General features: G+C 49.3%; 1 protein-coding gene across 5 annotated transcripts; it reads left to right on the top strand.

The window, feature by feature from the left end:
- Nucleotides 1–36155: 36155 nt before the first annotated feature.
- ETS1 (ETS proto-oncogene 1, transcription factor) lies at nucleotides 36156–113848 on the top strand. Of its 5 annotated transcripts, XM_074927388.1 has the most exons (10): nucleotides 36156–36201; nucleotides 43019–43101; nucleotides 45097–45241; nucleotides 89053–89172; nucleotides 89752–89952; nucleotides 93402–93479; nucleotides 94403–94651; nucleotides 98103–98363; nucleotides 108194–108312; nucleotides 108867–113848. In XM_074927388.1, the coding sequence occupies exons 1-10, from the start codon at nucleotides 36156–36158 to the stop codon at nucleotides 109080–109082; spliced, it is 1518 nt and encodes a 505-aa protein (XP_074783489.1). In that variant the 3' UTR covers nucleotides 109083–113848. The 5 variants fall into 5 exon arrangements, with proteins under 5 accessions (XP_074783489.1, XP_074783492.1, XP_074783490.1 ...); XM_074927391.1 differs by lacking the exon at nucleotides 36156–36201 and having other exon boundaries at nucleotides 43018–43101; nucleotides 45100–45241; XM_074927389.1 differs by lacking the exons at nucleotides 36156–36201; nucleotides 43019–43101; nucleotides 45097–45241 and adding an exon at nucleotides 65360–65585.
- Nucleotides 113849–141829: the final 27981 nt, after the last annotated feature.

Genomic DNA, 141829 nt, shown 5'->3' on the forward strand with positions numbered 1-141829 from the left:
TTTTTTTTTTCCCACTGCTATCTTTAAGCAACATCTAATGCAATAGGTACTTGTGCACAGCTGGAACTCTAAGGAGCAGTTGAATTTACTTACCATTAAGCTTAACAGTACCATGCTGCTGAAATGAAAATATTCATTCTGTAGGAAATTCCTATCTGTTAAATTTTATTTTCATTTACAATCGACAAGAAAGGCAAATTTAGAATTTTAGCACGAAATGAAAATGTTTACTTCAAGGAAAACTGAAGTGATCATCTCAAAAAGGTTTCACTCAGAGAAATCAGAAAGACTCATTTCAGTGAAGATAGGCTGTTTCATTTTCACTAGTCAATGTAACTAAAAGCTCTTTGATAAATTCCACTTGCAATCAGCAAAACTGCTATAAATATATTTCAGAAAAACATTTCAGCTTGGCTAAATCATTCTCTACCATGAAAAACACCTTTGAAATAGAATATGTTTCACCCTGGCTTAATATTAATGATGAATGTGATAAGTATATTAAAATAAATAATCATAAATTATTGATAAAATCATTATCACAACAAAATAAAAGCTTTAGTTACAGAGATAAAATGAGGGGATAGGAAAAAAGGAATTGCCGTCATTGTTAGATTCTATATTATGCTTGAAAAAGGAATGTTGGGTGAAGGTTCATGTACGTCTCAGGAATTATAAATTCTGCTTAACGGCAACAATAATCTTTCACTTTTGCTACACTGTCTTGATTTGAGGACATGTTACTGTTCAGACTATTTATTTTGACTAGTATTTATAGTGAAGTTAGAAAAAGCGTGGGCTTTGGTTTTGTTTTTGTTTTTAAAGACATGATCCTCTACAAAACATTGGAGTTTCCACACCCGATTGTTTATAAACATTTGAAGAAATTATTTACTGTCCATAGGAGGACATCATGTAATTCTCCTGTTAAACCAGTTTTGGTTTTTGACTGGGCTCGTTTGATCCTCAGTTCATGTGTTTTGTTTTGCTTTAGTTTTCTTCCTAGATTTTGGAGATATCTTCCCGCAGGTTAGGTTAGGCAGAATATAAATGTTATAATGAAAGACATTTCCTGACTTAAATACAGTTTAACAGACAAAAGGGCGGGAAGGGAAGTTTAAGGACAGGGTGGTAAAGATCTTAGGTCTCACAAGAGCATCTCAGCGGCAGGAGCAGGACAGACCCGGTTGCACTGGGGCCCTGCGGCCCTCTCCCCACAGGCGAAACGGAGGACGCCTTGTGAGGAGCATCCCGCCCTGTCAGTCTCAGCCCATCAGGGGAGAGCGGCCCCCTATGATTGGCTGTTCTTGCCCAGAGGGCGGGTCAAGGGCCACAGGCAGCCAATGGGAAGTGTGGGACACCTCACACCTCTCCACAGGGGCAGTGAAATGGCCGTCGTGTCGCTGCCTTCAGCTGCCTGGCGGCTGTGTGACTCGGCACGTTCCTCCCCAAAATCCCTGTTCTCCCACCTCTGCCTCACTCCCTCTTTCACCCCCCTTTTTTTGGAAGGGGGTGCCTCTTCCACAGCCTTTTTTGCCCTATAAGTCTACTGTGCCCCTTTAAGGAAACAATGCCAGTATTTATCATCCCAAACGAGCCCCTACCACTCTCTTTCGCTTTCAGACACCAGCATAGACACCTGCTTAGCTGACACTCACTAGAAAAATAGAAGAAGAAAAAAGTAAAAGAAATTAAAAGCAAGCCTCTTCCTCCAGCGGCGTTTTGTTGCTTAAGAAAAGAGAAGTAGCAGTGACCCCAAGTTCACTGCAAGATTCGCTGTTACTTTGCTTTTTTGTCATTGATTTTATGTGGGGCACCTCTTCTAGGAGAAGAGAACACCAAAATCTCTCCCTGAAATACAAAACTCAAGGATGCCCTTGTCTCCTTCACCGCTCTCCCTCCTTGCATAGTCCAGCTCCACAGCTTCATGCCTTTGCGTCTGCTTGCTCTGGGAATTCTTCTTTGCTTTCTTTAAACAAAATCCTGAAGTCCTGCACGGTGCTGATGCGAATCTGCAGCTCCCTTAGAGCCTCCCCGACCAGTTTTGGATAGAGCTCCTGGAGTAGCTGCTGCTCTGGAGAGACTAGGCAGCCTGTGAAGACACATCTGGAGCTCTAAAGGGGCTCCCTCTCCTCTGGTGTCCACAGAAAAACAAACAAACAAGCAAACTCACCAATTATTTCTTTCCAGAGGTTAATTTCTTGAAAACATCTTACCTTGTATTTGAGCCAGTGTGGATGGTAAAGGAGGTGAGCAGGAGGGAAGAGAGTGAGAAGGAAGTTGTTTCCACCAAAAGGCAACATAAACAGCTGAATGCGTGAAAAGGAAGAAAAAAAGCCGAGGTGAATTAAAGAAAAATAAATGGCTCAAACAAGAGCTTGATGCGATTCCAAGTGTTTTGACATGGAAGTATGTTTCCCATTCCACTTCTCTGCAGAGAAGGTTTCTCTTCAAATTAGATGAACCATAAAATAAAAAGGAAATTTAGAACAACACTGTAAAATGGTGTTTTACAGCCCTTTCCACAAAAGGTTTTCCCTTGAAGAGCTCTTATACCTTGGGCCTTGTCTACGCACTATCATCAGACAGCTTGGAGTATACCAGTCAAATTAAAGCATTTCAGTGCCCGCTCCTCCCGAGCGAGGCTGCAGCCTTTTTGGTATAAAAGGTGCTTTATGTGAGAATAACTATTCCCATATGGAAAGGAGCGATGATTTGGGAAATCTTTCTGGTTAATATTATGAAGTGCTTGCTGCGAGCATTTGCTTTATCATGAAGTGGCTCAGTGTCAGGGTATATCCCTGTTTGCTGACAGGGTCTCCAGGACATCCCTACCAGGATGGAGACGACAGAAAGTACTGAGTTCAATAGACTTTATTTTGACCAGTGGTTTATGGGCCAAAGACATTGTCTGGGATAAGAAGAAATATTCCTTATGCAATGAAAGAAGATGGGAGGAATGCAGATTGGCCTCACAACAAAAGTGGAGGGAATGAAACAGGGACTTGAAGGAGATTCACAGGGAAAGATGTGTGGGTGAAAGAGGAATCTGTGTGAAGGAAAAGGGAAGACTTGGTTTGCTTTTGGAAAATATGCTCTGAGATGCCTGGACCAGGAGCACTGCCTGGAGCATTAGTTAGCCTCTGGTGGCCTGAGCTAGGACTGTGACAACAAGGGGAGCGAAACCGAAGATCCTGGAGCAAGTTAACTACAGAATAGCTGCATCCAAATGAAAGGTTGGACCAGCCAACCAACCAGTAAATGTGAATACCATTAATTCCGCCAGCTAAATCAGTACAAAATCTGTGGTGGTCCAGGCTCTGCAACTGATTTGATGGGTGCTGGAAATCAATGCCACTGTGGTCTCCATAAGGTTCTCTTTCCCCTCAGTAGCTAAGATATGAAAGGTATGACATTAATTACAGATTTTAGGGTAAAACCGGACCTTAAATCATCTCTCCTGAAGGACATGATTTGCTAATTTTCTCCTGTTTAGAAACAACCCTCAGAGCATGAAGACTTCATCCAGTTGGGCTTTGAGAGAAAGAGTATCCAACCTCACTTTTCCATTCCACAGCCATGTTTAGAGACAGTTTTTTGAGCTGTCTAGAACAATATGAATTACTGTTCTCTGATATAACTAGCCTGGGTATTTTTGTCTTTGAAATACATTACAGATGAAGCCTACACACTTTTCCAGTTACTATCAAAACCTTGTCCACATGGGGATAAAAGGTGATTATAAAAATATCCTAGTGACCATGTGAACAGCTACTACCTCGTCCTGTTGATACTAAGCCACATTGCTCTAGGTGGCATATGAACAAAGACCAGATGATGTTCCAGGCCCCAGAGAGCTTCTAGATTTACACAACACATTATAAAACCCTGTAGTGTGATAGAGCAACCTGTGAGCTGCTGTTGAAGCCAGCATGTGCTTCGCAATCCTTGAAAATCAAGCAGTTTATTTTAGGAGCCTGCCTATGGATTGAGGAGCTTAAATTTGGTCTCCTAATTGGAAAATATTCCAAGACTGTAAAGAGATCAAGATGTTTCCCTTTTCCATCCCAGGCACGAACCCCTCCTGGACAATTACAAGTGAATCCCCTCTAAGCACTCCTGTTTGCTGCGGGAACTGAAGTCGTGACACTGAGTCACACATCCTTGGGTCTTTAGAGGTGTCCGGTTGCTCACTCAACTTGTTGACTCTGCTCCAGTCACTAGCCCTATTTCCTGGACTTATCTCACCGACCAGATTTCCCCTCCTCTCTCTCCCTCCTGTGGCTCATAAACACTTGAAATCTACTGTAAACCCAATCTAGGCTCACAGCTTGTTGTGAGTACAAGCAGCAGCAGATAGCAGGAGATAAGGAGTGAGGCCACATTGTCTTTTTCCAGCCTGCACTGAGAATTCACTTTTAAATCTGAAAATTGTTTGCTTAAGGAAAAGGAAATGTGCATGTGTGTGTTGAGGGGCAGTGAGAGAGGGGAGGAAAAAGAGGAAGGGAGCTGTTTTAGAGACCAAATTGGGTCGTACGAAAGGGAGGATTGATGGAGATTGATGAAGGAAGTTCAGTGAAGGTCCTGGTGCAACAGGCACTTGTAAACCCTCTGCTCCTGTTATCCTGCCCTGTTCCTAAACATCAGACCACTCCCAAAGGGGAGGTGGTGTTTCCGCAGTGGAGCCCTCGGATGGCCATCTCCCTCCCGGTGCTCCGAGGCCAAGTTTTGCAGGAGGGACACCCAGGGAGATGTTACTCAAGCCATGGGAAAGGGCTCCAGGCTGTGTCCACGTGAGAGCAGATCTGCTGAGCTGCAGTGCTAGTCTTGTCACTTAATCACTAAACTGGTAAAAAATTCCCATGTAAACACACTTATACCCAGTGCTCAAACCAGGACAGCAGAATGGTAGGGAATCTCTATTTCCCCTCTCCTGCATGCATTAGAAGTGCTACATATTTTATGTCCCAGCAGTGCTGGATGACATATTGTCACTTGTCCGTATCAGCTACTGCTTCCATCAGCAGAACTAACTTATTTCACTTCCCAAATCAAGAGGGGATCAGGTCTAACTGCAGACTTTGGTAAGCACAGCTCTGTTGATGCCTGTGAAGCAGCATGATTCCTGCCTGACGGCGCTCTGGCGGCAGTGTTACAGTGCTGGGGTGGTTATAGTGACAAAAAAATGTACTTTTACAGGTGCAGCCGACTTTGCTCATGTGGTGGTTTTATTGCACAGCTACAATGAGTAGCCGGAGCAGCTCCGTCTGCGCTAGGGGTTTTGTGGGCAACGTGAATACTCCTGTGCTGGTAAAATGCTCAGGGTGAAGGAAAACTCTGGAGCTACACTGCTATAAACACTTTTATACAACTGTTTCTGTACAAGGCAGGGATGGTCCCTTCAGCTGTGTCATTACAGTTAGTGCAGCAAAGCTTTCTAGCACAGATTTTGATCACAGTGACAAAGGTCCCACTGGCTCCTACAGGAAGAGAAACCTGCTCAAAGTAAGCACATCCAGCAGCCCCAGAACGCTTCTCTCTGAACCGTGCAAAATTTCCTTTTGATCTTTGAGGTACCAAGATATCCCAGCTTCCACAGATCAGATAATGACTCAGAGCCCGAGGCAGCCCAGGTCTGAAGGGAATGATAAAGGGAGTTTGTGATCCCTGCATGGAAAGTGCTATGTAAATTTATGAATTGATCTGATGGTGCTGAAGTCCATAAAACCCGCCGTTGACTCCACTGGGTGCAAGAGTCAGACCTTCTTTTGTGATATATTTGGAGTCCTTGGGACACATTCCTTTAGAAGCTGGGATACAGCAGAGATACAACCGACGCAGGGAAATTTGAGGGGCTAATCCTCCTCTCTGAGCACACTTAAGATCCAGGCAGCTTTAAGGTGCATGTGGGGGAAGAACCCACATTTTTACAACAGCTTGCAGACCAACTGCCTCTCAAGAATTGTCTCTGGGAACAAACGTATTGGAAACACTAAGAAACAGGGAGACATTATGAGGCATAAGAAAGTAAAGAAGAAATTGGACCGGCCATTGGTACCTTCTTTATCAATGGACCAGGCACACCTCATTTGGAAAACCTGACTCCTTTCCTGGGATCAGAGAGGCTCTGATGAAGCTCCAGGAGCCAGAAGAGGAATATGAGCCACTGATTCAGCTGGTGACCAAGTGCTCCACGGAGGCAGTTCCTCAACATGCAGCAAGTCAACTGCAAAAAAATGTCTGTACCTATTGATGTAAATGAGTTCTAGTGGGACTTAAAAAACCCTCTGGCCCCAGGAAATGACAGTGGGAGTTAAGTACTAATGTGCTTCGTCAATACAGTTTTAAGAGTCTACTTTGCAGACCTGTCCTTCATTTTGTGTTTTGGTTCCCCATCTGCAAAACAGAGATAATAGCATGGCTCCACTACACAGTCATTGTGGAGATAACTATGCTCAGATGCTATGGCAACAAGGGCTGTGTAATATTGAAGATAGCAAGGGATGCTAAGGGCAGAGAGCTGGCTTGTGTCAAGCATGGCCTTGTGCTGGGAAAGGATGGAGCAAACCAGCAGAGCTTCCCTTCATCAGTTCTTTCCCAGAGAAAAATGCGTGCAGGTCTCATGTGGGGAGTGGCTGAAGTATCAGATGATTTTATTTTAGGAAGGAAGAGCAGTCTCAATCCATGCAGATTCTCTGCTCTATCAGATCTTCTTACCTTCCTACACCACTGTCTCTGACCTCCCTTAGCAAAGTCCTTCATCTTGCTCGTGTTTACGCGTTGCCCCTGGAGTAGAAGGGTGATGAAAGCAGATGGCAGCTGCAAACCCCCAGCTTTTATGGCTGAACCATCAAAAAAAAGCCTCAAAAAATATGGGGTGGAAGTCTGGGGGCCTGGAAAGCTGCTAAAATACCACCCCCGAGACCCTAGCTGAAGTCAGGTAAGGTCTCTTTGGGCTTTCCCTCACCTGGACCCTTCGTGGTAGAGTGGTTTCGGCTCCTGTTCTCCATCCTTGCCCATTTCCTGGCTCCTGCTGCGACACTTTGATTCATAGGGCCCAACCACCCGTAACCACCCAGGGAAATAGAAGCTAAGCCAGGCAGCTACGGTCATTCATTTTCCCCTCAGGGGGAGGAAAAGAGGCCAAAGATAAGATCGCTTCATTTAAGCCAGAATCCATTTTTCACTGGCCAATTCTCACAAGTGTGATCCCTCCAGGAGGAACAGCATGCCACTGTCTTCAGTAGAATCAAGATCTAAGCTATCTGCAATATGATTCTTTGTCCTCAGAGCCACCTTTCCTTGGCCCATTCCCCACCCTGGACAATGCAGACATTTCCTGAGAAGCAGGACATTTAGCTCTGCCACAGGCACACCAAATGACCCCATGCCTCAGTTTACCCATCCCTGTTCATCAGGACTTTTGAGATACAAGTGTTGGGCATTTCCACTTGTCTGAAGAGCCCTGGTGACAGCTCCCTGTCTGAAGAGCCCTGGTGACAGTTCCTCATCAGCTTGGGAGGAGACAGGCTCTCTCCCGCTTCCCATCCTATTATCCTCTTCATAAAAATGAACTTTCATCAGGCCTATTTTAAAATGTTTGGGTTTTGTTTGCTACTGTAATCATTAGCTAGCCGCCAGATGGCAAGGCAACACAAGCCAGCAAGCTTTCCAAGTTTCTGGTTAAGACAATGACACAATCGAGGACAAATAAACAGAAACAGAAGAGCAGAACGTAAGCGAGCGCAGAGCACCAGGACGTGGAGCAGGAGGGGGCCAGCCCCAGAGAGAGGATCAAAGAGGCACCCGTCCCAGAGGGGGAGTGCGGGTCGTGGCTGCAGCCTTGCCCTGGTCCTCGTCTGCCCTGGCACCCAGCGGCAAGTCTTCAGCAGAGGGTGCAAAGAGTGTCCTGGAGAAGGATGCAACAGCATCGCATGGCGATTGCTTTTTTTTCCTTTCGTCGTTACAAGATGTTCTGTGGACAGCAAAATTAATAAAGCCTGGTTTCCTGTGGGCTTGTGTTCCTTGTCCCCTAACTCATCACATTCCTCCCACTGTGTCCTCTCCGACAGGCGAAGATTAGGCCAGGGCTGGGCTGGTGCTGATTAGTGCTGGCCGCTGAGCAGAAGGCGTAACAGCACAACCCTGCCCGCCTCTTCCTTGGTGGGGGGCTAATCTGGGTCTCTCCTCTCCACCCAGCTGCTGATTTTTGCAAAATCTCTAGAAATTTAATTATTCTTGCGACATCTAGCCTTTTAGAGGCTTTTTGGTTGGAGTTGATCAAGGAGGTAGAGAGGAGAGGGATAAAAAGCAGATGGGCAAGTGGGAAGATTGCTTAAGCCTCCTTTCGTTAGGAGCCTGGCTAACCTCCCCTGCTGTGCAGGTTCAGCAGCGCTGAAATGCTTCACAAATGCCTCTTGAAGTCAGACTTTCTTCCAAGTGTTTTCAAATTTGAAGTGCCCTGTTTTGGTAGTTGTCAAATGCTTACATTTTTTTTTTCCGTTGTGAAAAACATTTGGTTAGAGAAAACCCTTTGATTCTGTTTCAAACAGCACGAAAGCTTAATATTTAGGTGTTTTGATTCTTTCAAAAATGAATATTCCTATTTTCATGATTGCTTCCACACTTTCATTTCTTTAAAACATATTTTAGCTGGAATAGTCAAAGCTTCAAAATCACTGATGCATCAGAAAGTGCATTTTTTGCACTGCTTGGCGGAGTTGCTTGTCCTGGGGGACCTGGCTCATCGTTGGCTGTTCCTCCTCTTGCTCTCACTGTGATGTTGCTGTTGACTTCAATGGGACCAAGATACAACCAGCTGTCAGGCAACAGGAAACTTAGTCTGTTTTTATGACTGAAAGCTAGAAGATGGTTACACTGCTACCATAAATAAAATGATTTGCCAAACACAGGCTTGTTCCTGATGCATCGGTAGTGTCGGTGCACTTGGCAAGTGTTGGTATGAAGGATGAAAGATTGCCGCAACCCCGAGGCTGAGCCACACAGGCTGGGGCTGAGCTGCAGGCAGAGCAGAGCGGAGTGTGTAGGCTTCCTGCCCAGGCTATATCTGCCTGGTAATTATAGACACAGCCGTGATGTCACCCAGGGTGGAGATTTACATTCACCAGCATGAAACTTCGCATGAGCAGCCTGTAAAGCAAGGCTGCGATCATCCCTCCCCAGCACACGTGCAGATTAATGGGTCTGCGAAGGAAACCATCACCCTCCTGCCTTCCGCCCTGCACCTCTCTGGCAAGCAGAAAGCTGCTGTTTCGCCTCTGGAGAGGGTGACACTGCGAAACGCTGCTGCTTTGCCTCCGAGAGGGGAATTCTTTCCATTCCTCTCCAAAGCCGTGCTCCAGATTTTGTCCTGGAATAAAATAAAATCCTTTGAGGATTTACTGCGGTGCTTATTAAAGTTTCCAGCGTGCTCTGCGGGTCTCCTGAACACCTGAGAAAGATGAGCCTTACCCTAGAAAGCTCGCCATCCAAAACACCTCCTCACCCAGCAGAAACATTGTCTCTGGGCAGACGTCCACGTCACAAGCTGAGTAGCTGGTGGAGGGTGAATTATTCCTACTACTTAACATACTACGAAAATAACAGCCAGATCACTTACTTCAAAGCTCCCGTGAGAGTCTGGGCACAAGTTGAGTAAGAAGCGGGTGCCACCACCCGCCATGGGTAGACCACTGTGAAGTGACTTGCATACCACGAGTGGTATGTGTGCCCGTGAAGTGGCTCCTGACACTAAAAAGTCCCTTGTGCTGGGTGTTGTGATTGCTGGTCGATTTGGAAAGTGGTGATTTCAGCTGCCCCACAAACTTGTGGAGCCTGGAAGTCCTCGTTCCCCGTCTGCATGGTCATAGCTTCCAGCTGAGCTGGCTCGAATGATTGCAACAGTTGAAACAGCAGCGCTTAGGAAAAAAATTATCCCCCCTGCCAAGTCTGGAGATACCCAAAATATTTCAAACCCCCAGATTTCCCTGTGAACAAGTATAACTGGGATCACAGCTCTTTTGTTTTTTAAGTTTCACCACCCCATGTACACACTTTTTATCTGCTAAATTCAGATCACATGCCAAGGTCACAATGATCATCCCTGCTACAGAGACCATCCTGTGCACAAGGGCACAGACAGTTCCTCTATGATTAGTCAGATTTTTCTTCATATTGAAGAAAATACAATGTCACCCAGAGAAAGATGTTGCAGTTGGTGGCATGTGGAAATACCGGCAAATATTTTTCGCAGAGGCCAGGACCTCACTGTTCTCTGCTTTAATCGGATTCCTTCTTTCACTCATGGTAGTTTCACAAGACATAGAGAGATTTCCAGTTTTCAGTGCCTGAGATTATTCACTGCCCTGATGCATCTCAAAATTGCTAAGGAAAGATATACATCATGGTATTTTCCACTTGGCTGGGCAACATGAGATGGACCCAGTTGGAGGCAAGCAACCTTGGCAGACAAGGAGAAGGATGGTGAAGCTTCCCATGCTGCCAGAGACAGCACAGCACCACCCAGAGAAAAAAATGTTATTTGTGCAAAGAAGCCAGTTTCTGCTCCCTGAGCTTTAGAGCGCTTATTTTCCTTATTTATTTTATTTAACCCCTCACTCCAGGGGAATAAAATGATGCAGAGGGTAGAACTCAAACCTGGGCAGAGTGGCAAATAAATCAGGTTTGCTGGTGAAGAGAAATCTCTCTGCATTTCTGCCTGGGCCTTTTCTAAATGACTGCGGAGGAATGAGCACAGGCAGGCTCCAGAAAGGGTGGTTGAAAGGCACTGAGTGGAATATCTGTCTTTATTTAACTTGGAAGCAACACTGATATTGCCTTGCTATTGCCTACTGAGGTCACCGCTGCAGCCGGTCGCGCTTGCCGGCTCCCGGCTGCTGGGACGTGCCACCCAAGACCCGCCGGCTTCTCCCTCCGACAGCTGGCCACCATCGGAGGTGTTTTTATTTGCACCGCCGGTTCCCGGTCTCGCCAGGAGACCTGCTTGCAAGCCAGTGCCTGTCACCAAACCAGAGTTCCTCCTCTGCTAAGTGATTCATTTCTCCTGACTTCAGACTTTATATATATATATATATATATATATATATATGTATTTATATACACATATGTATTTACATATGTAAAACCTACCGCAGCAGTGTCTGGGAGGTGGAAGTGCCCTCTTGTGGCATGCTGTCCCCTGGCTTTGCTCCCAGGGATCCCTGTCGCCAGCCAGGAGGAGTGGGATGGGGGGTCACACTCTTGATGGGACGCAGCAGGGGTGGCTGCTTTGAGCAGGGTTGCAGGATTGAGTTCAACTCCCAGCTGCAGCAAGGCTCAGACCAAGCAAGACAAAATATCCCACTGTCTGCCTCCAGCAGCACAGCACGGTGCACAGATGAGCAGATCTGAAAGCCCAACCGAGGTACGAATGTCACACAGGATCATCCAGACTCAGTCACAACCTTTCGGGTGTGATTACTGGGCTTTCTTCAAGCAACAACATGAAAATTGTAAGCAGAATCAGGCCCATCGGTTGGCCAGGGCTGCTCTGAGCACTTGGAGGCATGGGCCAGGTTGGGGTTTAACGTCCTTGGGCCTGTCATTGATTTGCCAAGTCAAGCTAGGGAAAATACGGGTGGTTTTGCATGGGTTCACATCTGGAGAGCTCAGTGTCTGAGCTTAAATCAATGAGATTAAAGCAATGTAGGAGGTGGGCTGGGGCACTGGGTGTAAGCGGAGAACTTACCTTGGTAAGGCTGAGGTTAACCAGAGCAGAAAACCAGATCACGATGTCCCCATGCAGGATTGCACCAGCCTAGGGGCACTGGTGTAACCCAACGAGCTTCCCTTTCTGCGGGGACGTTGTCCTCCTGCCCTCTGAAATGGGCATTTGTCCTTTTTAGGTATGCTAACACGGCCGCGTTTCCGGGCCGGGCTGTCTGCAGATGCAAGGACACCCCACGGCATTGGCTTCTGCTCAGACCACCAAGCGAAGATCATCCAAGCAAGGATTCAAGTCTTGGTTTGAGAGGCTTGGATTTCCGTTCCCACGTGCTCTTCGTGGATGATCTCGGGCAAAGTGCTGCGCCGGGAGTCACGAACGCCCTGCGGCGCCTGGCTCCTCTTAAATTCCTAAATTTTATCTCTGTGGAGCTGCGGAGTCCTGACCACAGCCCGTCGTGGTGCCTGTTTGCACGTTGGGATGAGTTTGCAGAAGGGGAATGAGAACACTTCCTTACCACCCAGGGATGCTATAAATACAGTCAAGATTATGTCATGTGCAGATGAAACAGGTCATAAACGTCCATCAGAGACACCAGCACAGCAGGAGGGTTACAGATCTGCATGGGGTTGCCCTTGGGAGGCAGGTGTCTGAATTCCCCCAATTTTCATGGCTTGGTGACCAGGCATGTGAGGGCTTCTCCCTGGGAGCAGGGATGTTGCTCACACCTGTATTGTCAACATGTTGTGAGGCTTTGGTTGAAAGTCCCATCATGTCACATCGAAAAGAAAACTGCAGCCTACAGACTTCATGACTATTTCTTCTTTCCCTTTTTTTTTCACAGTTATTTTTTGTTGTTGTTTTTGCTTTATTGGTCTGAGCAGATGTTCTAAACATCTGGTGCCGGCATGTTTATTATTTAGGCTCTTCTGCATTATGTTAGTGACATAGCAGCAGAGAAAGGAGCAGGAATGTCTCTGTCACATCTTCTGCTGCGCGACCCAGATGTTTTGGCATCTTTGCTGCTGGTCAGCTGGTGCCCAGTGGCACCTTCTGGCTGGAGGGTGGCTGGTAGTACGCTGTCCCCTGGCTCTCCTGCCGTGGCCCCAGTTAAACTGGGTGACCTCCAGTATTTCCCAGTTCCAGGAAGCCTAGTTTTGAGGCGTGGTACAGAAGGAGATGAATAATCAACGGGGCTAGGTCTGAGGTCTGGCTTTGGTAAGGCTCTGCTTCCTGACCTAGGGAAAGTGCCTCTCTAACATGCTTTAAGTGCCAGGTAATAAGTCACATGTAAGGTTCTGGCTGGAAGTTTTCCCTGAAGAAAGGTAGTGATAAAATACTATTTTATTTTCTAAGTGAAAAGATTTCACAGACTTGCCTCAACTGCAGAACGGAAATGTTATTAGGAAACTACAAATCAATATTTTTTAGTTATTTAAAGAAAAGAGATAATCTGTTATTTAACAAAAATAAATTGGGGGCATAAGGTAAAACATTTGTTTTTCCACTTTTGAGCTGAGAAGCCCATTTTATATGTGTGTGGGGAAAAAAGCCGTGCACGCATTCTGGACAAGCTCCATTTATGAGCATCCCCCGTCTGTCGCAAGAGAGCACACACTGTCAGCTCTCCAGCTGTGGTTTTGAACTGCCGGCCTGCAGTGAGCAGGAAAGTAATTACTCTATAGCGCCATTTTCACAGCTCTCTTTTATGGAGACAGTATTGTCTGGAAGCTGGGTCTGTCTCGCTAAATATTCACTGATAAAGCTGTGGCTCACTGCTCCAGAAGTGAAACAGGAAATTTATCCAACACCTCTGTGGAGCCGCAGAAAGCAGAATGCTGGAAGGCTGGAAAGTGTAAAAATTATTTCAAGGTACAGAAGTCCTTGGCCTGGGCTTTGGGTTGTGAAAATTGAGGTTACTCTGCTGACATCAATACAGATTTGCTGCAGCAAGGTGAGGAATTTCATGATTGCAAAGGCATATTCCCAAGCAAAATTGTCCTCCCGTGTTGTGGTCTTAATAATAAAGCTCCAAACCAGCTGGCTGCTCTGTCTTACCTCAAACCAAAAGGGGATTTGTGTTTTTACCATATTACCCATCAACTTCAATTACTTTCTTTTTCCTTCTGTGGGAAAGAAGATCCATGAAATGAGCCAGAAGGGAAAGAAATACATTTTTATAGAAACAAATGTGTTAATTCTCCCATCTTCCCATCTCCAGGGGAGTGGTTAGAGAAGGGGGGGCTGTGAATCAGGACTACTGGATCTTATTTTAGAGAGAGCTTTTGAGGGATGCTGAGGGGATGCTTTGCAGCTCATTGGCCAGTGTGGATGGTGCTTCGAAGAAGATACAGAAGCAGCCTGGAGCCACTGAGGGTTTCAGCTGCCGTGGCAGGTTGCTGCGTCCCACCTCCCAGGTGTCAGTTTTGTGCTGAAGGGATGGACTATGTTAGTGCCTACCTGGGGATCAGGATGTATCGAGGGTTAGAGGAATTACCAAAGGCTTGCTGGGGTCTTCCAACAAGCTAGCAGGGGGTTGGAAGGTTATCAGCGTGATGGAGAAGCTCTATCTCTTGTATGTCTTTCCATGAGAGGAGAAAACCTCAGCTGAGTTGGAAAAGCCCCATCAACTGCTCCTTCTCAGTGGCATTATCATCTGAGATTTAGGGGACATCCAAGAGGCTCCCTGTGCCCCAGGGCAGTGACTCCTGGGGGAGGATGGGGTCCATGAAGTCGTTTTTCTCATGATGGAGGGCACAAGGTGAAGGGTGGGTGGTCAGATGGGGCATGAACAGAACTGAAAGAGAGTTGTGAGCAACCCAGGGCTGGCCCGAGGAATGTCCCCCAAGCAGCAGCAATAACTGATACAACAAAATGGAGAACTGCCTCATCTTTCTTTCTCTCACTTTGGGGAAGTGAGAGGGAAATCTACTGCAAAGTGCCTGCAGATGCTGATGAAGAGGTCCAGCAGAAGCGTACGCACAGTCCTGGAGAAGGATGATGTGGAAAGAGGCAGCCCTCAGTCCAGCCGGAGAAGCCGTGGTCCTCACGGGCACAGGGTGCCTTTTCTTGCACCAGTGACCACGAGGATGTGCCTCCTAACAGGGCAGCGATGGGCTGACCGCCACGATGCAGCCCCAAAGCTGGCTGAACCAACTGCTGTCTGTGGCTTAGACAGCGACAAGTTCCACCGCTCCGTGAAGATGCTTTCTCCCACCTTCCCCATCTTTGCTCTCGAACAAAGATAACCCATGAGGAGGTAGAGGGACTCCGTGACAGCCTTGGCAGGGCTGGAGGGGAGCTGCTGGAGCCGAGTGGGTTCAACCCACGCTGCGGGGCCGCTGCCAGCTGAGCTCCCCCAGCGCCTGGCTCCCAGCACGGTAACACTCTGAAATGCTGGCACCTTGTGGCAGCTTGGAAAAATAGCATTTATAGCGAGGCCAGACCCGCTCCTTGAAATCCCTTGTTATTTCAGATCCGGTTGGATGGGGAGGAAATTCTGATAAGCAGAGAAATTGGGCACATTTGCTCGGGGAGAAGGTACGAGGCTGCCAAGAAGGGATGTGGAAGCCCTGCTCCTCCCACCGCGCTATTTCTGCAGCAGCCCTGTCCCGGCTGCGCAAGCTTTTCATAGGATGTGGTCTTTCAAACAACAAACTTCCCAGATGGATTTTGATTCTGATTCTTCTTCCATGCCATATTTTGCCCTCCCTGTGGTATCTGGTCTGGAAGTCTGCGTCAAGCAGCTGAGACCACATGAGACATTTTGCCTCCTCCTGGAGGTCTCTCTCATCTGATTTTGGAAGACCTAAGAGACCTGAGGTTTGATGGCAGCTCTGTCCCCACTGGCCAGCAGTGCTAGATATACTGTAGGGGTGAAATCTGTGGGTTTGGTTCAGATCTTGTCCAGCTTTTTTTGGCAGATGGACTGTCAGCTGAGCTCAGTTGCAATACTGGGAATCCTTATCCGGCAAAGGAAGGGTTATTTAAACCATATGAACAAGTGAGTTCCCACAGACGCAGTTTAAGGTTGATTCATATAGGTGCTCAGTGGGTGCCAAGTCTCTTCACTAAGAGTCTGGACAGCCCTTCTATAGAAGCACAAATTTTTATCTCGGTGCATTAAATTGTCAAGATACTGCAGAGCGACTCCCATCCCTCCCTTCCGCTCTCGTGCTGCTCTCCCAGCCCTGCTTTTCCATTCAGGCTGCTCCTGGAGTGGAGACACTGTCTGAGTTGCTCCAGGAGCTCCTATGACCATCGCTGCTTTACTGCTCTGAAAATGCTTTGGGGACCTGGAGCCCTTTAATAGAACAGGAAACATCAAATATTACATGGATATAAATAACTCAGTAAAAGCAGGTTACAAGAACATCTGGTTTTGCACACTCCCGTACAGTCTGATGGCACCGGGAGAGAAACTCTCAATTTTTGGCCATAGCAAGAGATGTCATGCCTTAGTGACCGGAATCTGCCCAAGAACAAGTCCCCTGTCAGCTGTGATGAGAATCCAGGATTGAGGATGCGTCCAAGCCAGTAGCATAGTGGGTGGACATATGTCCTGCCTTCAAGGCACAGTCCTACTTGTCATCAGCGCTCCCAAATACTTCCTCCTGCCTGCCCGTGTTGACTCTCCTGTCCAGGTTAAGGCTCAGCCAGCTGGCCCATGGCCAAGGGCCGTTTCACTCAAGCGCTGTGAGACATGAACTCAAAAAACCTGGAAAGGCTGACGTAGACCCAGGTGTCCATATTGCCATGCTGATAACCCAGAGGTGTGCGAGCAGCAACCTCTTCCCCATGCCCCATGGCTTCATGCCTTAGCTTAGAGCCGGGGGGTGGGAGGGTGCCGTGGAGACTGGGGGAACCACGGAGGTGTTTTCTGCAGAGCACCTGCTTGTCTCACAGCCCGCGGGGGCTGGAAGGATCAGCGTGGGTACACGCTCTCAGGGACGACTTTTTGTGAAATGTGTGCATTTGCAAATTGGGCTGGGTTGCTTCTGAAAAAGATAACCAACTTTTAATGAATGTGCAGACTGGCTGAAGCAATGTTTATACAGCCACAATGGACTACAGAAGATGATGCTTGTAGAGAAAAGACCAACTTAAGATAGATCAATGCAACAGTGGGAAAAAATAGACACACTTTTGAGGGCAAGATCCATCTTCAGTGACTGCTTTGTGCTTTTATTTTACTGGTGAGACGGCCTGTGAGTGTTCCTTTACCCAGAGAGGCTTCTGACTTGTAAGCCCAGCTCTAAATAGCTTCCTCCTTTATTAGAAATAACCATTGGCACAAGCTGCCACGGGAAGTGATGGATTCTCCATCTCTTGAAGTCTTTAAATCAAGACCGGATGCCTTTTTGGAAGAGATGTATAGCCAAACAGAAATTATTGGGCTCACTGTAGGAATAAGGGGATGGACTCATATGGCCTGCGTTAGACAGGAAGTCAGTCTGGATAATCTATGGTCCTTTCTGGCTTTAAGATCTATTGAAGTTCAGATCTGCAGCCAAAGTATGGGACTCTTCACGTGCCTTTAAAACAAAAGCGCCCCGGGGTGTGGGAAAGCCTCTGAACTGCTTGGAAAGCTACCAGTACCTACGGATTTATTTTCACTGGTACCTGAAGCAATGCCATTTCCTAGTAAATTATCTCTTATCTAGACTTTAGATGGGCAGAAGAGCTCAGAGAGCCAGATGGGGACCTGGGAGGCAGGCAGGACACTGTAGGATTTGGGCTGCAGCCCTACTTGGGGAGGTAACTGCTGCTGGAGGGACCATGTACCACATAGAGAAGCCAGCATGAAGAAATGCCCCGGCATGGCTGGTCCAGACTGCTAAGTTTCACTACCCAGCTCTGCTGCTATGGGGTAAGTGGAGGGAGAAAGAGGGGCTAGGGAAGATTTTGGGCTCAGGTGCTTTGCACTTACTGGCCACGAAGCAACCACCTCCCTCCAAGGGACCTTCTTCCCCAGGAGGAAAATGAAAGACATGGCCACTCAGTCTGATGCAGTAAAATAATAAGTAAACCAAGGCTTCATTAATCAGAAAAAGGAGGGTAGACAGTCAGGTTCGGAGTTCAGGAATCAGTCAGTGAGAGCTAGGTTTCCTCGTGCAGGCTGGTTGGTGCCTGTGGTGTGTAGTCGGGTATGTCACGGCGCAGTGAGGCTCCGCCGTACCCACTGGGACACCCCGCCCTGCAGCTTTCGTTGCCCCACACCTGTCTCTCTAGCCCAGGTGGTGGTTGTGGTGGTTTGAGCTGGAAGCAGACTGAGCCTCCGCCAAGCTCGTTTCATGCTACCTGCCAAAAAACCTCCAAATGATTGCAGCTTTTGGCTCCCAGGGATGGTTGGGCACTTGAGCCATGATTGCAACTGCATCTTCTCCACCATTCACCCCCTTCCCAGCCTTCAGCGTTTGGGGGCGACTCACCCTCTCATCCCAAGTAAACTCATCTCACAATAATCCAGCAACAGGGAAAGCTGGTGCAAACTCCCTGGCCCTACAAGCAGAGCGGCCAAAACGAGTGGAGCTCAGAGAATAGATTTTTGGCTCCATCTTCTCTTTTCAGCGCTCGGAAGATGAATGTGGAAAGCAAGCCAGAAAAGCCAGTAGTGAATGAATCCACTGGGTGCAAAATTAAGATGAAAAGCACGATCCAGATCTGTTAACAGCGACATTGTGCTCCAGATCTTACAGGGGTGAACCGAAAAGAGTGGAGACCAAAGACGAGTTTATGAGTTTATAACCCTCGTGCACATTTTCCTGCTGATCTCACAAGAAAAAAGGATGTTGCCCTATAACTTTTGCCTCCCTGAAGGAGAAGAGGGGAGAGAAAAGGAGTCTTTCTTCAGCTACGAGCCTGTCTGCACCTGCCAGATATTGTGACCTGGGTCTAGAGGAAGGTGGGTTTGTGCTGCACTTCGCTGGGGCTCACTCATCTCTAACCCTTCCCCGGGTGTTTGCTGGCTCCAGCCCAGGGCTTGCAGTGCCGGCGGCCGGCGGCAGGCGGCTCCCAGTGATGCTTTTGAAGCCACAGCTCGTTGCAGGGTTAAAACAAATCCAGAAATACAGGGAAGCTGAGGGTGCCACTTCAGAGAAAAGCAAAATGTGAAGTATATGCATATGTTTAGTTCTGCAGAAAAAAAAAAAAAAAAAAAAAAAAAAAAGAAAAAAGAAAAAGGAAAAAAGAGAAGTACCAGGAAATGTGTGCGAGTCTTCAGTGGTGAGGTGTACCCGCAGAGCACCCAGCTTTTGCTGCTGCTCAGATGCTTTTTCATGTAGCGTTAAGTCTTTCAAGTGAAGTCGACAGTTTAGAAACTCTTAAAGCGTTCAGACTCACCTTAACCTTAAAACCAAGCTGTTCATTACCAGCAAAACGCCTCTACATTTCCTCTTCTTAATTTAAATGAAAATATTATAACGTTGCAGTCCAAACACTTGTGCTAATAGATGAGAATTTATAAGTGGCATTGACTCGCTGCTGATAGTAAAAGGAAGTGAAACTGGTTAAAATGTTTTCTTTCATTACCCAAGCAGAAAGCAGAAAGCAAGCAAGCAAGAAGACTAATGCATTATGGTTTTTTAGTTGTAAGAGTGGAAGGGCTTCACTGTAACACCACTGAGGATTTTATTTGCTCTTGCTTCGAGTTGGAAAATGTGCTTTTAAGGCAACTAAAATAAATATCAGAAATGTGTATTTGTTTGCTGAAGTGGGAGCACTGGAAGCATGTTGAGCCTGGGTAGGTTTGGTGAGCCTGAGGGACTCAGCAGCGGCTGTGCCAAGAAACAGGTTTTGCTCAGTGATGGTGGGTAAATCCTCCCTTCCCTTGTGCTTCAGCTGCCAGCTCTATAGTGAGGATAACATCTTCCTCCTCTAAGGAGCACTGAAATGTGCTGAGGGCAAGCACTGCAGCAGAAATGGGGATTTGTCCTGTAGGTACCATGTTGCCCCCACGGACAGATGTTCTGCTCTCTGTGGATGCCCTATGTGACCTTACGGAGTCAGTTAATCTCGCTGCAGAGCAGGATCCCTTGGTGTACCACGATGCTCCAACATTGCTCCACGGAGGTGCCCCCACTGGCTCTGCTGTTTTCGGAGCCAAGCCACTTATCCTCTCACTCTAGCTCAGCTCCTGACTGTGTCAAAAGTAAATACACTCCTTTCCTACGGTGGGGGTAACAGCACTTCCCTGCCCTACAGATGTGCAGCAAAGATAAACAGCCTGAAGGCTGTGAGCTTCTCCAGGTGCTGCAATGGGGGCAACCGGGGGCAGAAATAACCCAGAAAAGCAGAATAACACCCCACCTGGGTGCTCCAGCCCTGAGCCCCATGAGCACAAACCTCACGACAGCCCAGTGATTTTTGCCAAAGTGAGGATTTCCTTGCACACAATAACCCTATCAGAGGGCTGTGGACCCCCTTGCTTTGCCCCTCTGGGAGTCTGTGGGGCCTGGGGGGTACCCCAGGGTGAGGGTTGCCTTCAGGAGGCGTGCTTGTACTTTCTTAGGCACTCACTGCCCTAGAAGGGAGAGGTGAAGCAGAGATGCAATCCCTCCTGTTTACAGCAAACCGTCTGTCGAAAACACAGCGCCTTCACCGAAGGAGATGAGGCTTTCTGGGAAGGTGCTGCCTGCCACAGACATGAATTTTAAAAAGAAAAAAAAAAAAAAAGAAAAAAGAAAAAAACGCTTTTAATGGTGAACTACAAAGGTTTGGGGTTTTGAAGAAGCAAAAACAACTTCTAGGATGCCTGGGTGGGAGAAGACTATGGGCTTCAGCATTACAAATAATCACATGGAGGAAGAGAAGAGTTTGCTGCCTGTAAGATGTGGAGATACTCCAAACCCCAACGCGGGTCTTACGTGGGAAGGTGTCCCTAAACGGGTGCTCCCTTCTCATCTGAGTGGAGGCTGCAGTCATCTCCACTTCCCACGCGGGGTGGTTTGCCAAAGCCCTTAGTCACGCTGTGGGTGCCCCAGAAGTGGCTGCCCTCTCCTAACCTGCACCGTGACCTCCGGAGGGGAAGAAATACAGTGCTCTGAGTGAAGGTAGGGGAAATTGGGAGTTTCTGAGTGGAACTAGAGGAAAAATAAAAATAATTTTGAGAAGAATAGTCTTGGCCCCTATTTCCCTTGGCCCCAAGGCTGCATCACCTCCTTGCATCCCCTTCTCCAGCTTGGGAAAGGGGTCTGGCAGCACTCCCTGCTCAAGCCTTGCAGCTCCACAATATTTCTGAGCAGAATCACCATAAAAGCACCCAGAGGATGCTGGGGGGCCACAGCTGCTTGCTGCAATCCTCCTCTTGATGAAAGCCAGTGGAGTTTTTCACCAATAAGGCAGGAGTGAAAGCAGGGCCTCAGCATTCGGCTCCTTGTTATTAAATTGCTTGTAATTCTAGGCAGTGTCCCAAGGCCTGCCGAAAGGGCTGTGTTCATCATACAACAAAATAATAGCCATCATAATTAATAAACTCTAATGGGAAAACACAGAAGCCAGAGCGCAGGTAAATGACAGGGGCAGAGGATCCTTTTAATGTCTACACGACTAACTCTTTGCGCTTCCCTCCAAGATGAACGCACTTCAAGTATTTTCCAATCATTCTTGCCTTATAACTTGCACTGCATCCCTTCACAAACACGGTAGCTGAGAGTTCCAGGGCTGTAGTGCTCGGAGCACCCCTGGATTTGCTGTCCCCACTTAGCCTGGAGAGGGCTAGATCCCGCTGTGGTCCCCCATTGTCCTCCCCTTCCCCGCCAGCCCCATCCCTGAGCACATCTGAGCCTCTGTGCGAGCACGGCTGGAGGAGATGGAGAGGATGGGAGGGTTGGCAGCCGCTAGGGCTGGGAGAAAAGCGGGGAGTGGGAGTGCTTAAAATAAACCCGATCTGCACATGAGTGTTATTGCAGCCGTGTTGGGTAAAGCCAGGACTGTGTCCTCCCGAGAGGAGTGCTGGCCGCCAGCAAAAATCCTTTTAACAACAATTAATGGCATCTAATTACTCTTTCTTTTGTCTTTTATTTAGCAACGGGGCTCAGCCCAGGAAGTCCTGGTTTCCACTGTTGGAGAGTTTTGACTCTGGGATTGCAAATGGCCTCATTTCTTGGACAAACACCACCATGAAGGTCCCCAAGGTCCTTTTGGTCCTCTCCTACCCACCACATAGGCCCAAGGGTGCTGGCTGTCACGGGGAGATATCCTGAACCATCAGCATCCCCTCCGCTGTGTCGTGTCTCAGCGTGGCCCGAGATGGAAACATGTCCCTCCTTCCCACCCCAGGTCCCTGTTTCCCCGGCGTCCCCTCAGGGGCTGTGTCTGTCCCAGGGAAGAAAGCCACCAGCTTGGAGGTGTGTGATGAAATGGTTGTATTAAACCAAACCAGTGGCCCCACTATCGGCTCATACTGGGAACCAGAGGGGGAAGTAGAAGAAAAGGGCCTGATCCTTCTCCAGTATCCTCTCTGAGTGCTGAGAGGCGCAGTGCTGGGATTTCCTGACCCAGAAAGTGGTTTCTTTAGTAGCCCTCAGTGGATTTTTCTTCTTTGAATTTCTTGAGCTGGTTCTTGACCCCGTGTCAGCCTTTCATCTCTCCTGGCAGATTCTGACAGCATCCGTTCCGTTGTCCACCCGCAGTGGACAAACGGGCTCGGTGTTGGGATGCAGCAGGATTTGGCTCCCGGCTCCTGGCAGAGCATCTGCGCAGATGCAGGAGATGAAGGGGTGGGACCATCTCTGTGGGGGGACTTGTGAGGACAGAGGACCACAAGGATCAACTTTAACTGCTTGGAAAGAGCACCCCGGTGCTGAGTGCCAGCACGAGTGGGCTTAGGTGTCTGGGATGCAGAAGCATTTTTTGGGCAATGGTGGGGCATAACCACAAGCCAGTCCCTGCATGGAGTCCCACTGCCGAGAGGGTCGGGGAGGCGAAGCCACGTTTGGGGAGAGTGGGTGTGCAGCAGGGTGGGAGGATGGGGATTTACCTCTATTGTTTGGAAAGCATGAAAATGGGGCAAAACTCTCCCCTTGAGTTGAGGGCAGGGGAGCGACCCCTTTTCTGCCACGGAGGGGGCACGGGAGGGGACCGGCCCAGGGCAGGGCAGCAGCCACACGTGCAGGCAGGAAGAGGCAGCTAAAATAAGCAGATGGGTGGAAAAGGGAGGAGAGAGTATTAAGGAGATAACATAAAGGTTAGAGAGGAAAGTCGGAGGAAGTGAGCCGAAAACAGCCTGAATGTCACGAAAAGGTGAAGCTGAGCCTCACGGCCGGCACAGAGCACCAAGATTAGCAAAGCCGCGTCGTGATGCACAAAGCTGCGTCGAGATACACAAAAAGCTGCCCCCCGGCATCCTCCTCCCTCCAGGGCACCGACCCGGGGGGTCACTTGGAAATCATCTGTAACGTCACACATGGGGTCCCAAGGGCAGTGTGCAGGCAGCGGCCAGGCGGGCTGCCTCCTCCCTCGTGGGATTATTTTTTTTATCCTCTCCAGAAAATGGGCAGCTGTTTTGTAGCATTCAAAATGTCATTGGCATTTAGGAATGAAGCCCAAATAAATGATTTGCTCCGACCATTTCTAACGTGGGATGGGTTTTATTTCAATGGCTCATCCACGTGTGGGAACAGAGCTGGTGCAACACTTTGCTGCTGCTTCAACCTTATCGTGAGCCAGATTGAAATACTCAGGGGCTTTGTGTTTTCCAAATGCAGAGCAAGCTTACGACTAAGCTCCCAGGTGCCATTACCTCATGTTTGTTTGCGCTGGCTGGGAATAACACCAGCAGCATTTGGTGTCAAAGCCCTGCCAGACACCTTTTCGCCTGATGTAATTCTTGCAGCAGCCACCCCAGCACCGAGGATGCTCTTTGGCCCTTACGGTTTACTCCCATTTCCTGGCTGCCAATCTTCATTTAACTCATTGGGCTCTGCATCACGACACGGCCAGGGGGATGAGCCTCGTGGCCTCGGCGGAGGAGCTGGGGCTGCAGCAGCTGGAGAAAAAGGAAGAGTAGAGGACTGGGGAGATAAAGCCCCCTCCCCAGCAAGCCTGCGCTGCAGCTGATAAGAGCCCTCACGGGTTGTAATGGGAGCCCTGGCTGCCTGTTTCCTCACAAAGTCATGACTCAGGGATAATGTTCACATCCTCCGAATGGCGAGGGAGCTAAAAATACAGCCAGGAAAATGAGAATGAGCGAGCAAGCATGAATGAGAGCGTGAGTGAGAAATGCACTGGGGAAAAGAGAGAGGAAGCATGAATGAAAGAGCCTGGGAGAGAGAGAGTGAAAATAGCCGGACCCGTCCAAGTTTCCAAGCTGCAAACCTTTGCTTGCAATCAGTGCTCTGGCAAAGGCATGCTTGCGAGAATAGAAACCCGTCCCGTGAATTTGTCTTTGCAGGAGGCCCTCCTGACATCACCCCCGAGAACGGGAGGGCAGGACACCCGGCTCCGGAGGGGCTGTATCCCTCAGGGACAGGCAGGGGCTTCCTCCATGCCACCCACGCCGCAGCATTGTCTGCAAAGGAGGGTGTCCTGCTTTTTTGGGTGCACTTGAAGACACAAAGACACGCTTACGCCTGCCCGTGGGCAGACTCAAATGCGCAAGTGAGTTGTACCATGGAGCTCAGGTCGTATTGTAGTCTCTCCTGGAAGGAGGGATGTGCCTCTGCCCTCGGCGTGGGTCCTCGCAAGGGTGGAGTGGGCTTGGGAGCCCCAACTGCTCCCCCAGACCTTGTTTCTCCAGCATTTCCCACTGGTTTTTTTTAATGAGTGCTCTCGCTGTGAGTTACTGCCTTCCCCCTCTCCGAGCCCCAGGCACCTGCATACACACAAGAGCTCATTCTCCTGAAAAGAGAAATTATTTTGCCCCCCGCCATAGCCCCCTTGTATCGCAAACAGCCTCTTGGAGCTGAAATGTGTTTTACACATTTATCGCACCCGCAGCCCCCTTGGCACTGGGCACTGACCCAGCACAGAGGAAAGGATGCTCCCTGTTCCCCATCCTCTACAGTTCCTCTCCCACAAATCCCGGGTGGGTAAATGGGCATTAGAGAAGGTCTTTAAGGTTAGGAGACCCTCTTTGCCCTGGGTAGAAAGTATATTCTAGAGAGGATTATAAGAAGTGGCTCTGGGTGTTCAGGAAGTGTCTGCAACACTGTTTTTTCTCTGCCCAGGGAGGGGGGAGTCCCCATCCCTGGGGGGGTTTAAGGGCCGTTGGGATGAGCTGTGGGGGGATGTGGGGTAGGGGAGAACTTGTAGAGTTGGGCTGAGGGTTGGACTCGATGATCCCGAGGGGCTTTTCCAACCTGAATGATTCTGTGATTCTGTGACTGAGGGAAACCTCCTGCGGAAAGCAAAACCCCTTGCGTGCAGACTGTGGGAGTTCAATTGTAGAGAGGTTTTTCTACCCAAATGCTATTTTCTGATGTCTTCCCTCCCTTGTCATCTTGCCCAGCAGCACCGAACACGTGCGCTCAGGCAGGCGAGCGGCTGGTCCTTGCCCGCAGCACCCAGAGAGGGCTGGCAGGGAGCGGTTGGCCCGCCACATCCCATCTCCCGCCACGTGCCGGAGCCTTGTTTCAATTATTTCCTCCTGGGGATCCGACTGATCTGACACAGGCCCTCTCCTGTCACTTCCCCGCTCCTGGATTTTGTTCCAAGTTTCTTTTGTCCAAGGTTTCCTCCAAGGTGTTGAACTGAGAGGGGGATGCTGCCATGTGGGGCAGGGAGAAGTGGGTCTGCACATCCCGGGGGGAGCCATGCACCGACCATGTTTGATACATCCCTGGGAGCAGCTCTGGAGCACACAGGTGTCTCAGAGGTGTTGGGATCAGGAGGATGCTGAGGCCAAGCCATGGGATAAAACATGAGGAAATTGGTTTGCAGCTGGCTGGGGACCTGTTACCATCCTGGCCCCGGTCCCTGATGTCTTTGTGGCAGAAGATCCTCATGCCAAGGACCGAAGGTGCTAAGAAACCCTTACGAGCAGGAAGATCCCAACCACTGCCTAACTGGGATTTACCTAAAAAGAGCAAATCCAGCCCAACATCTGCTAAATCTGTAAAAAAGAGTCATTCTTGTACCCCCACTCTCCAGATCTGTCCAGGAACTGAGCTACGGAGAAGACACAGGTTCCTGAGGAACTGTTTCTTGGGAAATAAATAAAAAGGAATTGGTGAGTCTTGAGTCATATAGGTCCTGTAGGCACTGCTGGGTGTCTGACAGCGGGAAGTTGCTCCTGGCCAGCCGCTGTGTTGGTGCCTGGATGCCAGCCGGTCATGGAGGGACGAGAACAGCCAGCAAAGCCGGGGCTAAATTTGACCCGTATCACAGATAGGAAACAAGATTAGGTCCTTCTCCGTCATCGCTGCTGAGCCCAGCTCTCCTGACAAAGGCCCCAGGGGCGAGCCTGGTGCTAATCCAAGGAGCCAATTTTAGAGCCCGCTCTCTGCAGACAATCTCTGATTGTTTGGGCTGTTTTGAAGTTTTTCCCAGCCGCACCGTCATCGCATCCTGTGACTTGGCAGGAAAGGCTTTTGCGCAGGCACCGCTGCCAAGAAGCCCAAGAGGTGTGACAGCGTGGGCTGCATATCCCCCGCCGTGTCCTCCCCTGGGTGTCGGGGAAGGGGCTTGGCAACTTTGGTGGAGGCGGTGGGGAAAAGTGAGTGCCAAGGGGACTGAACACAGGTGTGGTAGCTCAGGGTCACCCACCCTGGGTGCAGGGGACCCCTCTGGCAGCTGCAGGTGGGTGGAGGCGGCTGCAGCTGTGGGGCACCCCGAGGAGCTCAGGCAGGGCCATGAGATGCTGAAAGGAGCAGAGGTTTTTCTCCTGGGCTAGGGGAAAAGCCATTACAATTGCAGCACAACTCCTCCCCTTCTTGCTAATTAAGATCTTTTTCCTCCTGGCAAAGCACCAGTCCCACACATCTTTCTGTGCACCCCCAGCACCGTTGCGCCCCCTTTTCAGCTCCCTCTTCACCTGCAGCCCATCAGCCGCCGGGCACGATCCAGCTCTGCCCGTGGGTTTTCCCTTTCAACTGTCAGCAGTTTTACCAGCTCCCTTGCAGCCAAAGCAAGCAGAGATACCTGAACCTGCCATGCACCCACTTCTTGTCTGGACTCAAGATGTTTCAAAGCTCTCCCCTTTCTATTTCTATCCTTATTGTCATCCTGCTTTGAGAGGAAGGTCTATTATTCCCCCCCTCCTTTTCTCTCTACAAAAATGGGACATTGTTTCTTCTTTCTTTGATTTAAAAGCCAAAAACAGTTATAGGAAACTGTTCAGCAGATGTTTTACAGTATGAACCTAGAAAAAAAATTTTTTTTAAAAAAATAAAAGCTCTCCAATTTTGCTTGAGGTTCTATATTTAGCCTAATGCTTCCTCCGATTCAGGGTTTGTGTTGGCATAGACGAGGCGTAGGTTTAAGGACTTTGATTGTAGTATTTATTTTATTTCTCCCATTTGCTGCATCCATTAAAATCTGGAGCTGACTGCGTGAGCTAATGAAGCTCATTCAGGGAGGAGGTAAATTCAGCTTGCTCTGTGTTTCAGCAAGGTCCCTTTCAGCCCACAGATGCTCAGGGTGGGATTGAAAAAATAATTTCTGATCCTATTTGCATTAGGATAAGCAAGGCTGTGTCCGTGCTCACGGCAGTGACCTGTGCTTGTGCCCAGGGTGGCCAAAATAAAACAAACCTCCTGGCTGAGATTTATAAAGTCTCAGAGGGAGATTTATAGGCACTGAATGAACCGATGCTGTGAGCCTCAGTTCCTTGCAATGCTCTGAAAATGGCATTCGCTGATTTTTGGAAACAGCTTCAATCAGGACAGCCAAAACTCGTCCCATAAACCTTCCCCAGGCCAGGCTCCTGCTGACTTCAAAAACTGAAGGACTTGGTACCAGCTGAGCAAGACCTTCTGGATAAGGATGAGGGTTAACGCCGCCAGTGTGTGTGTTCCTCCTTCAACCAGAAGCAACAGGAGAAACCTCATCCTTGAACCGTGAGATTATACTGTGGGTGGGAAATAAAAACCCCATCTGCTACCTGCAGATCTGGGAAAATGGCATCTCACCGCTGTGGAAATCCAGTCCCCATCACCACGTGTACCCTGGTCCCATATGCTTGCAGTGCCACTCGACAAGCAGATTGGGGAGAGGTTTGCTGGTGGGAAATCGAGGCTTAGAGCTTGCCCGAGGGACTGAGAGGAAGCCAACGCCATGCTATCACTGCCTGGAGAAGGTTGAGGCATTCCCCATCTGGGAAAAACATCTGGAGCGGGAGTGACAGCCTGGTGACGCTCTGCCATGGAACTCTCCATCAGCCCTCCCTGTGAGACGGGCTCCCCTTCTTCCTCGGTCTCAGTCTGAGCCAAAATGTCCTTATCCTGCTGCAGGGTGTCCGGCTGGAGCTGCCAGCTGCACCCTGGGACACTGAGGGAAAACCTTGGGGAAAACTTGCCGGGATGCCGGTTTCCCCAGACTGGCACATTCGGGTACCCAGCAATGCGAGCAGGAGCAAGAGGCTCAGAGGTACCCTTGGGATGCAGTTTCTGTTGGATTTTGTGATGAAAACTCAGGTTTTGCAGCTTATGAGGGGTGGGGATACCAGGAATTCAAGCTGAGTCTCCTAAGGAGTGTCTGCAGTGGGATAAGAATGGGCAGAGACCCTGTAGATAGTAAAAGATGAAAAATCATCAGCAGAAGAAACCAGGTGTTATTCAAGCACACAGAAGATGCGTGTTAACGAAGATACAGCTTGTTTCCTACAGCTGGTCCATCAACGAGCCCAGAGATCCTTTGCAAACCTCCTTATCCTAATGGAGAGCCAAATCTAGGTCCAAAAGTAAAGCCGTGCTTGTTTACTGTTGGAAGTTTTTAATCAGAAAAAGCCATGCCTTGGTCTTATTTCCAGGGCTGTAAACTCAGAGCGTCTCCACTGAGAAGGGAGGTTGCACATGGGCACCCAGGTACAAGGGCAGGGAGGAATTAATCAGCGCTGGGATATGGGCTGGCCTTAAATGTGACACTGGCACACTGGCAGTGATCTGAGCTGTGGTTTCGAAGTTGAAATCCAAGCTGTGTTTCCAGACATTAATGGCTTGTTTGTTGTCTAAGATGGTGGAAAACCAGATAAAAGCTGTAGCCCAAATGACCTGTTTGATTTCCAATAGGGCATTGTTCGTGCAGTTTCTAAATAGCCTGCATTAGAAAGACAGAGCAATTAAAAAGGCAAACTCACCCAAATTCATGGGCTGAGCTCTGGGATGCTGGAAGGATAAAGGTCTAATTCATAGAAACCTCTTTGGCTCCTTTATTTAGGATTTCTGTATATTATATATGCAGACAACCAGGAATGTCATTTTTTCCAGACTGCTTTTTGCATAAATTAGGACTGTTTGCTGTTCATCAGCTAACCCTGCCATGACCCCCCCCCCCTCCCCTCCATTCCCCCTTGCTCTGCTTAAAACCTGAGGGCTCACGCTGGCTCCTGCAGACTTCTGTGAGTGCTGGGAAGGGGGAAGGCAGGTTGGGGCACCCCGAGCTGCCCAGGATGGCTTTTTTGGAGAGTTGTGGAGCTGCAGTAAGGATGGGCAGGTTAATGAAGTACCTAGAACAGGTTGTAGGATGCTGGTGAGCATCCCTGCTCTCCTGGGTACGTGTGCCTGCCTCAACCACCCTCGGAGGATGGGTGCTGGGACGTGGTCATGCTCTTGGAGTCGTGTAGTGCTGCATGTGCTGAGGAAACGCCTTGAGAGGCGCAAAGAGCTCCTTAAGGCAGCCTGGGTCCGGGTGGAAACCTGCTCAGCCCTGGGAGCGCTGATAAATGAGATGCTGCCGCTTCCCCTCCCACCCACACACTTCCACTTTCACTTCACATGTGGGACCCAGCACTGCAATCCCCAGCCTGGCCATAAATAACCCCTCCATCACCAGGCAGTCATGGTGACAGCGTGTATTAAGCCTGCAAGTACAAGCATTATTTTTCCTTTTTCTTCCTCCTGGAGCTCTTGGCGTCCTTCACAGAGGGGAACATCACACCTCCTGGGGGATGTCACCTGTGTCCTGTTATCCCGCCTGAGCTCCCCCGATAATTGACGGAGGATACAAAAGAGAATCTGTCCAAACGTGCTCGGTGGAGCTCAGGAATTAAATATGAAAAGACACAGCTGTTGCAAAAGCCTAATCTTTGTCACAGACAAACTTTCCTTGACCTGGAACCATGCAGAAAATAAACAGAGAGGTAAAGGACATGTTAATAACTCATTTCCACAAAACCAAGCCTCACATTTCTGCTACCGTATTTCTTTTCCCCTCCTGCTTGCTCTCATAACAAAAAGTATTTTGTAAGATACATACATTTTTGCATCAGTTTAAACATGCAATTAGAGCACTGAGCTGAAACATCTCCAGTCAACGTTCAACTGCCAGGCACATCAACTTCCTTGCCCTACAGTTCCTTATACAGAAACACAGGATAGTAATATTTTCTTTGCTGGGCACATAACTCACGTTTCTGGCTGGATGGTGGTACCCAGGAGGGCACAGATTTCAGCTCAGACCTCCTGAGATTATTGTAAAAACCACCGATCCCTTGTTGTCCTCTGTCATGTGTCTGTCAGCTGATGGAGAACAAAAAGGTCCATTTGATATTGGAAAAGACCCTCAAGAGAAAGAGTTTCCCAGGTTTATCAGCTAGTCATACAACCCAAATGCAGTGAAATCTCTTAATTCTTACATCATTTGAGTTCTTTCTCCTCCTCACTCCCAGCACAGTGGCATTTCTGACATTGAAAAGATGTGAGCCATGAAAGGAGAAGCCCAACGACTTCAAAGGATGTGCTGTGTTGGGTCTGAGTCAAGTGATGAGTCATTAAATGATGGTGCTGGAAAGCTAACCGCTCTTTTCTGCTGGTCTGGGATCACGCACGGGGACCACGAGCTGATTTATGGATGCAGCTGGGGTGCTGTGCCCGGCACTGAGGTGTCCTTCCCTCGGTGGGGAACACGGACCTCCCCAGGTCTGCAGGACCACCGTGAGTGGAGCCAAGTGGAAAACCTGGGCTCTCCCTTTGCAGCCCGTTCTCCGGATGCTGCTTCAGTCCTTCGGGGCAGAGCAGGAGTTTTTTTGCTGTTCAACCCTTCTCCAACATTTTCGGAGGCACTGCTTGCCAGGAGGGAGGTCTTCCAAGCCCAGGACACCGAAGCCACCGCACCCAGCTCTCCAGGCAAGGTCACCTACATGAGAAAAAACAGTATCTGAAGGGAGCAGGCAGCACAAGGGGAGCCAGCTTTCAGATTTCGGCTGGTGTCCTCAAACAACAGCAACAGCAGTAATGATAATTACAGCTTCCCATTCATTATCATCATAGTTTAACCATAATAAGCTGCTTATTATTTCCAGAATGGGTTTTATATGACATTTTCACTGCGGTGCTAATCTTATTTTTTTAAAAGAAGATGCAAAGGGAAGCAGTTAAATGATCTCAATTAATTTTCTGTATTTTTATACCGGCTTGAGAAGCAGTTGACTTTTTAAAGATGTCAAGATTTTATCAACGTTTTGAATTTCACTACAGCAAGATGCAGGGAATATTTTAACAGATAAAAGAAAATAAAAATATCTCTCTTTTTTTACCCCCATGCTAATAGTAAGTTAAGTAATAAAGAGCAAGTGATTAACTGGCTGCTGAATTCATTTTGAAATCTGGCCAGATGTGTTCGAGCAGGAATTGTTAGTTGATAGCATTTTTGTAAAACTGATCTTTATTTATATGCTTGCCCGGGAAAAGAGCACTTCTGAAATCTGGCTTTATAGTCTTAGATTAAATGATTTTGGATGAGGATTTTAATTTACAGATTTGAAGAGGGTATATGTGATGAAATCGTATCTGTTTTTTTTTTTTTTTTCTGTATCAGATAGTCTAATAAAAGATCCCCCTCCCAACCAACAGGCCTAATTTTTCTTGAAACAAGAGAAATGGTAAATGATGACTGATTTTCCAGTTAATATTTTAATAAATTATAATTGATTTACCATTTTCTTACAGCTTTCAGGCATCCCTGAGTATCCTTTCCCTGTGTTGTTAATGGTGTGTGTGGGACAGGCACCTACACAAAGGAGACTGCAATGATAATATTTACGTTGGCTTTTAGAAAAGTCATTATTTCTTTGTGCTTACAAGGCAAAAGTCATAAATTTGCATCTTGAGGGCTCTGACTGGTAATGTTATGGCTAGAACTTCCCTAGAGATGTTGCTTAACATCAGAGTCAGAGCTGAGTGGAAATTTCTCACTTCCTTTTCCAAGAATGAAAATATGGATGGGACTTGGTTATTTTGAGTTTTATCATATATATACACGTATATGTATTTATAGTCATGTGTATAGACTAAAAATGAAAACTCAAAGTTGAAGGAAGGAGTTTTTCTGCACGTTGTATCACACCCAAGCCCCTCTAATGTCTTCAGATGCCAACATTATTTAAAGCCTGTTTCTGCACGGTTCTCGTACCCCTTATAGAAGTGAGATAAACCAAGTATGAGCAATTTTATAGCAATTAACTCAATCCATATGAAAGAGATTTAACTGTAGCAGCTTCTAACCTAAAATAGCCTCACAAAAGTCACGTGTGGACCAGTTCTAAGCATTCAGGATGCTCGCATACACCCGGAACTGTTTCTCTTTTAGTGTATATCCTGTATCTATCACAATATCCAAGATATTCTGAGCTCCTGTCTGACCCAAGGATGGAAAAAAACTATTCTCCTGCTTTTGATGACAAATATTTCCCCTCGATTTGAACAGGGCATGCAGCATCCTTGGGCTCCATACCAGGAGGCAGTTAATTGGGTGTTTGTCCCTGGCCCGCTGTCCAGAAGGGACGAGCACTGGTGGTGCCTCCAGTTTGCTTTCGAGCCCAGCCAGCGTCAGAAAGCCTCAGCACCTGGAGACCAGATGTGCACAGCTCTTGGTGGACCACTGCTGAAGCATCTGGGGCACAGGCCGTGTGTCCCTGCCTGGAGTTTGAGGAGGGGCAGGCGGGAATGCTGCTGCAGCCTGGGCAAACCTGCCACAATATTTACTAGCGCAGGCAGCTCCTTGATCTGACTGTATCACCTTCTCCCAGGGCAAAGAGAGGCTGGGAAGGTAATGCTCCAAATCATGATCACCTTTCTTTGCTCCCTTCTACTGGGGTCAGTGTGTAACGCCAGCTAAAAGCAGAGAGATCCAGGTGCTCAGAGTCATTTTATCAGTTTCTACACTGTTTTTCAGCGTAATATGGAAATGGTGATACTTATAGATCTATAAAGGGATGTGGAAGCCTATTACATGCAGCTTCTCACCCTTAGTGGCTTCTGATCCTCAAGAAGGACCCCAAGCCTGCCGTATCTCTCCCCAGAAAGTAATCTGGGGGCTGCAAGGGGATGAATTCTGGTAGCTGACAGCTGGTGAAACTCAGAGCACTCCAGCCCTGATGAATTTTTCCCCAGTGATCCGTGTTCACTCCCCAGCTCCAGGATGCAAACCGAGACCCTCTCCAGTCGCAGACACCTTCAGAATGATTCTCATTTTCCACCCGTTCCTCTAGCTGCAAAACAGTGACAAGGATTTCTTAGGTTATTGGGAAAGGGGCTGTTTCTGTTGTCACCTGTGTCCAGCACCTTCCAGAAGGAGCTTGTGTGCCCCTAAATTTAAGCAGCCTGCCAGTGTGCAACCCGTGAAACATCCATGAGACATCTCAGATTCGATAAAAACATTAATAACTACTTAAGTTAAACATTAAGGAATCATTTTATTTTTTTACGAGTACGAAGAAAATCCAAACCATGTGGAATGGAAAGTAACTTCTCAATGCACAATGACTTTATGATAAATTCCATGAGCTACCCGAAATTTAACCCAACTTTTTGTTGCAAGGAACTGGCTTAGGTGACTGATGTGACAGCAGTGACCCCCAAACTGGGCAACCACGTGCAAGCCAAGCGAAGTGATCTGCACACAGCAGACATCGGGCTGCCTCCTAAGAAACAGCCGAAACCAGAAGCCTCTCCATTTTGCAGACACACAGTCGATTGGACAGCCATAATACAGAGGCTATTAATATATAGATTACTGTATCGGAAGGACTGTCTGCTGCAGAGCAAAGCATCCAGCCCAGGGAAAAGACATCTTGTTTGCAGCTGCCAGTGAGGTTATCCTGCAGCCTCGGGAAGAGTTGCCCAGATAAAAATTGATTGCTGGATGCATTCCACTCCTTTGGCGCTCAGACGTGACTGAGCCTTTGTACCAAAGCCCAGGAGGCTGGAAACCTTCCCGAGAAGATGGGAACCCTGTAAATAATTTCCTGCGTTAAAATAGCTACAAGAGCGATCCGTGCCTTACAGCTGCAAGTTCAACAGGTAAGGTATATCTGGGCCACCTGTAGCTGTGTGTTTCTGAGTTAAGGCAAGGGCTAAAGGAGAGATTAATTCTTCATTTTGAAGCTCGAGAAAATCCTCCAAGGACCTGTTAATGGTTCGATGTGGATACATATTGGGGTTTTTCTTGTTATTTGTCACTATGTGCGTCTGAGCAATCTCCTGGACTTGGCAGGGGAGTGAAGAACAGGAGAGACCTTTATGCCTGTGTGCACTAGTTTTGCACATTTGATTTTTCTGGGAAGCATTTGGCAGCAGTAGATGCCACAGAAGCCCTTTGCAGGCAGATATTATCCATGTGATAGCAAATACAGTTTTGGTCTGCACTTTGCAAATGTCCACTTAGCTGAGAGTATCCAAAATACCTGGTTTTGGACTGGGAAAGGGTGTCCTGAGGAGTTATTGCCAGACTGATCAGTGCTTCAGGCTGGATTTACAGTGACAATACTGAGATGTATATGCTGCATTTTTTTATTGTGAGGATGCTGCAAACTTCCCTGAAAACCAGCCACTTGCAAATACTCTGGCAAGCAAAATATTACGGCATCATTGCACTGGGGCAATAAAGGCTGAGTCCCATGGCTGTGTCCTCTTTTTTGCTGTTATATTACTGTTTGCTATTAGGATTTCTAGGGAAAATCACAGCAGCTGTTCCCAGTCTCCCATTCTGCCCATAAACGAAATGTCCCAGAACAGCACATTAAAAAAAAAAAAAAAAAAAAAAAAAAGTTGGTGTTTGTGCTTTGGCCGGCTCCTGGGGCTGCTGGCAGGGGCTCAGCCGGAACGGTTGCTCACGAAGACGAAGTGTTAGGGATCTGTGCTGGAGCCGGAGAGGATTTTCAGCCTGGAGCCCTCTCCTGGAGGAAAAGGCAGCTTTGCTGCCTGGAGAGTGAGAGCAGGAGAGGCAGGACGGCATGTCCTCCTGCATCCAGGATCTGCGGGTAGCGCTGGGGCTTCAGAGCTCCCTGGCCAGGCTGCGAGCGTCGGGCAGGCCGGGCAGTGGGACGCAGAGGCGGTGGGAGAGGGCAGCCCCAGGTCCTGCTCTCCAGGGCGGAGCGGGGAATTTACACTGAGGTTTTGGGAGTGAATCCACTGCAACCTGGGTTTCTGCCCCTCTCCCTTTTCCTGCCCAGCCGGGAAAGCGCTCGCCTGCCCTTCTGGTCCCAGCAGCCTTCTCCCCTCCGGAGAGCCCCCGGCCTCTTCTACCACCTCCACTGAAAGCAATCTTTGGGGTGATGCAACTTGGGACCATCCACCTCTGTCAGAGGAGGGAGCTGAACCAGTGGCTCCCAGTGGTGCCCGAGCATCTTCCCCTCTCCAGTGCTTTGTCTAATGGGGGATCGCTTCAGACTTTATGCTTTTAAAAGCAAGCAGCAGCTATAATGGCTTTTTTTTTTTTTTTGGCATGCCTGGTACCAGAGGCACATGATAAGGGGTTTTAGGGTACGCTACCAGGCAGGATCCTTCCCAGGGTTGGGGGAAGGTGGGCACCAGAAACCGGTGCCCTGGGATACGCAGGGGACCAGAAAAGGCAGAGGTGCCCAGGGGAACTTTTAGTAGGAAACAGTAGCTTCTGCCATTAGGCACCTCCAGGCAGAGGCAGCAGCCGGGCTGAGGTTTGGGGCTGAAGGCTGGATAAACCTCACCCTGGTTGTGCTTTGTGTGCCTATTTTTTTTTAGTTGCTGTGCAGGAATAAGCTCCACTTCACAGGGACTTTGGGGGGGCTGGAGTAACACTTGCAAAGCACACTGAAGCCCTCGGATCGCTTCACAAGACGTGTGGACCCAAATGCCACCACCACAGCCCCGCACCCTGCACCAGGGGGGCTGCTCCTCATGACCCAACCTCCAAGCAACACTTTTTTTTTCCCCGTCGGCGTGACATCTGCCAGAGGTGGCTTTTTCCTGGCTGGCGGTGGCCACCGGAGCGTGAGCAGCGTGGATCTCGCCTTTCCCACCGCCCTGGATGCGGGGCTGACCACTCCCCCTCCCTTTGAATAGGCGGCCCTGCTGCAAACACTATGGTATTTCCATCCTCTCCAGCTCCAGCGCAGAGGATAGCACCAGGTAGTTGGAAAGAGATCGGAGACAAGTGTGGGAAGCCGTGGAGGACATAAGCTTTTCTCCTGGTCTTTCAGCTAAGTAGTAAGTGGTGGTGGGGAGAGAGTCTCTTTAAGCTCTTCTGTGGGTTGTAGGTACCTGTGTTCATTTTCAGGACATCTAAGATTTGTTTTGCTGGTGATTTACTTTTACTCTCTCCATTTCCAGTTTCACCCAGTAACTGATTCATGTGTCTGCTAACAGTACTGCAGGATCTTATATAAATGTCTGAGCTGATGCTTCCCTTTAAAAATCCCTTTTTTATATAGAATATATAAATTGTATATGTATTGTTTAGGGAAAGATTATTATTTTCCTCATCTAGGTAGAAGGCTGCACCTTGGCGTTATTACAGTGGATTAAATTTGCCGTTCTTTTTATGTTTTGAGTCGCATTTTGGTTTGGATGGGGGTTTGTTTGTTTTTGTTGTGAGGCAGGGGGGAAAACGAAGTGCCTGGAGTCGGATGCTCACTTGGCTCCCTCCAGCCCTGCGCACAGACAGACAGACAGACAGACAAGGAGCGGACTCCCTCAGACTGGGGCTGATTCCTGTCTTTGGAGGGATGCTTGGAAGGGGTTTGCTGCTGCACCTCGGCATGTTTTTAATAGCAATGCCATCCCCTAAAGGGCAGAAAAGTGCCACAGGTGCCAGCGTTTGCTTCTGGGAGGAATTGGGGCCCCGAGTGTGACAGCTCAGGGATGTGCTGCCGTGCCGCTGCCATTCCTTGGGAAGGGCACAATCCCGCACCCCTCACCCAGCCAAAAAGAGCCAGTGGGAACTGTGGGTCCCCGAGGAGCACAGCCAAGGCCTTCCCCCTTCCCATTAGTCTCTAAATCATTGCTTTGCATGTGGCCACTCATTTGGTATTACAGTTACCATCAACTTCCCATCCTGTGCTGTCAACTGACACCTTTGGGGGCTGTGGGCTGGGTCCAGAGCAGTTTCCTGCTTACAGGCTATTCATGCTGCCTCTAATTCAGCTGGGTTTTTTAAGCCTTCCCCTGCCTGTTGTGTAAACAATTTTCTGGCAAGCCAGATTTTTGGGCTACCGGGACATTTTCACCGTGGGCAGCAGGGAATGACACCACCCACCCCGTGCATTTTGTGCACCCAGTACTGGGATGTGTGTGTGTGTGTGTGTGTCCCTTGTCCTCAGCTTCACTGCTGAGATTTGGGGTACCACGTGCCCCTCCAAATCAGGAAACACCCCAGTGCTGTTTTCCTCTTTATACATCTGGCAAGTCAGGGCACAGAGAAATGAAAGGTAACACCTAACTTTCTAAAGCAGTTTGGATACCTAATGAAGAGAGGTGCTTAGTGGGATTTCCAAAGCATCATCAGATCTGGGCAGCCTGGTTCTAAGTGTTGTGCTGTGGGTCATACAGGGAGTCTGGAGCAAAACGCAGACTTACAGCTGGGTCATCAATCCCTGACCAAGACCCCTTTGCTACAGGGTAGATGGGGCTCTCTGAGATGGGGAACACGTGCTCCTCACGGGGCCAGATCCTTCCCTGGTGCAGGGGATCCTTTGCTGAAACTCATCTGGTTCTTTCCCCCTTTCGCTTTGCCCCAGCTGAGGATCTGGCCCATGATGTTGTGTTGTAAGTCTATTATTTCACAAAGGGAAATTTGTGAGTTAAATAACAGATGACCTAATTACACACACACACCCCACGCTCCCCCTTCACATCTTCCTGCAATTCCAAGTAGCTGCTACAATCCAAGAGAGAGCAGTGTGATTTAATGGCAACAGCCTCTCTGGTTTAGTATCCCACCTAAACCCCTCACCTTGCCATGACCTGCGCTGTCAGCTCGCTATAGCTCTGGTGGTGCTGTTGACTGTGGCACTGTTTTAGCTTAATTATGAAACAGCAGCTGAGTAATAGATGAATGAGCAGGGTAAAGGAGGAGTCTAAAGCAGAAAGCAGTTTGCTACGGAGCACAGAGAGTAAGGGCTCGCGGGTCCATGTGTCTGTGGGACTGGTCCAAACCTTAACTGCCCCAGCACTATCTCACGAGCTCTGTCATCCATCCCAGCTAGAGTTTGTCAAGTCAAATGGGAAGGCTCTTAAGGTACCATCATATCTCCTTCAGATCTGACAGCTACTGAGAAAAGAAAGGGCACAGCGTTAAAGCAGAAAGCGATGTGCTGACAGGCAGCCCCCCTGCCTCTGCTAGCTGCTCCGTTCTCAGAAACAGCGTGGACAACCTTCTTACAGCAACGCTAATCCGACTGCAATCAGCACCGTGCGGTTAAGAGAGTGGCTCAGGGGCTCAGATACTCGGCCTCTCACCCTCACTTTCTCCCTATGACCTCAGCCTCGTCATTTAATCTCTTTGAGTATTTACAGAGGGTGCAGAAGGGCAATTGCTATATTGCTGTTTACCATAGCATCATTATTTACTGCCCTGCCTGGTTTCCCTTCAGTAAATCAGGTATTATCTGTGAGAACATTGCAAAGTTTTAAAATCATAACAAATGTGGGATCCCCTGATATGAAACGGAGACAGGAGGTGGCCGATCTGTTAAAAAGCCTGGTTTGTGGACAGGCAGCAAGACAAGCACGCTCATTCCTATTGCTCATATCCCTGCATTAGGGATGCTTCTTTTATTTTAAACTAGTGCCAGGGTCTGATGAATTGAATGAGGTTTTTAACATGCCAACAGATCAACAAACACTCTTTCCCCTGAGAACTGAATTGGCAGGCGGCCTGGAAAGTGCCAGGATTTCAAGGGTTAAAGCCTCATGGAAGAATGTAATTTCCATGAGCTATTTTCCCCACCCCCTCAAAGATGATAAATTATTACTTGATGCAAAAATAAAATGGCTATCACTAAGCAGCTTTGGGTCAGCGAGCTGCCAGCGCAGCCGCCCATGGAGGATGGTTGTGTTGAAGGTGTTGCTTCTCATTTTTAAAGTCTTCCTTCACGTTCTTGAAGTCAGAAATATTTTGATGGGGTTGCTGATGTTGGCCCCCTCCTCCTGGCTTCCCATCTAACCCCACAGAAAGGGAATCTTGGTGGTTAACTGGGATGGGGAAACGCACCCGAATGTTGTTTTGCAGCTGTCCCGGTTGTGCCACCCCGCAGTGACACCTTCACTGAGGGATATGGGATGGGCAGAAGCTGAGTGTGGTCCTACAGTTCACAAATTGGGGAGCAACCTGAGCCTCAGGACTTTACAAGAGACAGGAGAGACCCATGCACAGAGCACTGAACTGTGAGACAGAGATGGGAGCTGCTGGTCTTGATTCTGCCACAGGAAAGTCACCATGATCTCATTCCACTTCCCTTTCCCCATCCTGAAACAGTGTAATACTAAAACACTATATGGGAATATTGTGAAGGCTCTTCACATACCCAATAGACAAAGTTTGCTTTCTTTCAATATACATTTTTAATTTCTTCCTAATTTCTGCATGGGTGTGTGTGTTAATCATGAGGACAAACAGCTCTTCCCTTTTTAAATTTAGCTTGGTAATTCATTTAAAAAAAAAAAAAAATCTTGTAAAAGAGGAGGGATGGATGTTGAAATGAAATTAAAATTTTAATTTAGTTTAGAAATGACCCAAGAGTCTAATAGCTTTGGCTGGTACTTGATCAAGTCCCAAAATAAATGCTGTTTCTCCCACACATGTTTTCACAATAAGACAGGAATAATAAGAGCAAACAATAAGACTGAAGTCAAGCTGTTAAGTCATTAAGGATTTTACCAAATGGCTCTGATTCCCCTCTATTTATTAACAACTCTCAGCAAGCTGTGGATCTTGATTATCTTGGTGTAAATCTGCAGTGATTTCCTTAATATTGGCCAAGTTACCTGACACGAAGAGCGCTATCATTGAATTTATTTCAGCTGCAAGCTCCTGAGCGGTCATTAAAGCTATCTAATGGTGTCCAAGGGGAGGAGAGGAACTATTTAGGCTCTTATTAGAGGAAGCTAAAGAGAAGAAAAATATCACTCAAACATCAGGGAAACTTGCTGACAGTGAGAGATGTATTGGGCTGTGAAGTAGTTTCCTATGGGAAGTGGTGGAAGTTCTGTTAAAATTAGCCTGGACAAAGCACTCCAGAGCTCTCTTTCTGCTGTCATCTTGCCTCCCGTTGCTGGCCTTGCATACCTGTTTTTCCAGAGCACAATTATTTTGTGCACAGAATCTTCTCACCCGCCTTTTTCAAGCAGGGCTTGTCTTCCAGGTCCTTTTCACAGCCCAAAGCCTGTGCCTCTGTTGTTTAACTGTTGTCACCCACAAAATCTCCAACAGGTTGGGGAACTGAATTTAACTTGTGTTTTAGCTGGACTTGCCTTGAACAGGCAGGGACGGGGGTGCAAATGGTTGATGAGGTTGCACAGTATTTCTCACCCCTGCTTGTGCTTTTTAACAGCACAGCTTGCAGAGGAAGAGAAACTAAAAAGCAAACTGATCTTGTTATAAATCTACTGGAGCTGCTGTCTAGGGATGATAATTTCCCTTTTCCAGTCCAGGGCTCAGGAAGGGGTTGCTGGTGCTGCTTTGCAGCTCTGGCAATCTTATTGATATTCTTTACTGCATGAAGCCTTGTCCTGGGTGTCAGGAGGGGTTTAGTGCTTCTCCTGCGACCAAAGCACATGCTGCTTCGAGTATGAGAGTGTGGTAACTTTGCTGGAAGGTTCAGCTGGCGATGGCATCCTGAGGAAGATGCAACCGATATTCAGCGAGGCATGAAAGCAGTTCTCGAGAACTGGTGTGACTTAGGTGTCTTGATCAAAGGAACAAAAAACCCAAACAAACCCCAACTGCCTATTTCACAAGCTGCAAAGCAGGAAAAAGAGCTGCTCATGGGGACTGTTTTAACTGCTATTTTAACGCTGTAACTCCTTACTGTCAGACACACCTGTGTCATTAGAATAGGTGAATCAGCCTGGAGATGTCTCTGTCTCCATTTTGCAGTGTCTGTCTTGCTTTGGTACAGTTTGGCAGCATTAGTCTTAACTCCTGAGCAAGAGGAAGATCAGTTCATGTTTACATGAGGCAGTTTACACTTGTTTAAGGTTAGGATCTGGGGACTGGAGCCTGATGGACCGGGACTGAGCACCTTGTCCTTCATTAGCTGAGTTGGAGAAATGCCCTCCGTGCACCTTCTTTGTTTTACCCAGCTGCAGGCTGACCCAGCTGCAATGAGATGTAAGCAAACGTGTTTTAACGCCTGGTTCGAGCAGGCTGGTAGGGTGTGCACAGATGCTGTGATTAGTTAAGGCTTCTCAGCCACAGTAACTTGCAATATATGTGTTTTGGGGTTGCTATAAGAGCAAAGAGAAATAGGCTTGTTGTTCTTTCCCCCCTGTAGGTAGTTTTCAGTTTTGTGACTTAAAATGAGAAGTTTAAAAAAAAAAATACTGGTGTTAGAGCAAAAGTTAGTAATAACAAGCAGGAAATGATGATAATAATTTAATACACATACACATGCAGGTGTTTCACATTTGGCCATTAGTCACAGAGCGCGGTGGGAGACGCTGTCTGTAGTCCCTGTTTGCTGAAGTGGTGAGTGAGGCCCAGCTGAAGCAGGCTCTGCCCTTTGCCTGGATATTTGCTAACTGCTGGCCAGCCCCGTGAGCAGGGAAAGAAGTGGACGGGAGACTGGGAGCTGGTCCCAGTGCCCCCAGGAGCTGTTGGTGGGTGCCGTGCAGGAGTGGAGGCTGGAGGTACCGTGGTTGTGCTGGCTCTGTCTAGCAAACAGCTGGGACAGTGGTTGCAGTTGGTAGCACAGGAGGCCTGCAGAAACCCGAAGGGAGGTATTTCAGGGGAGCCGGAGCTGCTGTGTCCTCAGAGAGGTTAAAGCTGTGGCGGCTCTTCTGTCTCGCAGGCTATGCCATGTATCAGTATGATGAAAATAGCCATTCCCCTTGGCTCCAAGTCATATCCTGCCTGAGCGAGCCCTTCTGGGCCCAACCTACTCCCCCTTCACTCTTTCCTCCCAGCACCTTTCAGTCATATTCCCCAAAACACAGAAAGTACATTCACCCTGCATTTTCCGCTGTGCATTTAAAGGAGAGGGGGAGAAACATGTTTGAAAACAGAGCCAGACTGCAGCTCCTTCACTTCAGCTACACAAATGGGCTGATCGATGATTAAAAATCACATGTAATGAACAGCATGGGTAGAAGGACTTGCTCAGAGGGGTACATCTCATGCTAGGAATGACACATGAAACTGTGACATGCTCCTGTGGGCTGAGATGGTTATTTAGTGCACTGCAAATTCCTCAGGAATATGAGGATATACAAGGAGGGCTTTAGGGGGGAACATAAGCTAGTGCAGGAAAACAGAAGATGTCTCTTGAAAACAGTGTTGTTCTTTGTGAAACAGTTTGTTTTTGACAAAATCTTTACAGGAAAGGTGTTGATCTCAACAGACTGGTGCTTTTTGTTTTGTATGCTTTTTTTCTCAAAAGAAAAAAATTGGCAACAATTTCCCACCAATTCTACAGCAAAGGAAATGTGATCTCATCTTCCCTCGGAGTAGCTCCATCAGCTTCCAGGTGATAATTCATTCACCATTGTCAGGCTCTCATCAGTTTACACTAATGGATCTGTGTGTTTGCATTGTTGATACAACACGTCTAGTCACAATATCTGCTATTAATACAGATATTTTTCCTCTTAACTTTTCCAGCTTAAACTCATTAAGATGATAGTCTGGTCCTAGCTTTATATGGCTGTGAGAAAGCCCAGATTAAGCTGACGCTAACAATTTTCATGCCTTCTGCAGCAGGCCTTCTAACGTCCATCTCCATTTCTGCAGGCACCTCTGAGATGATGAGTTACTATATGGACCCAACCATTGGCAACACAGCCCCTTATCCTTTGGCTCGCCCTGGAGTGATGGTAAGAAAAGAGTTTGAATTATTTTTCTATCCCTAGCAGTGGGTTTTCTCTTTGGTTGCTGTGACTTTGCCAGCCCATTTACTGACACAACTTGGTGTCGACCGCTAAATCATTCCAAGGTTTCATGTAGTTCAGAGCAGCATCCGAATGCTGAGTGTTTACCCAGAGCTTATCTGAACCTCTCGAGCTTGCAAACCTCAACTGGAAATAGGATCGCTGCATCGGATTTCCTGAGGTTGTGTTCAGAGGAGGATTGTTAGGGTAACCATTGTCCCAGTGCCTCCGCTCCCCGTGCTGACCTTCACGGCCGTGGATGAATGCAGTGGGATCAGCACAAAGCAGATCAGGCTTTGGAAAAGGTTTGGTTGGTGTGGCCAGAGTTTTTTGGAGAATTTTGCTGCTCCTTCTCCCAAGCCAAATCCCTTCTGTCGGGGCAGCTGACGGGTGGCTCTGTGTAATATATATTAGAGTGTGATCCTGGGCATGCCCGTGCCAGCTGCCACCAGCTTTGGGACAGATTTAATGGTGCTTTGACCCTTATTTAGAGAAATCACATTAATAGATGGTTGCCCAAAGAAATGCTGGCCAGTGTTAAAGATCCTAGACAAGGTCAGATGAAAACTGTAACTCTGAGCTGAGACACCAGGCTGCAAGGAGGACTTGCTAGAAAGCAACATTTTCACCAAATTAGGAAGAAAAGACCATTCTAACACATTAATTATTTCTAACACAGATCAATATTTTTCCTTTAAATGATTCCAAGCATGCATCTGGCTTTTAAATATTGATTGGAAATGAAGCAAAACTATTTCTGTGCAAGGAATTAATAATAATAATAATCATCATCATCATCATCTTGCATTTATTTATATGAATATGTTGTTATTCTCTTATATAGAGATATACACATATATATATGGTAAATACGTATATAAAGTATATATATATGCACACTATATATATACCCACATATTTATAAATATATGTGTATAAACCAGGTATATATAACATAAAATTATATACTGGTATTATTTCCATATATCTATATACGCTTGTATCTATTTTATATGTATATTATTTTCTTTATATATTTCTTTATATATCTATATATTTTTTCTTTATAAAGTATAAATATAACTTTATAGACAATAAAAACAAATGTGTAATATGTAATGAGTTATAACCTAGGATTACATACATATGGGTGTATATGTGCCTATATCACATAGAATCAATACATATATATACATATATAATGTATTATGTGTAAGCATATCATAATACAGTATATTATATCATATATATGTTATAATACGTAAGTTTATATATACGTGTGTATGTATACTTCGTGTGTGGATATCACATATGCATATACATGTATGTATACACACATATATGTCCATGAATACATAAATATAACTGTCAATATAAATATAAATAATAAAAATATATGAACATAAACGTAATAATTACAAATAATAATATAAAAAGGAATATGAACATAAATATGATGGCTCCTGCCAGTGTGGGGCTGGGCACCCCCATACTGCTGAGGCTGTGGCCTGGGCAGGGCTATGGCCTCTCCACCCCCTCACAGGCCCCCCACATTTGGGGGGGGGGATTGGGGTCTCCTGCCTCACACTGCTGAAAAATAACGGTCCCAGCTGGTGGGGCTGAAACGAGCCCCCTCTCACGGAGGGTGTCATCCCCACGGCCGGATGTGGAGAGCCCCCTCCTCGCTGCCATCTTGCTGAGTACAGACTCGCTACAGGCCTTCATTTTTTTTCCTCACATTTCTTTAAAAGAAGGGCCTTTTTGGACTCACCATGACACCCCTCAGCCAGGTGAGTTTGGATGACACTGTTTCTTCTGAGTAAACCTTGCCAGCCTGGGGCTTTATGCCTGATTTGTGGGAGAAAGAGGAATTGCCCCCTTGCACAGAGCAGCCATTATGTAATGCCGCTCCCCTGACGCTTTTCCCTCTCCTGCTCCCAGAAGCAAGGTGCCACCAGTTCCTGCGAGGATCCCTGGGTGACCTGCGGCTTTCAGTCCGCCTGCTGCCAGCCGAGGACATGCTGCCCGCTCTGGGATGAGCCTGCCACACAAGAAGTGCCCACCGGCCTGGAGCACTACAGCACGGGTAGGACACCATTTTGGGGGAAGGTCTGCAGACTGGGATGGCAGCCGTTCCCCCGTGCCGTGGCACTTGGCAGTGTGCTCAGGGGAAAAGATGAGCCTTAAAGGCCCTCCATGCTTTTGTTTGTTGTCCCGCATGCCCAACTTGTCTCCTTCCTCCTCTATTTGCTTTCTGCCCCAGTCCTAACTTAATTTATTGGGGTGTTTTGCCCTTAATGCAGCCATAGCCATACCTGCCTTGCTGGCCATCAAGGATCTCCCTCACTGGAGATGGGGCCAGAAAGGAGATAAAAACCTTAAAGCTGCTTTTTAAAATTATTCTCCTGCTGTCAGAGTGATGCTGAAGGGTGGGAGCTTCCTTCTTCCCCACCACCGTGTGGGTGCCTGGCTGGGAGAACCCCTCTCCTCTTTTGATGGTGATTCTGGTGGTGATTTTGATGTCCTGTGTGCGCCTCCCTTACATTTAGGGACTGCAGCCCTGGTTACTGCTCCCTGGCATTTTGACAGACATGGGGGTCTCTGGGAGGATACATAGGCGAGATGGACCTGCCAACCTGCTGCATCTTCAGCATTTCTCATGGCATTTGCAGGACTGATGTCCTTACCAGTGGCTTTGGAAAGTGGCCTTCATGGAGTGTCACAAGGAGCTGGGGACTCCCAAGTTTTAATTCCACTGTGGTGGTAATTTTGGGTCTCTTGCTCTTGTAGCTGATTGCCCTGCTCCTTGGGAGGGTGATGGCATTGTCTTCAGGTAACCACAACTGGAGTTGTGTGGTCACCCTGCGCTGTCAGGGTTGCATGGTTGCAATGTGCTGCACAGCTAAAGCAATTCACTGACTCGGACAGGACGATCACCTTCTCTAATGCATTCATAATTTGAAAGTCGTTACAAAATCGCCGGTGACTAATTCTTGCCCTTCACGTTGTTCAACCCGTGAATCTTCAAGCTGAGCTTGCAGTTTGGGGTGCTTCTTGTATAACCAACTGGCAGTGCAGATGTCAGGCGGGCGGGCAGTCCTCCTGCCTGGGGGACGGGTGATGAGGCATCAGCAAAAAGCCCAGTTGTGCTGTGGCAGAGGAGAGGGCTCAGGTACACTGTGGCACAGGCCAGTTGCAGGAACTAAGTGAAAGAGCTCAAGCTGCATGAATGTGACCTTTGCGAAGGGCCAATATGAAGTTTATGTTTCACTTTAGTCCCACATAAGCCTATCATGAAGCACTTAAATCCCACGTAAGCTTTTGCATGGCATGTGCTGGTCTTCTGTGACTTGTTCCCGGCTCGTTAGTTATGCACATTGGCCCCTTGGGAGGGAAAAAGCCCTGATGTTTAGAGACTTTTTGCAGCTAAAGAGTTCAGCAGAACTAGTGACTGTTGCGGTCAAATGTTTGAAATCTCTCCTTGGCAAATATTCAGGCATTTAGATTTTTTTTTTTTTTTTTCTCCTTTGGTGAGCACTTGTATGTGAGCAGGAGATGGATGCAGAGCGCTGTGCCTGTGACTGGAGCAAAACTCTGCTGCCTATTCCCAGCCATTCTTATTTCAGATATTTGCTCAACTCCTGTGGGTGACCTCTCTCAGCATGATGTCAACTCTGCTCTGATGAAATCTGCCCTTGCAGCATTTGGATTTACTCAGACATTTTGCAAATCTGTGCCTGGAAAGTTTTCTTTGTGTTTTTTTCCTTACCCTCTCCCCTTTTCTGTGAAAGTGCTCTCTCCAGGGACCAACATATCTGCAACCCAGATCTTCATTACCCCATGCTGGGTCTGTGAAATTTCTTGTTGCAGAGACTGGAGCCTGGTTCAAACCTCAGTGAAGCCAGTAAAAAAAAAAAAAAAAAAAAAAAAAGTCGTGACTGTCTTGAACAGATTTTGATCAAACTTTTGGTACATTGGGACGGGTAGGACAGGTCTCTAATTCTCTTGCAGTACCTAAGAATTACTTTTCAGTTCTTCCTGTTGCAATGCAAGGTACTCTTTCTCTGATTTTTTTTTTTTTTTTAAAACTGCTGCTTCTTCAGTCTAGAGCAGTTTCTAATTTTAAATGAGAGGAAACTCTCATTTGTATATACTGCTAGGAACGGTCTTTCATTTCTCCTTTGTGTTTCGGGTGCACATTAAAAACGTTTGTCATCTATTCTTCTGGTGTACTAGAGGCTATTTTGGTTTTCATGGTCTTGATGTTGGTGAAGGAAACAAGTCAACAAGGAAAATGCAAGTGTGAATATATCCCCTCGCAATAGAAACCCACAACATTTCTAATAGTTTTAGAGTTGCTTGCGTTTAGAGAAGATATTTTGCCTTTGAAGCTTGAGTGAGTTTATTTACATTGTGCTTGAAGTCCGATTAGATTATTCTGTGATATGGATAAAGGAAAGCCTGAAGTGGATTTAGCTTGTTGATAAAGACAAGAAGCGGTGGTGGCGTTTTCTGTTTTTTTGTTTAAAAAGCACAAATTTGGTAATGGTATAGAGTCATTTGTTAGCTTGCTACCACAATCTGCTGTGCATATGTTGGGGTCATTACTGCCCAGAGAATCAACCTAAACTGGGTCCACAGCCAGCAAAGAGGTGGTAGAAAAAAACTAGCAAGAAGGGAGCTGCTGCCTCTTTCTAAAAAGTAGTTCTGCTCCTTGGGCAGGTGGGAATAGGAGCATAAAGTCCACTGCACCTTATCTGAACCATCTGGCAGCCCAAAATTAAGGGTGCCATGTGTCTGCCCGAAACGGCAAGGTTGCTGAATGGGTGCTGAAAGCCACACTTAGCACCGTATGTTTAATTCATAAGGTAATAGTATCCTAATATCACCCTCTGGTAATATTTTTTGACTGATACGAGACTAGGCATAAAACTGGAGTGGAGGAAAATATTTGATCTCAGCATGGACATAGTCCTGACTCTGCTGCCTTTTTGAGCCAAGGCCACTTTGACAACCCCTTCCACTCTGAACGGGTTTGTTTTCCTTAGTGATAGGGGAGATAAAACTGTTGTTAATAGAAAGCGTGGGATGAAGAAGTTTCTATGACTGTTGTGCTGAATTAGCATGTTTGGACTGAAGGTGCTCTCAAGCCTTTTGGACACTACAGGGGCATTTGGGGGAATGATCTTTCTTTCACTGAGGCAAATGGGATTGGCTTTAGGATTTTGCAAGGCAAAAACTGAAAGTCTTTTCTAGAGGAAAAATTAGAGCTGCAACTCTGACTTTGCTTCTCAGGCTAATGAAAGCATCCCTGCTGATTTTGGTGAAGCCTCTTGCACCAACACACTGTCAGAAATAAAAGACATCACCTTAGGCTCATCCCTAACACCCAGTGTGATTCAGGCTGGTGGTGTGGGAGGGCAGGGTGCAGAGATCAGCCTTACCCAGTCTGTTGGCTGGTGCTGTCCGGCCACATTAGCTTGGTGCCACCTTCCAGCCTGGAGTATTTTTGGGTTTATTAACTTTGGGGGTGGCAGGTCCCTAATGCAGCAAACCTGCATCTGACCCCCTGGTGCTACACGGACATCAGGCCCCTGTACCTTGGGCCATAGTGGGGGCATGGTGGGTTTGGCAGGAAAGAAAAGCCCTTGTAGCTGGAGCAATGCATTGCAGTGTGCTGCATTGCCCCACACCCACACAGGAAAAAAGCCCCCACCCCGCTAACTCTGGCTGTGATCTTCCCTCCAGCCCAGCTCCCAGCTCAGCCTGGACCGCAGGCAGGAGTCCACGGGGACCACCTGCTTCCATGGCGAACTGTCTCTGCTTTTCCCCACGTTGCCCTCTCCTTTGCCGTGAGACCTACTCTTTCCCTGGTGGAGATCCCCGGAGGAAAGCTCTTTCTGTGAGCGGTTTCTGGGCTGACTTCCAGGCCCACGCTCGGAAGAAGGGGGCTTGGGGAGGAGGAGAGAGGGGGGAAGGTGAAAGCTGACCAGGCTCAGCCCGATGGCTTCTCCAGCTGCAGCACATTTTCCAAGCGAAGCTTTTTAAAAAAAAAAAAAAAAAATCTGCATTTTTTTCATGTCCTTTTATCCTATTTTTAACTGCGGCCTCCTTCCTTTTCTCAGCCTCCTCCAACACTTCCCCCCTCCCCTGCGCTGCTGCCTCCCCCGCACACTCTCCGCAGAGATGAATGGGCGTCTTCACAGGGCACGCACATCTGCTTGCGGCTGGAGACCGAGCAGGACTTCTCAGGCAGCTCTCCTGGACTGCCCACTTTGTCCTCTCCCTCCTTAATAAACAAGGAGCGGGCAAGGGAGGACGTGAAGGAAGGTGAAGGGAAAAAGAATGGGGAGAAAAAACAGGGTGAGCCATCACGGGGAGGGACGAACGAGAGCCGAGATGGATGCTAATTCATTTCAAGGCTCATCAAAACCCATGCACAAAACCCTGCCTCTGCCCAACCTGCTGCTGGTCATTCCCCAGATCTGCAGCTCTCCCTGGCCGTTCTCTCGGGCCCAGGGGATGAATAAGCCCTTTCTGCTGGGCTCTGTTGTCATCCTCTGGCTGGCGAGGCCTCTCACAAGTCTTGGGGTCTGGCGCTGTTTATAGCCCGGTTGGAATGGGTTTTTCTTTGACCTTTTTACTTTGGGGCAGTCTTTGGGTGTTTCATTGGCTCCAGTTAAAGGCACGTCACACCTACTATACTTGGGCGCTCTGGGTTTGTTGAAGGACACGCATAATTTTCTCCATTAAGAGCACTTACTCCCATCTCTTGGTGAAGAGAAAAGGTCCCTCTATACCTTGTGAATGAATTGCAGAGCTGTGAGCTGCTTGTAGTGTCTTAGGCTCCCGTTTTGCAAGGGCTCTGTGAAGAATGCTGGGCAGTTACTGCTTTTCTCTTCAGGTCAGCATCGATTTGTGTGGATCCTTGTTGTTTTGCAGGTGAGGAAAACACGTGCAAGTGATGCCATACCTAGTTACGCTCCCTCTGCATCTCCACTGTAACCTGCTGCAAGTCAGCACTTGGAGAGGTTTATCTACACCGGAGCAACAGAATGACAAAAATCCAGGCTTTCACTTTTCCATTTGTTTCCTGCCTGACTCTGGAAAAATCCCTGTCTTGCCTCTCAAAGACAAAACCCAAGGGAGCTCCCTACGCATTGGGTCATCACCAGAGAATGAGCGCTGAGCTCTTTTCCCACTTGAGCTGCAGACTGGTGTCAGCTGGGGATCAGCTGCCGTGCAGGGAGGAATCTGAACAGGGTGTTGGTCCCCTGGATGAGGCTGGGTGAAAGCTGAGAGGTCATTGCTTGTTTTTTGGGTGATACCTGCACATTTGCTGAGGGCCACCAGCATAGCAGGGGGATGGGAGCTCAGCAAGAGAGAAGTTAGTGTGCTGCACCAGGACTGTCAATAAAATGAGCAGCAGCACTGGCAGCTTTGGCATGCCATGGGGAAGGAATAACAACGTAAAGTCGAGAAAAGGGACTAAGCAACAGGCTATTCAGGGCTTCTGTGGTGCCTCGAGGATGACTGCAGAAGATGTCTTGGTTTGGGTTGGTCTTGGAGTAGGATTGATCCCTCTTACAGGTATGGAGTGAGGTGGAGATACCTGCTTCTTTTTCCAGAGGAGGAAGTTATCCTACACCATCAAACACTTGCTTCAGAAAGAACACACAAAGCACAGCTGGTTTTTTTTTTTAGCTTCCCCAAACTCCTTTGCCTCCAGACCCATGACCACTTGCCTCTGGGGATAGTGGGGAGCAGAGCACCCTCTCTAGAGGGTTTGGGTTGCACGTGGTTAGTCCTTCTTGTAGCAGCACCTCAGTGGGCTTTGCTGCGCTGGCACAGAGCCGGGAGGGCAGTGGTAAGTGAGACCAGCCGCTATTTTCTCTCCGGATGGACAGGGCTGGCTGGGCGATGCCAGCAGGGCAGACAGAGGGGGACATGGGGAGCGTGGGGGGCTGGGACCCTGCAAACAGCCTGTTTCTTTCAGCTCCTGGCAGCATGAAGCACCTCTCTCTCCCTCCAGATGTTCGCTGTGTTTATAGCTGCTGAAGCAAGAGACTGAACTCTCTCATTAATACATTTCTCTCTCCCTTTTTCTCTCTCTCTCTCTCTCACATTGAAGCCAGAAGTCTCAGCTCAGAGGTTGCAGCTGGAGAGAAGCTGGGGGTGAGGGGTGGGAGAGAGAAGGGAGGTGTATGCAAGCCTCCCATCCCATTCAACTCCCCCCTCTCCACTTTCCTCCCCCCGAATCCTCCCAAAATACACATGCCCCGAAAAAAGAAAAACACTAGCAGATTTTTTATTTCAGAAAGTAAACACTTAGGCCATGGGGGTCTGGAGGTTATGGGAAAAGAGGAAACCATTGGGCTAATCAGGCTGGGACACACTTCCCCTGCTGAAATAAACCAGAAATCATTGCATTACAGGGCGCCGCCGCGGTTAACCCTGGTGCTGCCAACACAGCTGAGCGCTGGGGAGCTGCGGAGAGCCCGTAGCCTGCCCACGCATTTTCCCCCAGTCCCTGGTTTTTAGCCAGGGCGAAGTGCCGATGCAGAAGGAGAGCCAGCACTCTGCAGCAGCCCTTTGGCATGCTGGCCCTTTGGGAACAAGCCGTTGGGAATTTTTTTAGTAGGAAACTAAACCTTTTTTTCTATGGTTTATGAGCCATCCTATAGAATTTCATAGTTGTTCTTGCCTGAGAACTCTGCCTGACGGTTGCAAACCTCTACAGAGAGGAAATCTTTCTCTGCTTGAATCAGCGAGATTTGGGGGTAATTTCTGCAGAGCTTTGAACCATTTTCAGAAAGCTCCTTTTTTTTTTATCCTTGCTAGATTTGCATTAGGTGTGTAAATGATTAGATTACTGATTATTTGGTTGCAAACCCTTTGGGGAGGAATCTTTCCTGCTGTCTTTTACTCCTATAGTTGTAGAGCACACAGCATATGGGATCTGGCTCTACGATGGGAGACCCTTGATGCTCCTGCAGGACAAAGAATAATTCTAGTCCAGGTGTAAGTGAGCTAATGGACCCTTTGTACCAACTTTACAAAGAGATCTCCATTTACCCTCTCGAAGCCTGGCCTTGGACTTCCCCTGGCCCCTTTCACAGTCTGAGTTGTATACTATAAATGGATGCTTGCTACCAGGTCTCACACATTTTGAGACCGCTGTGTTTCAGAAAGGCCGGATCTCTAAACATGAATGTTTATCACCATAAATGAATATTAGAGATTGGTCAGTGCTGTGAGCTGAGTCTGTTTGATCAGAGCTCCTCACTGTGATTGCTGAGTCCCTTTACATCCTGCCAGGCTGAGATTTGCAGAGAAGCCCGGATGGACTTTGTGCCCAACTCCTTGTTGCACCCGGGCTGCTTTGGAAACCCCGAATCTTAGCAGGATGCCCATGCTGACATGGTCTGTGATGGAGTTCACTGCACCACACCCTAAGCTGGTGCTCTCCCACAAGCCTTCCCTCTGCTAGCAATTACTGAAGGGGAACAGGACTGAAAGCAAAAGCCAGCATGGAGCACTTTGTCGCCAAGGGAAAGTGATCTTTCCATTGACACTGCCGAAGAAGGTTTTACCTCATCTGTTAGAGTGTAAGCGCTGGCGGTGAAAGGTGCCGTCACCAGTTCCTTGAACCATCAGCCCAGCTCTTGCAACATTCCTACCAGAAGGCAAATCCCCAGATAGCCCACGATAGGGGAGCTGCAGACCTGCAACGTCCCACCCTGCTATCTCAAGAATGCATTTGAACAGTAGCTGTTGCTACAGCCTCTGGAGGTCGAGGCTTCAGATGGAAATCAAGCTCTATGGAGATAGCCCCACAGGGCAAATTTCAGAATTTTTGGAGTTTGTGTTCAGCTCCGATAAGCCCTTGAGAGCTCAGATACTTTATCTGAACCTTATCTGAGCTATTTGCATCACTTCAGACTGAGAAACCAGGCTGTCAGACATTTGGGGAAGGGGGTAAATTGTATTAGGATGGCCTGTCTTTTTTTTTTTTTTTTAATTGTTGTATCTAACATAGAGACACTTCCAGGGGGATTGGACTGTCCTGTGCCCCATGCAGCTTAAGGACCTTATATGTAGGCTGGATAGAAGAACAGGAAGGAGAAATATGATGCTTAGAGTCACACAAGAGTAAGGAAAGGATTAGGACAAATATTCCTTGAAAGCCCTGTGAGGGGTTGCATCCCTCTGCTCTCTTTCTAAACTTGAAGAGAAACAAGCTCAAGCTGCATCTGCTGTCAGCTGTGGATGGAAATGATTCCTCCTTTTCAGAGCAGACCCAGGTCTGAGCTTTCTCAAAGGTAGTGTACTTTCTGCACCTTGTTTACTAGACCCTGTTTTATGCACATAAAATTTCTCACCTTGTCTCGATCTCCTGGGGGGAAATACAGCCTGTGCTCCCTCGCTGCTCTCCCAGCATCTCTCCTCTTCATTCCTGCTTTGCAGCAGTCAACTGTTTGACTGAAAGGACCCTTCAGTGCCTGGTCTGTATAACACAACACCCTCTTCCCAGACTGTGGGGGGGTTTCATTCACCTGACCTCTCAGTCCTGGTGGCTCTTCCCCAGCATCCGTGGTCTTTTTTTCTCATCTCAGGGATGAAAACAACACATTTAGGAGATCTGGCTGAGATTACAGGGTCTAACAGCTGGGATTTGGAAGACTTTGGCTACATCACTTAAGAGAAAGTTTTTAGGCATCGAAACCCCACTGATTTCCATTGGAGTGAGATGCCTAAACCATTCAAAAGGCTGCCTGTGAGCCACTGTATAGCAGTTTCTCACATTGGAAATGTAGATGATTAATTCATTGCACATTTTATTGAGATGCCTAATTCACTGAGGTCAGACGAGTGGATGGAAGTCCCTGGAGAATGGTGTTGTACAAATGCCTGATATTTAAAAAAAAAAAAAAAAAAAAAAGCCTCTTAAGCGACACCGAGCTGCTAGTGTGGCTGAGCCTTGAAGCTGCTGAACACGTGCTGAAGTTTACACAGCCCACCGGATGGACCTTCCTCTGTGGGGTTTTGTATCAATAGGCTTTGAAAAAGTTGCAGTGGGTCAATTGTTGGCTGTTTCACAATAGATGAAATATGTTTTTTCTCTCTGCAGCTGGTTCCCGGGAGGGGAGGCTGCCTCTCTGGCAGCAGGCAGGGCTAATGAGGTTGTGTGTGTACGTTGGGAAGATGGTTTCTCTGCAGAAGAGCCATGGGAGACTTAACAGCGGGCGGCTTGCTGGCCTCCAAATGTCTCGAGTGAGGTGTGGGAAAAGCTTGAGATGGAGGGTGGAATTTGCATGCGGGCTTATTTTCAGTGCTAGGCTTATGAAAGGAGATTCTCAGCCAGTGTGAGCGGCACAGGTCCATCCTTTGGGAGCTGCCTTCGGAGACCTCTGGTCTCCTTTTAGAGGCAGGGCTCCTTTTTTGGTGTTTTTTCTTCCCCTGTGATGCTGCAAGGACAGGCTAGGATTCAAGGTCAGGATCTAGCCTTTAAACTCCCGAAGCCGGCTTGCAGCCCTCAACGAGCCTGCGGGAAAAGAAGGTTGGCTTTAACCCACTTAGGGGGAATGCTGCCGTTGATTTCAGCTATGAACAGGGTGGGTGCACACACCAAAAATCAATATAATAAAGTTCATGACAGGACTTCCCTTCCTGGAAAGGGCTACAAGGCTGCTGACACAGCATACACTGTGTGAGCAGGGGCGCGTGGGGTGGCAAAAGCACTTGTAGATATTTGTGCTTCCCGTAGAACACATGGGATGGAGCAAAAGAAACTGCTCCACCAAAGCGGAGATGGGATTTCTAAGAAGAACTGGCTCAAACTACTTCTCCTTAACATATCAGCAACTATTTTTCAGGAGTCAGAAATGCTTTTCTCCCTGGTTTGCATGATTCACTCTCCACATCCTAAATTCAAGGGGAGCAAAATGCACTCATTTTGGCCAGACTCATGTCAGCATTGAGGTAGAATAGGAAAAAAGGAGGAGATGCCCCAAGGGAGCCTGTTCATGGAAAATTTCTAATTTGGTCTGTTCCAGGCATCTCGCAGAAGAGCCTCTGCTTGGGAGATTTCAACCAAGTTTGCAGGCTCAAGAGGCATGAATAATTATGGAAGGTAGTGATGGAAATAAGGCTGGCATCTCAGTCCTGCCCTGGACCAGCTCTTTGCCACGCCACAGCCTCGGGTATCTACATCTCCTCTGAAATATCTCCAGAGGTGATCAGGCCTTCTCTTCCCCTGCTTTGCATCTAGTTACTGCCTAACCCCAGGAGGCCAGATGCTTCCTTTGTCTGACAGCTTTGGTTGTGTTTCTATCCAGGCAAAGAGCTACTACATGAAAGTAGTAGCAGTTCTCCTTGCTTTACAGTAATCAAAATGACAGGATAACAAGGCAACCCAGTAGCCTGCTTTGCCTTCCACTTGTGCCGAGTTCCGGGCTGGGTGTCAGCTCAGTCCCCTGTCTAGATGAAATACATCTTTTTTTACTTTTCTTCTTGTCCCTGCCAAAAATGACAGATTGTTCTGCGGAAATCATCAATATTTTGTCAAAACGAAATCCAAACATTTCCAGCCAAAACTCAGCATTTTCTGGTGCTGGCTGTGTTGATGCAAAAACAAACCTCTGTGGGAAATGCCAACATGGGAAGAAAATGGAGAAATAGTTTGGGCTATTCTGCAGAATACTTCTGGCTCTCTGATTCAGATGTGTGTCTGTGGGGCTGCAAGGCAGAGGGTGGTTGAACCCAAGAGCTTAATCTGGACCACTCATATATTTATTTAGACCAGATTGGTGTAAACAGACGTGCTCTGTTGACACGCACAAGGAGCCCAGCCTGTGCAGTTTGTGCCACAAAGTATGTGCGCACAGTAAGTACCGATTCTCCCTCACTGCTTTCCAGTATCAGGACATGATGCTTCAGCTACAGCTTCAAGTTAAGGGAACCGATTTTTAAGGTTTCATCCATCTGCTCTTGCCTCATTCATGTCTCCCTGTCTTCCTTCCCCCCACATTTGCACCAAGTAAGGCTGTCGGTCTGCCTCTGTGTTTAGCGTAGCAGATACTTCCATAACCATCCATCTTCTGAAATCCCTCCCCAGGGGCCTCACAGTGCTGCAGCCAGCAGCTACAGTGGCACCAGAGTGGGGTGGGAGGACTTTCCACTCCACACCCACCTGAAACGAAATGGTTTTATCGGGGCTCTCCCACGCCTGCCAAGTGCATCTCGATGCTCCCCTCCCCGTTGCTGCCGCTCTTCACTTCATTAGCGCCGGAGATGTTTATAAATGGAAGAGATAATATTTTTCGTTTCCAGTTTGGGTTTCCAGGGCAGCCACTTTCTAAAGCACTTAGGAAGTTTAGAGAAGACGAGGTTATATAAACGATTTTTCCCCCCTGGGCTCTTATTAATCAAGTGCCTTGTGGAGCCATTCCCATAGCTTTGGGATCAAGGGCACTAGCTGGGTGAGGGGAGGCAGGCGGTTAATACAAGACATCTTTTTCTTGGCTCTAACCTTTTTTTTTGGTAGGTTTACGATGAATGAAGCAGTCAGACCTGGCTGTTGGGGTTTTAGAGCAGCCGGAGGGCTGAGTGGCATGCTCCTAGGTTATATTCAAACTGTATTTTGGGCCTGACTCTTGTATTAGTCCCTTGTAGGCCTTCAAGTGAGTCAAGTAGCATCTTTTACTGATGATGTACCTGTTGATATGGCTCTGTAAAATTTGATTATTTGATGTCAAATGTTTACATTTCCTGAGCATAGGGTAAATACAATTTTGATAGCAATGGGCAATGAGTTGATCCTTGTGCTTTTCCAAAAAAACCCTAGGGACATGCATATGCACACACATTAATTAATATATTTCCTAGCAAGCCCTGATGCATTTTTAAAGCTCCACAACATTTTCCCACCCGGGCTCCAACACCAGCTGCTACCCAGGATGGCTGTGAGCAGCATGGGCGGCTCATGGGTTTGGGAAACAGGAGTAAGCTTTTGTTCCCATTAGAACGAAACCAAGCTCAGCCTCCTCCTCCGTGTCCTTCCTCCCACTGTCTCCCTACCACAAGAGCTGAGGAACGAGATCTTTTTATTTTCCTTGGGCGGATGGAGCTCTGTCTGTAGCAGCAGGTCCAGCTGTTTCAAGCCTGGAGCCGAAGGTCCACAGGAAATCAGCTCATTAGTCTGTTGACTCACCTTCCCAGTTTTCCAGCCATGCTCTCTTGGTGTGAAAATAATGTTTTAAATAGCCAAGAGTGGAAAATAATGATTTAAAGGGGTTAAAGGGGATATTCACAACTATTGCTGACTGTAGACTTGGCAGAAGTGTATTTCTTCCGGGTCTTGGGAGCGTGTGAGAAAAGGTGTTGAACATCTGGAGCGATTTAGCAGTTTCGGGCTGTTGTGTGAAGCTGCACACTCGTGGTGATGCAAATGTGGCTCACCCCGAAGAACCGGGATGGGTTGAAGGAGAGAAAAGCCACTCGCGGCGTTTGGCTTGAGCAGGTGCAAGTTGGGCGTTGCAGAAAAGCCACGTCAACCTCCTCCAGGGACAGATGATGGGTGGTGGTGGCCCCTGGTCTCCCTGAAAAACATTGCAGACAGTCCCTGTGATGTTTGGTGCATCGTCCCAATAAATTTTCTTGACTTGCCAGAACTAATTTTCAGATTGGAAGGAAACTCCAAGAATCAGAGATATTGTTTCATCTCACTTGTGATGCTAAAACACTAACTGGGCTTCTCAGCTAAAAAGGCAGATTCATTTCAGCTTATCCATGTCCGACACTTACCCCTCCCACAGAAACCTCCTCAAAGAGGTGAACTGGGTGAAAAGAGAGTTTGTAAACAGATTACTTTTCATCAACTATTTTTTTTTTTCCATTTTGAAATTTCTTCCCATCTTAAAAGTGCAAAAATAGAAAGTTTTAGCTCAGGTTGAATGACACATCATTTTCCATCTTTCTTTTCACTATTTTAGCCCAATGAGTAGTGTGTGAAAAAAATCCCAAACTGGTTTGCATCAACCCAGAACATATTTAGAAAAAATATTTACGTCTGCTTTTTTTTTCTCCAACTACCAGCAAAGAGGAAAAAAAAAAAAAAAAAAAAAAAAAGTCAGCTGTTTTCACAGCTTTTGCTGGAGGCGGTGGGGAAGCGAAGAGGGAAGCAAAACAGTTGGTGTGCTGGACCCCCTTGTATCTCAAGATCTCCGTTCAACAGCTTTCTGAAGATAAGAAAAAAATCTGAAATAACTGGTGATGATGATGATAGCTGCAGATGGGAGCCCATAGTTCCACTGGAGTTGCAGGCCCCTGCCTACCAGCTGTCTCTTCCCCATTTGCACCGGCAAGGATTTAGGACCTGGGCGAACTAATCAGGAGACCCTCATGGGGAGAGAGGCGTGTTATTTAATTAGCTTTACAATGGACTGACTGGGAGGCACGTGGTGGCTCTAATGGAAGGAGATAGATGTCCTTTTAGCTGGGCTAATTGTTAGGAAATAGCAGAGTCTTTGTTCAGCCCCAGCATGTGGCCTGTGATCTCTCAGAGCCCAGGGGCTGCCCGCTTATAATTTTAGACAGATCTATTCAAGCCTGCTCTGTAGCGCGGGGCCGAACAAGACGGGTATTGTTGCAGAGCCAGGATCGCCGTCCAAGAAAACCACCCCGAAAAACCCAAACACGTGTAGAGAGGAATATTTCTCTGTCGTTTATTCACTATCGGGCCGGGTTGCCAAGCAGAGACAATTGCAAGTGAGGAGGTTTCCAGCGCCGGGTGAGGCTTTTTCCTCTTTGAAACACGTACGCAGGCAAATCCTTCATCCAGGAGCGATGCAGTGGGCTGAAGGGGTATCTCCACCAGCAGAACCTATCCGGGGAGGGCGGCTTTAGGGCTTTAATTGCTAGTGTGGGTCTCATCCTGTAATTCCCTTGCTGTGGGCATGGTGTACGTGGGATAATCGTGCCCATCTCCGAATTATCTCCACAGACTGGCTGTGTGCACCTGTCATCTCACGGCCATGGTGAGACAGTGGTTTGCACTGGAGGGATCTTGGCTGTTGGATCAGTGTCTGTGCCTCCCGGGGTCCTGCATGACAAGGGACAGGAATCCCAGTTCTCTTTCCTGAGCTTTCCCCTCAAATCTGTCACAGTCCCCAGTCCCTGAGCTTTTCCTTCAGGACTGACAAACTGATGCTCCCAGCTGCTTGTGAATGTTGTTGAAACAATGAGTGTTGTTTCATTAAAAAAGGGGGATGGAGGCACAAAGGTTTGTAAGAGATCATGTGGAAATGTTGACCAGGAATTAAACTTCTATCTCTTGAACCCCTCTGTCCTGGTCACAGCATTAACCTGGGGGTCACTGCAGTCAAGTGTTATATTTCCCTGCACTGACCACTTCCAACCAGCTGTGTGCCAACACATTTTTTCTGGTAGTTGCCATTTCTTCGGTTGTGAATTTGTATACTGTAGGTTGGTGATGGACTCACCTTCCTTGGGAGGTGCTTGTGTGGCTCCTGGCACCTTCAGGAAAGTGAAATGTGTACTTGTTTTTTCTTGAAGCAGTGGGTATTTTTGTTGGCGGTGGCTTTTTGAAAGATTGAAAGAGCAGATAAATGTTAGTGAGTACAGTCTAGCTGTTCAGGAGATCTGCCTTATTAGCAATGATCCCATTGGCTCTCCTTTGTAATCCCTCACCAGTGTCCCAGGAAAGGGGATCTCAAGGACCATCAGAAATCAGTTCAGTAACCTCTTGTTGCCAGACATCCAAGGTGTCCAAGTCCAGTACTTAAGTCTGAGCTGGCTGCATTTGTTTCTGCAATGAAGGAGGCTGCCCAAGAGATCTGACCAAAGATGAGAGGTCCTCCAGGTGATGTTTGATGTCTATTGTCTGTGCGTGCTCAGAGTAATTGCGAATATCAAGAGTTAAACAGCAAAAATCCTCAGGTTATATTTACCAAGAACTCAGTGCTGTTACTTGAGGAGGAAAGGGAAAATGTACCGAGAGCAAACAGCGCTGCAGAACAGCTTACAAGGATTTTCCAGCCAGCCAGTTCCTCCATCAGGGTAACAAGCGAGTGACAGCACCCCCCGCCAACAAAATTCAAGGCAGAATTACATTGCTCGAGCCCAGATTAGCTAATCAGGTTATGAATCAGCATGGGACCTCCGGGAAACCAATAGCAGGAGGCACTTGAAGATGCTCAAGCAGCCTCCAAGACTGTTGATTGAGGTACCTATGGAGTGTGGGCCAGAGCTGTCGCTCCCTCGCAGCCGCACAGGGATGTGTGCACGCTGGAGTCCTGACTCCTAGCTGGCCACAAAGATGCTTTTGTGAGCCATCTCCGCTGGGAAGTTAATGAGAGCAGGAGTCGGGGAGGCTCGGAGGCGGCTTCCTCTGCTCGTGCCTGGAGGGCAATCAGAGGACAGTATTGTGGCAGCGATGTCTTGGGGCTGAGCCGGGGCCTGAAGTCTGGATCTCCGCAGCCTGAACAGAAACTTGCTTTTAGTGCAAGCTGCGCGGAGGATGGGACTTTCCGTGACTCCAGCCCTGCAGCGCGTAGCAGCAAGGGGACCCCAGAGGCCACAGCCAGCTGGGTCATGGAGGAGCCAACTTGTTCATGATGGTCATCAACTCCTGGCCGTAAATGCTAGATGTGAGGACATCCTGCCTGCCCAACAGACAGCCCAGGGGGCACACGCAGGACGTCCTGACTAATGTTAGCTCTATTTCTGTGCCCACTGCTTAGCCAAAAAGGGGAGGCCGTAGTCACCACAGGACTTACTAATCCAGCCTCTTTTTTGCCAGTGTAAAACAACTCAAATACTCCCCAGCTATTACAGCGCTCGGAAGAATTTTTCATATCGTTTTAAATTCCAGGAAAGGTATCTCCCTGGGGAATGGTTATGGCAGCTGCTTGCTCTTTCCTCTCATTGCAGAGGGCCACTTCCACACCCAGAGCCACCTTCCTGCGCTTTCCTTTCTTGGAGTGGTGGCTGCTGCTCCTTCCAACAACGTTCCCCTTATGATAAATCCTTTCATGTCTCCATTTCTCCCTGGAATTGCACGACACTTTTTTTTTTTCCCCCTTCCCCTTTGCTCCTGATTTTTGTCTCGTGCCCTCTGGATATTGTTTACTTGAGAAAACATCAAACCGAAGCCCTGACCACTTGTGGTCATTAAAAATCCCATGGCAGTTTTGGGGAAGGCTCCAATTTGGCTAATTACGTTCTGCCATAAATATCCCCCTGCAGTTTTAATTGGATATGGTGTTCTTCATTTCCTGTCCATAACAGCTGGGTGGTGTTGCTCCATGTTATTACGTAGCCGTTGTATTTCACCCCAGAGGTGGCCGTGTTTTTGGTAGCAACGGTGCTAGGAAAAGCTCCTGTTCCAGACTACCAGTAACACCTAATCCTGGGTCTGCTGTAATGAGAATGGGTAAATCTGAGAGAGAGGAGAAGCTGTCCCAGCTCCGTAGCATCTGGAGGAGAGCCAGCAGCTGCCCGTTTGCAAAAGGGCTGTGGCAGGAGCGAATTTGGCCCTGCTGAAGGGAAAGAGACAGCTCCAGCTAGGAGAGAGGTCGTGGAAGAGCAGTCCTGCCCTCACTGCGCGTTCGGAAATCAAAGCTCCGGTCTCGTTATACTTTTCCTCGACGCTAAATGAATAATTATTATTATTCTCTTAAACCAAGGTTAGTCAGCGTCCCTGGGAACAATGTGGCATTACTGCCCATCCTTTCTTTGTTCCAAACTGTTGAAAAACAGTCGGACTGCATTGTGAAGGGAGGGCAGATGGTTATCTCTGATCAACGGCAAAATCTTTTGGCTATATTAATGGCAGGAGGGCCATTCTCCGCAACTCAGCATCCTCCCTCACCAGGAGAGAGCCTGAATAGATATTAACGTTGAATAACGACAGAATGGAAAAGGAGGGTGAGACTTGGATGTGGAAGAGGAAAGATTTTTCTAAAGCCTGTAAGCAGCAAATAGGAACCAGTTGCTGAGGCGAAGTCATGTTTGGCAGGTCTTGGACTCCAAATGGTCACATCCCAGCTGAAGAAACTAATCAATGGATTCCTTCCATGCCTTCTGCGAACACTGAGCCATTGAGCGGCTCAGCTGGAGTTCAGAGCCAGGGCTTTCATGTTTCAGGCTCTGAAGTGAACACAAATTAAGGCAGCCGCTAGAATGGAGTGGAGTTTGAAGGAGACATTCAGCTGCCCTGGGAGGAAATCTCTGTCCGCAGCCTCTCTGTTCTTTTCCTCCGCATTGGGGGTTTTGCCCTGGTCCTACTTTTGGAAGCATTGGTAGTTTCCCTGCCCGTAGGCACTGCCATACATTGCACAAGCAAAATGAAACAGAAGTTTGGGGGAGCATAGAGGGGGGGTGAGGCAGGGGAGTGGAGAAGCTCAAAGATTCGCCGCAGCCATGCTGCACCAAGCTGTGGCTTAGTGTCGTCGGCTTTGTGGGATCGGGGCTGAGCTGGGATGCCAAGAGCGTGTGTATCTTTCCTAATAAAAAACACACAAGCTGTGAGAAAGGTATTTATTAGAGCCTTTGTACTGGTCCAGAAGAGAAGGAGCCCCATTACAGGTGCACTGGAGTCCAGCCAATCCTAAAGACCATAATGCTTTCAGGAGAGGCCGAGCCAAATGCATCAGCCCACAGGAGCAAGGCTACAGCACAGACACTGCAGGGGCAGGCGCTGCCTCCTCTGGTGCTGCTTTTAATCCCACCAGCAGCTCCATCCGGGACCATGTCTGCTCATGAGAGCCTTCTCCTATGTGGTGTTGACAGCCCATCCCCGTCAGCGCCCGCTCGAGCGAGCCCCAGCGACATCGTTCTTCTGTTTAAGCCTGGGGATTGTGGTTTGCTGCAGGAGGCTGCGCTCGCTCCGAGCAGGGTGGATTACCGAGTGCCGCCAAATCGGGGAGGGGAACACTCGGGTCATTTCAATACGGTTGGGACCGCAGGTGCTCTCTGATGGCTTCATCGCCACAGCCAGCTGCGTAAACCCGTCCCCCCCGCGCCAGCGCGCTCACAGGCACGCACTCTCCCACACTCGCCTGCCGCAGGATCGCACACTCGCTGGGGAGCTTGCAGCGTGCCGAGAGAAGTGTCGGAAGGGAAGGACTCTCGGGCTGCGATAACTGCATCAGGTTTCTCTTCCCAAGCCTGCTCTGGAAGGGATCGTACAGCAAGGCAGCTGTTTCTCCTGAATCCCCTTTTGATTTTCAGCTGAAAACATTCTGCTAAATCTTCTCTCTCGAGTTTCTTCCTTCAATCATTGCTGGCCATCCTGTATGGGATAGAGGGGAAAGAAACCCAAAATGAAGGGCAGGTGTAAGCTCATTATCCTGTACAGAGAGCGGCAATGGGGACAAAGTTTGATCTTTACAGCCGTCCTCTTTTCACTTTTGGATTTCCATGTTCATTCCTGTGGTAGGTTTCAAACCAAGGACCCCCCACCCGAGGTTTCAAACCCTGTGCCCTGCCTGAGCACAGCTCAGGTTCTCCAAAGCCCACGTGAATCAGATGCGGGAGGTTATATATTGGTCACACAGCGAATCACTGGTCCTGCTCCGCTGATGCAGGACTAGTTGCCCATAACTAAGCTTGCAAGTAAAATTGCCTGTAAAATTGGAAATGCGAGGCTTGTCAGTGGGTGAGGTGCCTGAAAGGTGAACTTTCAGCTGGAGGCGACTGCCTGCCCAGCTTTGCTAGCTCTCAGACTTCCTGCTGGCTGTGTCTTGAGCTATCCACCTGGGTAAGACCGGCTGCTCATGCGTGCCAGAATCAGGCTCTCGATTTCTGGCCCCGCCGCCTCACAGCTTCTTTTAGTTATACGAACTTTCCTTCCATAAATATGCCTTAGGCGACTGAGAAAGGCACTGCTGAAGAAGCTAGAAATAATTCTGAGCTGTTACGTTTGCATCTGCAGCTCATCTTTCAGTGCATTCGAAGGTTTCGATGGTGTTTGCCAGCAGGACCCTGGTCCATCCTGTGGGTTAGCAAGCAGCCTTGGACCCCGGCAGCTCATTCCCGTGGCTGCCCTCCTCCGCCCGTTACAACCAGGACGTTCATTTGAGCCCATCTTTGATCAGAGCAGCCCAGTCTCTGCCTGTGTGCTGGAGACTGTTAAGACTTTCAGAGGGAGAGAACCACAATGACTTTTTTTTTTTTTTTTTTTTTTTTAACACTTGTACCGGTAAATTGACATCTGAGTCATAATCTCCTTTCTGCTCTACCGTTTGTGGTCTGAAGTTTGTGCTACCCAAATATAACAAAACATATTTCATGTGAAACCCGATATTCTTCTGTTAACTTCATGCCATGCTGGCATGATAGTCATCTTGCATCTTTAAGATGTGTTTTATCCAGTCAGTTCCCAAGACTTTTTGGCCTCCCACCTGTACAAAGCATGTCCTTGGATCCCTGGCCATCACCCCTTGCCACATGACAGCACATCTGTGCACCCATTCTCTGCCCTGGCTTGTGGGTGGGAGAGGATTTGGCTGCTCCGAGCGAGCGGGCAGCAGCGCCCGTGATGATGTGAGCGTGGAGGAAGGGATGATGCCAGTGTGAAGGGCGATGCAAACATGAAGGGGTGATGCAGGTGTCAGGGGGTGATGTGAGCATGAAGGGGTGACGTGAGCGTGGAAGGTGGCGGCTGGTGTCCAAGCAGGCAGGGTGAAGGCAGCTGCCCTGCTTTCAATAACCACGGGGTTTCGGCAGGCCGCGGCGGCTCCGCCTGCAGCCAGCGGCGTTTTCCCATGCTAAAACTGCAACTCTCTTTTCCCTTCGTGTTTCGGGGCTGGGATGCAAACGGAAGCTGCGGCAGAGGTGCTGCAGCACCCAACTTTGAGCTGGAAGCGCCGACCCCCCTCCCCATCACCACCCATCACCCCGCAGCCCCCGCACTTCTCGGCTCCCCGGGCCGCGCCGCTCCCCCGGCCCCCGGGGCAGCGCCGGCTCCGCTCCCCGCAGCGCCGGGGCCGCCTCCGGGGCGGGGGCAGGCGGGTCCCTCCCCGCCGCTGTCACCGCTCGGGGCCGGCCCAGCGCCCTCCCCTCCGGGCCGGGGCGGCGGCGGCGGCGGCGGGGGACGGGCGAGGCGGAGCGGCAGCGAGGGAGCGCGGAAGGGGCGGCGGAGGAGCGGGCAGGAGAGAGGAGCGAGGGAGCGCGGAAGGAAGGGAAGAGGAAAAGGAGAAGGAGGAGGAGGAGGGAGGGAGGCAGGCGCCCGGCCGCCGCTGCCCCGGGCGCCCCGCTCCGCGCTCGGCGGGGCTCGGGCTCAGCAGCCGCCGCCCCCCCGGTCCCGGCGCGACGCCGCCGCGGCGCTGCCCCAGCCATGAAGGCGGCGGTGGACCTGACCATCATCAAGACGGAGAAGGTGGACATCGAGCTCTTCCCGTCCCCCGGTGAGCGCCCTGCCCTGCCCTCCGTGCCCCCCCCCCCCCCCCCCCCCCTTCGCCCGCCGCTGCCTCGCCCTCTGGATCCCTTCTCTCCCTTTTCCACAGCGAGGGCGATGGTGCGGAAATATCTGCCCGGAGGGTTGAGTTTTTTTTTTTTTTTTTAATTATTATTACTGGGGGGGGGGCTGTCTTTGGGAAGGAAAAACAAAACGCACCCCCCAAGTTGCAGCGGAGCGGCGCCGCCCGGGCTCTGCCGCCCGGCTCTGCCCCGCAGCACCGCTGGGGGAAGGCGAACTTGCTTCCCGAGCAGTTTTAAGACTTTCCACAACCCCCCCTCCCCTCCCCAACCCCCTTCTCTTAAAAAACAACCCGCCACCCCTCCAGTCTCCTTTTCTAATGCTTCTGGCATCCTTGCGGGGATGTAGGCAAGCACCTCCGGCTGGGAGGCGGGAGAGATGCACTCTGATGTTCTTGTGGGATTTTTTAGAAAATTTATTTATTTTACGAGCTCCCTGGGAGACCCCCACCTTTTCCCGAGTGGGTCAGCCACACGGGGGCTGGCAGCCCTGCACAAGCCCCTTCTTAGGGATGTAGGTTCCCCCATCCCTCGCTGGAAATGTCTGGTGTGGTCCAAACAATCCTGGTATTTGGGAAACTAAACTCCAGCGGTACCTCCTCTAGATACACGCAGCATGTTCAAACCAGGAAAGACCGCTGCTTTGATTCCAACCCCCTACCCACCCCCCCCACCCCCCCCGGGGCTGGAGAAATGGGTGGAGGAAGGGTGCAGGAACTATCAGGGAAGATTATCAACATCTTACTGAAACGAGGCGTGTGGGGTTTTTTGTTGTAGCGATAAGTTGAGGCTGCTGCTGGCTGTGGTTAACGCTAATAGTTGAGCCTTTACCATAATAAGGGCTGTTGTGCACATATTGGTGTCGTCTGACTGCCTGCTGACCCCAGACGCTCAACTGATTTCTGCCTTGCTCAGTCGAGTTAGAGGATGGGGCTTGGACGGCGTGGAGGGAAAAAAAAAATAAAAACAACCTCTTTCTGGGTACAGGGGAGGGTGGAATGAGTCCTGTTGCTTCATCTCTCCCTGCTGTAATTCCCACTGCGCTGAAGTGGAGGTTTGCTGGACTTTGGGCAGCGCCGGTGCAGCGAAGAAAATCGGAGTTGTGCGTTTCTTTGCCAGTTAGCAAGTTTCTAGGAAACTCAGAAAAGGGGCTCAGCTCCTGCCAGGCAATATGATTTCAGGCTGCATCTGCGAAATAAAGTGACAGCTGACTGCTGGAGTGCAAGGGGGGCCGGAGCCGCGCAGGGCTTGGCGCTCAGACTTAAAATAGCTGCTGGTGTAGGATCAGCTTGTCGGGAGGGAGCTCCAGTAAGTCAGCACACGCCTGGGGGATCTGCCACACGGTGTGGGGCTTTCGCATGATCCCTCTTCCTGCTCTACCTGCCCACGGAGAGGACCCGGTCACCGGCTGTAGCTGTTTCGGGGCTCCATGTCTCTGACAGCAAGGCTGAGCCTAGCTTTCAGACTCCGATGGGCCAGGCTTCAAAATGCCAGTGGGGACGCTGAGGAGGATTTTCCAGAGCACCTCTGCAGGTTAAATGAGAGGCTCTGTTGGAGTTGAGGACCCGTTCATGCCTGTTTTCTAAAGCTTTGGTGAAAAGAACGTTTACCGGAGACTGATTCCTGCGCTCCGGGTTGCGCAGCAGGCTGTTGGCTTGAGAAAACGGGATAGGAAGGAACCCCTGGTCTATTGGGGTAGGGCTGGGGGGATGTGAGGTTTGTTTTTCAGTTCAGACCAAAGTATCTGTTTAAATTTACAGCCTCCTGGCATGGGCGAGGCGTCTGCAGTTGTTTAGGTGTTCGAGCATTGGGTCAATGTAATTACCTTGTGCCTCAACTGAGGACCCAGTGTTTCACGCCGCCTTAAGTTCCTTTTCTTCTCTTCTTGAAAGCTTTTTTGCAGTTTATGTCAGCAAGCAAGTTTTAGAGTTGACCCAAAGTTTAAACTTTGGCAGGAAGAGCACTGAAAAACAAAAACGGTAAAAAAAAAGCTGTCTCCCTATCGACTTGAGCTGCAGTCGCTTCTGTTTTGGTGGCTGCACTAAACACTGTGAGCCAGAAAGGTCAATGTTGTCAATTAGCTGGCTTAACCTCATTTCCCCTCGAACTTTTTAGAGAATGCTGAAGCTTTCTTGCTTGGTCGGATTGATGTTGAGCGAAGGAGTGTGGGTGCTGCTTCTGGGATCCAGCAATGGCATGTGTAGGGGACGTAACTTTTCTTTACTCCTCTCTGGGTTGCATCTGAGGACTTAACTGCTCCCTGAAGGCTCGTTCAGCCCTTGCTCTCGGTTGCTGAATCTGCCACCACATGTGCCCGTTGCCCATCTTTTCAAAATAGGCACTGGCCTCACTGAAAAGGAGTCCAGCCCCTTGTTCCTTTACACGCCAGCAAGCAGCAAAGCAGATTTGCTTCACGGTATCCACAGGGTTAACTGTATGCAAGGGAGAGTCGTTACAGGCATAGGTTTTCAATTTTGCAAGATGTTTAATGTGCCAGGTGCTTGATGCCCCGTAAAACTGCAGAGATGCATTGGCCGCACAGTACCATCCCCCTCTCACCCCCCTGAAATAAAACCTTGCTCCAACCCACACGTGCAGGCAGTCTCTGCATGTAAAAGATGGGATTTGTAGTGTGTCCAAAGGGTTTAAAAATAACCTGAAAGGGATGTGAAGTTGTACAAAGCTTCCAAAGCCAAATTCCCCCCTGCTGTTGCCAGTGAGAATGTGTCAGTGAGATGAGTAGGTCAGGAGCCAAAAAAACTGTGGTGGTGGGCTTCTCCTTTTATATACAAGTTGTATGTGTGTGGGTTTTCATTACAAGGGTCTGATAGAGTAGATGGTAGCATCAGTTCTGATTGCAGATACGCGACTGAGCCACCAGTGGGTTGGTGGGACCAAGTTTACCGGCTTCTTTTCAGAAAAACCCAAACCGTGCGAAAATCAACCCTAACAGGAACTTAACCTTACGACTGGTAAATGCTGCCCTCCACAAAACAGTTTGATTCCTCCAGTTCTGCAGAGCTCTGTTTGCTCTCTGTGGTCAGAGTTAAAAGCAGCTCCTCAACTCTTGCTGCAAGCTGGCAGCGGGCAGTTGGGACTCCCCAAGTACTGAGAGACAAGGACATTTCTTGCTAATGAAGCTGCTGACTTGCTGCCTCTGAGGCGTCCCACAAGGTAGATGATGCTGGACATCACAGGTGAGGCAGAGATGACAGGCTCGCCCTTTGCTTCCTTTCTCTGGAGGTGTGTTACGAGCATGGTGGTGGGTTTGGGGATTTGTTGCTGCCTGGCATGAAAAGTGGAATTGGTCTGTGCACATGGGGTGTAGAAATCCTGACTGCCAGGAGACAGAAGGACCCCGCGTGTTTCGGCACTTCCCATGTGTACCCTGAGGACAGCTGGGAGACAGACGCGCTGTTTCCACTGGCCTGTGTGTGGGTGGCATCCCAGGGGTGTATTTTTATCTGGCAAGAGCCTTTTCCCTCTGATTGAGGTTTGGGACAACGTCGGGTCAGGGCTGAAGCAAGATTTCTCCTGCTGTGGTTGCTGCAGGGTACAGGGACAGCTTCTACACAGCGTGTGTTCCGATGTAGGACTTGCCTGCATCACACCGCTTCCCCTTCCCATAGCCAGGTCAATCTTTTCTTCCTTTGCTTTCATTTTCAATGCAGACAAATAAGGGAGTTTGCTTTTAAAGCCAGTGTTCTGGCAAATGCATACCCTCCTCCGCAGTGCCTTGCTGCAGGGAAGCGGCTTTATGCATCTTCATTATGGTTTTAGGGTGGAATTCTTCATCCTTCCCTCCGTCTTGTCTGGGGAGGGCAAGTTCCCAGCCGTACCTTTGCTGTCAGGTCTGCATATACGTGCTCAGAATGGATCCCAGCTGGATCAGCCCATTCAAGGGGAGTTGGTGGGGCTTAAGAGTGCACAGGTACTTGGAACATCTTCCAGAAAGGAAGGTTTGGCCCTGCGTTATCCTTGCACAGCGCTCGATCTCCCGACTGGTCCCCACAGCTGTGTCAGCCACAGGGTGACTCAGTTTCCCCGCTGTTCTTGGAGATCAGGCTTGGTGGCTTGCATGGTCATATTTTTGCATGCGGGATGAAACTCAGCAGCAGAACACCAGCATTTCCCTCTCCTCTGTCCCTTCCTCGGCATCATTTGTACTGGAAGAGCATTTACCTGTCCTCGCCGAGACGGGCTGGGTGCACACAAAATGCCCCAGTGTTTGCCTGGAAGCCCAGCAAAGCCCGGGGAAGGGGAACATGCACTGAAAGATGAAGTGATTTCAGGGATGCAGAGAATTGCATCCGGCATCTTTCTGAATGCTTTTCCATCTGCATTAACAGCAGAGGTAAGAGAGAGCCCGGCTCTGGCTGTGGATTGCTGTGTGTGCACATGAATCAGCCAACAAGGGCGAGACTCTAATAAATTGAGGGCTTTGGGCTCCTCTGGCATTTTCGATGCTGATTGCCTGTGGAGGAGGTGAGAATTCGAACTGAAAAAAGAGCAATTATCTTTCTATGCACTTACAAAATGCCCATTACTGTGGTATCCAGCTAGGATGGGGGAATGAGAGTTTCTCTGGAGGGAGGGGACTGTCTGCACCTGGCTGCCAACAGCTCCAGCTTTTTTAGTGACAACTTCTGTCTACTTAAGGGACAGAGCTGTGAAAAGAGGTGGAAAGAAGGCAAATCCATACACTGAGTGAAGTGCATCCTTGACTACAGCATTTTTAACCTGGGTACAGGGAGTGAGATTTCCAGGAAAAAGGACCGAAGTCCCATTCTTTCCACTTTTTCATCATAAACTCCCCAAAGCATGTAACAACTGTGTAATTACAGTGTTGTTACACGAAGTGGCCGCTAATTTGCCATGTAATTACGGCGTGACATGCTTTGATAGGCTTTATAAAATGAAGGGATAACACAGTCTCATGCTGGAATGCTGCGCTTTAGCTCTCCAAAGCGAGCTGACGAGCACGTCCTGTGCCATCCTGCTCTCCCAAATCCATAGCGGATTGCTGGCAAGTAGCTGGGAGCGTGCATGCTCTCCCCCGGGTCTGTGGTACGCTGGGTTTTACCAGGGGAGCCAACTTCTGAGTATGCTGCTATGAAAAAGCAGTGACTTGCACCCTCCTGGATGGATCCCTGCCGTGTGGCTGAGCTGGGGGGGGTGTGTGTGTGGCAGCAGAGACAGGGTTTAGGATGTAAGGGTGGTCCTGTGGTTAGACCTTGGGGTGATAGTTCGATGCTGGTGGCAAAATGGAAGGTGGCTTGGTGTTTGTTCTTCACCAGTTGCTGTTTGGGTGAGAGTAGATACATCTCAGGCACTGTGGGAAGAGGTAGGTGTGAGTAAGACCAGACTTTTGTCTGAATACAATTTAGGGATGTGAACTTGCAGATCTGTCATCCCAAAAGGGCTATGGTACCAGAATCAGTTGGGATTTTGGGGAAGAAAGGAACAATCAGGTGAATTTGTCCCAGGCAAGGGAAAAGGGTCTTTTTCTTTTGCACCATGGGCACAAGGTGAACAAATGACATGGTTTAGGAGAGCAAGTGTCATTGCTGTCCCTGGAATGGTTCCAAAGGATGAAGCTCCTGGCGTCTTCCAGCTTTACAGATTTTGCTTAGGGGAAGACCCTTGGTAAGATGGTGCCAGGGGACTAACTGAACTGAAGAAGGTGGGGATGGTCAGCCTTACTTGAGCATTAAAATGCCTCTGGAGCCAGGGCCTGACTCTTCATTCATTGCACTGTGAGTCTGGGGATCCCCTCAGAAACTGGGGTCTTCCTTATGGGTGCCTCCATAGGTCGAGACCTGACTCTTCAGATTTGTTTCTTGGCTGCGAGTTACGGGCCAGTTTGTGGCTTGTCCAAATCAGCGTAGCTCCACTGAAGCCAGGGATATGTGCTCTGATCCAGCGTAAAGCCTCATCACTGCAGAAGCCAGTGGGACAAATCTGTGGCTGATAGAAACTGTACAGCTGTCTCGCAGCCAAAAGTTGGGCCTGCATCCCCCCTTTTTTTTAACCTCGACATAGTTATACATCTCAGCTCTTTTGTTCCTCTTCCGTGACTAAGCTGCTCACTGCCTGTGCTTTTTTTTTTTTTTTCTTCTTTCTTCCTTCATTGTGTAGTTTATAGTCTTCCAACTAGATACAGAAAAAAATTTGTTTGCAGCTCTGGCCAAGAAGGCTCTGGTTTCACTGGCGTCAGGCCATGCTTACATCTCCAGTCAAAATACTGCTGGTTAAACAATAAATATTTATTGATTCTCCTACAAGCTGCTACATTTTTCCCAGGTGCAGTGGAATTTAAGGGGGGGGGGCACTTGAGTCCTGCTGATGGCAAAATTGTGAGATGGCTCCAGAGATAACGGCTCTCTAGTGGTCTTGGATGCGAAGGTGACCCTTGCAAAGCTGCCCTCAGTCCTGCTGTATGGCCCTGTACATCCAGCCTGGAGATCTGCGTCTGTCTGTCCCAGCTGCCCCAGGTTTGAGTTGTGCCTGTGACTGCTGCAGGCTTTGGTGGTAATTATGTGAAAATGTGCCAATCTGCAAGTCGCTTTACCTGCCTGAATGTCTCCTTGAACACCGGGGGGGAATTGCCTGTTGAGGGGATACATAATTTCATGTCAAGTCCAGAGAGGTAGCAAAATAAATAAATAAAAAATACATTAAAAAAGGATATTTTCAGTTTGCTATTCGGTTGAAAGGCTCAGCCGTTGTATCTCGATTGTAGACACCCGCCGGATCTGAAGCCTGTAACATTAACAGGCTGCAAATGTTTGCATGCAAAGCCTGAGCTTCTGCAAGGCTGCGTGTGTTTAGATGAAGGCAGAAGCTTTCGGTGCTTGCATTCAGAAGTGCTGTAAGCTGTTCTGTTCCCTTGTTGCATGTGGTGGGTGCCGCAGAGTAACTTATTTAGCCCTGGTTGGGGGGCAAACCCAGAGCTTGCCACCGTTGCTCACCTCTTTCTGAACTGTGAGATGAAACTGCATGTTTTTGTGTTGGGTGGTTTGGGTTTTTTTCCTACTCAACCAGCAAAAATCTGAGGCCCGTTTTGCGCTTCTGTCCCATCAAGTCACAGGGGCAATATCTGTATGTACAGGACCAGACACGTGATTTATTTTCCCCCAACACCGCTCCTTGGTGTTGCTGACTATGCACAGTTTTTTGGCCTGTCTCAAACTGCTGTTGGTGCCTGGCTGCCTCCACTCAGGGACCTGCTCTGTGCATGGTCCAAAGTGGTCCTGTGGCTTGCAAAAGTTCTGCCAGGATGCTGCGCTGGTGCAGCGCCCCCACGCAGTCCTGCATCTGGCTCCTGTAGCCACGCGGCCCGCGGATAAATACAACCTGCCAGAAAAATATTACAAACGCAGGGAAGAAATAGCAGCTTGCTTTCCCAGAGAGGAAAATCCCCTTGTTTCTGTGGCTCCCTCTGGTTTGGGAATGAGAGCGGAGGATCAGAGGTCACCGTGAGCCCTCAGCTGTTGGCTGTGTGCTGGCGGCAGCCCCCGGTGTGGATTGGGATGTGCAAAGCCGCAGGGCTCTGTCTGGGTCTGCGCTGCTGGGGCTCTGGGGCTGTAATTCCCGTCCCCGTCATCTCGTGGCTGCTGTCAGACACAGCAGCAATCCCCTGCTCCAGCAAGCCAGTGCTTTCCAGGTTTTTTTCTCCTTTTAAACCTTTCCTATAAAGCCAGAAGAGGCGGAGAACTCCACCTCAGGTGGCTGGTAGAGAAAACCCAGCATCGTTCAGGCTGCAACAAGTGTCTGGTGGGCAGAGCCGTGCTGGCTCAGCATCCCCCAGCACCCTGGGTGGGTTTACAGGGGGAGTTGCTCTCCCGTGGCACACGACTGTGCCCCAGGCCAGGCGTAGGAAACCTTCCCTGCTGAAGGCCCGTGTTGTTGGGGTGGCTGTGGAGCTGCAGGCCGGCTCCGAACCCCAGCTAAGCATCCAGGGCTTGTTAATGAACGAAATGCTTTTTCTTACACGGAGGGGATTTTAAATTGGCTCCACATGGATTATGTATGTTGTCGCACTTTCCCGGAGGGTGATGGCATGAGTAGGAATGTGGGTTTGATGAAAGAAGCCAGACACTGAGTCAAAAGCGGAGCGGCTCCCCCCGCGCTCCCCTCCTCGTGCCCCCTCTCCCCCCCATCTCATTTCAAATATTTGACGTGATTCCAAGGCATTCTTCAGATGGCTGGTGGGGAGCGCAGGAGAAGCCAGCCAGTGGGACTCAGCTTTTTTTTTTTTTTTTTTTTTAATGAAGCATGCTTTTGGGGCCTCTGACCCCAAAAGGTGTTGAAGAAAGGCTTGATGAGACCTGGTTTTAGGGGAAACTGAGGCACGGTGCTCCCATTACACTACAGCAGGGATTGTGGGCGCATCCCCAGCCGTAAGATTTGCTGCACCTCTCCAGCTCCTCTACAGCACCAGACAGGCCAGGACCCATCTGCCTCATGGGATTTCCAGTTTAGGTGTACTGGTTGACTCTGATTTGGGCTGGGAGCTGGACTGGGTGGGGGAGGTGAATGGCTCAGCCCTGCATCCTTCCAGGAACCAAGTGTCTTGCACAGCAGTATGAGGGTGGCTGGAGTCCTGGCCTGGGATTTCCACTGGGACGCTGCCACTCCTGGGCTGTCCTTGGAGGTCTCTGGATGAAACTGCTGACTAAGGGAAAGTTGCTGCTGATCTTGCAGCCAGTAGACCCCAGAAACTGGAGCTGGACACTGGGAAGCGCTTTAGGGTTTGTTTTCTTGTTGCTTTTTTGTTTTCACCCCTGTCAGCACCATCTATCACAATAATCAAAATGGGTCTTCTTGACCCACATGAAAGGTTTTTTTTCATAGGTGTCTGCATGTGTTTGTGCAAAACCACTTAATTTTGGTCAGTGTTCTGGGAGCACCAAAGGGTTTTTTTATCACCTTTTAGTTTTGAGAAATTGTTTACTGAAACCTGAACCGTCAGGAGAAACAACTTGCAAAAGCTGAGTACTCCTGACTTTCCACTTCAAAATTAAAAAAAGATGTAGTGGAACACGTGAAATTTGGGTCTTTTTTTTTTTTTTTTCTCCTTTTTTTTTACACATTATTGTTAGAAGCGGCTTTAAAATGCAATGCCAAGTGCTTTCTCTTTTAAAATGCTCAAGGCATGTTACCCAACCGTTCCATCTCTCCAGACCGCTTCGTGAGGTCAGTAAACACAATTCCTCCTCATTTTGTAGCTGGAAGTGGGGAAAAACTCATTTACTCAATCCCCAGCGTCAGCCACAGGCGGCGGATGAGTCTGGCAGGTCGGTAGCAGCATCGTGGCTCCCCATCCTGTGCCCTGACCCTGTGGATTTTCCCAGACCCGTCCTTTTGAAGGGATGCAAAGAAATTTGGGCTTGATGTCAGAGGGCTGTCCCTGGTTCTGGGAAGCCCGGTGCCGCTGCGGCGCTGGGAAAGTTTCGCTTTCCAGCGTCAGCAGTGGGGTTTCGGAGCTGTCACGGTAGCTGTGGCCCGGCAGGGTGGTTAGTCACTGGGGCTGGTTTCCATCCCTTTAAGCGGCTCCAGATTTGAAGCTGGCTCTTAAGCTTGCAACTTGAAAGGCCCCGGCTGTGCGCCTGTTTTGCCTTCGAGCTGGATGACTCTCGCGCGTTCCTGCTTTCAAACGGCCGAGCCCCGAGCAGTCGGGGCCATATGGATCCTATAGAGTGACCTGGCTGCCTGTCGGACTGGCGTAACATCAACAGGGCGAGGAGGGAAGGGGGCTCAGCAGGGAGTAGGGGCTGTCCCTGCTCTGAGCTGGTCCCGTGGAGGCTGGACCAGCCTTCTCACCGCTAGCCCAAGCCGTTTGGCATCTTCAGGCTGCGATCAGAGCTGCCTCTTCCTTGGCTTCCCCAGGAGTTTGCAGGCTGCCTGTCCTAAGTGCTCACTGAAAATCAGAGTTGGGCCTAAAAAAAATTTAAAGTAATAAAAAAAAGGAAGAAGGAGGGAAAAAAACCAGAATAAAAGCAAAGTGGAGGGATAGTATGCCTTTAAACAGCTGTGCGCCAGCATGTGTAACTGCGCTCACTAATCTGGTGACTAATTCAGTGCGTTGCAAAGCAGCAGCAAAGCCGTCTGCCAGATCAGGCTACGTCCCCGGCTGAAGGCTTGAGGAGTCATCAGGTCCCCTCCCTGCTTTCATCCCGCACTGAGGACGCACCAGGGCGCCGTCCCCCCTCCTCCCCCCCCCAACTGCCCCACCACTCCCCATGGCAATTTATTTACTCATCTGGAGGGCACAGCCCCGGCGGTCTCTTGACTCAGCAGTCCGGAGCCGATGGGAGCCACGGGAGCAAATTCCAGGCAAGAAACAATCTCATGACTTGTCTCGGAAAAGATTGCTCCGAAAAGATCCCCTTACGGTCACGGAGCGCTCGGTGCCCGCCCCTCCAGCAGAGCCCTGACGAGGCTCCTGATTTCCCAACCCCGGGGAGCCGGGGCAGTCAGCCAAGGCAGCCCAGGGGGACTCACTGGACCTTTCTCTCTTGGAAAAAGAGGGATGGATTTGGAGACAGGAGGTGGCCTGGGGGCCCTAGAGCCGGTGGCTGTCCCCACCTGGGGCACAGGGCTGTGGGGAGCCGGAGCTGGCTTCCAGGGCAGGGAGCCCAGTGCTTGTTGATTTTTTGGGTCATTCCTCCTTTTTCTTCCCCCACTTCCCAGGGAGGGCTTTAAACCCTTCCATTGCCCTCAGGCAATTTCGGTTCTTACCTCGGTGTTTTTACTCAGATACCAGTGTTGCCCTCGGCTGGGCTGGCACCATGTATGATTTACCAACCCTCTTTATGCTTTTTTGCTTGTTGGCTTTGCTTCATCCTATGTGTCTCTCTTACCCTGGCCTTTTTTTCCCCACCTCCTCCCCATCCACAGCCACTCGAGTCCCATCCCCTTGTGAAGGCACTTTGGGAGGTCTGGTCCCATGCCCAGTGTCTTCCCACGGGCGGGATTAGACCAGGTTGGGAATCGAGGATCTTTGCAAACCTGCATTTTTCTAGGAGGAAGGCTGGCCCCGTGGGCAGGCAGGGCTGCCGAGCTGACAGCTCTCCTACCTCCTTCGTACAACCCGGATCAAGGCGCGGGAGCACACAGCTCCTGGGGCTGTGACCGCAGGGACACAGGGCTCTGCAGGCATCCTGCCTCCCTGGAAGGGTGCCCGTCCACCGCAGCGGCCGTGCTGCCTTTGGAGATGGAGACGCCTGGGGAGAGGAACCGGCCTGTGGCTCTTGTTCTCTATATTTTTACAATTTCACCCCAGCCCCTAAGCAGGAGGAGCTCGGGGTGAGCTGCTGAGGGCAGCAGGGAGGCTCGCACCCCCGAGCCACCCATGCAAGGCCCTGCCGAAGCTCCTTCAAGCTTGTTACAGTCGGTGGAGGATTCCCAGAGTTCCTGGCAGGGGCTCCCGGCTCCTGAGTCGCCAAATGACACCCCCTCCACCCCCTCCTCCATTTATGTCTCCTCCTAATAGCCTCTTGGCCTGAGCAGCCGAATTCAATCAGCCCTTTCACCATCTGCTCCCAGGCACTTCTGCCGGGGAAGGCTCGGGGCCAGAGAGGCTGTAATTCCTTAATAGCTTCCGGATGCTGCGCGCGGGGTGGATGCGAGGGCTGCGAGTGTCTCAGCCTCTCTCCCCCCCCGCCCCAGCCTTTGCTGAGGTTTCCAAGCTCGGGCTTCCTCTGGACAAATCTGAGCACCTCCAGCAGCTTTGATTTATCCCTGCCCATCCTTCACTTTCCCGTCTCTCCGGGCCAAGGCCAATAGGTGACATAATCCCCATCATGGACAACCCTTGGCTCTGGGATGGGGATGACTGAAGCTGATGGGGCAGCCCAGTTCATCGTTGGCAGCCCTCCCCAGCTCACTCCCACCTTCTTCATCTTCCCAGGGCTTTGTTTCGCCCATCTCTGCACTGGTCCCTTTCCTAGAAGTCGGAGCTGGGAAGGACCTTCCTGGGTGGTTTGGGAAAACCCTTGTTCTCCTGCATGGGGATGCTTGATAAACCTGGAGGTTGCGTGGTGTAGCCCAGAAGGGGCAAAGCCCAGGAGCTCTGTGCTTGCTCTGGGATGGAGGAGACTTAATCTTGGGGCTCTTCAGCTGGCTGGTGTGCTTGGGAAAATCCCCTTGTTCTTTGCTTTCGTTTCCGTGTCTGCTTAAAAAGAAAATACCAGGAGAATCATTCCTGGGATGTTGTGAAATGAAATTGGTTTGGCACCACTGTTTCTGAGGCACTGTCTGGCATGTGCTGCAGAGTTTTAGTTCCCAGGTGTCTCCCAGGGCCCATTCTGGCCTCCATCACTCGGAGCTGAGCATCTTGGTTCGCTCTCTGGGGACAGGGAGGAGGAACAGTGTCAGGCTGGCAGGCAGCATGTGGGGATGGCCTTGTCCCCTGCTGGCCACAAGGCCGATGTGAAGCTGGCCCTCATTTGCCTTGCCCCAGCAATACCTTTGCTTGCAGTTTTCACCCCAGCCAGCAAAATCCTGCCTCATTTGTGGCTGCCGGGGTCATCTGCTGCCATGCAAAGCACGGCTGTCTGAGGGCTGGTGGGTGGAAATGTTCGATGTGCAGTGGGCGCAGAGCGTGTGTGGTTCTTGTTTGTGGGCTGGGACACGGATGGTGCTGGTGGAGGTGTCATTTGGTGGCATTAATGAAGTGACAACCCTGAGGGCAGCCTGGGGAACTGAGGAGATGGGGCTGGCTCAGGCAGCAAAGCAAAGAGAGCAAGTCCTTTGCTTTGAGCATCTTTTGCCTCTTCTCTTTAGCTGGTTCTTTCTCCCCTCCCGTTAAGTGGTTCTGTGCTGAGAGATGCAGCTAGACTAGGGAAGATGCTGGGATTGTGCAGTGAATGTTGCAAGCTACTTTGGGTTCGATTTCAGTTGCAGGGGGGTTGTGGTGTGTATTTGTGAGCCACAGAGAGGGAGGAAGGAGAGGAGGGGTCTGGGTACTTGCAAATGCAAGTCTTCAGTGGCAGTAAATCCAGTGATGCAAAGAAGTAAATCCATATCTAGCGCAGGGGGATTAGAGGTATGTGGATCGTTACACTACCTGCCATCCCTTGGCAGCTGCTAGCAGAGTTGACTATTTGCTCTGAGGAGTTATAAATAATTTTGTTGATTAAACTGGTTGATTATCCTTGGTCTAATATTATTTAGTCAGAGCAAGCAGTGCTGAGATTTACCAGTCGCGCTCTGACCTCCCAACCCTTATCTGTTTGCAAAAAGCCTGTGCAATTATTTGTTTGATTTCAAAGCTAAATACCCTAATCTCTCCTCTTCTCCTTTGGTGAGTGTAAAGACAAGTGGACAGCTTGACCTGATAATGGAGGACAGATCTGGAGTCCTCGTGTGTAGTGGCGGGTCCCTGGGCAGAAAGGGACGAGGTGGTGAGATGGGGACCTGATAGTCACCAGGTGAGGACAGGGTGAAACTCTTGGGCTTCCCCCCTTGCACGTCCTCTCCTTGCTCATCGAGTGCTGCCTGCGCTTCCTGGGCAGAGCTGAAACACTCCCTGCTGTATGGAAAAAAAAAAAACAACAAAGCTATTGAAAGGCTGATATTAGAAAAAGGGCTTTCTCTGGGTAAGGCGGCAGCAGCGCTACCTCTGCAATCCATGGGAGATGTGATACGCTGCAACTTGCACCCTCCCATTGAGCAATCGGCTGCGTTTGAGTTTTTTTTTTTGCCGGCTTGGCTGTACGTCTGGCTGGCGTTGCCCTGAAGGGAAGGGTTGGCCAGGAAGGCTGCGGAGGTGGGGGTGGGATGGGCGGCAGGAATCTGCAGCTGCAGAGCGATGTGGCAAGCTTCGCCCCCGTACCCTGCCGCCCTGGGGCAGCATGTGTGCTCGTAAGGTGACCCAGAGCTGCTGAGCCTCCCTTCCTCGTCATCGGCTTGATCCCATCTGCACCCCTGGCGTCGTGCTTTCTGCATCATGTGGAGATGGCCTGGGCGTGAGGAATGCCACAGGAATATCCGCGGGCACTCATGACCCATAGGCAATTCTATTGTATGGACACCAGCAACGTGTCTCCACAGCTGGTCCAGCCCTTCCAGATTTAACAAACATTCTTGATTTATGAATGAGAGAGCTGGTGAGTGGAGGAGAGCGCCTTTGATGTGGAGGGAGATATTTTGGGGGTTGAACATCATCCTAGCTTGAGGGCACTTCAGATTGTGTCCTGCCATGTGGTACCCTCGTGTCTGGCATGACGTGGCTTTGATTCAGCCTCGGGGCAAGGACACAGAGGGATTAGTTTGTGCAGGACTTGGCCTGAAAATCAAGTGAAGGTTGGGGAATTCCTTGGTACAGACACATTGGAGGCATTTGGCTGAGCGTCTGCATGTCTAATCCCTTCCTGAGGCAAGGATAATTGAGGCTCCTTCTTGGGACCAGCGGGCTCCCAGCAGCAGGGACATCTGGGGAGTCTATCTTCATAAGAAGTGTGTCATATTATGGTGCTGGGCAGCACAAATAACTGGTTTTTCATTCAGGGCATGGAGTTGTCTCACGTGACTGGATACGCAATGAAAGCATCACGAGCTGTGAGGTCATGTGGAGCTGCTCATAAAATGTGTTGGCATGGTGTGTTCTTCAGGTGTCTTTGAGCCAACTTAGAGGGGTTGGGATCTCTTTGTGGGGTGATGAAGGAGCTCAGTGTGAATGAAGGCTCCTTGGCCCTTATCCCTGCTGTGAGGGGACAGCCCTGCCAAGAGATCTCGGCCTTCCCTTTTTACCATTCTGAACCTGACAGCATCTTCCTCGCACAACTCATTGCCCATTAACCTCAACCCGGCCTTGCAAAATCTCTGCTCTCCTTTTTCCGGGATACTATCACGTGTAGTTTGGCAGCCTCATCCTTCCCCAGAGCAAGCAGCTGGAGGCGTTGGAGCTGAATCCCCACTGTATGTCTGTCTGTATCCCTGGATGATGAAGGAGAGGGAGATTAATATCTGGAGGAGAGAGTGAGGGCTGGTTTGGCTAGAGAAATGCTCAGTCTGAACTGTTTGGGTGTGATCACTGTAATACCTTGGTAGCATCACACGTGTGCTTTTGCCCCAGGGTAAATCTATGTCAAGGTACTGCAATGCGTCCTTATCCTTCTCTTGGGACAGATCCTCCAGTTGCATCACTTCTTCATCAGAGATGCCAGAAATGGCATCGTCAACCAGTGATTTGAGGTAAAAACAGCAGGAATCCTGGTTTTAACCTGGCTGGAAAGAAGTGTACGCTCTCACGGATGGTGCGAAGCGCTGGGTGTGGATGACCTGGACCACTGTCCCCTCTGTGGAGCACCGAAGCCCAGCCAGGGATTTGCTCTGGGAGGGCTCCGGCCATGCTCCTGCGGCTGTGGAAACCTCCTGGGCGGTGAAGCCAGCCTGGCTGGCCTTGCAGGGCTCCCAGCCCAGCCCAAAGAGAGCGAGGAATTTCAAGAGGCTTCTGGTCCCAGGCGTGAGCCATTTGAATACCTCGGGCACCCTTCCAAGAAAGCAAATGAATATCTAGTTGTTTGTTTGGTGGGGATCGCTGGGTTTTTGGAGGTGTTTTTTTTTTTTTTTTTTTTAATCTTTTTTTCTCATTGCTGTTGAGCAATTTGAGCTTCACTGCTGGGACTCGGGGTGTGAGGAGCCGGGTTTTAGCCGCTTGTTTGCAGAGAAGCATCTCCCGGAGCCGGAGCACTGATGTGGGGCAGCTGACACAGGCATGACCTGGACTTGCTATTTACACTTGACCTCCTTTCGGTCAGGGCTGGGTGTCCATTACAGGCTTTGCTGAGCCCACCCCACGCTCCCATTAGTGCGTGTGTGCCTGTGCATGGGGATTAGAGCTCTTTAGCAGCACAGTTAGCGGGGATTAGAGCGAATTATCACAGGGGAAGCATGTCTCACAGGTTTGCGTGAGGCAGGGAGTGTCCTCCCAGCCCTGCTAAGGAAGGATCCGAGGCAAACAAGCCTGAAAGTGAGATGCTAATCCTGTCTTCAGAGGGGACGCCCCGGCTCATGTGATGTTCGATTGGGAAAGCGGGAGGGTGAAGGGCGATAAGGATAAGGGCCTGACCACCTCAAGGGGAGGCTTCAGCTCCCGCGCAGGAGTGGTTGGAGCACATGGAGGATGTTCTTGCTGCCTCGACATTGGCTGCAGCCTCCTGGTGTGTGGCTATCTCCAGAGCACTGACCTGCGAGCGCAGCCTCCGCACGGCTTTTGCACGAGTTTAATTAACTCTGCCGGCAGGCTGGCAGGTTCAGGGAAGGCTTGCGCAAGTTTTAAACTGCAGTGCTGTTAAATCTAAAGCAACAGGAGCCGTTTTGAAGGTGGTTCAAGAACTTTTGCCTTTGCGGGGAGAGGGGAGGGCTTGTGCTGAGTTAACGGTGGTGCTAAACCACGCCAGCCGCGTAGCACAGCGTAACCTCTGCTGTTGCTTCATCTTGATGGAAAAATGTTTTTGCTGACTGGTTCGCATAGTTTTGATGAGCGTTGTTAAACCGTAGTCACGTTCCCCAACCTCAGAGGTGGCTGCATCTTCCTGGTGCTTGCTTTTATCCATCCGTGCTCCTTCCAGCAGCTTAAAAGTGGGGAGGACAGAGCGAGGCCCTCCACTGAGGGAAGCCCCACTTTTGGTGGCTGCAGGAATATGAACTGTAGGTCCTGTCCCTGCCTGCTGAGGCTGGGGAAACTCTCCTGTAATTGCAGCGAGCGTTGACTCAAACCTTGTGGTTTTGCTTAACTTTGGTCCAGAGGTTTCTCTAGCACTTCTTTTTCTCCTCTCCCCCACAAAAGCTGGGGAGGACTGAGCAAGCTGACCACCAAGCTCTGTTCCCCTGCGAGCTCCTGGGACTGCAGGGGATGCCGCTTTCCCAGGATCTCCATCCAACACCCACATTATAAAGCTGGGGGAGAGAGAGAGGGAGCGGAAAGAAGCCTGAACAAGGGCAGCAGGCAGGCTTGGATGGCGAAGCCTGCGACTTTGATAGCGTCAGGGTAGTGGTTGAAGCATCCTTTTACCTTGCTGGTGCTGGTGCCTGATTCCTCACCAGCTGCAAGATACCCAGAGCTGAAACAAACCCTCCTTCAGCTTTTGGTTGTTCCTTTGTCCAGTTTTCCTCATGGACACATCTACTCCAAGCACTCTCTTCTAGCAAGCTTGCACCCAAGTGAGGATGACTCCATTTTACAGACATTTACACCGAAGCCTGGGGCTGAGCAGAGCATCCTGACTTCTCACCCTCATCTTAACCTTTCCCCTTCCTCGCTCCCTTCGATGCTCTAAGTGCTGAGAGTCCAAACCTGGAAGAAATGCTTTTATCTGCATTTAGGGAAGACAGTTTTCAGGCCTTTTATTTAGGGGAAGAGCTCACCCCCATGACACACCACATCTCCATAAGAAAGCTGCTGAATGCCGGAAGAAAGCCGGCTTTGTTGTGCTTTCTGCAGCGCTAAGCAGTGTGGGCTTTCGGTTTCCTCTCTTGTTTTTCTCTTGAAGCCCAGCTTTCATCTCAGAGTATTTATTTTTCACTGCTTGAAGGAATAAAAAAAAAAAAAAGACTTCTTTTTCTTTTTTTTAAAAAAGAAATATATTTATTTTAAATTAAAATAGCAAATGTCTGTGCTTTTTGTGCCATTCCTTGAAGAGGGAAGCAGGGCCCATCTCTGAGTTGCTGCAGGAAGGAGAACCACATCTCCCCTCCATCCTGCTTGGTTCTCTGCCTCTCTCCTCCCATCCCATCCCCACATCCCCAACAAAAACCTATCCCTGTGCTCACTCCTTCTCCCCATCCATCCTTGCTTCCCACATTTTCCTCTCTTCCCTTTTTTTCCAGCTTTCTGTCCCACTTTCCCTTTCCCTCCCCTGAATTTTGCTGCCCTTTCGGTCCGAGGAGCCCTAATTGGAACAGGCCGGCTTCTCTCCTGCTTCCTGCGTGGGAGTGAGAGGCAACGCTTGTGAAAACAGTTCAAAAGTGCAGACAAATTTTTGCCTAATCCTGCCTAAATAACAGGGGGCTCAGCCGGGGTTATTTGCCCGGGCGTCCCCTCTCCAGAGCAGGGGGCACCTGGGAAAGGCAAAGCTGCCCTGGGGGAGTGGAGGTGCCTGATGGTGGTGGTGGAAACCTGAGATGAGGAGATGGTGCCTCCACAGTGCCCGGGCTGCTTCGACGCGGAGCGTGGGAAGGGTCTCGGCTCTCAGCCCCCCTCTCCCCAGCCTCCTCTTATCCTGAGAAAGGTTTCTCGGCTGCTGAACCCTGCCAGCTGGGGGATGTTGGGAAATCTGCATTTCAGCTTCCTCCACCACTAACTCTGCCCTAGTTTTGGTCCTCGTGAAAGCTGGGATTGAGGGGGCTTGGCGCGGTGTGGGGATGAGCTTGGGCAGCGTTGGGCTTGGTGTAGATTGGAGATGAGGGCTACTGGGGCTTGGTGGTCACGGGTTTGCTGTGGGCACGTGGGAAGAGGGCAGGAGAAACTCGGAGCCTCTGAGAAACTCTTCTTCCTCCATCGCAGACATCCAGGGGTGGGGGGACATCCCAGGCTGTGGATACCTTGAGGTGGGGCAGGGGTGGTGGCTGTCCTGCGTGGGGGCTCAGGGGAGGATCTCAGCTGGCTCAGGGCTCAAGGACTGAGGTCTGTTGAGGGAGACAGGCACAAATTCATGCAGCCCTGGGATGCACAGTCCCAGAGAGATGAATTTTCTTGACTCTCTGCAAATGAAAGCAACACATACCTGCTTCCAAACTTGTTCCCGTGCTGCTTTCATGCCACCAAAAGGCCTGAAATCCTCCTGATTCAGCATTCTGCGGGATTAGTCTCAGGCCTGGGAAGGGGAGGATGAGGAGGCTGGGCAGGGAGCGGGCTTTTACCTGAGACAACAGCGCATTGGGTTCCTGACCTTGGTGTCCATCCATCAGAGCAAGGGTGGGAGGAGGCCGCTGGGTCAGCTGGCTCCACTCTGACCCGCTGTACATCCATTTACATGCAGGCTACTGGGTAAAGTAGCGGAGACCAGACAAGGACACACTGGGGCTTTTGATGGGAAAAAAAGTGAGTGGCCGAGGGGAGCTTTAAAGAGGCATTGACCCCGAGTGGAAACTCGGGTGAAAAATGACTTTACTCCCATCCTCCTGCTCAGAGCATCTTTTTTTCCTTTACTGCCATTTATTTTGCTTATGCAATCAGATGCTAATGCTTTGGCGTGCAGCGGAGTAACTTGCATTTTAAGGTCAAAATCCCTAAAGTTTGTAAATCGTAGTCCTTTAAAAAGATCAGATGCGTAGAAATAGTTTATACATGCAGAGCCTGGGGAGAGCAGACTGGGAATTTGACTGGGAGATGAACTCTGTGATCTTGGCCTCTTTTATCCCTTTGCTGGCTGGATTTCTCTCAGGCTCCACGTCTGTTGGTGCAACCACCTAGCACAAGCGGGGTGGTGGGTTTTGGGCAGGTGCCCCTTAGCATGAAATTCATATGGAGATACAGCGCTGGCTCTCAGCAGGGTCAGGGTTGTTATCCTCTTGCCTTTCTGAAGTCCTGTCCCCAGGGATGTTGGGGAGCTGGAGGAAAAATAGGGATCCCGTTTTGAGAAGCCTCCAGGGTCTTAAACTGAGCCCCCAGATCCCTCCTTGCTTTGGAAAACTGCAGCCAGATGAATAGATGTCCCTCTCTGCCTTCCCACCGTGCAAGGCAAATTACTTATCTCTGTTCTACAGATGCTGGAGATGCTGGTGACATAATTTTCCAGAGCAACTGCAACTCCTGTTAGTATTTAAAAATCAAACCATAACACCCTGCCTGGTCTCCCAGGAGGAAAATCAAATGCAGTTCCCAGTCAGTGCAGCAACAGCAAGAGGAGGACATGGCATCTAGGCAGCAAACTGCACGTGGCAGCCGAGTCGATGAGGCTTTAATGGGCGTCGTAAAACCCATACAGCAAACAGAGCCTGGGATCCAACGCTGTGGTCGCCTGGCCCCTGCTGCTGCGCTTGCTTTTCGGATTAAAACCCTGAAATTTCTGAACCGAGCTTAGGTGTAACAGCTGGGGTTGGTGCTGGCTGACACTCCTTCCCGTACATTTCTTTGGAGCCCGTGTGTGTGCACGCATGCATGCGTGTGTGTACTTTGTGGACAGCAGGAGGTACACAAAAGGAGACGTTTTATTTGTGCAAGATTTGATTAAAATCTTGGAAACAGGTTTCAGATGGCAGTGAAAGCTGAAACCGGGGGAGCTAAGCCCGGGTTGCTTTTGTTACCGAAATTCTGCTTGGCTGTGACCTTTATGCATCCCAGGCTGAAGGTGAAGGACTCGTCTGTGGGCACTGGGGGACATCACCAGGGCTTGATTCTGCTTCCTGAGAAGCAGCTCCCCTGCACCCAGCAAAGCTGCATTGGGCAGAACTGGGTAAAGCCCATCGTGGTCCTCAGAGGATTAACAAAGAAAATGATATTTAAGTAATTTCCGTATCTCAAAACCAGCAGAGACAAAACTTCGATTAAAACTTGTCTGTTCCCCCCTCCCCCCCCCGTGTCTTTCAGATCACACGGCTGAGACTTGTCCACAAACACGTATGCAGAGCTTTATAAACATGTTTAGTTTTACACGTGTGAGCTTTTCTATAGATGTGGGACACTGCTGACTAAAATAAGGCTTCTGCAAGCATTAGCAGGCTTGGGGCTTTTGGGCTGGTTTGTCTTCTGAAGAATTTTTAACAAGTAACTATGGTCTAACAGGAAAAAAGTAGATGATGTTTCAATCCTAAATCTGCCGAGTACAATGTATTTTGAGGGAGAAGCCTTGAAATGCACATTTTGGTTTATTTTGGTGTTCAAATAGAAACCGTCCTCTGGCACTTCTTTTTTAATTTTTTTTTTTTTTTTTTTTAATTTGGAAACAGATTGTTTGCTTCTCTGATGACCTCTCACTGGGAATCACTTTTAAGTCTTCCCTGTTTTGACATACTGTTTGTGCAGAGCTCAGCGTTCACCTTACTAAACCGAAACCTTATCCCCTGCTACTGAAAAATTGATTCGCTGGGTATGTGCAAACCCAACCCCATGAATCCTGCAAGAGAAAACAAGGAGGGTCAGTGATAGGTACTCGCTTGTATTGTAGAAATAAACCCACAATTTTGCACGCACCTCACCTTGCCCTGCTGCTCTTCATGGCTTGCCTAAGGAGGTCATCTCCACACAGGTTTTTGCGAGTGATTCAGTGTAAAAATTGGGGGTTAGAAACGTTTTTCTTAGCCTAACTCTGACTCATCTTCCCATAGCACGCGGGAGCAGTGAACTGCCGTTTAACCAGCCGGCGGAGGGGAGCGGATTCCTGGGTGGTCCCTGTAACCACAGAGCACAGAAAGCAAAGCATTAAAATGTAACATGAGGATGAAGGGAAAGGGGCACTGAACCACTTTCTCCCAGTGTTATCTCAACGCAGCAGATGGAGAACAGAGATAGTGAGGGTGGCTGCTCATTTTTCCGTGCCCTCTCCAGCCAAATCCAGTAAATAATGAAGTGTAATTTGCTAAATAGCCTTTGAATGTATTATTTGCTGTCGAAGGTCCTGATACTTCCACTGTGGCAGGCAATCCTTGATTTATGTGGTGGGGTTAGGGGGAGGAATCGGGTCCTGAGAGGCTTGGTGTTGGGAATTTTACTAGTCCCACCTGAGCAAAGAGTCCCGCAGATCATTACTTACTTGAGTGCCTTGGTGACTAACGTTAGAGGGAGCTGCAGGTAGAGGAGGTGATTTTGCATGTCTTTTATCTGGGGATGATGGGTGGAGGGTGCAAAGATGGAGACAGAAAAGTTGCTCTGTTTTGGCTTGGCAGTGGAATCGCATTTGGTGCATCCAGCTGATGATTTGGGGACGCTTTGCAGCGTGGTCAACCTCACCCTGTGCCACAGAGCTGCATGTGGATGCTTATTGACCCAACCCCCCGATTCCCACTTGCCAAAAAAACCCCAACACTGTGTTGTTTGGACTTGTTGTGGAGGACCCGAGTGGAGCAGGAACCCCAGACTGGGTCAGACTGGAAAGCAGCGCTGTTGCACTGGGCTGCCCGTGCTCGGTGGCTGCAGCGCTGTCTCGTTGGATTAGGGGTGCACTCAACGCTGCTTGAAACATTTCGCAGGTATAATGGCTTATTAAATCAGAGCTTAAATTAATTTAGAGTGATGGTAAGCCTAAGCTGAGGTGGCTGGGGTTTCCACAAAACAGAGAATTCTTTGATTTTTGATGTCAACATCCAGACGTTCATGAAAACACTGGAAGAGCTTGTGCATGTTGTCATTTTTCCACTGAGAGGAGTTTTCATTGAAAAATTTCCAATAGGCTCCAGTGCTAAACCAGCCTCAGGTGGAAGATTGATATAGGAGACGGATAAAGTTCAGTCATTTGAGATGGCGGTTGTACGAGGCTTTCCTTCTCTGTGAAAGTTGTTTTTCAAGAATGCCTAAAATATATGAAAAACAGCCAAACCTTTATTCAGATCGAGGTTTTTTTTTTCTCAATGTTGCTTTTGTTTATGAAACTCTTTGGCTACAAATATCCGCCTCCTTCCAAATAAATTAGGAAAAGGGAAAAAAAAAGAAAGGAAGAGGTTTGCTTCTCATCAGGACTTACTCCAAGGCCCGGCTCTTGGCTTGGCCCTGCGCTCTCCCACGGGGGCGACTGAGCATTGTTCAGTGACTGACTCCGAATCGCGTCGCTCCGTGCTATGGGCTGCGCATGATGTAACTCTGTGCTAATGTGGGATTTTCCAGCTCTTTGTTTTCCCTCCCTCCTCGAATCGGTTTTCTGCCGGTTCTTCATCCTGCCTCAGCCTGCTGTCAGCTTTTTCCAGGATAGCCCGTGATTCTATAAAATTAATTTTTTCTTTTTCTTTGGCCTGGGATGCCCTGAGGTGGAGCGGTAATTCAGAGAGGCTTTTCTCCCTGCTTTCTTCCTCACTCTGGTGTGGGACTCTTCACCTTCACTGGCGTCTGGAGCTGCTCAGCTATCTCCCAGGCTCCAGACGCCACCTGGGGTGATGAAGGCCAGCAGGCTGATGTCTGGAAAAGTCTTTTGATATCGCCGTTGAATTTCCACGTGGTTGACTTGTAGGGAGACCATGTGCACCATGTAACCTAGCTTGCCAGACATGGCTTGTTTATGCCCTTTAAGTACAGGCTTATTATAAGCACAAGGTTCTTTTTCCTGTGTTTAAGAATGGACTCATGGACTTGCAGGGTTTAGGTGTAGGGCTAGAGGGTCTGGGTGTGAACATTTGAAGGAAGAAAAAAAAAAAAAAAAAGATTTCTCCGTTTTTCTGGCAATTCAATGGCCAGCATGACTCCTGTCATCTTTTCCAGTCCCACATCCTTATGGCCATTTTCTCTCCTGCTTCTTTCAGATATGGAATGTGCGGATGTGCCTTTATTAACTCCCAGCAGCAAAGAAATGATGTCTCAGGCGTTGAAAGCCACCTTCAGTGGCTTCGCGAAAGAACAACAGCGGCTGGGAATCCCCAAAGGTAAGACGTGGTTTCCCAGCGAGCAACCCTGGTAGCCACAGAGATTGTGTCCTCCTGCCCAGCTGCCCTTCTCCACATCTGCTATCTCTTTTGTTGATTCTCTTTACGTAGTATTGCCTTGTTTCTTGGTAGCTTCAGCTGGAAAAATCTGGACATAGAGGCAGAACCTTTCAGTGCCACTTGCGCACTACACCAGTCTGACCGACTGCCTGTCTGTCCTGCTGACCTTGCTGCTCTTGCAGCTTTGGGGACCTGCTCCTTTGGAGGCATCTCCACTACACAGAGAAACAGCAGGGACCCTTTACTAGAGGCTGATGACTGGGAGAAACCAAGCAAGATGGAGCACTGGGTGGGAGAAGGGGGCAGAGAAGGGGTTAGAAGTTCCAAACAGATCCAAAACTTCCTCCTTTGTATGAGGTTTGGTGTTCCCCCACCACGTTTTACCCTTTTGCCAGTGGACTTGCCCGTCTCTGTGGGATGAGGCTGTGCAAGTGTGTAGCACTGTTTGTGTCCTGTTTTCCTGGGGAAATGGCTTGTGGGTGCTCATTAATGGATCTCTTCTACACCCCCTTGGTGCAGATCCCCAGCAGTGGACGGAGACGCACGTGCGGGACTGGGTGATGTGGGCAGTGAACGAGTTTAGCCTGAAGGGAGTGGATTTCCAGAAGTTTTGCATGAATGGAGCTGCCCTCTGTGCCCTGGGCAAAGAGTGCTTCCTGGAGCTAGCGCCTGACTTTGTGGGAGATATCCTTTGGGAACACCTGGAGATCTTGCAGAAAGGTGAGTGAAAAGCCTCCAGGGTGAATGGCTCACGCCGTCCTGGGTAGCCTGATGTTGGGCCTCTGCAAAGCCCTTGGCTTGCAGTCTGGCTCTGCAATTAGGTGTTCACCGTGGGCTTTAATCCCAATAAAAGCAGCTTTCAAAGCCCAACTTTCCAGTAGGATTTCAAATGGGCATCCCAACCGGGAGTGGGCAGTGCAAATCCTGGCACTGCTTGAAAGAGGAAGGGTGTTTGCGCCGGCCGCTTGGCAGGAATCCGCAGCAGGCAGGGACGCTCTGCCTGCCTGGAAATGACGGTGGGATTTTCCAAAGCATTCTTCCTCAGTTCGTTCAACTCCTGTTGTGAATTTTACTACTTCCTCTGGTGGAACTGGGTACAACAATACTACCAAAATCCCACCCTAATTTCCCAGTTGTGATTGGAAGCTGCTTTGCTTTGTTTCATCTCCCAAAAGGTGGAATGGCATTTTGCTAAAGGTGGCTGTGTCCCCCACAGGAGAAGCCATCTCTGCCAGTCCCAGCATGACAGTATTCAAGGGCATTAATTTTCATTGATTGGGGGGACACACCTTGATTTTGGTGTTGCTTTTTCATAGCATCTGGATGCCCAAGCGACACTTCACCTGTGATGGTTTCAAAAGAGGAAGTGAAGAGCTTAACACCTTTCACTGAGCCACGAGCAGGAGCAGCAGCAAATCTGGGCTCTTTCTCTAGCTCCTTTTTGTGCAGAGCAGTTTGCTTTCCTGGAATATCCCTTGCGCTGTCATATCGACCCTGCATGCTTGTCTGTACTGGTTATGCCTGTACTGGTGGCAGGAAGGGGAGGGGGAGCAAAGTTATGCCTTCCAGGAAACCATTGACAAATGGATGTTAATTGCCGATTACTAATTTTACTGCTACCTGTGGTTTGCAAAAGGTAAACACGCTCTTCCCAGGGTCTGTGTATGACAGGCTGTTTTTCTGGTCTTTGACTCTATATCTGTTCTGTTCTTCTCATTTGGCATAATTTTTATTGAGTGCTTATATCAACAGCAAGCAGCTTAACCAAACAAAGCAAAATGTTGCGGTCAGTCCAGTTTCTCCTTGGTATAAGCCATTGCTTGTAACGCAGCTATGCCTTCCTGCAGCCCTTCTTCATTTGTTCAGGCTGTAACCCGCTAGAAAGGGGTGCAACGTGCTGCAGGTGTTGACTGAGGCATTAGAGCTGGGTTTGCTTCTTCCTGCAGATTCCCCAAGGCATGGGGAGATGAACTTGGTGCTGTAGTTTCACAGTAAAGTAGGGAATCGTGTTTCCTTACAGCACTGACCCATGCAGGTGTTAGGATGCTGCAGCCACAAGGATGCAAAAGGCCTGAGACAGAGAGGAGCTTTTGCAAAGAAGCTGGAAATCTTTATGCCTGTTGTAGCTTTTCTTCCAAAAGGGTGAAAAAGAAGAAAGCTGAATTCCTTTGTCTCAGCACGGTTGGCGTAGCCCTGGGAACCAAAATATCTTCGTTCTATGTTCAGTTTTACTGGTGGCTTTGTTAATTCTTGCATAAGCTATCTGAGCTTTAGCTGCTATGGTGGGTTCTTAACACATTTCCCAGAAGGGCTGTATCTGTGAAGTATTTGGAGAGTAACTAAGACGAGTTTCCAAGAATTAACCAGCCTCACTCCAAGGACTAGTTTCTGTTCCATGTAAGTCATGGGACTCGCATTACTGGTAGGACATCTCCCAGCCCCTGACAAAATCTGGGTTCTGTTGTGCTGGTGCTGTACCAACCTAACGTGCAAAATTGTCCCTGTCACATCTCTCCCCACTCAGGAGGAGGTGGTTGTCTCCACCACTTTGCAGCTGGGGATGTGATGTGTGAAGAGATCATGGTTTCCCCGGGCTCGACCGTGAGGCAGGGTCCAGCTTGCCAGTCCCTGTCTCTTCCATCTTCCCCAGTCACCCACCATCATCACATGGGGGTGCTGATGCTGGGAGTGGTGATTAACCCCCAGATGTTTGGCTTTACCTGTAGCGGGGTGACCGCCAGCATGGGGTCACGCTGGGACAGGCTGTGACCTTGCTGTCCCTTCAGCTAACATGCCTCCCTTGTGAGCACTTTCTGAGAGTGACTCATGTACCACAGGCTGTTCAGGGTTTAAAAACGGCAGCAGATGGGTGACTTTTCCTTGCATGGATTTGGGTATTTTCAGGCATATTTTTCCAAATTTCTTCCTAAAATAACCTCTTCAGTTACCAGCAGTCAGCAGTGCCCTCCATTTGACTGTAAGCATAGCTGAAGGTTGCTCTCTTTCTCTGTGGTCACCCACCCTGCCCCTTGGCAGACACCGTGGGGAGAGGAAAAGAGCGTTTCTCATTAGGTCTCTCTTGTTTGCACAAAAACTCCTTTTGTTACAGAATATTTTCCACCCTGCAATCCCCAGGAGAGAGGGCCAAAATTAGGCTCCTTGCAAGCGAACGTGCGTTATCTTCGGTTTGCTTCTCTTTAGCCTGAGCAGAAATAAACATAACCCGAAGTTGTCTGCGTGTTTTTTGTTTTGGTTACCCTCTGCAAAGAAAATAAAATCTCCCATGCCGGTATCTCTGCCCACATGCCGTGCTGGAATGAGTAAGGTGTTCATGGAAAAACTGGGCAGGGTAGGAGCCATGTGGCTTTTACATGGGAAAGCAAATTCAGCGCCAAGCCCAGGAGAACCGAAGTGCTCAGAAAAAGCAATGGAAAGCAGTGAATCTATGCTTTGATGTGTTACCTGCTCTTTCTCAGTGAGTTATGCCTATAGAAAGGCTAAAATTTTGCATGCTACACACATATATATATATATATATATATATGCATGGTGGAGTCTCTGTCAGGAGCTGGGTGAGGGACAGTGCGGCAAAGCTTGAGCATGGGATCTTCTGCCTGCATCAGGTGCAAGGTAAAAGGTGCTGTGTAGGCTGGGAATGAGCATTGATTTGTGGTTGCAGGAGCTGGTTTTGGTATGCGTTACCCACTTGCTTGCACATATCTACTGCTGGTCCAAAATTGAGGGCTTTTTCAGAAAAACAGCTGTCCTTGTATGACAGAACTTTTTCACAAGCTCGTATGTGTAAGCGTGATAAGCAATCCCCAATAGAATGAAAGGCGACAAAAATTAAGGCAACCAAGGAAATTATGCAACTAGTATTTCAGAACCACCTGGACCCTCTGATTGAGAAAGTTGTTGCTGTTTTGTTTTGTTTTGTTTTGTTTAAACTTGGACATGCCTGCAGCAAGGATTCCCAAAGGAACCCAAGTGCATCAAGCACTTGTTTCAGTGGGATTTCATCTCCTAACTGATTTCTGTTCCTTTGAACATCCCAGTTCAACCCGGAGAGGAGCATTTTAGGAAGTTCAGACCTCTCTGTGTTACAGCAAGTCTTGTGAAGCACAGTATGCCTATGGACATGTGACATTTCCTTCCTTTCCTCTTTGCAGAAGAGGTAAAACCGTACCCAGCAAATGGAGTGAATACAACATATCCAGAATCCCGCTATACTTCAGACTACTTCATTAGTAAGTCTCAATTACCAGTGTCATTCTGGTGCTTCCAGGCCTGAAAGTGTCACCTATTAGAGGTTTGCCTGCATCACATGAGGACTGCACCATGCAGCTGTTGCTCTGTCGTGGCAGAGCACGCAAAGTGTGTAATTTTGTCTTTCGTAGTGGTTTGGGTTTATTTAGAAGCCATCTGCCTTTTTTGGTGACTGCTTTGAGGTGCCATGATCTGCAAACACGATTTGTTTGAAGCTGTAGCTCGGAGGATGTGAAGAGTGACCTTAACACTTCAGAACACTGGCAGTTTTTTAAAAACCTACTAAAGAAGGGAGGGAATGGGGGAAGAGGGCTTAATTCTGGATAGCTGAGGTAAGAGCCGAGCAAGGAAAGGGATGAGTCACCAATCTGGACTCCTGCACATCCCATTGCCATTGGTTTGGAGATGTTCTTTAAGGGCATTTGAAATCTGTGATGTATTTCATGAACCAGCAAAAAGAAACAGCTCACTGAATTGGGATTCCAGGCTCTGGCCAGTGAGGAGAAGTGACTGTGGAAGTGACTCATCTATTACAATCATCAGTGGTTCTTTGCCCGATGTCTCCTTTGCTAAGACTATGCTCCTCAGGATTTTCCAGCTTTTTCCCACTAGCACCTTGCTCGAGAGGCGCTTGGCATAAAGCGCCCTGATGATGGTTGAGGATGTCTTATTTTTTTAAATTGCTGCAATTATAAGACACCACCTCTCTGTAGCTTTTCGAAACCTTACTCGAAATTAGTGCCCGATTGTGCCAGGTATTTTATATCCAAAGGCAGTTTCTCTTGCACTGCAGACCTCAAATCTCAGGGTGTTTTGGGAGACTGGAGGGGGAGAGAGCAGCACTGTAGTTTCTTTGAGCTCTTTGAGTTTGGGTGGCTTTCTGACGCTTCTGTTCTGCCGGCAGGTTATGGCATCGAGCATGCACAGTGTGTACCTCCCTCCGAGTTTTCCGAGCCCAGCTTCATCACAGAGTCCTACCAGACCCTCCATCCCATCAGCTCGGAAGAGCTCCTGTCCCTCAAGTATGAGAATGACTATCCCTCGGTCATCCTGCGTGACCCGGTGCAGACAGACTCCCTGCAGACAGACTACTTCACGATCAAGCAAGAAGTAGTAACGCCAGATAACATGTGCATGGGACGTGCCAGCCGAGGTAAAGCTGAGGATCTCCGAGGGTTTGGTTGGGTTATTGCTATTCTACCTATATCAACAGAAGTGCTGCTTTCCCTTCTGTAGGAGATAGTGCTTTGGGGGCACCCAGGCCATCAGGGAGCCGTGCAATGCCGGTAACGAAGCCATTTCCCAACAGATATATTTTACAGCCTTGAACTTCCAGATGGATTCCCTGATGGTTTTGAGCCCTCCCTGCCTTTCTCTCCAGGGAAAACATGAAGAAGGTCTTTCTTTTCTCTACTCTGCTGCCTGTTTTTACAACATCTGCAAAAATACAGCATTTCTGGGTCTGTACTTTGATGTCAGACTTGAATGAAGTTGAAATAGGCTTTAAGGTTATTAGGGAGGACAGACTGCTGTGTGGTTGTATAAATCTCATTTTCCTAGGAGACCAGGCAAAACCCCACAAATTCTTCACAACCTTCTCATCAGGAATTACTGTCCAAGGCTCTGAAGGGTTTTACACTTGATGATCCAGAGTCTTTATCTGTTTTCTCTGCTGATTTTGATGGCTGTTTGCTTGAACTGATAATCTGTTCTGATGAACCCAAGCCCTGTGCTTTGTTAGGAGATGCAGATGCCATGGGTTCAGTCAGCAACAGAGCTGAAGGACCCCCTGAATCCTTGTGCTTCAACACTACATCTCCAAAGAGTTGTAGATACATGATTCCTGTTAGAGATGATGGGATTTAAACACCTAAACACTTTTGAGGATCTGAGCCCAAATACCTTTTCAATTAATATTATTAAATTCTGAACACATGGGGCCCAGATGCCCGACTACTTTGTAATTACATCACTTAATGCAAGGCTGAGGATCTGGCTCACGGTATATATTCAAAGCAAAAGTTTAATCCATAGAGCTCAAAGCCACTTACAAAGGGCTATCATTATCTCCTGATTCCAGGTAGGGAACCTGAGGCATGGGGAAGAGATCTGACCTGCCTGCGATCGCGCCCTGAATAGAATCCAGGTGTCCCCATGCCTAAAATTCATTATAGTAATGTGTTGCTGTGAGCCAGGTTTGATGTTGAACATTTAAACCCATTCATCCAGCAATGAGAGCTGAAGATGTGCTGGTTCCCTGTGGAAGCTAGAGCCCCTTTGCAGGTCCGCATCACATACGTGTTGCTCAGTGGAGCTCATTTTAAGTTTCTCATTCTTTTTCCAAGCTGGGAGAGCTAATGACAGGAAAGTTGTTATTTGTATTATTACCTCTGCTTCTGCTGCTGGCTGAGTGTTAATAGGAGAGAGGTGACTTAGACGATACAGTGAGCCAAAAGGGCAGCAGTGTTACAATTTTAGGTAAGCTCCTCTTTCTGGGCTTGTTTTTCTGGCTGTCTTTCATCAGTGTCTTTCCCTTTTCTTGACCTTTTCTTTAACATAGGTGATTTCGTAATAATTGTCACTGAAACGCAATGATTCAGGCATGCTTTTGCAATTGTACCTGGAGCCTGTCTCAGTGGCAAGCCTAAAAAGGCTCTAGGGGAGGGAGGAAAGAGCCCTTAACTCAGCGCTGGGGACCAGAGGGCCCCTGGTGTTAGCAAACACTTTAACATACTGATTGCAGTTGAAGAAATGCAACAGGCTACGGCCGCGCTTACACTAACGCTCCATTTCAGCCATGTAGAAGGGCCTTTGGGTGGCATTAATCCTCCCAGAGTGGTATAAAGAAGCCTTAATATAAAGCAGAGTCCACTTTATTTATATTTATGTACATCTTTACCTTCCCCTGCATTAAAAGGTTAGTCTGCCATGAAGTAAAGCGCTTCGAGCAGTGTGAAATTCAGGATGAAGGTTTTCCAGACAGTCGCCTTTTGCCTTTCTTTGTGTGGGCTTTAGGAATTAATTTTGTGGTCCCACCAGAGTTGTTTGACTTTGCCTTATCAGTGAGGGCGTCTGGTTGGAGAGTATAGCTGCCAAACTCTTAACAAATTTCTCCTGACTAGGTACAAGGCGTGATTTTTCCAAAGGCTCACGTTTAGGTCAAATTTAGGTGAATTTTCAAATAAATGACCCAAGTCACGTCTCCGACACGGTGGCTGTTCATCTGGCAGACTTTTAATTCCTTTTCTAAACGAGCTTGTGCTGCAGCACTTCTCAGGGAAGTGGTTATGCCAATTAATGAACATGCACAAAGCGGTGTTAATTTCCCCCTGGCAGGATTCAGGAAGTGATTGAAGTGTATTCTGGGAAATTCTCAAAAAACTAAAAGCAAAAAATAAAATTACTTTGAAGCATGGATATTACCAGCAGAATCAAGCCAACGGTTCCAAACTTCAGATGATTCTGGGCCAGCAATCAGGGCAGAGCCCACGGTAGTTGTGTCTTTTCACAGCAAGTGCTCGTCAAACTACAACACAACAAATATTTGGGGGAGCATGCCAGCATCCTTCCACGTTCCTGTTCCCCTGTGATTTACTATCTGGGCCCAAGCTGCGGGTAGCTCTGCCAGTGGAAATTTCTCCAGGAGTTCTTGCACAATCCCAGCAGCTGTTTTTAGCCCAGTTTGGGAAATTAGTGAACTTGAATGATCCTGTTACGCTCTTAGTTTGTCAGTAAAGATGTTGAGCAATCGTCAGTGTACGGGAGATCAGAGAGAGCAATTTCAGTTTGTTCTTTGGATCCTTTTTTAGCTCTCAGTTTTAAGTACAGAGGGTATACTTCTGCTGTCCCTAGTGGGTGTAAATCAGCACAGCACTGCTGAGGATCTGTCCTCTCATGTTCTGGTCTGTACTAAAAATACCCCAGAGAGTAGCCTTGATACAACCCAGCTGTGTTCACCTTACCAGAACTGGAAAAATAGCTGTTTGAGCTCTCAGCCTTTTGCTCTCCTCCTCCATCAAATCTGCTGCTGTTTGGGGATTTGGGGGTGGAAGCTGGTTGTAACATATGGCAATAAAAGGCTGCTGTATAGTTTTGCAGGAAACATCAAAAGTATAGAAGCTGGGTGTCCAGTGCCCTTGAACATGCCTGAGAGGCATTTATATAGATATAATACAGGACTTACTGGACACCCATATCTCTCAGCAGCAAGAGGTCCTGGCACCTGAACTGAGCCTTGAATATCTGTCTAAAGTGGATTATTTCTCTGCTGTTGACTTTTTGAAACAGGAGACAATTTCCAGTTAGCCCCAGGCATCAGTCTTGTGTAGAGAGTGGGTTTTTCCCCTGACTCTGCCTTGCTTTGCTGCCTGAACTTCTTTGGGGCTCAGGTAGCCTTGCTCTGAATTACAAAGATAATAAAAGTATCCCAGTTTCAGGCCATACTTTCGAGTTTGTTTGGAGAGAAGGCATGGTGGGACAGTGACATTTGCCCAGTTGCCTTCTGCCCGTGCAGCGGGCTGGCAAAACATCCTTCTCCTGGCTGTGGCAAGCTAAGGATCCCTGTGCTGGCCAAGCCCATCTCACATGTCCTTCCTTCTCACCAGGTAAACTGGGCGGCCAGGACTCCTTCGAGAGCATAGAGAGCTACGACAGCTGCGACCGCCTGACGCAGTCCTGGAGCAGCCAGTCCTCCTTCCAGAGCCTGCAGCGTGTCCCTTCCTACGACAGCTTCGACTCGGAGGACTACCCCACCGCCCTGCCCAACCACAAGCCCAAGGGCACCTTCAAGGACTATGTTCGAGATCGGGCCGATATGAACAAGGACAAGCCTGTCATTCCTGCTGCTGCCCTTGCTGGCTACACAGGTAGGGTCACACTCCTCAGGAAAACAGCCTCTCTGCTGAGCGCCTTGGGTAGAGCCTCTCCATCTGGGGAGAGGGCAGAGCCTCCAGGGGCTCTGGGTTGCCCAGCATCTCAGCGGGCTGTGAGTGAGGGGTTTTGGGGTGTCTCTGGGCTCAGACACATGCATGTGGGCACAGCTGAGAGCATGCAGCCCCCCTCCCGAGGCTGCGTGTCCTTCACACGTGGGCCTTCCAGACCTCATGGAGAATATAGGACCTGACTGAACGCTGGGCATTTGGTGCCTCCTGGTTGAGTCTGGAAGGAATTGGTGCCCGGTTTGTGTTGAGAACACAAGATAGTAGAAAGCCCACGTTTCCCCCTGCTGACACTTCTATGCAGCCTGCTGGCCAGTTGCTCGTGGTCTCCTGCCTCAGGCAGGAGCGGCTCCATTTCTGGCATTGCTGTGTGTGATGAAGTGATCTCCCCTTTTGCCAGGGAGGAAGCACTTGGTTTTGCTCTTTACCTTGATGAGAGGCAGGGATGGGATGGTGCCAAAGCAGACCCAAACATTTTCCCTTCCCTGCACTGGGAGAGATGAGAAGGGGATAGGCCATGGAAACTCCAGCTTTTTATATGTCAGCCCTCCAGCAATCTGGCATCTCCCTGGAGAGGAACCTGGTGGGATGGAGCTTCCAGCTAAAATTGAGATAATCCTTTCCAGTCCTTCTGTGCCATGTCTTTTCCCTGTACTATAAGTAAAATTCACAGGGCAGCCTCCTGCCAGTTCCCTTTTCCCTTGTACATACTGATGTCTCCTGCCCCAGCTGGTAGCAGCTGTGGCCCAGAGGAGCCAAGCGTGGAAATAGTTTGTGCAGATAAAGATCATCAAAAGGTTCAGAGCAGATCCTGAGGTGTGACTGTCCCTGAAATCTCCTCCCACGCATGGCTCATCTTAGGGCTGATATCTAGTTTTTCGTGAGGGGGGAAGAGATGCAGAGGGGAGGAGAGGTGGAGAGATAATTTTAGGAGCTATGTGTAAAAAAGGAAGTGGTTTGTTACTATAGCTTTAGTTAGAAAGAAAGCTCAGCTCTGCCTGCTGAATGAGCCTGTTTAAACCAAGTCTATGCAAAATAAAAGTGTGCTCTGCTATTCCTGAATGGTTTTTGCCTGGGGGATGTGGTGCGGAGAGGCATGAGTGGTAGGAGGGGCCGTGCTGCAGGACACCATCCTCTGCCATGGCACAGAAGGTGATGTTCCTAAGAGACGAGACCAGTGAGCAGAACTTGCAATTTTTATTCCTATTTTCTCCTGATAATGCCTTTCACTATGGCTTGTGGAAGTGTTTTGGGTACCCAGTGCCTGAGCAGGAGCATTGGTTGCATGTTAACAGCTGGGGAAACTGAGGCACGGAGGCACTGGCAAAACCAGGAGTTTTATTTTCCAAGCTGGACGTTTCCCTCCACATTTGCTGTAGCTCATGGAGAAGAGCCGCCCCCGGAGAGAGGTGGTGTTCCCAGCTCCCTCTGCGAGCGAGGAGCCCAAGTCGGCGGCTGGAGCCTGTGTTTTGCCAAGGAGTATTAGCACCCCAAAGAGTGTCCTTGGATTCCTGCCACCAGGAAGGGGGGACTTTGGTTAATGCAATGCCAGAGCACACTTCCAAACGCTTTGCACTGCATAACATTTTCCCTTGCCTCATTTCAAACCCCATTTTGAGCCGGAAAGATAATCCCTTGGCCCAGGCATTTCGGTGTGATCAATAAGTGGGAGTGCCTGATTATTTTTTTTTTGCATTGCTTCACTTGAAAAGCTTTAAATGGAGAGAGGAAAATCAGAGGTTTCCAGAATCAGCAGTCACTTGGAAATCCTTGGGCTGGAGCTCTGCTTGCTTGCTCCAAAGGCTGCTAAGCAATAATTCAGTCCTCAAACCACCACAGCCTGCATTTACTGTTGGGAGCAATCTTTGGACAGATGATCTTTGCAGGCACATGACTCCAGAGATGTCCTCTGTCCCTTTTTAAAGCTTACTGACCTGTCAGCACCTTACATTTTCTGTGCAAAGGGAGCCCAGCGTGGGTGCAAAGCGAAGCCGGGTTGCTGTGAAAGCAGGTCACAGCAAGCACAAGTGAGAACATGTTGCATTACAAACTGGAGGAGAGCTGGGCACTCTCAAAACTATTTTGTATTGGTGTATTTCTGGAAAAAAAATAATAAAATGCAGGCTGGCCACTGAGAAGTGCTGGACCTCTTTCTTGGGCCAGCTGAGCAAGGGGTGTGGGGATTTGCAGGAGAACTCGTAGGTTCTTCTTTTTATGCTTTGCTTTACATTACTTTTACTTTACTCGGGGGAGGAAGTGCTGTCTAGCAGCTAAAGCAGAGGAACTTAAAGTCTGGGCTCTGCAGCTCTGGTGAGGAGGTGGAGCCTCAAGTTGAGCGGAGCAGGGGATTACCAGCCCAGGGTCCCAAAGTCTCACTCAGATGATGCCTCGAGCACATGTCCACCGCCAGGGACCAGCCCGTGGGGCACCCAACAGACCCGCCACTCTCACTTCTTCAGGCTGGAAGGGTGAAACCTGGGACATCACATCCTTCATCTCCAGAGCTCTCTGGTTTGGCTTTAAGAACTCGACAATAGTGTTCAGGTTTTGTTACCGAGGGCCTGTTTTGCCAGCGGGCCAGGGAGGTGGCACAGTGCTTTATCGCAGCCGCGGCACATCTCTGATGGTATCTGCCCTAAGAGGCGCATGCTTTGGTGAGAAGGTGCATTTTGGCGGAAGCTCTGTTTGCGTTTGATGTGTTCTTCACTCAGCTCGCAAGCAGCTTTTCAAAGCTGCGTTATCTGCCCCCACATCTTGACCTAATTTAACAAGTTGCCATGGTTGCTCAGATAGAGGTTGATGCAATTTTCTTATCTTTTTTGAGGAGAAATGTAATTGCTCAGGAGTTGATGAACTTCAGTTTCCATAGCTGCAGGGAGGGCCAGCTCTGGACACCTCTGGTTTAGGGGCCAGCTCTCTCAAAGCTTGGCCAGCTTGAGTGTTACATTAAGCCAGATTTATTTCTTTTTATTGACACAACCTAGGAAACAGAGACAGAATGAATCTATTAAATTTGGGTAAATGGTGTGTTTGGATGCAGCTTCTCTGCAGGCTCAGCCTCACACTGGCTTAGCTGAGCTCAGTTCAAGGTCCCTCGTTCATGCAGCATTTGGTGTGGGTGGGTGGCTCGTGCTGGGTGCATGCTGGCACGTGGACATATACTCCTCCATACCTGAGCCCAGCAGGGCTAAATTAAGTTCAGCTTTGCCTCCATGCCACCTGCAGCTGTGCCATAGCTGGATCCTGCAAGCCACTGTCTCCGATGGGTACTGCGGCCTCCAGCCCCTCTTGTGAGACCTGACACCCCATGGATAAATGCAGTCGAGGAGCGAGCAGCCCGTGCAGAGGGCCTGTGGTGGGGGTCTGACCACATTGGTCTTTTCTTTGCTCTTTCTGTCCTACATTTGCTTTTCCACTACACTGACCTACTTGTGCTGCTGCCCTCCTGGCGATGCCGGTCCAGCAGTGGTTCAGATCCTCCCTCTGCCCCTGTGGTTGGCGATAGCCAGTCCGGGCTGAAGTGGTTTTGGCTTTTCTTGGGTGCCCCCAAAGCACCTGCATGGGTTTCTAGCCAAGATGTGTTTGTTTGTTTTGTGACACGTAGGACCTCAGCATCGTCTGTGCAGGCCAGGGCTTTCCATCGCAGGGTGTTGTCTGCACTGCCACACTGCCAGAGCTGGGATGGGCCGGGCTGCTGCTCTGCGGAGCTCAACAGACAGAGCAGAGCCATTCCCCTCGTGTTTGAGAGGCAGAGGGAGGAAAGAAGGATAAGAAAGGTGAAGCGAGCATGCCCCGAACTGTGAGCCTTCCTCTGCAAGGCTGGGTTTGCATTTGTGATGCTGTCCTTTCTTATCGACCTGGTTGGGAAGTTGCTGTTTACAGCACCTAAAGAGTTAATGCCCCCTTCCCAGCTAATACCGCACATGACCTGAGTGTTTCTCTTAGCAACAGATTGATGCTATCTTCATTGTCATGCTGCCCTGAAGACTGAAAATAGTGCAGTAGTGCAGGGAATAGCCACCTCTCGCAGATGCTATCTCACCCCAGCACCCAGGAGCGCTTCTGTCTACCAAAGGGTTTCGCCCAGGCTAGATTCAGCCCTGATCCTTGCTATCAGCATTCGCAGTACCCCATCGACAGGGCCCAAATCTGCCTGCTAAACCCATCTGCCCTGTCTGAATTGTCTGTGGTGCAGAGCCTGAAGCCTTCAACAAGGCTCCGTTTCTGAGCGATGCTTATCTGTGACATAGAAGTGAAAGCACGCAGCTGCTGTTTTGCAAGAAAGTCAGGTCAGTGCCAAAGAAAGTGGGTCTCTTTCAAGAGAGCTTGTGTGCTGTTTCTCCTCTTCTTGTTGCCCGTGCTGCTCCTGAAGCTTCCACCAGCAGGCTCCCCAGCTGTGCTGTGGCCATCAGCATCTGAAAATCCACCAGATGTTGCCTTTTGGGCCCCTCTCCCACCATGGTCCAGTGATCTGGCTGCCCTTGACATCCAGAGCTTGTGCAGCAGCTTTTCTAGAAACATCAGCATCCTTCCTGCCTGCTTGCCTGCACTTCTGGAGAAGCGTGCCTGCATGTGCATCCATAGCCACTTGTATATTGAGTTAGGGGAATTTGGAGATGCAGTCAGCTGCCCCAGGATTCAGAAGCAGCGCAGCAGCACCTCAGTTCCCTGGGCGATGCAGGGGGTAGTGTTAACTCTCTCCCTCTGGGTCCTACCCTTAAGCTGCCCTTGCAGGGTGACTGCAAGTGTGACCAGCCAGCGGCTCCTGCCCGCTTTCTGCCTCCACTGCGGCGCCTGCCTGGGCTGAGCAGCCCTTCTCGCCTCCGCAAGGTGGGGAGCTCGAGGGTGGGGCTCGGGGCTGGTTCAGTGGCTCCTGCTCCACCTGCCAGACATGTGCAAATGACAGTGAAATCAGCCCCACGCAATGCTGCCCGACCGTGACAGCACCTCAGCTCTCACCAGAGCTGCTGCAGCCACTGGCAGCACCTTCTCTGCACCCCAGAGGCTTTGTCTCTCCTTCGAGCAACGAGCTGGAGCATTTAAACTACAGCTCTTGGCCTGCAGGACCACCTTCAGGGGGTGATGTGAAGCTCGCAAAACCTCTTGTGCTTTGCCAGATGCCTCTGGAGTGAGACCAGTCCTCCCAGCATGTTCTTCCTCGAAACAGTTGATGCATCAGGAAAGCAGAACTGGCCCACAGTGGCCTGCCTGGCTGCTCTCCTGTCTACAAGCATGACCAAAAAGCATGTGGCTCCCCAAGAAAGGTGCTTTCTGGGGGCTTCCCTGCTTTCTTCATGCCTTCTTTTTGGAGATGCTTCCAGCCGAGCTCCGTCGCTGCCCTCCCACCCATACAAAGCTGGCACTTCACCGTGGCGTGACCTGCACCAGAGCTTGGGAGGAGGTGCTTGAGCCTGGCCTAATGAGGGAGTGATGGGGATGAGCTTTGCCATCGCCCAACACAGTGTGAGAAATTGGGGACCTCCAGTGCAACAGTGACGGGGGCTTGGGCAGGGTGGGCACATGAGTGAGGCGAAGGCTGTTTTGGAGACACTGCTGTGCCCAATTGTTTTGTTGAGTTGGAACCACAAACCACAGAGTGAAAAGCATAGGTACGCCCCTTTTTTTTTCTTCAGTAGGGTTTTTTTTTTTTCTTGTTGTTTGAAAGAAGGAAAACAAAACAGAGGCCGTTGAGAGGGGTGGGGGTGTGAAACTGTCTTGAGAGAGAGTGCAGATGACGCGTTTCTGGGCATGGCGCGGATGCCTGTCTGCCCCAGCCGGGTGGTACCACCATCACCACACTGGTGGAAGCGGTTTCAAACCCCTCCAGAGCTGCTGGGTAGGAAGGTTGTAGGAGACCTCCAGTCCCAGCCAAGGGAGGATGGCACAGGGATGACGTGGCACCAAACCCTGGGCGCTGGGGACACCCACGGGTGCCATCGGAGGGCTGGTGTGGAGGAGGCACAGCTCAGCCTACGGTTCCGGCTAGAGCAGCCAGTTATCATCCGGTTTAAGAGGCATATTTTCCCCCTGACGCGGGAGAATTCCTGCAGTGTGTCAGTCCCTGCTGAAGGAGTCCCTTCAGTGCCACCAAGGCCAGACAGGGCCCCCATTGTGGCCCCGGCGGGCACTATTCTTAGCAGCCTTCACGAGTGCTGGAGGTCGTGGCAGGGCGGGAAGACATCTCACCACCCTTGTCTTTTGTGGAGCAGGGTCTGCCCCCGTTCCCCAGCCTGGGCTGGGCTCGCTCTGAGAAGTCCCTGGATGTGCACAGCAGGACCAGCGCCCTAAAAGGTGGCTTGTGTCCCTCCACCCCACGCTCGGGGCTGCATCTAAAAAACAGCCTGCGAGAACACTCCAGTGGTGGTTGTTTTTGGAGATAACCAAGGCAATTTTAGACTGGCTCTTAGGAAGGATTTCTGTGCAGAAGGGGTTGTTGGGTCTTGAAATGGGCTGCCCAGGGCAGCGGGGGGAGTCCCCATCCCTGGAGGGGTTGAAGAGTCGGGCTGAGCCAGCACTGAGTGGAGTTGGGAACGGTCAGGGTGAGGGTCATGGTTGGGCTGGAGGAGCTTCAAGGGCTTTTCCAACCCAGATGATTCTGGGATTCTGCAGCAGGTCGCGTGGTGGGATACACCGGCCGAACTATGCCAGCCGTGGGGTGGTCGGTGCGTGCTTGTGCCGCGAAACAATCTGGACCAGGTGTCGTGGTGGGGATTTCCAGCCCTGACCAGGGACAAGTGGAAGAGTTGAAGCAGAAAGGATGGAAAATGGGCGCTGCTCCCAGCTCCTGCGGGGGTGGAAGTTTTGGGTACTGAGACAAGGCCGTCAGCTTCATCCCTGCCCTCATAGCTTTGGGGACACGGCGTTGGCGGGGTGGCATCTCTGCCCGAGCCAAAGGTCACCGTGAAATCATTTTAAACATTGGGAAAAATAACTCGCAGCTCCTTGCTGGTGTGCAGAGTGAGCAAAAGCAGCTTATTACTGCAGATTGCTCTCCCAGCACTAATTACAGCTGTACTGGCCCACCAGATGATGTATGGACCTCCATCACCCCTTCCCTGATCATTTCACCTTCCTACCCTGCGGTCTCCCCAGAGCTGTTTTCGGGCACGCAGGCTCGGGCATGTGCCAGGGTTTGATTCCTGCCACCTCGAGCATCACCCGCCTGGCTGACACCTTACAGTGGTGTCTGCAGGGCCTCTTCTGCCTTCCCCTCTGGCAGGGCGTGTGTTTATAGGAGCTGAGACATGCCTGCAAGCCCTGCAGTAAACACATTCTTGACATAATTGCTTGTCCAACACAAAGGAATTTGGGGTTTTACACGTGTCCTGCAGGCAGCTTGGAATAGACCTTGGGAATCCCTGTTCCGAGGATGACACCGCTTCCTTCAAAATCCCAAAATACCCAGCAGAGTGGCACCCAGTGCAGTGGCAGGAGCCCTACCTTGCTTGCTGGAGAGAGGGCGAGGAGTTGCTGGGTTTCCCGACACCTCTCTGTGCCAGCTGGCAGCCGAGCTGTGAGCACCAAGTGTGAACTGCGCCGGCCTCTTGGCTCAGGGTTAATGACACTCAAACCTTGAAACGCTCCCACAGAGCCAGGGTGGCCCAGGGGTATTTTGAGGGCAGTTGCTTCCCCAAGAACCTGGTGCCTAGGTGATGGGTTTCCATCCGACTTATTCTGGGGAAGGAATTAAGAAAAAAATCCTTCTTCTTTGGTTGGGCAGGAGAGAAATTGGTGCCAGGTGATAAACATGATCTTGTGTCAGTCTTCTAAGACTGTTTCTCCGTTAACCCGATTTGGGTGTTGGATGCTGTGTATCTATAGGGAATTGGTGTAAAGTCAGATGGGCCAAGAGAAACCATCCCCATGTGAATTCACCTGTGATTCCCTGTGGAGGACCTCAGGCGGCTGAAATAACCTTTTTTCCCAGTGTTTTCTTGGTATTTAAAGCTTGCTGCTATAAATAGGTCTATGCTTTGAGATGCGGTGGCATTTCAGGCCAGGGTTTTGGCTCTTCCCTTTCGAAAGCGAGGTGAAGGCATCATCTGAATTTTTCCTCCCTCATTTTGGCGCGGATAACCCAGTCCATCCCTACCGGAGTGCGTGGTTGTGGAGTCAACGTCTTGGCAAGCTCCTGCCGAGAACGACAGGCTGGAGCCTTTCCCCACTGAGTGTCATCTTTCCATTTACAGGCTGAGAGATGCTGTGAGCTCCCTGCTTTGTCCTGCCCGTGGCTGTTCGATAACCCCCAGGGCTTGGCGGAGGACCTGGTCCCTGAAAAACTCTGGAGCTGTTCCTTAGGGATAACAGGAGGGAAATAATTTGGGGAAGGCTGGACGGCGCACAGTGATTCCCCTGTCCTGCAGCCAGCTCTCTCATTTCCTCCTCCCCAGCAGCTTGTCTGCTTTTGAGTCATTTTAAACCTTGTGGAAAAGGGGGAACAGCCCTTTCTTCCCTTGGCGGGCTATCCCACAGCCACAGCTCTGACAGCCTTCATTGTCATTCATGGAAATAGGCTGTTCTCCATCCTTTTTTCTGAGTAAACTCTTTTTTTTCCCCGCTTGAAGCTTGCGCTCATTGCTGTAAGCAGGCGGATTTACCCCAGCCTGACATCCTAACCCAGCCTGTGCAGTTCTTTCTGCGATAAATCATTCTTTCTAACCTCTGGCTGTGTTTATTATTATTGTCATTCTTATTATTGGTGATATATTCTAAGCTGCGTTCAAAACATGGCAAAATCTCGCCCAAAACATGTTGCCCAGAGCTAAGTGCAATATTTTGGGTGCGGCCACATTTGGAAGTTGCTCATCAAAGAGATTTTGGCTTGAGGGCTTCTCCTCTACCTTTGATTGGGACACAAATGCAAAAAAGAGATAAGTATTTTGAAATCGCTCCACGTACACCACTAATCCAAGCCAAAACTGGGCTGTGAAGCCATGAGCTCGCAGCAGGGTGCACAGGGTCCTGCAGGATAGATGGGTCAGGCTCAGGATGCCGAGACAGATCGCTGTTGGCCACAGTTAGCACCCAGGGGAGGGATGGAGAGGGCAGAGTTGCAAGGAGAGGCTGAATGTCCGTGGTGTGGGATGCTGCGTGCCGCCTCGTGCCTCTCCCGGCTTAAGGGAACAGCCTTGAGGAGGTTTGCTTATGGCTTTGCTAAGACAGTGCCAAGACTGTGCTGGGGAGATCCACCACTGCGGAGCTGGTGAGATCTGTCTGCCGAGCCCCTGCCTTCCCCGTGCTGAGCTCTGCGAGCCAGCAGAGCCCGTTCCTGCAGCAACACGCCCTGGAAAGAGGCCAAATAATTTTCATACCTGGGTCCCCCCTTATCTCGGTTAAACAGCGACGGAGCAAAGAGTCAAGGTCGGGAAGCAGGAGTCTGCCGGAGTTCATATGATGGCCAGCAGCTTTTTGGCACAGAGGAAATGGGGGTGCTCTTGTGCCAAGACAATGACTCTTCACTGTTTGGATGCCAGCAAAATAATCCTATTTATGTAACTCGAAGTAAAGCATTCCAGTGCGTGAATATTCAGCTCTTACTGCAAATAGGAAGCTCTTTTACCTGCAGGATTTAACTCTCCAACTGTCATCTCAGCCTAGATCTTGCCCTGTGGCACTGTTGGGTTTTTTATGATAGGAAAAGGTTTTAATTTTCCAGTGATCACTGTTTGCATGTGATTTTTTTTTTTTTCAGTCCCCTGGGATAGAAGGGACCGTGCTTTTCCTGGCATTAACATCTCATGTTTCCTTTGTCTTTCTAGGCAGTGGACCCATCCAACTGTGGCAATTCCTGCTGGAACTGCTCACTGACAAGTCCTGTCAGTCCTTCATCAGCTGGACGGGTGACGGCTGGGAATTCAAACTTTCTGACCCAGACGAGGTAGAGTGCCGTGGAATTAAGTGCAGAGCCTAAATGCCACTGAAATATTGGTGTGGATAATCCTCCCCCCCTCCCTTCAGGGCAGTCATGTTGTTCTGGTCTTGGGGAAAAGTGAATTGGAGTCCAGCTGAAAACCTGTTAAAGACTGGGCTGCAGTAATACTTAGGAAGCAGTAATTTGTGCCCAAAGCTGGTGTGAAGTAGTTGAAACACTGTAGGGGTATGTATTGCCAAAGCAAAGAAAATAGGGTGTGTACAGGTGGTGGGGGGCTTCCCACTGATCTGGGGGAACAGATGGGACATTGGTTCCTTTCCATGAATCCCCATAGAGTTGTCTGCAATGTTATGCCATTGCACGGAGGTTGGTTTTCCCAAATGTTAATGATTGTGACCCATCCGTATCCATCTTAAAGACAAAGGAAGTGCTCTCCCTTCCCTGGAGTCCGGCCCTGCTGCCTGATGGTTGCCCAACCAAGCCAGATTGATTTTTTTTCCCTTCCCTTCCCTTCCCTGTGACATCCATCCCCCCTTTGACTCTCCTCCCCCCTGTCCCAGGTGGCCAGACGATGGGGCAAGAGGAAAAACAAGCCCAAGATGAACTACGAGAAGCTGAGCCGCGGCTTGCGCTACTACTACGACAAGAACATCATCCACAAGACGGCCGGGAAACGCTACGTCTACCGTTTCGTCTGCGACCTGCAGAGCCTGCTGGGCTACACGCCCGAGGAGCTCCACGCCATGCTGGACGTCAAGCCCGATGCCGACGAGTGAAGGTGGCTGGCCGGGGCGGAGGGATCACCCCGTGGCATTTTGGAGAGTCAATGGGACCTTTTCTGTTGGTTCTTTTTTTATTTTTACTGTTATTTTTGTTGTTTTGTTTTTTTTAAAAGAGCAACTCAGATCTGATGCTTTGAGGATGTTGGGTGAGAGGGTGGCGGAAGAGACAAACTTTTATCCAAAACCTAAAAAGTTTGGTTCGGAGAAGGATGGGCTTGTTTTTTTCCTGAAAGCTCCAAGACAGGCTTTTTTTGGGGGTGAAATTCTGAGTTTTAAGAAAGCCAGAAAAATGTAGCTCACTTAAAAAAAACCCAAACCCCTCCCCATCCCTTGTTGTTTAGAAAAAATGTTATCCAATGTGGATCCCTTTGGTTTTTGTATTATTCGCACACAAACTGACAGTTCAGGAAATTACAGTGTTCCCGAGGATTTGAGGATTTTAAACTTTTTTGGGGGGTGGGGAGGGAGAACCAAAGTGGGGGAATATTCCTGCTTCGGGGAGGGGCAATATAGGAAAGAACCAAGAACTGTTTGTCGTTCTTGTTACATCACCTTTCTGTCAGTTGTCTTCTTTTCTACAAAAGACAGAATATTTGCTATAGGAGGGATCAAGACTCTTTTTTTTTTTTTTTTAAAAAAAAATTTGTTAAAGTTTTATTTTATTAAATTTTGTGCCAGTATTTTTTTTTAAATAGTCTTAAGCTCTAAGATGGTCTCAGTATTGCAATATTGTGTGTGTTTGTTTCTGTTATGCCAGCAGAGAGTTTTATCACAGTGAGGAAAAAGAAAAAAAAAAAACAAAAAAAAAAGAGTTTATGTAGACCCCACTGGAGAAGTGTAGCACTGCGACTCGGCATCTCCGAATCGTGTGTGAAGGAAAATTTTAACTCCAAACTGGCTCCTGGTGATGCTGGCTGGGTGTGTCGCTCTTGCTTCCAGTCCCACACGCTTTGCTCCACCGTTTGCTGATAAAGCTGGTTGAAATTTCCGCTTTTGTTGTTGTTGTTGAAAAAAGGGCCTTTCTGTACAGCTGCGTTTTGTGCATGAAACCTGTCAAGTTTTGTGGGGAAAATGTCTTTTTTGCATTTTCCAAACAACTTTTTTTGCTCAAGGAACACTTTTGGTGCTTTCAGAAAATTTGGGTGGGGTTTTTTTGTTTGTTTGTTTTGTTTTGTTTTTGAGGGGGAAAAGGGAGAAATTCCCATATTTTGAATGTGGTAAGTGGAAAATATGTAAGTTGGTTGGGGGCGAAAAAATCAGGAAAAAGTTGAAAAAACCAAAGGGAAATGTGCTTTTTTTCCTGTTTCGACCAGCTCTATCTTTATTGCTGTATGTCTAAATCAGCCTGGGCACACGCAGAAAGGAAATTGTCCTTGCAAATGGGTTCTTTACTGCTCTTTGTAAGCCTGATCCTGCAGACCCTGGCAGGGTGTGATTAACATGAAGCATATGACCGGTGTCGCTGGGGTAAACGGGAGGTCTCATGCGCTTGCCCGAGATGGTTGCAGGACCAGTCCTGGGGGGAGCTGCTCCCATCTGTCCTCCAAACCTTCAGGGACTCATTCAGAGGGGTAAATCCTGCGGCCCCCAGCACTTCCCAGGCTGCTCTGAGCAGACTGAGGCTCCCGACTGCCTTCGGGGTGGATCTGGTGTGAGTTAGAGCGCGGGGCAGTGAGCGTTTCTGTATCCAGATACAACCCCGAAGCCGGATCTTTGCGGATCCAAACGCCAAACGGGGTCTGTCACCCCTGAGAGCCACTGGGTTTTTTGTTTCTAAAGACAGTATTATGCGTTTGAACCAAAAGTACCTTCTTTTTGTGTTGTTTGTCTGTCCGTCTGTGTGCTTTAGGTAGTTGTGTTTGTTACAGAGGCACTGTGAGACAGCAGTGGGGGGCGAGGTGGGGAGAGGTTTGCCAGAGTTGCTCACCGGGCGGTGCCTGTGTAGTACAGGCTGATTTGTTGTGTCAGCAGGGCAGGGCTCTGTGCAAAAAGCCAAAATATTCAGCCATATAACCCCCCCCCGCACAGGAGCAGCGTTGGGGAGCTCAACCTCAGGGCCAGGTGATGTTCAGAGGTGCTGGGCTCTCCTCCACGTCCTCCAGACCTGGGGGCACCTCTGTATCCCCAGTTAGTCATTTTGAGGCAAGTCAACCCCAAAACTGCTGTGTGCTTAAAAAAAAAAAAAGGTGCTGGTGGAGGGGAAAGGAGTGGGCCAAGAGGGAGCTCCAGCCAAGGGGGATGAAAGCAGAAGGTGATTTAGGTGAGGGATGTTATTATGCTGTTAGCTCACAGGGCTGGGGCTGCGCATCATCCCACTGAGCATACGGGAAGAAAAGGGTGGGATGGACGGAAAGGAAGGAAAAAGGGGATGAAAGGAAGGTGAAAGGAACATGCACCAAAGGAGGAAAGGGACGCTGCCTGCTGGGAAGTTAAACTTCAGCTCAGCTCCAGGGGCAGATAGGGAGGATGGGAGAAAGCAGCTGGGCCGAGCTGGAGAGAGGAAAGGAAAACACAGATATTGTGGATGAAACCCCCCCCCACCAGCAAGGCATCGGGGCAGAGCTCGGCTGAAAAGGGACACAGAAATGTGCAGGGGAGGAGCAGTTCAAGAGCTTCCTGACAGGACACATCATACGGGTTGGATTTTCAGCAATCGGGTGGGTTTTTTTGGGCGGTTGGGGTTGCTGTCCTGCGTGCAGCTGCTGAGTGCCCTTAGCTTACCCTTCACAGGCCACTTCTAGCTGCGCTTTGGAAAATCCCTCTTACACCCTTAGAAAAGGGTTCCCTGTCTCCTGCCCTGGGCACCACGCCGCGTCCCAGGACATGCCTCCTGCTTCGCTCGGATGCTCCACTGCAGCTGAAGTGCCTTTTTCAAGCGGAAAACAGGGATAAAATTTCCCTCCGATGGAAGGAACCGCAGGTCCGGGTACCAACCCCATCCTTCTGCCAGGCTAAATCCCTTGTCTGCTCCACTGTGCTTATTTTTTCCAGGTTTCCAAGCTGAACCTGTGTGTTCTTTGTGATTTTAGGAAGGTGCTTTAAAGGTTAGGAAGGGCCAGTCGTGGAAAGCAGCTCTGTTTTTTGGAAGTAGCCCCTGGTTGGAGCTTCTCCATCGTTTCTCCCGGCTGTTTGCCATCACAGCTCGCAGCCTGTGTGCAAGTGCAGCCGGAAAAGTCCTAGGGACAGCAGGTTCATCATTTCCTGTTTTCTTCTATTTTTTTATTCCCAATCTAGAGACCATCCCGGAGAGGGCTGTGTGCTGTTTATACACTGGAAATTTGCAGATTTGTTCTTGTTCCTTTGGTTTGTTTCTTTCTTCTTTTTAACTGTATGTTGACTTTTGGCAAGGGGTGTGCTGGAACCCAAACCCTCTGACCTCCTGTTCTCTGAGGCCATGAAATTTTGGTTCTCACTTCCATGTGCTGGACCAGAAGGATGGGTTTGAGAGGGATGGTGGAGATCTGCCTGGGATGGGCCTCGCTCTTGTGCTGGTTTCTCTGCACGGGGCTGAGCTTCACCCTCAGCAGATACACACAGCTTTTAGAAGTTGGGTAATTTTGTCTTGTTTTGGAATGACTCAGGTGCTTTTGGTGATTTTTTTTAAAAATATTTTTCTGTGTTCTGCTTGTGATCTGCTCTTTTCTGTGCAGGGGCATGTCCCCTTGGCTTTCTGGCAGAACCTGAGTCCTACCTTGGGAGTGTAGCACTTGCAAACAGCTTTCTGGGGCCTCAGCAGTTGGTATTTGGGACCTCAGTAAAAGGAAAAAACCAAAAACCTGATGCAAAATGCAAGTGCTTTTCCTGCTGCCTGTCTCTCTTCCATCTCTGCATGCAGGGTGATCATAACCCGTGGACACTCGTGTGCGTGTGAGTGTAGATCCATTTTATTTCCACACTACCACCGTCCCGCTCCAGACGTGGTGTAATAACCACACAGGGCAGGAAATAAAAAATACTGTATGATGTAACCTCCTCATGTCTTTCCAAACCAACACCTCCAAATAAAAGGTCCCAGCAAGCACCGATAAATTCAGATGCTGCAGGAAACATCCCCATCTTCTGTCTCTTGCTCTTCTGGGGGGGTTTCTGTGAGGCTTTAGGGCTTGGTTGCTTGTTCCTCGTTAACGTTGCAAAATTTGGATGCCTTGGTGTGCTCTGCTCTCTGGTAGGGTCTATATAACATCCGTGAGCTGTTGTCTACATTCCAAAGAGGTTTAAATAAATGATAAATCTATGTATACATATATGTTATAATGGAATATCTCCAGGAATTAACTGCCTCAGTAAAAAAAAAAAAGTCTTTGTTTTGTTTTGTTTTGTTTTTACACATGGGATTTTTTTTTAAACTGATAAACATAGAAGAAGAAAAAAAAAAAGAGATTGTTATATTGTGCTGTTCGACTATTTTCCAACTTGTATTTTCATATAATTTATATTTTTTAAAAGTGGAAAAAAATTTTAAAAGCGAGATTAAAAAAAAGGAAAAAGCAGGTGCTTTTTAAAAAAACTGAGCTGAGGTAGCTTAGAGATGTAGCGATGTGTGTGTGTGTCCGTGTGTTGTGTTTTGTTTTGTTTTGTTTTGTTTTTAAAGGATACAAAAAAAAAAAAAATCCCTCCTACATTGAATTCTTAAAGAAGGAGGGGATTGGTTTTGTTTTAATTGCTGATGCTGGCACATCATTTTGCTGGAGAGTTTTTTATATACTGTAGCCTTATTTCATATCGTATTTTAAACCATGTGAAATTAAAAGAAGAATAATTCATAACCCTTGGTGTCAGACTGCTTATTCGTTGTCTTTGCTCTTTAAATTCAGGGAGCAAAGTGGAAAAACAATGCCAGAACTTAGGAACCCCAGCGACTTCTGTAGTTATTTTGCATTATTAAACAAAACTGTGTGGTGATAAGGAATAAGGGTCTGACTGGCATCGCAGCCTGTGGTCTCGGGGGGGTGGGAGGAGGGAGATGCTCCTCCACGCTGCTTTCCCAGGGGCAATTCCAGGGTTTCAAAATGGCTTGTCACCCCGAACCATCATGGGGAGCTTGGAATACCTGTGGTTTACCCCCTCAAATGACTTTTTATAGCAGTATTTTCTTCAGCAGGCTCTTGTGAAATGGGTGTAGCCAACTCAAAGAGCCGCCTGGCCACCGGCTCACCCTGATGCTGATGGGAAGATGCTGCTGGGCATCTGCTCTCCCACTTGAGCCCTCAGGCTGTGGCCTGTCAGGAGGAGAAATCAGCCTCTGGGCTTCTAAGAGATCAAATCACACCATTGTGCTTCAGATCTTTGAAAAGCATGTGTATTTTTATACATTATGTTTTCCCCGGTGAGTTTTACGCTGGCTCAAGTATTGCCTCGTCCTCACCAAGCCAGGAGGAAATCTGTGTCATCCCTAATTGGAGGCGGGGGGTTGATTGGGGCCCGTTGGCTTGTAGGTCTGGGAGTGGGGATTAATGAGCCCAGCGTCTCGAAGAGGTTCTCGGTCCGGGAGCCGATGCTTATTCATGGGGCTGGTGAGTTTGCATGGTGGGAAATTCCCAGAGGAATCTCAGTCTCCTTGATGCTCGTTTGCTTGAGTCAGCGTGAAGTGGATTAGACGCAGCGTTCCAAAACGCACCGCTCGGATTCGCTGGATACCAAGAAGGGGGGACGAGTCATCGGCACAGAGAGGATGCAACGGATGAATCTCCAGGATAAGGGATATTTATAATAACTCCATTTATAGTAGCTCAGCTTGCGGCCAGGCAGGAAGCAAGACGGCCCGGGGAAGGGCTGAAGGATCAGAGGTGGAGAACCGTGATGGTCCTCATGGCAGCCGCAGTGTGTCCCGGGCTGCCTGCAGACACCCGCGTGTTTCCAAAGCTCAGCTTACACCCGAGCTTAATGACACCAGGGTTGGCGAAGAGGCTGGGTGAGCCCCCAGAACAGGGACAGCCCTGGGAACGAGCCTGCTCCCTCCTTGGCTTGGAGACGCAGAGCCCCAAGCCGAGCCGCCATGGGACCTTGATCTTGCTGTAGCTTTTTTCATCGCAGCTGGAGCCGCCGGGCCAGGCTGTGTGGCCTCGTGCTCGGCAGAGCCCGGCCGCTCTGGGTAAATAAACAGTGAGCGCAGCTCCTTTCCCATCCGCCGCTTTCAAGTCTCCGTACAGTCGCTCCACGCCGGTGGCTTTTTGGTGGGGGGGAGCAGCTAAAAAGCCAAGAGGTGGCCGTGCCCCAGCTCTTCGAGGGGGTTTTGCCTTCGAGGGGAACACGCGGCTTGGATGCTGCTGGTCCGTGCAAGTGAGAGGGAAGGAGAGGAATTAAAAATTGAAGGGGAAGTGGAGCCACAGGCACCCAGCATCCCTTGTGCACACACACACTCCCACCCCCCCCAGCAATCACAGACAATTTCTTTAACGTTTGTGCTAAAAATACTAGCCGGGGGAAGCCCCCGCGCACCTGGGGTACCCCCTGGGGAAATGGTGGCCAACAGTTAACGGCCCCAGCGGGCGAGCACCCCACCTCCCTGCTGCCCTAAAGGAAGCACCGGGGGTGGCGGATGAAGGCAGCGCTCCCCCCTCGATGCCCCGGCTCTGTCCCCCCATCTCCTTTTCCCACGCTGAAGCTCTCCGTGCCGGCGCTGGCTGCAATAACCTGCTCAGGAGATTCGGGATGGGGATGTGGAGTTTGGGGAGGGAGCTGGAGCTCTTCCTCTGGGAAAAGCATCCCGGCCACAGCTCTGCACCCCCAAAAGCAGTCCCTAGCTGTTGCAGCAGTGCGTCCTGCAAACAGGCTGTTCATAAAAGAGCAGCGACATTGAGCTTAAGAGTGAAGGGGTTTGCTGGGAGGGATGAGCTCGCCAGCAGGAAAAACCTGCCTGTGCGGGGAATTGCACTTTTAGGAGGATTTTGCACGGCTTATTGACCCCAGGTGCTGTTGTGTGGCTGCTCAGGCGCGTGATTTAAACAAAGCCAGAGCAGCAAGCAGGGTTTTTCCAGACTCTAGCATATATATGTCCAGGGGTGTATGAGTCCCGCAGCGCAGCAGAGCAGGAGGCAGAGTATCCCCAGGGCTGGGGGTTGGAGTTTGCAGCGTGTGTGGGGGGGTCTGCACGCTCGAAAGCAGCCGCAAGCGCTGAGAGCTGCTGCTCTAAATAGAGGCCAGAGAGCACAACGAGTCTTTTTTCAGGCTGGTGTCTTGAAATGAGACATCTAAAGTGGCGCTTGAGGGAAATAAAGAGAGGTTAAAACAGGAACTGAAATTACTGAAGACTAAACTAAGGGAAGGGCTCTCTAGAAATCTCTGAAATAGAACAGGAGAGGTGGAAGGAGGCGGTGAAAGGGGAAAAATGTGAATATAGGGGAAGGCAGCAGGAGAGCGAGGTGTGAGGAGGCGGAATGGGGTGCTGCAGTGGCAAGGTGATGAGCTTTGCTTGGGGACGTGGGGCATGCACGCCCTTGCACACATTCTGTTCATGGCCAAGAGCTTGCTGGGGACAGCAAGGGCCTTACACCAGAATAACTGGGTCACTGGAAGGTATTTAGACACTTGGGCTCTATTTACGTGCCCGGGGCTCGCTGTGTCCGGGGTGGTGCTGCCGTGGGTGGTGCCGGGGGTGCCAGGGACGCCTTTCGGAGTCAGCACTTTCCGTTCCACGCGCTGTTTGCTTTCCGCGGCCGGCTCCCTCCCGCTGCGCCGAGGCCTCTGAACGTCGTCCAACAGCAACTTTCCGGCTCCTCCAGCGGCCCTTTCCCCTGCGCCGGCGAGCGCTGCCGTTCCCTGGCCTCGCTTGAAAGCCGGCCCCACAATGAGCTATTGTGCCAGGCTGCTCTGGAGGGGGGAAGGCAGCGACCGGGGCCAAAACCCAGCTGCTGGGGTGGGAGGGAATGTGCCTGCCAGCACCCAGCTGCCTCGTGGGGAGCCCAGGGCCGGGGACACTCCCCAAGATGCTGCTTCCCTGGGGTAGGGGATGCTCTCCAAAACACTCTGTCCCTGGGGTAGGGATGCTCCCAGAGATGCTGCATCCCTCTCTTGCCTGCAGCATCCCTTTGGGTTTGGGGTGGGAGCAGGACACTCATATTCCTGACTTGAGTTTATTTCTTCCTTAAGACAGCACTGTCTTTGCATGGGGTAAAACTGGGATGTCCTAAATTGCCCTTGATGGACCCAGAGTGATAAGACCTGCTGGCTGTCCCTCCATGCCCCAGCTCTGTGTGGTTTCTGAAGTGCCTTCCTACACCCCCTGTCTTCATCCCATCCCCTTCTCTTTCACGCCTCCTGCCATCCCAAACCCACCCTCTTCTGCTGCCCCTCCTGCCCGGGGTCATCCCTGTCCCCCTCCCTCCTACCTCCTCCTGCTCCAGCTCCGGCACCATGGAAAAGGCATCTCAGGAACGGTGCCATGTATTTTCAGCTTCGATTAATGACATTTACCAGCTGGAAACGGTGAGGCGAAGCCAGAGCCATGCAACCGGTTGGCTCAGTGCAGACCACCAGCGTGCCCGCCGCAGACCACCAGCGAGCTCAGGGCCCCGAGCCCAAACCCAAACAGCCCTGGGGCTCGCGGGGAGCTGGGTGCGGGCAGCTGCGTGGGCTGGGAGGGACGAGGAAGAGAGCAAAGTGCTCTGAGCTCAAACCCTGGCAGAGGAAAGGGTTTCTTTCAGAGAGAGAAAATTATCCTTTTAGAGACTAGGTGCCCCAAGGGAAATTAAAAATCCTTGCATTGGGGTTTTTCTTTGGGGTTTTTATGTTTCTCCCCTTCCCCATCCCGCTGGCTCCGGCTAAAATCCCAGCTGTGGCTCCATGCCGGTGATGGCATCGCTGTCCTTATGCCGGGGGCTCCACTTGAGGGGGGCAAACCCCTTGCTAAATGAGCTCAAGAAATCAGGCAAGAGGATTTGGCAGCAGGGAAGGGGTTTGCTGCCAGTCTGAAAGGGCAGGAGTGATTGGCAGGTGTCCCACGGTGCAGATTGAGGAGGCAGAAGCTGTGACTTGCGGAGCTGTTAGGAAGTTTGGCCTCTTTCACCCTCTGTGCCTCAGTTTCCCCAAGTGCAAACCCATTTCCCAAGCCTTCCCTGCTTGGCTTAAAAAGACCACACAAACGCCGGGGGTTCCTGTGTGGGAGCAGGATGGGATCACTGCTCCTGCCAGCCCTGTCACCACCGAGTTATTTCGCCAAACCCTTTTTCCAGTTACCTGTATACCCGGCCAGAATAAACCTGGCGCTGCAGAAGAAACCCATGTCCGCATCTCAGGCAGCCTTTCCCTGGCTCTACCCCAAATACCTCCCCAGGAGGGTGGGATGGGGGTCACCGGGGGGATGTTGTCTGGTGTTTCCCTGGGGACACAAAACCTGGGTGCTGGGACCCTCCTCACGGGGCTGAGGGTGCTGTGGGAAGGTTGGTAGGATGCTCTGAACAGCTCAGGGCACTTGCTTCCTATGAACAGCCTTTGCACGTGGTTCTGTTTTTCCAAATATACCCACCTAGGTCCCCAACTGCTTTTCTGGGAAGATAGGGGACAATTGAGAGAGCAGAGGCGTCAACATGGAGGATTAAAAATTAATCCATAAAAATTGGGTGATTTTGGACCTTAATGATGTGCAAAAGCCAAACCCTGCTCTGCACAGCATTGTTTCATCCAGCTGGGACCCATCCTGCTACTCCGGGGTCTGGTGGGCTCAGGGCACTCAAAATGGTGTCAGTGGTGGTGGCTGCACCTCAGTGAGGGCGAAGACAGATGGAGGCACCATGTTGCCCTGCAACTGTCCCAAACCCTGGGTGAAAGTGGCCCTTTTGGGCCCTTTTGGACCTGGGTAGATGTATTTTGCAGCCCTTGGCGTGAGCACCATCAGCATCTGTTTCCAATCTGCCTGCCAGCTTGTACTCCTGTCCCCCTGCCCCCCCCCCCCAAAAAAAAAACCCTTATCCTCTGCAACCCCTCAGTCTGGGCAAGCGGAAAACCCTTGTCGGAGCAGAGCTCCCCGTAAATCACAAACTCTGCATCACCAGGGGCTCGTTTTTCATTGCGAAGGCACCAAAAAAAAAAAAAAAACAAGCGGGGGAAATAATCACTCTCGGCACAAAACGGGCACAGCCCTGGCTCAGCTTTTCCCTCCCCGTGAGAACCGGCCCCCAGCCCAGCTTGTTGGCACGGGGTGATACGTGTATTTATTTTTCCCTTTCCCCTTTTTGGGGTTGTGACGTTGCTCCTGTGAGGTCCCACGTGGCGACTTTCATGCCAGATCCAATCCCCGCTGATACAAAATAGCATTGAGGGCTTCATGCCAGGAAGGGAAAGAGGAGAAAGAGGAGAAAGAAGGGGTGAAATGCAAAATAAATAAATAAAGGCAAGAGAGTGGCACTTGCAGGAGGGTTTGCGGATCCAAGGGGCTGCTGGCTGCCAGGGGTATTAATATGGGGGAAGGTCTCAAATGGTGTGATTTTGCCACCATCCTCGGGCGATGCAGGGGAAGACCCCTCTGCTGGTGCAAGGCAACGGATCTGAGCTGATTTATGCCCTTAAGCATCAATCTAAATCCTACAGCCCGCTCCCCGACTGAATTTGGAAATCTCTGTCGCTGTTGCCCTGTTTAAAGGCAGTGCCAAGCTCTTGGCTGGGGTGGGCCAAGGGGTTTAAATCCCACGGTGTCAAATCTGTTGGGGTTTCTCTGGGGCGCCAGCAGGTCCTGCGGTGATTTCAGCCACCCAACGCCTGCCCCAGCCCCCTGGGGCTCTCAGCACTCATGGGTGCCTTTGCAAAGGGCATCTAGGGGTGCTCTGTGGCTGGGTAATTCAAGGTGGTTTCAGCATCTAAGGAAGTGTAACCCAGCTGATAGACTCAGGTGTTATAGAAACGATGATTTTTTTTGGCAAGATTTGGTTCCTTCTATGGTACTGTTGGATGCTGCCATGGGTTTTGCCAGGTTTTGGTAAGAACTGGCCTCAATTTTAATGTCTGAGCACCCTTGTCCCCCACTAAAATAAAAACCGAAAAAGAATGCCTGGTCTCATGGCTCTGCCAATACATGAATCTGATTTTGGGGTGAACAAGCAGGGGAACATCAACTACGAGCAGCAAGGAACATCCTCATGGTGTGACAGCTTTTGGGCTCCAGCAGCACTGATATTTACAGCTGGAGTGGGGGAGCTGCAAAATTGGCTGCAATTCAGGACAGAGCAAGGAAAATGCTTGGAATGAGGTGCTGGGATCTTCATTTCTCTCCCTATGGGTAGGAAAGGGCTTATCCTGGCTCTCAGGCTCCCTCCCTCCACAGGGAAGAGAAATTTGGCAGCGTAAGGCTGAGGGATCCAGAGGCAAAAACCAGGCGGTGAACAAATTGAAAGTGGAAATGAGGAAGAGGTATTTAGCAGCCAGGTTTGTTAACCACTGGAAGCGCTTGCTCACGACTGCCATGGCGCAAATGGAGCCTGGAGGGCACTTGTTTTGCTTTCTCCCCACATGAATGTTTGCTCTAGCTCAAAAAAATGCGTTCATGCCTTCTTGCAGAGGGCACAGCAACTCCTTGAAGACATCCCATCAGGATGCCAAGGCAGAGGTGCTGACAACAAACCTGGGATTTTCACATGAGTTTTGGGAGAGTTTTTGCAACGAAGACTTTATTTTGAGCTGGAAAGGTACCTCCATGCCAACGGGAGGCCCATCCCTTCCTAATCCCAACGTTGCAGTGTTGCAGCTGTAGCAAAATGAGATTTTACATCTTTTCCTTCCCAACCACCTAAGGCGGCACCAACCCAGCACAAAGCTGGTGCCTGTCCCCAAAACCTCACAACCCGAACCCAAAATGGTGGTTGCAACCAGACATGCAGGGAAAAGGCTGGAGCAACGTGGCTGCCTTTGCCTGGTCATGGTGAGTCATCAGCAGCCTCAAGCCCAGCGAGGCTGTGCCAACTGCTGGCTCACACACCAGCAAAGAGAAAAAAAGCCCCAAGGCAAGCCCAACAACTCAACAAAAAGCCATTTGCAAGTCTTCTTGGGAAGAGTCACTTGGTGCACACACAACACGCTGGTGGAAAAACACGATGCAATTTCCATAGGAGCATTCCTGATGGCGGCCTGGGGATCTGTGCAATCCTTCGCTGTTAAAATTAGCAACGAGGAATGTGCAATTCCTACCGGGATGGCTTATGGAAATGATAAACAGAAACAGAACAAATAAAGTTTTATGTGTGGATTTAGAAATCTCAGCAGCTGGAGCATTCGATTTCCCCCACCGTGAGCATCGGGCTTGTAAGAGAGGGGAAAAAAAAAAACCAAAAAACAGAGCGCAGGCTGCTTCCAGAAGTTGCACATTTTAGCTAAATTGGTTTAATAAACAATTTGGTTTATGATTCAAACTTGCTTAACCACACAAGCAAAACTGATACAAATCAGTCGTAGGCTGGTATGCGCTCGCCAGCTGGGTTTGCTTGAAGCTGCAATGCGGTCCTCACTCCCTGCGTGCACGCATGGAGATGACCCATCGCAGATAAGGGCTGGATTAGTTTGGGAAAGTGGGTAGAAGAAGGATTAGAGGATTTTAGCCCAAAATCTTGTCTTGACCATGATCAAAATGAGGTGGCACAGGAGGAGCACCAGCACAGAGCAGGTGAAGGTCCTCCAGCCCTGTGGTGGGGGAGGACCTGCATCCTTCTGTCTTTTCTGAGAACATTCCTCCTGCACCCGGACAGTCTTTCAGACTCGTTGACAATTTTCTCAGACATTCTTTTTAAGCCGTAGAGATCTCCGTTTTGGGTTGCCGTAACTACAGAAATAAACACAGAAGTTTCTAGTGGTGGATAAAAATGACTTGTGGTTTTTGACTGACCAACTACTGTGCATTCAGCTTCCAGATGCTTCGAAGAGGATGGCTTTTCAGAGAGTGCTGATGATGTTGTCTGGGAGAAGCAGGGCTTAAGTTTAAAGTCATTCAAAGTGGGGGCCCAATATTTAAGGCGTGGTGTTATAAGTAGGAGCTGATGGAGCTATGGAGAGGGGGGGGGGGGTCTAAGCTTAGCAACATGCATGAAGGTGTAACAGGAAAAAATGCTGGTGCCTTCCCATGTGCACTTCTTACGAGTGATGAAGGTGATCTGCAAGGGTTGATTTGTTCAAAAATCACTTAGTAGATTTGCTTCACATCCAGCAGATACTAGAAGTGCTGACAAATGGGAACTCAGTTCTTGCCTTCCTTATTTTCCCCCCCAAAACGCTGAGAGCTGTTGGACAACTACCCAGATTCCGTTGCCCAGTTGCTTTTCTTGTCATGCTCTAGTGGCATGGAGAGGCCCAAGCCATGCATGTCCTCATTTCTGCTGGACAAACCCTCTCTATGAGCTTCATCTCACCCAAACGCAGCCACCAAAATTACTGGCACAGTCCCTGGACTGGTTCTTGAAGCCCCGACACAGGGAAGTGATGGATGGCAAGAGTGAGTCTTGGGGGACTCCAGCCCTGCATGTCCTGATGAGGAATCCCATGGTGTCCTGTGGATGAAATCCCAGCTACCAGCAGTTGTGTTTTCAGGAACATCCCTTGGAAAACCAGTCAGGGAGGAGGCCAATAGATCTCCTTTGGGAAAAACAAAGCCTGTAGCAGAAAAGCTGGTGGTAAATCAATGAAAGTCCAGCAAAGGAACTGGGAGCTGTGAAGATCTCAGCCCGTTAGCAGGGCTGCCTAACCCAAACCAGATTTCTGTAGGAAATAACTCTAGGACATTTCCACCACAAACTATGCACTACTGCTGCTTGGATAAATCTGTACACCGTCATCCCAGTCTATTTTTTCCCCATCTTCCCTTCCAAGCATTGTTCCAAGCCCGAAGACACTGCCACAGCCGGCTGGGTGCCCTGGGAAATAACTTTCCCACCACTTTCTCTCTCCCCATGAAGGACACGGGGGAAGCAGACAAGAGGTCTCGCCGAAGTCAGCGGGAAGTGCGCGGTTGTGTGTGCATGTGTTATTATTTAGGAGCATGGCTGGGAGGAGGCAACGCTGGCTCTTCATCCTCATCACCAGCAGAGCAAAGCTGGGGTGGAGTTGGTTACTCAGGCTCCACGCAAGAGGGCGTGGGGCGGGCTGGGAAGTGAGGAGCCTGGCTTGAAAGTCAGGACGGAGAAGACAATATCCATCTGCTTTCCAGGAATGGAGGATGAACACGAGGGACCATGACCTCAAGCAGAGTTGAATGGGCCAACACAGCCCTGGGTTGCTCTCCTCTTCCATGCCGGATGTTCGGAGGCACAGGACATGTTTACCCTGCAGCCCCATAGCTCTGCCAGCTTCTTGGTCGCTTGAATTGCTTGAGTGAAAGAAAACCCTGAAAAGGGCATAATTTGCATAATTTCCTTCCTGGAAAAGGCAATAATCCCTCAAGACAGTTTTCTAGGTGAAGAATGGGATTTCCGATAAATTGGTAGGTTTCTTTAAGAGATGTCTGCTTTCTGTAGAAATTCAGGGATTGACATTACAAAAGAGGGGAAAGAATCAACAGACACACAGAAATACTCACTGTGTGGGAGTAAACTGGGTAGAGTTTGACTTTTAACAGAAAAATAACAATTTTCTGGGGGTGGAGAGGAACCAAATTAATTCAAAACATGTTTTGACCAGCTCTCCAAAAAATCCCAGCATCTTTCTCTCCCAAAGACTCCCAGGTACTGAAGCCTGTAACCCAAGCAGCTTTCCCAGCATGGCACAGGGGCTCTTTCTTCCATCCTTTCCACACCTTGTAGCCCCTTCTAATTGCAAAAGCAAGCCCTGATCTTACTTTGAGAAGTGTGACCCCCCAATAAGATGACTTCAAAAGCTTAGAAGTAGCTGACCACGGGCAGGTATAAAGAGCTGCATCTTCTGAGATGAAACTGGTAATGCAACATTGATATGACTGAAGTGAGAAATTATCCATCACTGGGAGGCAGAGGGATAAGCAGGTCAAGCAGTTAAACGTTGGCTTGGGAAAGTAAGTGAGGTATGATTTTGTTGCTGACATGTCCCCTGGGTCCGTAAACAATGCTGTGCCGATATTTCGGGTGGCAGAAATCTCTGTCTCCAAAGACAGCCCAGCCCTGAGGATCGTTTTGGAATGAGTAGTGGATGGAGGTGAAAATGGAAAATCTTAAAAAAAAAAAAAAAAAAATCAAAGTCAGTGAGATTTCTAATGGGTTTGCAATCCAGAGCAACGGCTGTCAGAGGTCAGTGCTGATGGCTGGAGTTTTTGGTGACCATCCAAGGCTTCGGAGGCAACGGAAAGGGATGGATTCATCTGCCCAGGTGGAGAGCAGTGACCCAACCAACCTGCGCAGGTCTTGCTGGTGCATGGCAATGCCACTGAGGTTCCCCAAATAATTTGTGCACTTCTGAGTCTGGCTTGTTTTTCTGGGAAGGTAGGAGTCTTTTTTCTAAGATCTGGTAACGAGGCAACCCCATGGGTTTTCAAGGCATTTGGGGGTTTTCCCCTTGTTAGGTCCAGGCTGGCTGGTGTGAGGGCAGCAGGAATTACCTCTCCAAGGATCTATTGGCCTCTCAACAGCAGCTGCCTTGGCCTGAAGCCCAGGGAAGGATTTATACCGTCAAGAGCAAAAGGATAAACTTCACCTCCACATCGCTGACAGCTAAAGCTACCTGGAAGAGGAAATTTTATTTTTTAATGCGGCATTATTGGAACATCTGTTGGAGAAGGATTTTGGGGAGCTTGGGCATTTCCTCCTGGGGCTAATCCAATTAACCCAGCATGGGGAAAGATCTACAAGCAAGTCTGGGATTGCTGTGGTCTCTCTGGGTGAGGGGAATGTGAAGTTTAACCTTCTCAGGGGAGATGTGGCTTCACCTCTGAAGCACAACCACAGGAGCATGGGGGCTCCGAACCCTAAGCTTGGTGTCATGGGCTGGATGGGGTTGCTTTCGTCCCACAGCCCTGAAGATCTTCCCAACTTTCCTGGTCCCTCCTAAAATCCTCCCATCATCCAGGGTTTGGGAGTAGCCAGCTTCAGTCATTACGATTTGAACAAAGTAAAGCAAATAAAAGTATGAAGTAAAATAGAATTTAGTGATCATTTTGAGAGGGAAGGGATTGAAGTTAGCAGAGGATTGCTGGGGGTGTGGAAGATGCTGGTCCTGGAGGTGGCTTTCTGGATGTCCCTGGGACTTTACTGGCAGACAAGGAAGGAGAAATACTTCTTTGATCTGCTTCGTTTCATGATTGCCACCGCAAACCTCTTACCGCCGCTCACGCCCATTCCTCCCCGTATTGCACCACTGGGTTTCCCACGGAAGAAACAAGGACCAGAGCAAGAATAAGTCCTCTGCAGAGAGCAGGGAAAGCAGGGGGTACCCCAGCAGCCACCGGGACTCGGGGTGCCCTGCCCCGCTGCCCTGCTCCCACCCTCCTGGGGAGCTGGCTTCAAAACGCTGTCTGGTAACGTGAGCCCGACTGCCCCGTAGGAATGAAGGGTTTTACCAGAGCTGGTACCAAAAATTCCCCGAGTCCCTGAGCAGCGTGTAAGCCCTGGGAGTCTAAACATGTTCCCTGGCATTAATCACTGGTAATAGAAACCAGAGCTGGCTCTTGTCCCCGCTGAGTCAATGCAACCCTTGACAACGCGTTGGGAAATACGCACACAGGCTGAGAACGGGGCATGAAAGAAATTCCAGGCAGGGCTTCTTTTTTTTTTTTTTTTTTTTTTTTTTTTTTTAAAGTGGAATTTCCAAATTGGAAAAACATAAAGGGAGTAAAAATAGAAACGACACCAGCAGAAACCTCGGCAATCTGCTGGCCCTGAATCTCCCTCCTCTTCCTCCTTCTAGCTCCCTCCTCTACTTCCCTGACCACCTCATCCTGGTCCCTACACTACACAAGGTCTGGCTGGGCTGGGGGGAGCAGGTAGGACCCTGGGGCAGAGAAAAGCCTCCTATGATCCAGTTGGCGAGTGGTTTCATGGCACCCCGGCACAAAGGGTGTCTAGGTGGCATCAGAGCCGAACCATCCTACAAGACTTCTGTGAGTCCCACTGCAATTCCAGGTGCCACTGCTTGACGTTAAAACATCTCATCCCGAAAGTTTTGCCATGAGAAGCAAAGATGCAACCCAGGGGATTGGGTCTAAATCCTTACTCCCAACCCTTCTCCATCCCTGGGTGTCTCATGTTTGGATTTTTCCCCCTTCTCCAACCATGTTGTATGGGATGAGCTCAGAAAAAGGTTGCTGTGAGACTAATTGCAGTCGCAGGGACCATATGAGCACTTAGGAGGGATGGACTCTCGAAACACTTAATGAGGTTTCACTGAAATGGCAACTAAATGATCTCCTCTCCCCAGTATTTATGAAGCAATTGATAGAGGCTCCTGATGGGGAGATAAATCTCTCCACAATTTTATCGGATGGTGCCAAAAAGCAAAAGGATTGTTTTCAAGTTGGTCTCTGTAAGCATCTGGAGTCACTGGGGTGTTTTGGAGCATCAGAGCTTGACGTCCATACAAAGAAAATTGCAATCAGGGAAAAAAAAAACCACCCCAGACCCCCTAAACAACCATCGTCCCTCGCTGCAGATTTTTCCCACCAGAAGAAAACTTGGATGTTTTATAGAAATGTTAAAAAATGTGATGACAATCCCAGCCCCTGCTGCAGCCTCATGCTGCTCCCTGGGGGGATGCTGAACTCCAAACATCTTGAAACTCCCCCTGGCCCCTTGTCTCACAGGAGTTATCCCTCTAGCAGAGGTTTCAATGTCTAATGAGAACAATTTCTCTTTCTCTTAAATTCCGGCTGGTTTGACACTGGTCTGATGGAGGGAACATCATGCCTGGGGACAGCACGTGGAAATATTACTTTAAACATTGGGGGTTTTGGCAAAGCTCGCTTGGGCATGAAGCTTTAGCCTCTCTTTAAGATCAACAGGGAAACTGAGGGACGCAGCCTGGCATAGGAGCTGGCAGCAGGTCCCTATATCCCCCAGTGATGCTCCTGGGGGAAAAGGAAAGCTGAGATTGCCCCCTCCTTTTGACCTTCAACACGATCCCCTCTTTCCCAAAACTATGTCAGAAAGAGAATGAAAATTAGCTATTTTATTAAAACTTCTTTCTTAAAGGCTCTGTTGAAAGCTCTGTAAGAATAATACCATGTATTTGCCTTATCGTAGCATCTAAGAGCCTCTCCGAGGGAAGAGGTCATGTTTATCTGTGATCTGTGAGAAAAAATGGGGCAAAACCCAATGGTTCCTGCCCACGCACTGTGGCGTTGAAAGAGATACTCCGTCCCAGATGGATGCAATTAGGGGGAAGGCAGCAAGAAAAAATATTACGCAGGTGCTGTGGGACGTTTCTGGAAACTTCAGATGCTGCTTTTCCCAATGCTTCAAATCCCACTCCTATTTACTGAATTATTGCTGTTTTCCTGCGTGCAAGCCTGGTCCGGGACGCTTAGGAAACACTTAGATGGTGCTGGAGGATATTTTACCTTTCTTCCTTTTTTTCTTTTGCTGATTTTCCCAATTTTATGCCCAACTACATCCCAAAAACATGGTTCTTGCAGGCTTGATGCCCAGATGTGTAGCCAGGCATCAGCACCACTGTGAGCGTCTTGCTCTCGCCACATTGAATTAATTCCTCTAGCACCTCCCTCTCACTGTGACACCTGTGGCTTTGAAATAAGCCCCTTTTTTTGCTCTGATTATCCTACCTGGATAAAACGCCCAAGTTTTCCCAAGGAAAGCGCCGTGGGGAGGCTCCTTGTGGCTGGCCATGAGAACTTGGGCTTTTAGGAGGAGTTTTGGTGACTTGGTTTGTTTGATTTATTTATTTTTCCTCCAGCAGAGGGAAAGGAGATCCAAACTGATTTGGGCAGCACTGTGGCAGGTGGCATTGCTCTGATTGGAGGGCATCACATGTGTCCATCAAGAGCTGGGCAGAGGCTTTTGTTTTGGCCAGGATTGCATGAAAACTTGAATGGAAATGCCCTGCCTCATCCCCAGCATACAAAGGACAGGGCAATATCCATCCCTCCTCTGTGTCTCAGCTTTCCCACCTTAAAAATGATATCAAAAAGTGCTTCTCTGTGGGTTTTTTTTGGCAGAAGAGATCCCTAGGCTCTGCATTTTATGTCCAGGGCACAGAGCTGAACAGCACCCGTGGAAAGGATGGAGGAATGGGACACCCCACCCCACCCCCAAAAAAATAAAAAAAATAGGGGAAAGTCCTATTTTCATTGCCATGCAAACAGCACAGCAAATTCCCAGTGGCACCATTTTTTGCAGGGACAGGAGGAGCCAGTTTTTCTGTCTCCTGGTATTTTTAGCAGCTGCTGCCCCTGGGCAGCTCATCCTAATCAGTTAGCTGCCATCTCATGTTAAGAAATTTTGGTGACAATGCATCTTACGCAGGGTCATTTCCTCCGGGGCAGGCTCCTGCTGGCCACAGCAACACTGCGAGCTTCTGTTTAACATCTGGTCCTACTTCTCCTGTGGCCTTTTGGGTCACTGGCTCTGCCCAGCGCATCTCCCCTTTCACCCTTGCTCTCTCGGCAGGGACAGGGAGATGGAGCATCATTCCCTCCCCATCTCCCCCTGTTGCTGCCTCCAATGGCCCTGTGATGAGTTTTGGCGTCTGGATGTGCTCCTCGCCCCCGCGTGAGGTCATCCATGCAGGTCACATTTGGTGGCACTGACCTTTGACCCGTTGCTCCCAAAGAAAGCAGCTTTACCCATCAGATAACGCTGTCTGCGTCAGAGGGGCATGGTCGCTCCAGCATGGTGCAGCACATGACTGAGTCTGATGCTGTATGAGCATACTGCCTGCTTGACATCCACATTTCCATCCAGAATTTTGGGTTCAGCAACCAAATTTATCATGAGCGTATAGATGCTGGGCTGCAGCACAAGCTCAACCCCCTATTAAACATCAGAGAGTCTCCACTGCAGATTCCATGAGCCTCTTGGAAACTCTGTGGTTCCTGCTTGGCAAAATTAAGGGTTTGGCTCCCTACCAAAAGTGATCAGCTTTCTGTTTTCCAATAAAATGGCTTTGATAACGACACAAGGGAATATGGCTCAGTGGAGCCATGGAAGGTGTAGCAGCAAAGGTTATGGCCCCGGAACCTTGATTTTTTTACATGAAACCCCACCAAAACATCAATAAAAACTTCTTCCCCACTAGTTTTATAGGGGAGTGTCTCTTCTGGGTGGAACATCACTCTTGCCAATGTGTGGACTTCACGTCCTGACTTATTTGTGTATCACTGGGCTGGGACAGGCCATGGCCACCTCCATGCTTGGGCAGGAGAATGGGGCATCTTTGGGAAATCAAGTGCATGGTTTTAATTTTCCTCTCAGTCCATAGAGAAAAGTAAAGCAAGAAGATTTATGGCCTCCCTTCTCCTCCTCCAGGTTTATAAATAGTGTTTATCAGGTGCTGGGCACATGGTGGCTTGTGGGGGAACGGCGGAGAGGGATCAAAAGCAACGTTGGGTCCCTCCTCCTCTTCCCTTTCAACATGTCTAATCTCTGCTCCCGTCTATAAATGGGCCACATTAACCTCCTGAGTTCAAACTGGAGATTCACTGGGGAAATTTCGTCACCTGAAACCCTTGAAACCAGCCACCGGCTTCTGTGCACCAGCCCCGACTCCCCGCGGCTTTGATGTTTGCTCTTGTTTGCCCTGGGAAGTTCAGGTTATCGCACTGATGAGGAGGAGAGGGAGAAGCTCTGGACGAGGGACCCCAGTTCCACAGGTGTTTTGTGGCCCTCACACCATTGAAAGTGTCCTCAGGGTGAAGGAAGGCAGTGTGGGGAAGAGAAAAGAAAAACCCACCTAGGAGGATGGTTGCATGTTGTCACTGCACAGAAACAGGTCAATAAGTGGGTTGCCCATAGCTGGTTTTTACCATTATTTTTCACTTAAGACAGTGACTTATATTTTTCACCATGACATTTTCCTGGAACTGGGGTTTTTCTGAGTGAAAATTTTTCTTCTAAAAGAAAAGTTCAATGTGGAAATGAAAAGGTGAACCATGCTCACAGCCAGCCACTCCATGAAAGGAAAAGAAGCAATTCAAAAAAGATGAGATGGCAGAGAAGGGAAAGAAGCTTAAAAAAGAGAGGAAAATTTCTACATTTTTCATCTTTTACCTGAATTTCTGCAAGCATGGCCTTAATGACAGCAGCCAGCCTCCTTGGGATGCTGGAAGGGAAACACTTGGCTCTACCAAAGAATTATTAGTCTGAATTACCAGGAAAGGGAAAAGCAGATTTTTGATACCAAGAAGTAAGAGCCTATAACAACACTTTATAGAAATAACAACTTTAAAACCTGCAGGTCTCTGTTTCCAAATCACCCTTCTAGCTAGAGCTCCAACTTTGAAACAACATCATGTTTTATCCAAAATGCTCAGGATCTCCTGGCCAAAGCCAGTGGAGATGCCACCATGTGCTGAAGCCACCATCGCACGCCACGTCACGCCATGCCTCCCTGAAACTGCAACCCCATGACGAAAAGAAAGCACCCAAAAATCCACATCGGGAGAAGTCATAGGCTGCCCCTGGAAGGTGTTGTGCAAGAAAAATGCCCAGTGCTGATTTTCTATCAACATTTTTAATGCTTTTTAGGGAAAAGGGAGCATTTCCCCAGGCGGCGTCAGCGCAAAGCTGGAGCTGTGCAAACGATGGCACAGAAACCATGAGCGTTTATCTTTCCCTGCTCTGAGACAATTATCACACGATCATTATCTCCCACCATTAAAAGGAGTTACTGTGCAAAAACAGTCAGGGGCTAATCCTCATCCCTCCCTGTAGCAAAGCACCCAGGGACACCCCAACCCAACCAAAGATAATGTTTTCCGATGGGGGATACGGCTTCCAGAAGGGCTGATAGTAAATTTGAGCCAGGATTAACCTTTTCAGACACCTCTTTGAATTTGGAAAGCAGTTGGTTATTTTTTTTTTTTCCTGAGATATCAGGCCCAGGAACAAATAGATGAGAGAAGTTTTCCAGCACTCGATGAGTCAAATCTCCTTCCCCTTCCACTTCCAAAGGGCTTTTTTTTTTTTTTTTTTTTTTTTTTTGCAGATGCCTTTACTGATTTCAGCGTAGTTTTACATCAGAGGAGCTGTAAATGGAGGATTAAAAATCTTCAGTAAACAATGCTGCTCAACACACATTTGGAGCAGATTTCCAGGTGATATAACTCCACGAACGTCAGCAGGAATGGACATGAGGTTGGAAAAACTTTGTCAACAGAATTGCAAAACTACCAGATGCTGGCTTAAAATTGCTCTCTTAAAGCAAAATGATGAAACAATGGCTTTTAAACTGATTACTGTGTTTTAAATATGGTTTTTAAATGCATTTTTGCCCAAGTGCCGGAGTCCTGTGTCTGACCCATCTGGGCAGTCCTCCCTTGCGTGCCCTGTGTTCTTGGCTGACACGTAGCGTTGATTTTGATGAGCATGGGGCATCTTTTGGGCTCACAAATAAATGAATCACAGACTTCCCACTGCTGCTGCATGCCCAGGGAAAACAGGGCTTCATACACCCACCGAGGAGTGGGACTTTCCAACCCCCCTCAGAGGTGACCTTCTGGCCAGCTGGATTTAAGGGATTTGAGCCCACTTCATGACTCTCCCCAAGTCCCATGGCCTTTGCATCTGCTGTTTTGCACAGTGCCTTCCATATTTAGTTTAGATGTTTTCCAGACTGACATTATCTCCTGATGCTGGCCATTCCCACCATTACGGGTGCCCCCGTCCAACCGGGGCAGCTCTGCGTTCCTGCGGTGAAAGCAGTAGCTGAACCCTGCTACCAAACCCATCCATCCAGAGCACAGGGAAAGAGCTCGGCCATGTGTTTGACATCACCTCAGTGCTCGACATGAGCCAGCAGATGCAAAATAAAAACTCCAGTGAGCAGTTTCAGTCCTGTCCATCCTTCCAAGAGGTCCAAGGCATCCTCGCCAACAGCTTTGGGCTGTGTAATCTCAGGCCATCGCCCCCAACAAGCTCCTTTGAACTCCAACCTGCTGGGCCACGGCGGCCACGAGCGAGCATTGTTTTAACATGGTTTTAATCTGGTTGGATATATTTAATGCACTGACATGTCTTAAACTGGAGGAGATCTAAGCCCTGCCTGGCAGGTGTGACAGAAAGCAGATGCTGTCTTTGTTGGCTCTCTGGCTTTGGAGGTCCTGGTGGGAAAAGCATCAGAAGCACTTGCCCAGACGTTTTGTGGTGTGCGAGCATCCCCCAAAGCTGGGTGAGGTGAGGGGAGGTGAAAAAACACAGAAAGTGGAAAGGAAGCAAAGGGCAGTAAACAGAAAAGAACACAGAAAGACGAGATGATGGGGACGAGGCACCAGGAGAAGGCACCAGCTTCTCAACAAAAGACGAGGGCAGTGGAGCCAACACTTCCCTGCTGGCTTCTTGTTGAGAGCAAGCATTTGCAAAAGAAATTGGTATTTTCTTGCTCTTCATCCTTTCTCTTAAAAAAATCATTATTTTCCAGCAAAACCCAAAGCCAAACTCCTTTCCCACGTAGCGTAAACAGTGCAATTTTTATGGTAATTCTTACTTAACCTGAGCATCCTTGGTTTTTCTAAGGAAAAAAGTAATTTTACAAAAACGTGCTTTAGATGAATGGAAAACAGCATGGAAAAGATTTTATATTCTGCATAATTTGCGGTGTTACCAGTTCTGTTGCCTTTCAAGATAGACTAGGGAGCTGGGGAGCTACTGCCCATTTATACCCCTGGTTCTCTCTGGCTCCAGCGAATTAACGCTGATTTATCCCACCAGGAGACCCAGACAGTGGCCTGGAAATGGAGAAAAGAATAGGACTGGCCCCTGCAAAGGTGAGCAAGGAAAATCTCAGCTCCTTTTTCTGGCTCTCCCCCAGCTGCAGTTGTCTCTGCACAAAGTCTGTGTGATCTATTAAACATCTCAAAGAAGGATTTAATTTAGTTTTAATAAGACAGTTTGGGAGATGTTAATTAAATTGAGTTATTAGAAACACATGGGCCGGACTTGGCTAATACATTTCTTTTTTTATTAAGTCCATTAAAAAATAAGAGAAGATAGAAGTGGGGGGGGAAAGCTGTCTTTAGATGCAGAAACTCATTCAAAAGGCTTCTTTTTCCTTTTGTTGAATTAAACACATCTCAAGTGAACTGGGAGATGAATAAATACCAAGAAAACAGCCAGGTGAACTTGAATCCTCCCAGGCTTAGCAAGACTTGGATTAGGGATGAAACCAAAATGATTAATCCCTTCGAACCGGTGTCCAACAGGTCTCTGCACGCTCAAACCCAGAATTTCACAGAATCACAGAATCATCTAGATTAGAAAAAACCTTGAATGTCATCCAGTCCAACCATGAACCTCACCCTGACCGTTCCCAACTCCCCCAGATCCCTCAGCGCTGGCTCAGCCCGACTCTTCAACCCCTCCAGGGATCCCGGGGACTCCCCCCTGCCCTGGGCAGCCCATTCCAACGCCCAACAGCCCCTTCTGCACAGAAATCCTTCCTCAGAGCCAGCCTGACCCTGCCCTGGGCAGCTTGAGGCCATTCCCTCGGGGCCTGGCGCTGGGGCCTTGGCTCCAGAGACTCATCCCCCCTCTCTGCCCCCTCCTGGCAGGGAGTTGCAGAGGGCCAGGAGGTCTCCCCTCAGCCTCCTCTTCTCCAGACTGAACCCCCCCAGTTCCCCCAGCCGCTCCCCAGCAGACCTGTGCTCCAGACCCTGCCCCAGCTCCGTTGCCCTTCTCTGGACACGCTCGAGTCATTCAATGGCCTTTTTGGGGTGAGGGGCCCAAAACTGAACCCACTCATCGAGGGGCGGCCTCACCAGTGCGGAGCCCAGGGCTCAGATCCCTTCCCTGTCCCTGCTGGCCACGCCAGTGCTGACACAAGCCAGGATGCCATTGGCCTTCTTGGCCCCCTGGGCACACTGCTGGCTCCTGTTCATCCATCTGTTAGTCAACCTCCCCAGGTCCCTCTCCAACTGGCAGCCCTCCAGCCACTCCTCCCCAGGTCTGTAGCGCTGCTGGGGGTTATTTCCTGGCACCTCCATCCCTGTTGCTGGATTATCGATGGCAGCAATGCTGGAGCGATGCAGCCACGCATCACTTCCCTCCACTCTGTTATGCTCCAGCCTGGAAAACTGAAGGAATGCACCTTTTTATCATCTTGCCTAATCAGATTTTTCCTACCTCTGGCAAAAATGCTGCTGGGAATCTCTTTAGTTCAAGGGATTGTCAGGGTGATTTGGTTAAGCTGAAGAAAAACTCCCACGTGCTTTAAAAACGACAAATATTTTATTAGCTGGAAGTGTAACCAGACGTAATTAGCTTAGCAGTCCTGAGTTAATAGATTTATAAGCTTTAGAGGATACAGCGCACTGGTGAGGCAATCTGAACTGACCTGTGTAGGAAATTTATCCTGTAGTTCCCAAATTAACCTATTCTTTATGTCTGGGCTATGTAGATATGACTCCTGGAGTGGCATGTGGTCCTACCCCAAGGGCCACAGAGGATGGGGAACCCACAGAGGCTTTACCCCAGCTCTCTCCAACCTCCAGGACAACTCAAGGCATTGCATTATCCTGCTTTACTCCTTAATTTCTTCTTAATTTTCTTTTTTTTTCTTCTTTATTTCTTAATTTTATTATTTTTCCAAAGCCCTTTTTGCTGTTATTAATGATGTATTGATATTGGCAGGTCACGTCTCCCAGCTGCAGATGAGGCTTGGCAGGTACATGGCCCTTCTACACCCCTTTCTGCTCAGCACGTGGATGGGAAGGGAATAAAGCAACCAGGGTAAAATCTTAGTGGCCTGTTTATATTCACCAAAGCTTTGAAGTGCACTGGAAAACAAAGGAAAACACTGGAAAACAAAACAAGATCATCTCTCCATGCCTGTCCCCCCCAAAGAGCTTAGCGGTAGATTTCTAATGGCTCACAGTGCAGAGGCTCCAGTCTGCTGGCTCCGTTGTTATGAAAATTAAACGCCAGAATGGCATTAAAAAAGGATATTTATTATGTGTATCCCTGTGCTACACAAGCGTTCGCTGAGCTGGGGTGGAAAAGATCACTAATCCCTATTGGATCACTGGGGAAACTGAGGCAGGAAGGAGGCAAAGTGTTTCTCCATGCCTGGTGGCATTGCAGTGCAGATGGGGTGAAGATATATATGAGTAGTTTTGGATGTGTCCCTAAGGAAGCTGGATTTAAGCTAAACCTCTCCAGAACCAGGTTTTGGAGGGGCTATTGGATTTCCATGGCTTTAAGCTGATCCACCCAGAGCCACCCACCAACGGTCCAACACTGATGTCCCTGTGGGTGCATGCGGCGGGGAGATGTCACTGTACCACGCATGTCTCCTCCTCGCAGCAGTGTTTATCCTTCTGTCTAAACAATCTTCTGCTTATCCCTGTTCCTCGTAGCCTGGACAATCCTGGAGGAAATAAAGGGGGAAGGGATCAGGGCTTGGGAAGGTTTCTGGAAGGGCTGGTGGGGAAGTGACTTATTTTCCTGGTGTGGGGAGAGGGATGTTGTGACACAAATGGAGGCAAGAGGTTTTGACAGATCTGAGGAAGGGCAGGGATCTGGTTTTCATTGAGATCTCATAAATTTCCAGGGGGCAAGTTTCCTTCCCCACCAGAAATAATGGTTATTTAAGAAGAAAAAAAAAAATAAAAAAAAATTATTGGCTTTTTGGCCCCAAAATGTGCATTTCTTCCCAAAATTCTCGTGTTGCAGAGCTGAACAGCTCTGCAAAACCTCCCCATCCCATGCCAGCCAGCATCACGGACTATTTTCCGACCTTCCTTGCTCTTCCTTCCACCATCCTTGGCTCAGCCACAGCCACCTCTTCTTTGGAGTGGGGAAAAAAAAGGACACACGTTTCATGTGGTGTATCCACTGATTTCCCAGCTTCTAAACATCCACAAATGTTCCCACAAATCCCTGTTGTTGGTTTCTTCCCATCTTCGCTGCTAAGATCTCCTGTTTGTCCTCTAACAGGACCATGCTGAAGCCATCTCTTCCCCAGAGAAGAAAAGCCACCTTTGCAAGTGCTGCAGCACTATCCTAAGCGTCTATAATGCTATATTAAAAATAAAGATGTGACCTCATGTAGCAGAAATTTCAGGGCCAAGCCCGGGGGAGGATGGGGATGAGTAGACGTGCCTCACAAAGCCTTTGCTCTCTGCTATGCTGCAGTGAAGACCACAGAGCCAGCAGCCTCACAGAAGCGTGACTGAAAGCGCAGTGTGGTTAGGCATGAGCCAAATAGCTTTGAAAGTCTACCTATATTTGGAAAAAAAAAAACAACATCCAGCCTGCCTCTGGTGTGAGCCACCAGCCTGGACCAGATACACAGAATTAAGGTGACTTTCTAAAACAAATTTGAAGATTAGGCAAGTTTTTCAGGCCACGGGTCTCACTATCTCCCTTGTAACACCTTGCCTCAGTTTCCCCATCTGTAAAATGGGTGGGGTTACATGGGCAGTGGCCCACTGTGCAGACTCCATGAGTATGGCTGTGGCTTGGGGACATTTTTTAGGTCTCATGCCATGCTCTTCCTTCCAGCCTGCCCGCACAACAAAGCAGCCTGTGTCCTCTCCCCCCCCACCCCTGCGCTGGGGCCCGGGCGCTGATAAAAGCTGCTGAGTTTACAAACAGGGAGGCTCTGGTTTCCTGAGTCACAGCAGCGAGGCGAGGGGAGCGCGTGGGAGGCTGCGACGTGGCTTTGTGCAGATGCCGGCTTGGGATGTGCAACGAGACGGACCTGGGACACTCAGTGCCTTGATCCGAGAGGAATTGAACCCCGTGGGTGTTACAGTCATAGAGCTGAAATTTATTTCTTGTCGCAGGAAAGGCTGGGGGAAAATTAAACCTGCGTGTCCCAGCAGTTTTCTCCTCAGGTAGCCCAAACCCTGTTTGCTCAGTATGGTGGGGACGTGGCGTGTGGGACCAGCTCCACCCAACAGGGGTTACAAAGCACTTTGAAACTACTCCAGCAGATTCAGGGCACTGATTCTGGAGCTGTGTCCCCATGTCCCTGTGGGATCCAGGGCATTAGCCCCGCAGAGACGCCTCAGCACAAGGTGACCTGCCCCAAGCGAGATGGATCCCACCCTTAGCAAACAAGCACGAGCGCGCGCTCCACCAAGCGCTTGTCCACCCTTTCATCTAGATGGCCAGGAGATAACGAAACCCACAACCCTGAGTGTTTCTTTCTAATGACCTGAATATAAATAAAGGGAAATTCCACTTCCCGTAGCTATCATTAATCAGTCAGTAAAAGAAAAAACGTTTCTTTTCCAATCACTTTATTTCAGATCTTTTTAGATGTTCAGTATGAACCCAGCTGGGCTTGATGTCCCGTGGTGCATGAAGGTTTTGGGAAGTCTCCTCTGGACATGGAGGAACTGTTGGGTTTTCAATGACACCATCAATGTGTGATTATGTTCTTCTCTCTCTCTTCTTTTCCTTATTAATTGGGGATGAAGTTTATTCCCCCGACTGTAGGCCGAGGTAGATCTAGGTAGGCACTGTATTTTTCCTCCAAATGAGGTAAAGAGGAGAAAGTGATGGGGGCGTCTCCAGAGACCTCATCAATAGTACCAGGGGCATCAATGCAGCTGGGGACTTGGGTAGGATCTCAGCCAGGAAAATCCAAAGGGACAATTAATGCAGGGAGAAAATACTTGGCATAAACCCATGGTAGGATCTCCCATCTCTTTCAGAAGCATCCTGGCTACCATCTGGAAGGAAGGTAGATCTCCAACTTCAACTACATCAGCTGTAATTTCCCTGCTCGTTTGAGAGGGGTCACCAGCACCATCTTTTCTTTTTCTCCTGAAAAAATACACATCTCCCTGCTGTTAACTCCCACACCACACAACCTCCATCTTCCTTGACGCACAATTTCAGTCACCAGAAAGTGTGACCCTGCTTGAAAAAAATCTCTCCCCTTCCCCAGCAGCTGCCCATATGCAGGAGGAGTTTCAGGGCGATGAAGGTGATGTAGGATGGGATTTGCGCTGGCAAACAGATGCTAAGGCAAAGCTCATTTTGCACTGACTGAAGCAGGTCTAGCAGATGAGTAAATAGTCACAGCACTGAGAAACCTCAACCTACGCTGGCAGCAGGACCTTCCTCCTGCCAGGATGTGGGTGGGATGCTTTGAATCTGGTTCGCCAGCTCTACCTCAGAGATGGTGACATCCAGACGCCAGCTTTCCATGGAAAATGCATACAGTATTTTGCTTTAGAATTAAAATAAAATTCAAAATGAAAACTGAAGTTTTTCGTTTTTTGGGGGGTTTTTTCCTCATGAGACATAGTTTTGCCAAAACCGACACATTCAAAATCATACCTGGAGCTGCTTCTGTCCCTTCCCTACCAGCGACTGGTGAAACCTATGTATGTGCAAGCTCTCAGCTGGGTTTCCATCTTGGTACCATCCTCAACAAAGGAAATTTGGTTTCCTTGCAAAGTCCAGCTCTGATGAATGCTGTTGTGATGCGGTGACATTTCTGTAGACTCCCTTATGGGGCAATATTCCTGTTATCTATCCCTCTCCCCGGCCCCAAACCTCACAAATAGTGATATCAGTGACCTAATAAATAAGAAAGCACATAAGATTTTATTTTGACATTAAATATTCATAGGAACTCTATGGATTACTTAACATTTATTTTTCTATTTTTTTTGTGGAAAAAATTAATGTTTGCCGGCAGCTGCTCCCTTCTGCAGATGAGCCCACCACCAGCCTGCCTGAGCAGACAGCCCATCACTGAAAAACCCAAAAAACTTGGGCTGGGATCTGGGGGAGGAAACATCTGGAAATATATTTGCCTTGCCTGTCATAGCCAGATAAAGAATAAATGTTAAGTGACAGCCGTGGGCTCTGCACATCTGACAGCCCAGGTGGGATTTCAGGGGGTAATTCTCCATGGGCGGGTTGGGACCAGGAAAAAAAAACACAAATATTGGAGCTTCGTGAGCCACGGCGGTGGGACTGGGGGCTGACGCCAGGCTATTGTTCGCACGTCGCTGTTTGCATGTCGGAGGGGGAAAAAACGACTTGTGTTCCTCCAGCGATGAGTAGACACAGGGATTGACGTCCCCACCTGGACCCAGAGGCTGAGAGCTGGGGAACCGGCAGCAAAGATAATTATTTATACAGTGTTTTGACTAATGAATGGCTTTGAATGGGGGTTTCCTGGAGCGCTCGCTCCACCCAGCTTTTGTGAGGGTTAGATTAACGCTAGGAGGGTTCTTGTTTGGCTTTGTTTAATTCCCGCTGCTGGGACTGCACTGGGGGGTTTGGGCAGTGGGAGGGGACCGTGCTAGCGAGGATGTTGGATGGGGGACAGAGTTTGACCCTGTGGGTAACCTTTGCAAACTATGGGGTTAGTAATGTCTCCAATTAGGCAAAAAAAGTGGGAAAAATGGGGATAAATCATCCCCCTGCAAAACGCAGAGAGGATGATGGTGGGAACAGGCCACCCTTCTGACCAATGTGCTGATCACAACCCATTTGGAGCAAATCCAAAGGTTGTTTTTCCTTCTTTTTTCAGTTTTCCCTTCTTTCTGGCATGGGCAAAATGCCTTTTCCCTATGTCTCAGCTCTCCCTCTGCTGGGACAGCATCATGGCGGTGGTCGGGCAATCCTTGTGCTCACCACACACCCAAACAAAAGCAACTGAAATTGGGGTTGGGTGCTCACATTTTTTTGACACACCTTTTCTCATTAAAGAGCGCTTTATTTTTTTCAGCCTGAAACGAATCCCTCAGCAGAGAGAAGCCCAAACCCCATCCTGTTTTGGCCCAGCTCTGTTGCAGAGGTCACTGGCAGGCGGGGAAATGTCTGTGAGCTCCTGGCAACACCTGCTCACCAACAAACGTCCTTTGCCAGCGTTGTTAATTTACCACCCTGAACAATAGATGGTATTTGGGCAAAAGGTCTTTTTTTCTGTAATAAAACGTTTCACACATGATACAGAGTGTAGATTATTTTTTTCCCTTTTCTAACACAGCACACATAAAAGACTTGCCTGCATCAAGTCATGGCTGTGGCCATGGACCACTGCGCTACAACCCTCTGCCTGCTCTAGGAGAGAAGAAAAATCCCATTTTGGGCCCAGATCTGAGCCTGGGCATTGTTTTGGGGTTACAGCGCATTTCCGGGAGTAAAGGCACTTGAGACAGCCCATCGTATTGCTTAGTGCAAAGCACGCCTGGACTGGAGGAAGCGTAACAGCAATGAATATAGGAAACGGCTTGATCTGACAGACAAAAACATTGTGGGAGCTGCTCTCCCACTGACAGCACCCATTTTCCTTCTGTGGTGGGTGAACAGTCTTGGGACAAACCCATTGGGGTTTGCGAACTGGTGACGCGCATGACACATCTGCAATAGCGATAGGATGTCTGACAGCACATCTTGGCTCAACCTACCTTTTCCCAAATTTTGGGGGCTTTTTGAATTCACCAGACCCATCCCAAGCTGCCATCCCTCTCTCTGCTGGGAGGATAAATAGGATTTTGTGGAGGTCTCTGAGGAGTGGCCAGGACCGGCTCCTCCTGAGCCCCGTAAACAGGAAAGCGAGGAAGCGAGGAGTCGAGCCCCAGCTCATCCAGGACGCGGGGTGTGCGCCGGGGCTGCCGGCACACAATGCCACGCCGGAAAGGGGGATTATAAATACCCGGGGTCAGGGCCAGGTTCCAATGAACAATAGGGAGCGGGAGGATGGAAAAGGCCGGCGAGGACGAGCTGCTTGCGCCGCGGGGCCAAGGCCGCCATGCCGGGCAGTAACACAACAATGCAACTGGGCTCCCGGGGGTTTGGGGGGTGCAACTGGCCTCTGTGTAGTGATGGGTGCTGTGGGGTGTTGGGTGTTCCCTGAGCTGCAGGGTGACCCCTCCATAAGCAGAGCTGTGTTGGTTTCTGTGCTGGGTTGGGTAGTTTGGTGTGGGCTGGATCCTAGGGTTTTGGGGTTGGCAACTGGAGCACCCTGTTGCCAGCTCTGGGGTTTCCACTTCCCAAAAAAGGGGTGGACATACCTCTGTGGGTGCTGGTTTGCTGTGGTGGCAGGGGACACAGCACCTTGTTGATGTTTGATGGGGTGATTTAAGATACCACCACGGTTTCATGCTGAGGATCCCAACAGCCTGGAGAGGAGGGCTGGCACCTCCTGCTCCACACCAAAGCTTGCAGAATTTTGCAAGGCCACCCTAAATCTAGCCAGAACCTTACACCAAGGCAATATTAAAGGTGTTTGGGGGTGAGGGAGCTGCTCATGAATGATGTGGGTATTTTAGGTTGCTCTTTCAGAGCTGGCTGGAGGCAGTCAGGCTTCTTCACCCTGCTCCAGCATCTCATGGGGTTATCTGTGCATGTTGCCATGATTCCTCAAGGACACAGGAGGCTACGATGCTCCCAAGCCATATAATCCACCCCACGAAGCCACCTCTGCTCCATGCTAATCTAAAGACGTCAAAGGAAGTGAGAGCTATGGACAGATAAACCCACATAAAGGGGGATGCTGCAGCCCAGCTCGACTTCAGCAGGGAAGGTCAGAGATAGCTGGCTGCTGCGGGTGCCGAGCATCGGGACCTCACTCGATAATGAAAGCCAGGTCAGGGCCAGCAAGAATTGCAGGAAACATCTTGGCTGCTCGTGATCGCCAGCGAGAGCATCGCGACGGTGCTGGAGGGGAGCCCAGCCCCTTCCTGCGGCCCAGACGTGGCATGGTCCCCCGCCGAGGGAATGCTCAGG

Source organism: Athene noctua, chromosome 26, assembly GCF_965140245.1.
Source record: "Athene noctua chromosome 26, bAthNoc1.hap1.1, whole genome shotgun sequence".
In the NCBI taxonomy this organism is placed as follows: Eukaryota; Metazoa; Chordata; class Aves; order Strigiformes; family Strigidae; genus Athene; species Athene noctua.

What these genes read in the sequence shown, in the direction of transcription:
- ETS1 (XM_074927388.1), top strand. Translation starts at nt 36,156, where the DNA reads ATGGTATTTCCATCCTCTCCAGCTCCAGCGCAGAGGATAGCACCAG. An exon ending in GCGGCTGGGAATCCCCAAAG is followed by an intron (nt 89,173 to 89,751) that starts GTAAGACGTGGT and finishes CCCTTGGTGCAG; the next exon opens with ATCCCCAGCAGTGGACGGAG. An exon ending in AACTTTCTGACCCAGACGAG is followed by an intron (nt 108,313 to 108,866) that starts GTAGAGTGCCGT and finishes CCCCTGTCCCAG; the next exon opens with GTGGCCAGACGATGGGGCAA.